Source organism: Engystomops pustulosus, chromosome 10 (assembly GCF_040894005.1).
Source record: "Engystomops pustulosus chromosome 10, aEngPut4.maternal, whole genome shotgun sequence".
In the NCBI taxonomy this organism is placed as follows: Eukaryota; Metazoa; Chordata; class Amphibia; order Anura; family Leptodactylidae; genus Engystomops; species Engystomops pustulosus.
In genome coordinates, this window is record NC_092420.1 from 32,936,557 (window position 1) to 33,070,388 (window position 133,832).

The 133,832-nt window shown below is 41.4% G+C and overlaps 1 protein-coding gene across 1 annotated transcript; it reads left to right on the forward strand.

Annotated features, from left to right (window-relative positions):
* Window positions 1-7,963: 7,963 nt before the first annotated feature.
* Window positions 7,964-76,375, forward strand: LOC140104345 (target of Myb1 membrane trafficking protein-like). Its single transcript, XM_072127867.1, has 14 exons — window positions 7,964-8,044; window positions 8,131-8,209; window positions 9,862-10,011; window positions 13,843-13,977; window positions 15,971-16,129; window positions 24,250-24,366; window positions 25,282-25,415; window positions 33,107-33,158; window positions 38,349-38,454; window positions 54,214-54,334; window positions 56,775-56,850; window positions 57,729-57,788; window positions 71,268-71,307; window positions 73,456-76,375. The coding sequence occupies exons 1-14, from the start codon at window positions 8,007-8,009 to the stop codon at window positions 73,599-73,601; spliced, it is 1,413 nt and encodes a 470-aa protein (XP_071983968.1). The 5' UTR covers window positions 7,964-8,006; the 3' UTR covers window positions 73,602-76,375.
* Window positions 76,376-133,832: the final 57,457 nt, after the last annotated feature.

A 133,832-nucleotide genomic window follows, 5' to 3' on the forward strand; every position in this document is an offset into this window, starting at 1 on the left:
CCAGTAGTATACAGCACTGCCCAGCTTGCCCTCCAGTAGTATACAGCACTGCTGTACATCACGCTGGGCGCCGCCATTGCTCTCTCCCGGGCGGCGCCTAGTATGACGTCAGCAGCGGCGCCCAGGAGAGAGCAATGGCGGCGGCACCCAGTGCGATGTACAGGAGACAGCAGACGGGCACGGAAGCCAGAAGAGGACCCGCGCGGACATCGGGGGAGCAGCGCTGCAGATCGGGGCCACCGGAGGGTGAGTATATAAGTTTATTATTTTTTAAGTATTTTTTAAGTTTTGTATTTTAACTTGTGACTCGTGTATAAGCCGAGGGGACGTTTTTCAGCGCGTTTTTTTGTGCTGAAAAACTCGGCTTATACACGAGTATATACGGTAATTAAAAACTATGATAAAAAAGCATTGCCCTTATCCACAGCGTTCCCGTGACCGTTCCCTAAATGGTTCCTTTCCACGGCTGCAATGCTTAAAATAAAAATCCGTTTGTAAACCTATGTGCAGCTCACCTCATGTGAGACCCACGACACTGAGTCCAGTGAAGCCCTGCATATTCAGTGGTTACTGCATTGCTCTGCCTCCTTGTTGCTGATTGACAACTGTTCTCACTGCTGTGTGGAACATTGAGAGAGAGCCCTGTTACATCATTGGGCACTCCATGTCATGTGACCAGGGTGATGTCATCTAAGGTCCTGTTACATATTTAACATCTACCCCATGTATGTATCTGATCACATGAAATCACAGCAGCCTCTTTGAAGGAATGTTCTTCATGAGGAGAAGGATTCTGCCTCTGGTGCTAGGATGTTTTTCTTCAGAACAGGATTGGGCGTGTTGAAATCAATAAGTGCCATCCCCCAACATCGGAGTTTGAAGTAGGATTAAGCGTCCTCCATATACATTAGATGGTTAGCAATTTGTACTGATTCAGCCAATATTAGTCTAAGGCTTTCTGCACGCAAACATTTTTTTTTTTTTTGAGTCCCCATGTATTTTTATGAGCTTAAAGAGCACCTGTCACCAGATTTTGAGCCCCCCTGATTAACAATGTCTGCTGATAAAGAATTACAAGTCCTTCCTATATCACCTAAAATTAGCTGCCAGTGGGGCACTGTACATTAATTACAACCATTTTTCTGATATGCAAGTTAGCTTTTCTGACTCATCTCTGGCAGCCTGAGAGGGGAGAAAAGTCAGAGATACCAGTTAACCACTCCCCATTATTCTGATTGACAGCTCTATATCTCTTCAAATCCCTTCTCTACCTCCTTGTACTTAGGGACCGTCTGCTAATATTCAACTACAGACATATAAACCTCTGTACAGATGGGAAATATTGTGTCAATCTTTTTACACGGTGCCTTGTGTTACATTCATGACGTAACTAGTGACATCATCGCAGGTCCTTCAGCCTTCTTACAATAGCAAACTGTACACCATGTATGTGATTACATGAAATCACGGCAGCCTCCATGGAGGATGGAGAGGAGTAGAAGTTCATGGAGGCTGCTGTGACTTCATGTGGTCAGATACATACATCGGGTACAGTTTGCTATTATTAAGAGGCTGAAGGACCTGAGATGATGTCACTCTGGTCACATGACATAAACTGTGACCAGTAAGGAGGCATAAGGCATGGGGAGGAGTAGATGGGCGGCTCAGGATAAGCAGGACAGGGCAGGACACTCCCCCCTCTAATGCCAGGAAATATAAGATAAAAGGTGATTTATGTGGATGTAAGCGCAACAATTTTTAGCTAAAAGAAGGCTGGCAGTCAGTTAATAGAGCTCTATACACTCACCGGCCACTTTATTAAGTACACCATGCTAGTAACGGGTTGGACCCGCTTTTGCCTTCAGAACTGCCTCAATTCTTCATGGCATAGATTCAACAAGGTGCTGGAAGCATTCCTCAGAGATTTTGGTCCATATTGACATGATGGCATCACACAGTTGCCGCAGATTTGTCGGCTGCACATCCATGATGGGAATCTCCCGCTCCACCACATCCCAAAGATGCTCTATTGGATTGAGATCTGGTGACTGTGGAGGCCATTTGAGTACAGTGAACTCATTGTCATGTTCAAGAAACCAGTCTGAGATGATTCCACTTTATGACATGGCGCATTATCCTGCTGAAAGTAGCCATCAGATGTTGGGTACATTGTGGTCATAAAGGGATGGACATGGTCAGCAACAATACTCAGGTAGGCTGTGGCGTTGCAACGATGCTCAATTGGTACCAAGGGGCCCAAAGAGTGCTAAGAAAATATTCCCCACACCATGACACCACCACCACCACCAGCCTGAACCGTTGATACAAGGCAGGATGGATCCATGCTTTCATGTTGTTGACGCCAATTTCTGACCCTAACATCCGAATGTCGCAGCAGAAATCGAGACTCATCAGACCAGGCAACGTTTTTCCAATCTTCTTCTGTCCAATTTCAATGAGCTTGTGCAAATTGTAGCCTCAGTTTCCTGTTCTTAGCTGAAAGGAGTGGCACCCGGTGTGGTCTTCTGCTGCTGTAGCCCATCTGCCTCAAAGTTCGACGTACTGTGCGTTCAGAGATGCTCTTCTGCCTACCTTGGTTGTAACGGGTGGCGATTTGAGTCACTGTTGCCTTTCTATCAGCTCGAACTAGTCTGCCCATTCTCCTCTGACCTCTGGCATCAACAAGGCATTTCCGCCCACAGAACTGCCGCTCACTGGATGTTTTTTCTTTTTCGGACCATTCTCTGTAAACCCCAGAGATGGTTGTGCGTGAAAATCCCAGTAGATCAGCAGTTTCTGAAATACTCAGACCAGCCCTTCTGGCACCAACAACCATGCCACGTTCAAAGGCACTCAAATCACCTTTCTTCCCCATACTGATGCTCGGTTTGAACTGCAGGAAATTGTCTTGACCATGTCTACATACCTAAATGCACTGAGTTGCCGCCATGTGATTGGCTGATTAGAAATTAAGTGTTAACAAGCAGTTGGACAGGTGTACCTAATAAAGTGGCCAGTGAGTGTAGGAACCTGTCACTGGCTGTGTATGTGCAAATGTGATGACAGGTTCCCTTTAACCACATGGCTGTTACTACAGCCCCGTAGGTGGCCTGAATCCCTGAGCCCCTAAGCTCAGAGCCGGCCATTTGCGGCTTGGGCAGTCTTTTGCATGCAGGCTGCAAATAATAGGACCACTGGGCCATTGTTTGTGGCCTATGAAATGCACTCATTCTACAGGTAGGGTAATGTGTGTGGCTAGCAAAGCTGTCCTTTTATTTTAGCGCTCAACAAATGTGCTGACCTTGTGTAGATGCCCCCCGCAGCCTATGTGGCCCAGCCAGCGACACCGCCTGCAAAGTACAATATACAAGTTATTACATGTTCCAGTCGTCTTGTGGAACTGGAAAAAAAAAGTCTTAAAATTTTTTTTTAATTTTAAATAGAAGTAAAAAAATGTTAACAATGTTTACGATGATAATTACTGGTTTTGCTATGTTATAAAAACTGTCAACTATTTAAAAAATCCATGTTTAGCCTACACAGAAAACAGCAGCAAGAAAAATGCACAATGGGGCACATTTACTTACCCGTCCGGAGGAGTTCACCTAAAGTGCATTGTCCGATGATAATTCACTAAGATCGTGCTCCCAATATCCTGCATGTGTCGCTTCCCCGATCAGGTCTGACAGAGTTCACCTTCCTCTTCCTGGTGCATATAAGTGCTTGATCTTGCGACACAATTTGAAAGTTAAATCAGCCTGAATCAGGCGGATCATCTGAAGGCACCCCCTACTTCTGTTGCATATGAAAGCCAGCGCAGCTGCGCCACAATCCGTTCGCATGTGACACAATCCCCTATTAAATACCTGTCAGAGCCGTGCAATCCCCGAAAACAGAAGTGTGTCCGCAGAACCTTGGTAAATAAGCCTGAAATGACTGAATTGCTGTTCTTTGTTGCCAAAAATGGGGTCCTTTTTTTATTAAGTGGTATAACATAAAAAACATTCGGTATCACTGTAATTGTAATAAAATTCTCAGGACATTTTCACAGCACGTTGAACATCATATAAACAAAACCTTAACCCCTTAACACCCTGCAGAGGTATAAGGAGTGTATGAAGGGGGCTCACGGGCTGAGTCCTCTTCATACAAGGGTGGGGGTTTTTGCATTTTGCAGAAAACCCCCACCGCTAATAACCGCGGTCGGTGCTTGCAGAGATCGCGGCTATTAACACTGTCATTGCCGCTGGCAAAGTCGCCGGTGGAGTCTAAAAGACGGCGGCGCCACCTTTTTTTTTTTTTTTACGATCGCCGCGCCCCCGAATGTCATCGGGGGCCGGCGATCGGTTGCCATGGTAGCCTCGGGTCTTGACATGAGGCTACATGGCTTCTGCAGATTCGTTACAATGAGCCAGTGGCTCATTGTAATGAATAACCTGTAAAAATGCCATTTATTGCAATACTGTAGTATTGCAGTATATGGTAGGAGCGTTCTGACCATCTAGGGTTAATGTACCCTAGATGGTCTAAGAAATAGTGGCGAAAAAAAGAAAACAAAAAAGTTTAAAAAATAAAAAAAAATTAATAAAATATAAAAAATTTAAATCACCCCCCCTTTCCCTAGAACTGATATAAAACATAATAAACAGTAAAAATCACAAACATATTAGGTATCGCTGCTTCCCAAAATGCCCGATCTATCAAAATATAAAAACGGTTACGGCGGCGGTGACCTCCGAGGCGGGAAATGGCGCCCAAATGTCCGAAATGCGACTTTTACACCTTTTTACATCACATAAAAAATGAAATAGAAAATGATCAAAATGTCGCAGACCTCAGAATGGTAGCAATGAAAACGTCGCCTCATTTCGCAAAAAATGACACCTCACACATCTCCGTGCGCGAAAGTATGAAAAAGTTATTAGTGTCAGAAGATTTTGAAAAATTTTTTTGAAAATGTATTAAAACACATTAAAACCTATATAAATTATGTATCACCGCGATCGCACCGAACCAAAGAATAAAGCTGAGTTGTTATTTTGAGTGCACAGTCAAAGTCGAAAAAAATGAGCCCACAAGAACGTGCGTTTTTTTTTTTTTCAATTTTTCCACATTTGGAATTTTTTTTCAGCTTCGCAGTACAGGGCATGTTAAAATAAATAACATTACGAGAAAGTAAAATATGTTACGCACAAAATAAGCCCTCACACAGGTCTGTACACGTAAAAATGAAAAAGTTATGGATTTTTGAAGTTTGAGAGCGAGAAATGAGCGGAAAAACTCTGCGTCTTTAAGGGGTTAAAATCTCTGATGAAATAATGGATGATGTATCTACCACGTGTTGCATATCGGAATAGGTGGGGCCTAGGAATATAGAGCCAAAAGTGGAATTGTGAATAAGACCCTCTTAAAGAGAATCTGTCATTGTGCAGCCGCCCACCTGAACAACTTGTATAGCTCAAAATGTGCAGATTCTCATTCTTGCACCTCGCTTTCCTTCCCCCGCAGTGAGCCCAGTAGCATTAGGTGCTTTGTATTGTAATGTATACACCGGGCTGGCAAGCAGTGCAGCAGACTCCAGGATACCACATTAGCATACATAGTAGTGACTCTTGGCAGGTCTACTCTGGGAAAAGAACATTTCTTGAAAGACAAGAAATACATCATTAGAAAGAATATTCTTTCACCTCTCCGCACATTACAATTGCATGAGACTGACAGAATTACCTGATCAGAGGGGGGTCCCCAGTGTTTATTCTGACATTTCCTATGGACAGATTATAAATATTGGGAAAACCCCATTAAACACTCATTGGAGAACATTATCCTTAAGTGACTGTTTACCATTAAATACTATTATTCTCATATCGATCCCCTTTCCATCCACACACAACACAGGGGTGGGGATCCTTTTCTGCATTTTCAGGACAGCCATGAACTCATCCCTAGTCCCTCTCTCTTGATACTAAGGACCCCTGTTCTCATAATCCAAACTTTCAGGCCTTTTGGAGCCAGGACCTGACGCAGTGTACACATTTCTTTCCCGTGACGCCAGAATTACTAGAAACCCCCTTTAAAGACCACAAGAATCCTTCTAATTGTAGGCTTTTGCTTTGATCGCATAACTTTAACATTTCCTTTATTTAGCAGTGAACATCAGCGTCTACTGCAGCCCTCTCTATGAATATTACTTGGATCCCAGACGATCCAGTTGGTGGAATGTTCCTGCAGTTCTGTGCCAGTTCTGTCTTCAGTTGTTGTTTTCAGATCAGTAGCCGCCCTTTCTGTAGCTCAGTGTAGATCTCTGGTCCAAAAATACTTGTTAAAGGGAAATGCTGAACATTTTTCCTAGCATAGGGTGTGGTATGGTTATCCATTGTATATTGAATACTTTTCACTTATTGTGTGTCAGCTAAAACCCCCCAAACCATATCAATCCGATTCCCACCAGCACATTCCTTGGATGAGTGTAAAATGCGGAACGGCATGCTGCTCATATGAGTATTAAAATATAATAAACTTTCTATGTTCTTGGTACGAAGTAATTTGGTGTTTAACCCCTTTGGGGTCCTGTTGTAGGTGTGGAGGGGTTTTCTGGGACATTAAAATAGAATAGCACTGCAGTCAGCACCGTCTCCTCTCCCCAAGAGTGTTGTGGTGCCTGTTTCTGAGTGCACCAGTCTGAATGTTTGGGAGATGGCAGGGACCACATTACAAATTGGAATGGTTTTAGAGGGACAGACTTTTATACTTAGTTCTACCCAAAACCTATGATAATGTATGAAATAAAACATTACAATGATTCAATGAAAATATGGAGGACCTAATTGTATCATTATTTAAAGGGAAGCTGTCACCAGTGGCACGGCTGGTAAACCCACAAACATACCTTATAGGGGCTATTAAGTGTTGTCCAGGCATGTCCTTATTATGCTTCAAAGCTGGATTTGCGCTCGGGGAAGAGGAGTCAAAATCTCACCCATCCTCCAGGCCGCCGTAAAAAAAACCCACCCCTCCCCTCCATCGAGCCGATAACTGCCCAGTCTACCCGTCTTCCGGCGGTGCTTGAACTTGGACAAGATTTCGAACTGGGAGCTGTGGAAAATACAACAGGGAAGGCGGCAGGGTTTTCATGATGCATCGGCCTGGAGGGTGGGTGAACGCTTGACTCCTCCACCCCCCTGACGGTACCTGCCAGCGAATATGTTTATATTTCGGCATGAAGCCAGCTTTGAAGTATAAGGACATGCCTGGACACCGCTTAATAGCCCCTACAAGGGATGTTTGTGGGTTTACTAGCCGGGTGGCTAGTGACAGGTTGCCTTTAATGATGGGGAGGGAACCTCAAAATTTTGAATGAATTCACGCGGGACGGTCAGAGAAAGTTAGAGGTCCGGGTGTGGCGCACGGACTGTACAATGCCATCGTCTGGTCTTGAGGAAGGTTTTCGCTATAAATACTCTGGAAGATGTCTGTAAGGAAGCAGGAAGTGGCTGGAACGTTTATGTATTTGATTTACTTCATATTCCTGTAAGGACTTGTATTTTTGGGGGCAAGTGGGCTATTTTCATGTTTTGAGTTTATATATTTAAACATTTTTAGACTAAGTTCACACTTGTGTGTCTGGCATCTTCCTTTATGTTCTGCCATTATTTAGAGTTGGAAAAATAGAGCACCAACCTTTTTATTTTTTTTCTTCTATATATAATAAAAGCTATTCCAATGGATTTTCATAGACGGTAACTGAAATCCCCGGTGCTGGTGTGATATGGGCCTAATCTCTCTCGCTCGCCATCTTGCCCGCTCTTTCGCTCTGTGTGTGTATGTGTATGTATATACACTCATATTTTATTTATATAATTATTATTTTTAAAATTCTTTTTAATTACAAATTTCCATTGGCTTATTGTTGTCAACATGGAAATTGTTGAAAACATGACCTTATTTTTAATCTTTCAGAAAAAGCAACAGATGGATCTCTTCGTTCTGAAGATTGGGCTCTGAACATGGAGATATGTGATATTGTCAATGAAACTGAAGAAGGGTAATGACATTTGGTTATATCTATAAACTTTAGATGGTAATAGATATCACATCTTCCTCGTAGATGACTCCATTGTTTTCTTTTAGACCAAAAGATGCGATCAGAGCCTTAAAAAAGAGGATTGTGGGCAATAAGAATTTTCAGGAGGTGATGTTAGCTTTAACGGTGAGTTTTGTCTCATAGCCTTTGTGTTAGGGATGAGTCGGGTCTGTAGCATATCTGTATGAGCCGTAACACTTCCTACAGTACATACTTTCACATGCACCCGGTACCTCCTCAGGTTTGCTCTATGATATAGTGCCGGTGTTCTGTGAGTTCTGGTTCCGTATCACAGGCCAGTGACAATATGGCCTTTGGGCAGCAGAGTCCGATTCTAGTTAATGGGGCTCAGTGGCAATGCAACCACACACAGGCTATAGAAAACTGTCCAAGTGAGCGAACAGCTGAATGTTGGGTCCCCCTCTGTGAGCAGCTGTAAGGGAACCATGAAAGCCAGAAACAGTTCAAATACCCCAGTTACCATCAAAAAGTAACATGTAAAAATAAAGGGCAAAAAAAAATAGGTCAAAATAGATATTAAGGAACTTTGAGAGACGGAAAGTAATAATAAGGAATAAAAGTAAACTGAAAAAATTGAATTAAAAAACATAACAAAAAATCTACACCACAAAATTACTCACCCCATGAGTTTCTGATGTAATGCTGGGCAACACACAGTTATCTTAAAGAGGATGTGCAAGGTTCAAAATTTGCTGAATTTAGTGTCAAGCACTATAAAAATGTCTGTTTTAGGATTGCACTATATTATAGCCAGACAAAGTAGCTAAATGTATAAAATGTGTTGTGCTGTTTAAAGGGGTCGTCGGGATTAAAGGGATGTTGTCATTTCAGCAAATTTATGTTATTGTTTGCATGATGAAAAATGATACATTTTTCCAACACCCTTATTGTATCAACTCATCACGGTTTTCAAAATCTCTGCTTGCTGTCCTTCTACAGAAAGCGTCATTGTTCATTTCCGGAGAACAGAAATCTGACCATGGTCACACAGGTGCACGGCTCGTTAGTACAACAGAGTAATCAGAGCTGTGTGATATAACGAGCCGTGCACCTGTGTGACCATGGACAGATTTCTGTTCACTTTTAGTAAACATAGAAGGTTTATATAGCAGGACAGCAAGCAGAGATCTAGAAAACCCTGAGGAATTGATGCAGAGAGTATATTGACAATTGTATAACTTTTCATATTACAAACCATAACCTTTTTTTTTGCGCAAATGGGAACACCCCTTTAAGGATTTTTTTTTTGTTCTTAAATATTGTCCCCATTGAAAATTATGAACTTAAATATAATGTATTAAGATTTGGGGGAGATTTATCATGCTGTCCTATTTATTAAGAATTGTGGAGTAATTTGCGGCAAAAAGGTCAGTGGTACAAAAACATTTAATTTGACGTTTTAATAACAATAATAATCTTTATATAGCGCCTTCAAATTTCATAGCGCTTTAGCATTTTAGTATAGAGCAACTAAGGGAGAGTGGAGAGTACAAGTGGACAGTCTTACACTACTCAGGGTTTATCATCACGCATCTGAGGAAGATCAGTGATAAATGTGGCGCAGCAGAAGACAGTCTAGTAGCACTCTGCACTGGTCTCATGTGTGACACTTTGATAAATCTACTCCATTGTGACTGGACCTGAAGATTGACAACACTGTGAGACAGAACCAGTACAATGTATAGGAAAGGTAGAGAAAGACACTAATCTTAAATGATAGGGGGTGAAATAATCCTTCTGTGTTTTCTGTCCTTTAGGTACTTGAAGCTTGTGTGAAGAACTGTGGCCACCGATTTCATGTATTGGCAGCTAACCAGGAGTTTGTTGAGGGGGTGCTTGTAAAGGTGATCCTGCCGAGAAACAACCCCCCGAGCATAGTCACTGATAAAGTTCTCAATTTAATACAGGTACGACTGACTGCACTGTAATGGTGTAATGTGACTGGACTTATAAGTGTCTCCTAGAGACCGCTGGAAATTGTATAATATTAGAAAAATGATGTGGATCTGAGAGGAAAGGCCTCACGCCGAGTCCTATTACCGATGTCACAAACTTCTTTGTTTTTACTCTTCATGTACTTTTTTTCATGTGGAGACACAGCTTGAAATATGCATAGAAAAGCTGACTGTGGGAATAGGTCATTACTTTGACTGTGGGGTCAAAAATGGTTGTAGAGATTGTAGAATTTTGGGTGGGAACTTTAGAACAATGTTTCATTTGTAATATTTAATATTAATGTTTGTGTTTGTATGTGATATATATGTATTAGATTCCCAATCTGTTGCCAGATATTTCCAGGCGATTGGAAGTGATATGCTGTTACTGACACTGTAAAGTGGAAAGCCCCTTTAAGCTGACAGTTCATCTAATAAGAATTAATCCAAGTTTAAGGCTTTTTGGCGGCTCCTGTTATTGTATTTCCAAAGATCACTATGCCCCCTGCAAGTACTACATAAATGAAAGTGCGGAAACTTGCATTGGACTTAAAGGGAACTTACCACCACGAATCTACCTATAAAGGTAGATCGGGTGGTAGGTGGATGTAAGGGATGTGAGGATAGCTCTTTTTAGAGCTAATCCTCACGTCCCCGCTAACTTTTGGTACACTTTATTCCCCTAATATGTAAATTTCGTTATGCGGCTACTGGGGCGTGGAGTAGCTGGCACGAGGCTACACAGCGCGGCTACTCCACGCCCCAGTAGCCACATTACTCCTCCTACCCTGTTGCGTGCGGCGCGCAGCTCCTCATAGCTGTGCGCCCTCGTCTGACAAGCCGTCTACTGCGCATGCGCAATAGCTTCGGCCTCGGAGCTGGGACTGCTCAGCCGTCGGCCTGCGCAGAACGCCATCATGAAGGAACGAGGGCGCGCAGCTACGAGGAGCTGCGCGCCGCACGCAACAGGGTAGGAGGACTAATGTGGCTACTGGGGCGTGGAGTAGCCGCGCTGTGTAGCCTCGTGCCGGCTACTCCACACCCCAGTAGCCGCATAACGAAATTTACATATTGGGAATAAAGTTTCCCAAAAGTTAGCGGAGACGTGAGGATTAGCTCTAAAAAGAGCTATCCTCACGTCCCTTACATCCACCTACCACCCGATCTACCTTTATAGGTAGATTCGTGGTGGTAGGTTCTCTTTAAAATAGTTTCCCTCATATCCCCATAAAATCAACTTTGCCCTCTCTCCTGGCATACGGACAAGATGAATGTGGCCTGCTCTGCTGAGTCCAACAGGTCCTGTACATGTCTCTTCTCACCATTCAGCACTTTATGTCGTGTGATCAGGCTAATTTCATCTAAGGTCCTTTACCCTGTAACATTTGCAACATCTACCTCATGTATGTATCTTATCACATGAAATCATGGACTGCTAGCTCTCCCCATGCCTTCATGGAAGCATGCTGTGAGTTCATGTGATCAGATACATACACATGGGTAAATTTAGCAAATGTTAGGGGGTAAAGGACCTGAGATTACATTATCCAGGTCACATGACATGAAGTGCTGAATGATGTAACAGAGCTCTCTATCAATGTTCCAGCAGGGCACCGTGTAAAACATTTGACACCGTATTTACTACAGAGCTGAATATGTCTGTAGTTGAATATTGGCAGACGGTCCCTAAGTACTGGTAGTAGTGAGCCCTGTCAATCAGCAATAGGGAGGCAGGGCAGTGCAGAGAACACTTCAAATGCAGGACTCCTTTATTAAAGGTGGACTACCCTCAGGCGAGTTGCATGTAAGTTTACTAATTTTTATGAAGTATTTATTTTGGGTCTGTAAATTTTGAATTTGCAGGTTAAAGGACATCTACCACCAGGATGAAGGATTGTAAACCAAGCACACTGACATACTGGTGTCTGCGTCCTCTGACACGAACTGCTCTTCTTCTAGCTTCTTATGCCCTCGTTTTTAAGAAAAAAAAAACTTTTTTTCATCACCCGTCAGTGACCATGACCATGTGCCAGGCGGCCTGGTCGCAGTCCTGTCCCGTTCCGTTTTAGTGAATGGGGCTCGGAGGCATAACTTCTGTACAATGGACGGCAGTATGCACTGTACACAGAACCCTAACTACCCCTGATTTGATAAGATCCATAAAAAAACCAAACATTTTAAAGAAAGATTTGTATTTAGCCAGTCATGAGGAGAGGTTATTAGGAGGTCGTGATCTTGGCTTATTCAGATATCGCTGACAAAGGAATTTATATTATTCTGAGCACCAAGCATGTTCTGCTTACTCTGGAATGACAAGGGGCCGGTTTAATGGTTGAAAAAGTCATGTAAATACAGATCAAATGTTGTAAAAATGTCTTATAGAACATAAATTATTAACGCCCTTTAGTATTTAACCTACAGAATATCCAGTATATAAAACTCTGCAGATATTTCACAGTTACCACATGGGGGCAGCAAAGCCGTGTAAGAAAGTTCTGTTGTTTTTTATGTTTTTTTTTAAATAAAAATAGGATGAAATAAGAGTGTTCTAAAGATTGTGTCTTGTGTAGTTAATTTCATTCATTAAATAGATCTATAGGAAAAGATAAATGGAATATGACATTTACTATGCATAGACTTAACCATGTAAAAATTCCTCAGTTCTTCACGGTGGCTAAATCTGGGGCATCTTGTTTTTTTACACCATATTCTAGTTTTCTATCAAGAATCGTACCAATGACATAGTTCATTTTGACCATACTAATGTGCAGACATTGTTAAGAATTGACTGTGCGTTCATATCTTATATTATATGGGAGTTATATTCCATGTTTGTAGCTGGAATGAGGGAGTGTCTTCATATTGACCTGCTGTGAGATCTATGCATTGTGCTCCACAGGGTCGGCTCCAGGTTTCAATAGGCCCCTGGGCGACAGAGCCTCAGTGGGCCCCTTTGCAGTGAACCCGGCACTAAAAATTCTGAAAGTAAAACTGTCTCCTGTTCCCTAAAATATTCCCTAGTTTACCATCCCAAACAGCCCTTTCATGGTTATTTTATATAAAGCCCCCCTTCCCCCCCTATGGATTTATTAGATACCGCCCTCTCATCCCCATGGATACCTTATATGCAGCCTTATGTGGGCCCCCCAGGAGCCCTGGGCCCTGGCACTTGCCCTGATATGCCTAGTGCTAGTGCCGGCCCTGGTGCTCCGCAGTCCCACTCGCTTTCCTGCTCTGTGTAAAAAGTAAAAATTTATCTGTCCTTTATTAATGACAGAATTATGTCATAATTTGTGCTCGAAACCTATCTAAAACACCTTAAACCACATTTCCTGAAAGATTTTAGACAATTTTGAAACTGGTGTACTAAAGTGGGCATGCTATTGGTAAGGAGGCATGGTCTTAGCTAAAGGGGGTGTGGCCTAAGTTCCAACAAAATAACAAAATTTCAGATTAACCTGGCCTAAGTTCCAACAAAATAACAAAATTTCAGATTAACCCCAGTTAAATACTTGACCCGAAAAACGTCGTAAAATCTGATGAAAGTCCCGCCGCGGACCCTTAGTAAATAAGCCCCAATATGTTTGTTCCAGTTCTTAAAGGGAACTTGTCACCAGCCCCCCCCCCCCCCCCCACTCACCTTGTAACCTTTACGGTGTGTGGTTTGTGGAGGGTTGCTGTTGACAGGTTCCCTTTAAAATGTAGTAGCAGGTGATTTTTCTGTGCTTGAAAAGTTCTTTACAATGTAACATAAACCTTTAGAATGTAAATGGCTACAAAAATAATGTACATGTTATCTCTTAGGCCTGGGCAGATGCCTTCCGCAGCACTCCAGATTTAACAGGGGTGGTCGCTGTTTATGAGGACCTGAGACGTAAAGGACTTGAGTTTCCAATGACGGATCTGGACACGTTGTCTCCTATTCACACACCTCAGGCTGTAAGTTGATTATTAAAGCGTACATAATTACAATTACTAATAGAAATGCGATAAAATATAATTGGTAGAAATTCACTACTGCACTAAATACTAGTTAAAAAGCTACAGGGGTTGTTATTTTAGCTGGTGATAGGTTACTATGCTATGCAGATTTTTAAAATGCCTCTGTCAGCATTTTAAATAATTTCAGTAGTTTAGAAAACTTTATTTCACATTACCTGGCTCTCTGCCAGCAGCGTGTTTTGAAGTCCCACGAGGAGGGGGAGGGGGGAAGCTGCGTAGGATAGGCTATTGGAACCTGTCATTGGCTAAAATTCACATTCCTGGTGACAGATTCACTTTAAATATACCGTATATACTCGAGTATAAGCCGACCCCTAATTTTACCACCAAAAACTGGGAAAAACTACTGACTCGAGTATAAGCCGAGGGTGGGAAATGCATTGGTCAAACCCCGCCAGTAGTATACAGCCTGCCAGCCCCCAGTAGTATACAGCCTGCCAGCCCCCAGTAGTATACAGCCTGCCAGCCCCCAGTAGTATACAGCCTGCCAGCCCCCAGTAGTATACAGCCTGCCAGCCCCCATGTGGTATACAGCATCCCCCATGTAGTATACAGCAGCCCCCATGTAGTATACAGCAAGCCCCTAGTAGTCTACAGCAGCCCCTAGTAGTATACAGCAGCCTGCCCCCACGGCCCTTAAAAAAAAATAAACTTAAAGGGGTATTCTCGTCTGGGCATTTACATTCAGTTTCACTAATCTTCCATTTATAAACATTTCTTCAATTGGATGTTATTAAAAAAAATGTTCCTGTGTGAAGATAATTTCCCATAAACATAGCCATGTTGTCCCTTAGAAACGAGATAGCTTCCTCGGTTACGACCACCTCACACTCTGGCAGCGGTGGCCAGACATGTGCTATTGAGCCCTGTCTGACCTCCTGGCTTCAGCGATCATTACCACAGGACGGTTGTCGGTCATACAGTAACTCCCGGACATTACATATACAAAAACTTTTTGTTTATTTGTACAATCCCTCCAGCAGAGGTGGCCGTATCCGAGGAAGCTATCTTGTTTCTAAGGGACAACATGGCGACATTTATGAGAAATTATCTTCACACAGGAACATTTTTTTTAATAACATCTAATTGAAGAAATGTTTATATATGGCAGATTTATCAAACTGAATGTGAATATCCAGATGAGAATACCCCTTTGTCTCCGATGTCAGTGCGTCCCGTCTTCTTTCTTCTCCGCGGCTCCTCTTCTTTCTTCCGGCATGGACGCGGTCATGTTTTCTTCTAGCATGCGCATACTATGACGCGGCCGCTGCTGACGTCATAGTATGCGCGGCCACAAAGAAAACATGGCCTCGTCCATGACAGAAGAGAGAAGAGGAGCCGCGGAGAAGAAAGAAGACGGGACGCGCTGACATCGGGGACATCGGTAAGCCGCGCCGACATCGGAGGGTGAGTATTTAAGTTTATTTTTTTAAGTGGGTAATTTTTTTTTTTTTGTAATAGACTCGTGTATAAGCCGAGGGGACGTTTTTCAGCACATTTTTTGTGCTGAAAAACTTGGCTTATACACGAGTATATACGGTAACAGTGTAAAAAATAATTTAAAATAAACTTGCCTGACCTCTCCAATACCAGTCACCCATTTGCGGACGCTGAATCCGCTATTCGACTGATGTCAGGTAAAGTTATTTTGACCTAAATGGTAGGTCACCTGCAGCAGCAGGAACTAGGCGGCCAGAACTGGATGAGAGGGGTCAGGTAAGCGATGAGTTAAATAACCCTTTAAATAACACATACATGCTAGTTCTCCTGTAGGTTGAACAACATTTGCCATGAGTTTAATGTAATAAACTGTAATCAGTGGATGTCAAAAAAAAAAAACTAAAATGTCTTTTTTTTTTCCTGCATGTATATAACATTTGACTTATTAGCTTATTGTTGTATTTTTACTATCCATTTGTTTGTCGCTCAGAGTTTTGCCAAGCCTGAGGTTTTGCCGAGACCAGATTTGCCACCTCCTGATACCCTTCAAAGAGGGGGTTCAGTTAGCCTTCCCGGACCACCCCCTTACTCAAGCCAGTCTCAGACGGGAACGTCAGGTGATGCTCCAATAATCCCTACTCCTGACCAGGTAATACAAAGTTCTAGGATGTGTAAAATGTAAAGCGCCTAATGTAGGATTGTATCCTACAATAGTTGGCAAGTACTAGCATTTTTTAAAATTTGCAATATTTACTCAATTTTACTTTGATAATTTTTGCAATATTGAATTCAGAGATGTTTTTAATTTTTTGTAATCAGGAACCCCCCGGCTCCCTCCCCCCCCCAAAAAAAATGTCCATTTATATAGCACCATATAAAGTTGGTAGCAGTGTGGTTGTCAACCTGTGTGATTTCAGATGTATATGCTTTAAACATTAAAAGAAATCTAACATCAAAATCAAGCGTGATCGAGGCACTGTGGCACTGGTAATCTTCTTATTTTATCCATGGCCTCCTTTGTTCTAAAAGCAACTTTTAAAATTATGCTAAAGAGAAACCATGGCTCTGGGGGAGTTACCAGAAACCCTGCATGCTGTAGCTTTACAGGCTTTTGCCCCCCCCCCCCCCCCCCTGCTTTATGTAATTCCACACAATGGGAAAGAGGAAGTGCTGCTTCCACATTGTAGCAACCTGTGAATCTGCAGCAAATCACATAAAAGTTGCACACCAGAAGGGAAGTGAGTTTTTTTTTCCTAAATTCTATACTAGCCAATACATTAGTAACTTTGACCTCGGAAGGCTCGATCTCTAAGTGAAGCGCATTGTTAAAAGTTGTCAAGTATTCAACAAACTTGCACCAAAAAAACCTGAAGCAGATACAATGATAAATGTCCCCCTTTCTACACCTAATCCTCAGGATGATGAGTAACTGATCACTGGGGGGTTTCTAATGTTGTACTTATTTGACTGGAATTTACTTTACATTCATGTGGAGCACTTACACCCCTTTTCTCCCAATCGGTGGTGATCCTAGCTTAAGTCTCCTAGTGATCTGCACTTGCCTTATCTATATATATGATAGCAGATAAGTGTTCATAGTGGGTAAACCCCATTGAAAAGAGCTAATTCTGACCTGGAAAATCAGTATTGTTTATTCATTATTGTACATTATCTTCCAAGCTGCAAAGATAGTTTAATATTACATATTGTAAACGAGAAGCGGTAAAAGCCATAAGGGTTGGATTACTTAAGGCCTTTTTGGTACTCAATTCACGCATTGCTCAAAATATTTTGGTCACAATGCTCCATATACAGTCTTTGATATGTGATTTATCAAAGCAAAACTACAGTACAGACCAAAAGTTTGGACACACCTTCTCATTCAAAGAGTTTTCTGTGTTTTCATGACTATATAAATTGTAAATTCACACTGAAGGCATCAAAACTATGAACTGACACATGTGGAATTATATACTTGACAAAAAAGTGTGAAACAACTGAAAATACCGTATATTCCGGCGTATAAGACGACCTGGTGTATAAGACGACCCCCCTACTTTCCTGTTAAAAATATAGAGTTTAAGATATATTTGCCGTATAAGACTACCCCTTTTCCAACAGCCAGCTCCCCCTGTATATTGCCAGCCTGTACCCCCAGTATACAGCCAGCCCCCCTGTATATTGCCAAACTGCCCCCCCCCTACTATACTGCCAGCCTGTACCCCCAGTATACAGCCAGCTATTATACAGCCTGGCGGCCCCCAATTGTGCAGAATGCCGGCCCCCCCAGTTTGCATCCTGCCGCCTCCCCCTCTATATAGCCAGCCTGCTTGGCACACTAATAATAAAACAGCTTCTCACCTTTCCCGCGATCCACCGAAGCTCCGCTGCTACACTCCGGCCGGCGGTGACAGCTCATTGAGCGCTGGCGGCTCACAGAATATGACGTCAGCCGCGTGCCGACGTCATATTCTCTGCGACGCCGGCACCCACGTAGCTGTCACCGGCGGCCGGAGCGTAGCAGCGGAGCTTCGGTGGATCGCGGAAAAGGTGAGAAGAAACATTACCGGCGTATAAGACAACCCCAGAGAAGACAGAAGATTTTTCTGTCTTCAAAAGTCGTCTTATACGCCGGTATATACGGTATGTCTTTTCTAGGTTCCTTTTGCTATGATTACTGCTTTGCACACTCTTGGCATTCTCTTGATAGGCTTCAAGAGGTAGTCACCAGAAAAGGTTTTCACATCACAGGTGCCCTGTCAGGTTTAATAAGTGGGATTTCTTGCCTTCTAAATGGGGTTGGGACCCTCAGTTGTGTTGTGGTGGATACACAACTGATAGTCCTACTTAATACACTGTTAGAATTTGTATTCTGGCTAGAAAAAGCGGCTTAGTAAAGAAAAATGAGTGGCCATCATTACTTTAAGAAATAAAGGTCAGTCAGTCTGAAAAATTGGGAAAACTTTGAAAGTGTCCCCAAGTGCAGTTGCAAAAACCATCAAGCGCTACAAAGAAACTGCCTCACATGAGGACCACCCCAAGAAAGAAAGACCAAGAGTCGCCTCTCATTACTGAGACCCCTACAGATCACGAAAACGAGGGGTCCGATGGGGTCCCGGTTACTTCAGTCAGACCCCTCGTCGCTTTGGGAGAGTAATGGAGTAGACATTCTGCTCCATACATCCTCACTGGAGCCGACGGAAATCGCCAAGCTTCGCCCTGTGGATAGAGCCTAACTTGATTAGTGAGAAAACCCCTTTAAGAGCAGCTCAGATCTCAGATTAGAGACCAGGTCAATGCCACACAGAGTTCTAGCAGCAGACACATCTCTACAACACCTGGTAAGAGGAGACTCTGTGCAGCAGCCTTCATGGTAAAATAGCTGCTAGGAAACCACTGCTAAGGACAGGCAACAAGCAGAGGAGACTTGTTTGGGCTAAAGAACTTAAGGAATGGACATTAGACCAGTGGAAATCTGTGCTTTGGTCTGGTGAGTACAAATTTGAGATCTTTGGTTCCAACCACCGTGTCTTTGTGCGATGTAGAAAAGGTGAACGAAAGGACTCTACATGCCTGGTTCCCACCATGAAGCATGGAGGAGGAGGTGTGATGGTGTGTGAGGCTTTGCTAGTGAGACTGTTGGGGATTTATTTAGAATTGAAGGTATACTGAACCAGCATGGTTACCACAGCATCTTGCAGGGGCATGCTATTCCATCCTTTTTGCGTTTAGGTGGACCTCATTTATTTTTCAAAAGGACAATGACCCCAAACACCTCCAGGCAGTTTAAGGGCTATTTGACCAAGAAGGACAGTGCTGGGGTCCTACACCAGATGACCTCGCCCCCAGAGTCACTGGACCTTAACCTAATCGAGATGGTTTGGGGTGTGCTGGACCGCAGAGTGAAGGTAAAAGGGCCAACAAGTGCTAAGCATCTCTGGGAACTCCTTCAAGACTGTTGGAAGACCATTTCAGGTGACTACCTCTTGAAGCACATCAAGAGAATGCCAAGAGTGTGCAAAGCAGTAATCAAAGCAAAAGTTGGCTACTCCGAAGACATATTTTCAGTTGTTTTACACTTTTTTTTGTCAAGTATATAATTCCATGTGTGTTCATTCATAGTTTTGATGCCTTCATTGTGAATCTACAATTTTTATAGTCTTGAAAATACATAAAACTGTTTAAATGAGAAGGTGTGGCCAAACTTTTGGTCCATACTGTATGTCCATAAGATGATCGCCCCTGGGATAGTTTGAGACTATGCTTGTATTCTCTTTCCTGTGTCATAACTTTTGAAAGGATGGGGGAAAAATGTGTTTCAATTGTTACTTATCTTATAAATGTAAGAATAAAATGACAACTGGGTGTTACCAGACAAGAGGCATGCTTCTCCCGTGTTGAGGAGATCCACGAGGTGTAGTCCCGGTAGAGTCGGCGCTTCTTCACTCACCATCACCAGCTTCTTCCGTGATGAGATAACTGTCCAGATAACTGGTAACACCCATGTCAATTTACTCTAAATTTCTCTAGTTGAAGTTACAAAGTATAAAACACAGTGCCAAGAAAAGATTTTCCTGAGTTGCATTTAGAGGAATACGATATCTTAATGACACAGACCTGTCAGGAGAGGAGACTAAACCTCCTTACAGATAAATGTACTGGTATATGCTGGGTAGACTTTTCATTGTAAAATAGGTCAGCGATCCCTTCTTGCTTCAGTGCACTTGACATTTATAGCAATTTCCTTTTACTTAGATTAGATGCAATGAGATTCTGTTATCACTTGCAACAATTAATACCATAGGGATTTATATATTGCGACAGGACACCTGTTTAAATTCCCTTACAGATGGTGAGGTCTTCTGGGTGTCTCAGTGCTGTAAAGTAATATATTGCCAAATTATGATAGTGATAGGAATGCTGCAATATTTTGTGCTTGCCAATGGTTCCAGAATATGGGATGTTAGAGATGCCAAGGTTTTTTTTTTATGGAATTTGGGTTTAGGTAAAAATTAACATAGAATTTTGATATTCTCTATCTCTGCCTATTTATGTGTATTACATTTTTATTGCATATAATGTGTATATGTGTGTGTGTGTGTATAAATATATTATATAATATATATGTGTATATAGCATTTATTTTGACCCTGTCTCCTAATCCTATCCTAATCCTAGAGCGATCAGTTTTGCAGCATAATAAGGTGTAGTTACAGACACTGCTCTGGTGATTCTGTGTGGTTTATTCACTTGGCACAGTACAGTAACCTCAAGTTACTGAGTTTCCAAGGTATTCTGATAAGTCAGGTCAGAATTTATTAACATCTTGGTAACCAGAGATATGGAGTTGGTAAGAACAACACATTTCCTATAGTGCAATATTAACATCAGGTTTTTCCTCACCATCATGTTAAAAAAAAATCAGGTAACATGGACAGAACATATTAAATAATCATTGGACTACAATAGAAAAATGCAAGTATAAGAGTAAATATTCAACATGGTTTGCATTTAACAAATAAAACTGTTAATTATGGCTGTTCCAGTCCAAAAAAAAATCACGGTCCAGCCAACTTCTTCCAATTCCATCAAGCTTTATTAAAGATATTGCATATCAATAGTAAAATTGCCCAGGCATGGGTTACGTCAACGCGTTTCGAGCGGAGACCCCGCTCTTAATCATGACAAACATAATGTTTGTCATGATTAAGAGCGGGGTCTCCGCTCGAAACGCGTTGACGTAACCCATGCCTGGGCAATTTTACTATTGATATGCAATATCTTTAATAAAGCTTGATGGAATTGGAAGAAGTTGGCTGGACCGTGATTTTTTTTGGACTGGAGTTGTCACGCCTGAGCAGCAAGGTGGTCCGTGCCATTTCCTTCCCAGACATCTGTCTGCTACCGGTGAGCTGGTATTTCAATTTTCTTAATTATGGCTGTTACATAATTTATAATTTTATAATATTTTAATTTATAAATTATTTTTATGAGGCACAAAATGTCATCTTTATAGGTAAAAATACACTATGCTACAATGCATGTTAAATGATAGAGATACTTGAATAGTTATAGGGTCTGTGTGTGTGTGTATATAATATATATATAACTCCATTTATCTATCTATTAATATTTTCATGAAGTCTATGAAATTTACCATCATCATTTAAAAGAAATCTACAATTTAAAATCCCTCATGATAAACCAGGGACACTTACTCATCGATCCAGGCACCGTGACTGTGGTAATCCTATTATATTTGTTATCCATGGCCTCCTACCTTCTAAAATCAACTTTTACAATTATGCTAATGAGCATGACAGGCTATGGGCGTGTTATCCGTGTTGTAGATGCGCAGGCTGTAACATTCCGTAGGAGCACCCAGCCGACCTGCCACCCACCCACCCGACCAGCCACCCACTGAGTGCTCACTGCTGCGGAGGAAGTGCAGAGAGCAGGGGAGAAGGTGAGGCTGAGACGTGCTGCTGCACAGTGTTACAGCTTGCGAAGCCAGAGAATGGAGGGATTCTGTAACACAGCCATAACTCTGGCTCATTAGTATCATTTTAAAAGTTGATTTTAGAAGAATGGAGCTCAAGGATAACAAATATAAGAAGATTACCTCAGTCACAGTTCTGGGATTTGTATGTGTTGCTGGTTTATTATGATGGATTCTGAAGGTAGATTTCCTTTTAACCATTTCCACATTTTGCATTTGATTATTTTCTGAGCATAGGCCAACCTCTTTATACTAATATAGACTGGCCCTCAGAGGAGGAAGTACACTACTGAGCACGTGCACCACAAATTCTGACGTTTTAATTCTTAATTCACAATACTACAAATATATGACACCCGCCGCAAGGAGAGCGGTGCAGGGCAGAGAGTGAAAAGCTCTTTATTTATTGGTGGTAACGGATTTGGTTAAGCAGTTTCATTATTGCACCTATACATATGCAAATGACTACATTTACATTTCTAGGTAGTATGTATTGCTCTTAAACTTTCCTCCGTAGTTAAAGGAAACCTACCACTTGAAGTGGCAGGTATAAGAGGGAACTACCGAGGGTGAGCTGGTGCCGGAGCTTATTTTTGTTAGTGTTTTAAACCGCAGTATCGCGGTTTAAAACACTTTTTAAACTGTATGGCCGAAGCTGCTTCGGCGCAGGGAGGTACGCGCTCGACGCACCATGCCCGCGGCTCTCATTCACTTCCTATGTAGCCGCGTGCACGGTCGCGCGCATGGCGCGCCGAGCGCGTACCTCCCTGCGCCGAAGCAGCTTCGGCCATACAGTTTAAAAAGTGTTTTAAACCGCGATACTGCGGTTTAAAACACTAACAAAAATAAGCTCCGGCACCAGCTCAGCCTGAGCTGGTGCTCGGTAGTTCCCTCTTATACCTGCCACTTCAAGTGGTAGGTTTCCTTTAACATAAGCAAATTCAGCCTACGAAGCACAGAACTTCCTTAGCAAAGATCAGTTAGGGCATTGCTAAGGAGAAACATTAAAGAAAAAATGTAAAAGAAAAAAGTTATGAATGAAATGCTTATAGTACACCTCCCTATGAAAATAATAAAGATATATTCAAATTCTGCTTTATTACGAACCTTCTATCATAGAAGATGTTAATCAGCCTCATAAACATTGATTGGGTTGTTAGTTCCAGATGACTTGTTTGTTTGATGGCTGATCACGTGTTTTATGTCGTAATTGACGCTCGTGCACGTGTTGTCCTGATGTAAACAGCGGTGTGCAGCATCAGTATGTAAAAAGTATGGGGAAAACCATGATATAGTTTGCATCAGGAAATGTAAAGGGACCTTTTGATGATCACTACTTTGTCTAAAGCGAACCTATCACCTTGAAAATCATTTTCAGCTGGTGACAGGTTCCAACAGCCTATGCTATGCTATGCTGATTTTAAAAATGTCCCTGCCATCATTCTGAATCCTTTCAATACGTTATTTCACATTACCTAGCTTTAGATTCAGCAGTGAATCGTCAGATCCAGGTGGTGGTGGGGGGGGGGGGGGGGGAGGGTCATCTGCAGCAGCCTGTGAGCCTGTGTCTTAGTCTCCTCTTCTCCACACTCATCCTGCTCCCTCCCCACTTATTTCCATGGGCATTGAGCAGGTAGGCGAGGTAAGGGGATGGTTTGGAGGAGAGGAAGAATGCATGAGGAGACTAAGACACCGCCCCCCCCATACCACCTCCCCACCACATGCTGCTGCCAGGAAGTGATGCAATGTGAAATAAAGTTTTATAAAGTACTGAAGAGATTCAGAATACCGACAATGACATTTTTTTAATCTGCATAGCGTAGGCTATTGGAACCTGTTACCAGCTAAATATGACATTCCTGGTGATCAGTTTGCTGAAGCCACAAATGATTTTCAGTATTTTTTTTTTTTTGTCTTTTTCTTTTAATATAAATACAGGCTTCATAAATGTACCTAGGGTGTCACTAGGGAAGTATACCCAACTATGCACGTAATATAAACATTTAAACCATATAAAAAAATCCGTAATCTTTTAATTTTAAAGCCAAAGATGTTGATGTATAAGTATTTCGTATTTCTAAGTCCAGCTCTCCTTTAAGCTCCGACTACACCGCCCAGGATTGTGGTGAACTACAATGCAGGCTAAACAGAACGATCTGTAGAATATGTAAAGCAAAGTGTTACCTTGGATTCTTTGCAGTTATTGCACTCGGATTCTTTCTAATTTTTACTCATTCATGTAACATTTCTTTGTATTGTTTCTGTGGCAGATAGCGAAGCTGCGCAGTGAACTGGAGGTGGTGAATGGAAATGTGAAAGTTATGTCGGAGATGTTGACTGAATTGGTGCCACAGAAGGCGTCACAGTCTGACTTGGAGTTGCTGCAGGTAGGAAGCAAGAAGGAGTCTTCTACTATAACACTGTATTCTGTATTTTATGCTGCACATATTCTCTAAGCACATTGGTGGGTTTACACTCTACAATTTTAAAGCATTGACTATCAATTTGATACAATGCAAACAATCTGTTTCATGCTTACACCCAGCACTAAACAGCAAGGCATTGGGTAAATATGCAAGCCCCTTCATGTATTGTATATCAGACATAGTATTTAAATGAAATCTACCATCAAAATCAAGCATGGATAAACCAGGCACAGACTCTCTGGAAATCTTCTTATATTTGTTATCCATGGCCTCCTTCCTTCTACTGGGGCGGTTCCCAAAGCCCCTCCATAGTGCAGCTTCACAGGTTGTTACACTGTCTCCTCTCCCCCCTCCCTCTGCCTGATGTAATCTCACTGCAGAACAGGAAGTTTCAGTATACAGTGGAAGGGGGCAAGTGCTCCCATACAGTGTAATAACCTGTGAATCTGCAGCAGGGAGGGGCTCTGGGAACCTCCCTAGTAGTCCCTCAGGCTTATTAGCATAATTGTAAAAGTTGATTTTTAGAAGGCAGGAGGCCATGGATAACAAATATATACGAAGATTACCACAGTCTTGGTGCCTGGATCTATTAGTGCCCCTGGATTTTCATGCTTGATTTTGATGGACGATTTCCTTGAATCTGTTTTGGACTGATATCTATACATCTCAGGATACTACAATCAGTCATCAGTATTAGAGACCCTGAATTAAAGTTATTGTCATAGGTCAGCAGTCACTATGAACGTCCCTTGATGTTTTGTGTCACCATGTGTCATCTTATAGTGGGCAGGATAATCTGTTTGTATACATCCCTTGTTTCTTGCTTCTTTAGTGACTACTTTCGTTGACTTGACAATTCCATGTTTTGTTTCCCAGGAATTGGACCGTACATGCCGATCCATGCAGCAGAGAGTCCTGGAGCTCATACCCCGAGTGACCCATGAACAACTCACAGAGGAGCTTCTTATAGTGAATGACAACCTGAACAATGTTTTCCTTCGCTATGAGAGGTAAATGCTGAGTGTTTGCCTTTACAACACGTTATGATAGTCCTGCAAATAGTTACCAAGTCATTAACCCATCACTGACCAGACCTGTTTTTACCTTCCCTCCCATTACAAATAACTACACATAAAAGAAAAAAGAGGACAGGCATGTTTTTGTGGGATGAGTAGAAGGTTTTCCATCCTTTTTTATTTCATTTTCTCGGAAGATAAGGGGGAACAAAACAGCAATTTCAGCATAGTTTTTATTTTGGTTAAAGCTAAATTGTATTTTCTACAATAACGTGATATTTTTTTTTCTTAATAATCATCTTTATTTATATAGCGCCATATAATTCCGTCGCGCTTTATAAATCAGAGGGGACATACACAAATATAATATTACATTACAGAGTACAAACAGTAATGTAAAACAATAGGAGTTAGGGCCCTGATCCCAAGAGCTTACAGTCTATGAAGATGAGGCGGTGACGCCAAGAGGTACAAGAGCTTGTGTAGTGGTCCAGCCATTCTTTATAAGGGAATGGATTAAAAATAATTTAATAAATAAAAATGCTACTAATGGAACCCGGCATCAGGTAGTGAGACACTAGTTTCCACTAGATGACAAAAGCAGTGGAAAAACCCATCTTCTTGTTTAACCCCTTATAGGGTAGTAGTAAACCAAGCACACTTTCTTAGCTTCTTTCTCCATAAAAGAATGTAAATTTAGCAAAAATCATCTTTTGAATATATGCAAATTAGTGCCAGACGCTCCTGTGCTCGTCACACAGGGCACCCAGCGCTCTTCTAATAATTTATTTACGCGGCCAGTTCTCTCACTGCCCTCCCTCCAAATGTTTGAGCTTTGCGTGCCCGGCACTAATTTGCATAAATTAAAAAGAGAATTTTTGCTCTTTTTGCATCGTTTTATGGATAAAGAAGATAAGCCCCTGAATCAGCATGTACACTGCTAAATGTGAGTGTGCTTGGTTTATTTCATGTTTTTCTAAATGGTAGATTTCCTTTAAGGACTAAGCCACTATCAGGATCAGGAGTTTCAGGATCAAGCTTTTTTTTTTTTTTTTTAAATTTTGTTTTAAATCTGCCCTGTAGTTATAACTTTGTAACCCTTTAACACTGGGGTCTCAAACTCATTTTACCCGGAGGCCACTGGAGGTAGAGTCTGGGTGAGGCTGGGCCACAAAAAATTTACAAAAAAACACATTTGTGGCTTTTTCTTATAAGCTCTTTTTTTACAGGTTTTATTCTGTGCTCCAAATGACACGGGGATATCAAATTTATATAGGTTTTATTAGGTTTAAATAGATTGTTAAAACCTGTGTAAGGTGTCATTTTTTGCGATACGTGCTGGCGCTTTAATTTATATCAGTTTGGGACCTATATGACTGTTTTATCATTTTTTTTAATTCAAATATTCATGGATGGAAAAATGGGGAAAAAGTGGCTAGTCAGCGATTTGGGCGCTATTTCCCGTTTCTGTGTTCACAGTCGGAAATAATCTTTTTTTGATATTTTGATAGAACAGGAATTTTGGGATGCGTCGATACTGATCATGTTTATGATTTTTATTGTTTCTTTTTATATGTGACCTAGGGAAAGGGGGTTGTTCAGCTGTATTGCAGTATATAGCAATTTTACTGCTGGTCTTTAAAGGGGTTGTCCGAGTTTAAAAAAAAAAAATATATGTGGCCGGGAGCGGGGTTACTAAAACAATAAAGATGTACTTACCTCCCGGTGCCCTCCCGTATCCAGCGCTGCTGTCGCTCCGGTCCGGGTGCCATGTAAACAAACATGGCCGCCGGAGCAGCGCTGGACTCAGCTTCCGGCCGGCCGTGGCCGGGTACGCCTATCCGTCCCTACACACAGCATTGTGTATGGGGACCGGAAGGTTGTCGCATCCGGCCGGAAGCTGAGTCCAGCGCTGCTCCGGCGGCCATGTTTGTTTACATGGCACCCGGACCGGAGCGACAGCAGCGCTGGAGACGGGAGGGCACAGGGAGGTAAGTACATCTTTATTGTTTTAGTAACCCCGCTCCCGGCCACATATATTTTTTTTTTTAAACTCGGACAACCCCTTTAATAGCCTCCCATCTGCTGGCTATTAGAGATCATTACACATGGCAAACCTACAAGTCTCAATGAGACTGTAGCCAGCCATGGCAACCGATCGGCATCTCCTATGACGTCAGGGGGTGCAGCGATCAGCCATCCAAAATGGCGGCGCCCATAAAATGGTAAGTTAGGTGCCATTAACAGGTTCACTGCTGCAGTCGGTGCCAGCACTGACAGCGGCGGTAACAGGCGGGTGTCAGCTGTATTACACAGCCGACACCTGCTGTGTATGGAAAAAGCTCAGTCTGTGAGCTCTCTCCAGACCCCCCCCCCCCCTCCCCCAAGCAGCACCAGGACTTTATAGTATGTCCTGGTGCACTAAGGGGGGGTAGGGGCCGCAAACTATGGTCCCCAGTGCCCAGAGCTTGAGACTATATAACATATCCAGGGGATTTTGAGAATGTTTTCTCATCACACATTGTAGTTCAGATTAGTTGCAAAATTAGGATCATATCTTTTGCATTTAGTACTGCAAAAAAAAAAAACTTGGTGAAAATTTTGAAAAATTCTCTATTTTCAAAGTTATAAATTCTTTGCTTTTCTGGCAGATATTCATGCCACCCAAATAAATTTGTAACTTACATTTCCCCAATGCCTGCTTTATATTGGCATGGCTTTTTATTCTCTCATTTTTCTAGAACATCTTAGAATTTTGGGAGCCACTTTTCATATTTTTAGAAGTATCGCAACCCCAGCCGTCGCATTGAGTCGGGCTCCTCCAGCGATCGCATGGGCTCTGCTTTGAAGCCCATGCTATGGCTAAGACATACATAGTCATGTACGTCTTAATGTGCAAAGGGGTTAAACCTGCATTGTAAATATATAGAGATATTGCCTCGGATTCCCTTTCTGATAAAGGTAGTTATGGGTGAAGCTTAGTGAATGTAGATGAAATATCCTTTTTCTTGTTTTTTGAAATACTTGAAGTATTGAAGCCCCAGAGAAAGTTTTGTGACAAACCTAGAAATTGCTGTATGAATTATGTTCTTCAAGCCTTGAAAGCCTCACATTTCACTGAAGGACTTTCTATCCCTTCATCCAGCCCCTCTTCTCATCTTTGCTCGGCCGGTGAACAGTCATAGCTTAGTAGATGCCTCTGCTGTGAATCTGAAGTGTATAGGGAATCCTCTTGATAACAATTGCCTTTTACAATGCCAGATTTGAAGGAGATGTGACATAAGTCACCTTCTGTTTTCCCAAGAGGGAGCATTATTGCTTGAGATATTGCTCTCTCCAGGCCAAATAGCTACTTCACCTGCCCTGAATGAAAGAACATCTACCATCTCCCAGACAGATGGGTCTAGACAGGTCAATTCTAGTTAAAGCAAATCTACCATGAAAATCAAACATGAAAAACCAGGGAACCTTACTCCAGGCACTGTGACACTGGTAATCTTATATGAGTTATCCATTGCCTCCTTCCTTCTAAAATCAAGTTTTAAAATAATACTAGTGAGCTTGATTGGCTCCTGGGGGTGTTACCAGAGCTCCTCCAAGCTGCACATTCACAGGTGTGACAGGTGTTACAGTGTGCAGGAGCATAGTGTAACACACAGTGTAACATCCTGTGAAGCTGCAGCATGGACTTCATTTTAGAAGGAAGGCGGCCATGGATAACACATATAAGAAGATTATCACAGTATCCGTGCCTTGTTTTCAGTTTAGTGACCAGATTCTATTTTTAGACTGTGACATGTGAGTGGTTTTAACTGCGAAACACTTTCACATATCTAAGTGTTATTGAGATTTGTTTCCTCGTGACACATTGTACTTAATGTTGGTTGAAAAACCCAAGTGATAAGTTTTGCGTTTCGTTCTGGAAAAAAAAAAAAAAATTTGGCAAAAATTCTGAAAATTCTTCATTTTCATAGCTTGAATTGTTCTGCTTTCCAGACAAATAGTCAGCTTGAAGGCTGATGTTTCCGGAATGCCTGCTTTACATTGGTGTTTTTTTTGTTTTTTTTTTAATGCATCCTCTCATTTTTCTAGGATGTTATTAGAATTAGAACTTTAGTTGCGATTTTTTTTCATTTTCATTAAAATCACGAAGACTCGCATTTTGAGGGACAACTAGGCTTTCAAGTCACTTTCAAAGGCATTTTTTAATGTTAATGCAAACATATGAGGGCTTATAATTTGCTGGATGAGATACACTGTATAGATACCATATATTCCGGCGTATAAGACGACTTTTGAAGACAGAAAAATCTTCACGGCGGCGGTCGGGTCCCGGTGCATGGAGAGGGCTCACGCGCTAAGCCCTCTTTATAGCCGGTAAGTCTTTGCTGCATATTGCAGCAAAGGCTTACCGGTAACACCCGCGATCGGTGCTAGCACCGATCGCGGGTGTTTTCACAGCGTGGGCTGCCGGCAAAGCTGCCGGCAGCCTCAAAAAGATAGCGGCGCATGGGCGCCGCCATCTTACCTGGGATCGCCACTCCCCGTGATGTCATCGGGGGCAGCGATCCGTCTCCATGGTAGCCTCGGGTCTTCCGAAGACCCGAGGCTATTTCGTTTTAACCCCTTCATTACAATGTGCTGATAGCACATTGTAATGAATGAGGAAAATCCCCAAATACTGCCATACTGTAGTATGGCAGTATATGGTAGGATCGATCAGACAACCTAGGGTTAAAGTACCCTAGGGAGTCTGAAAAATAGTATAAATAAAAATAACGGAAAATAGCGCCCAAAGTCGAAAATGGCACTTTTTTGCCATTTTGAAAAATATAAAAAAATCTATAAAAAGTGATCAAAAGGTCGTACAGTCCTAAAAATTATATCATTGAAAATATTATCAAATTTCGCAAAAAATGACAACACCCACAGCTCCGTACAACAAAGTATTAAAAAAGTTATTAGCGCCAGAAGTTGGCAAAATCAAAAAATAATTTTTGTACAGGAGGTTTTCATTTTTGTAAATGTATAAAAACATTATAAAACCTGTACAAATTTGGTATCCCCTTAATCGTACCGACCCAAAGAATAAAGTAGACATGTCATTTGGGGCGCTCAGTGAAAGACGTAATATCCAAGCCCACAAGAAAATGGCACAAATGCGTTTTTTCACCATTTTCATTGCATTTGGAATTTTTTTCCCGCTTCCGAGTACATGGCATGGAATATTTAATAAAATAAAAATTTAAGGTACAATATGGTAACATTTACAGTAAAATGGACAATGGTAATGTTGTTGTTGTATGCCTTATGTTTATGAGCGACAGTTTTCCTGCTATATACCTGCATGTCATAAGAATTTAAATTAAAAAAAGGACCATGTTAAATCCAAATCTGTTTTTTTTTTTTTTTTACCGGTGTTTTTTATGCGTTGGAAAAGGGGTAGTCTTATACGGCAAATATATCTTAAAGGACACCTGTCATCAGGTCTGTGTCACTTGTCCTGTCACTACTACCTGTTGGAGCAGCTCACAAGGATCCCATCCCAGCCTTTATCTAGTTATTTCATCCATTATTCATTGTAAAATCATCTATTTTTTATCATGTAAATGAGGCTGGTCACATGGTCAGAGGCAGTGATGTCACCCCTGTTACCCCTCCCGTCTCCTCCCCCTGCTCATGTCTGTGTGTAATGTATAGTAAAGCATGGCTAGTGTGTGTGCTGCATCTGCTGACATGCTGCATCCTCCTAATATACAGGTGAGAGACACAGACATCAGCTACACATGAATCTGACATGTTCTGCTGTAACATGGCTGCCTGGAGCTGCTTTATCTCTCCTAAACACACACACATGCACACACAGGCTGCAGGGGGCGCCAGCACCAGGAAGCACATCATTATACAGCCTCACATCATTATACAGGCTGTCAGTCAAGCACTGGGGGTGTGGCTGTACCTCCCACTCATGAATAAGATGGACAGCTTGAATATGCTAATGCTTCATTGGACATTTCACAGGTCATTTGCATACAGCTTTAGGACCTCATTGCTTAGGTTTACAGGCATGTAGAGGGACAATAAAGGGATAGAGGCAATGCTCTCTAATGGCAGTTTATGAAAATATATTTAGTTTAGGGGGGTTATTTTGCATGATGGGTTCTCTTTAAACTCTATATTTTAAACAGGAAAGTAGGGGGGTCGTCTTATACACCAGGTCGTTTTATACGCCGGAATATACGGTAATTAACTTTGGGGAGGGGAGGTCTATAGCTTATTCATGAGATTTTATTTATTTATTTCAAGATGGACGCAAAGAAAATCAACAAATTTTTTGGGGGAATTTTAGTATGTGTTTTGGCTGTTCACCAAAACAAAAGAATCAACAGCCATAACATAATAAAAATAAGATTTTATCTTTCTTCTCTTATTTACTACAATTATGGTGATAACTCATTTATATAGTTTTTCTTATCTTTGTTTAATTTTACTGAGAAAAAACAATATTTGAGAAAATCACAATTGTTTGAGGATCGCCAACTTTTCAGAGGAAGAACTTCTGTATTATTTTTTTTTTTGACAAGGCTGAAAAAGGGCTTAATTTATGTGAAAAAAGTTGTTCTTTTTAGTGGTATTATTTCAGGGCACAAAACTTTTTTTGATCGCTTGTGTGAGGGTATTTGCTTAAAAATTATGCATTATGGGAATTTTTTTAAGCCGTTCAGTATTGCTTTATATTTTTTGTACAGATTGTTATGGAATCGGTGATAACAAATATGTAAGGTTTTTTTTGTTTTGTTTATTTTATGCTGTATTTGATTTTTGCATATAACTGTGATGTTTTATGGACTTTTATTATACCTGACTTGTCTAAACCCATCTGCCTTCAATAACTTTTCATTCGCATCATTGGCTACATTCATAGTAAATCCATTTTGTAATAATCCTGTAAATCAGTGGTCCTCAACCTTTTTGTAACCAGGAACTGACCATTTCAATTTTTTGTTTCCTGGGACCGGGTCAAGGGCCATTCACCCCCGCTCCCCCATGATCCCTGATCATTTTTTTTACCCCCAATTACCCTAAACCTAACTACAGCCCATAATATACCCCTTTCGTGCAGCCCCCCAATGTTTTAATGCAGCCTTTATAGTGGGCCCAATCCAGTGCCCCCTATTCTGTGACCCCCTCTTTAGAGTGCCCACATTGCTGTGGTTTATATTCAGCCATAGGGGGCTACAGTAAATGGGGCATTAAAATACCCCTTTTTTCTAGCCCCCGCCTTCTCTAACCACCTATTTTCTGAGAAATATATATTTGTATATTCAGCTTTGCCCGCTCCCCCGAAGCAGCAGCAGCCTTCTCTTCTCTCTGAGGGGCTGTACTCTGGGCTGAGGTTGGCAGACGAACGTAATGACACAATCACATCTGCGGGCCCAGTGTACAGCCCCTCAAAGAGGAGAGAAGATTGCTGCTGCTTTGGTGGAACAGGGAAATGCGAGTATATTGTTTTTTTGTTTAAGTTCTCAGGCAACAGCCCAGGACTGGATGTTCCACTGACTGATTACTAATTAGGGACAATTTAAATTTTGCCATGTAAATCTAAATATATAAATCGTTTTAGTGACTGGGATTGAAAACTTATTTTACTAAACTTTTTTCATGAATTCATATTTACCTTTCAGGTTTGAGAGAATGTTTCAGACCAGTGGACAGACCAGTAGACCTGCAGAAACGGTAATTATCCTGAAGAACTAGATATAATATACTATGAAATATCAAAAATGGTGTGCAGTGATGTCACAGGTCATCACAGGAAGTCCCAAGGTAAAAATTTTAACAGGGTAAGTATTATATGGGTCTTATACTTATCCTGCTAAAGTTTAGGGTTAGTCGCCAACCCCTTTAAAATAGAGGTGCATTTACGTGGCTTCATTATACCACGCTGTGTTTGTTGACATTGTCTCTACTTCTGCCAATAACCTGTACACTATGCACTGCAATAGTCTACTTAAATGGTGTCACACCACATACAGGAGCGCCCACTGGACTCAGGGTTAAAATTAATGAAGTTATTCAATAACACTTGTGACAAACCTACATATAGATATATATGTCTAAATCTTCCCAGCTTCCACTCTCTAACACAATACATGGAGATTGGGCTGCCCTATCAAAGTGACAGCTTCACTTTAATGGTTTTCTAGTGTAGAAGAGGTCTCGTAGTTGAAGGCTTCTTTCCCATTGATTGTATGACCCTCAGTTAATGTAATCTCCATGTGATAATATGAATCAAAAGCCGTACCTATTTCTGGATACTACAAAGCTGTGAATTTCTCTTTGTTGTAACATGCATTCAGTATGGATCGTGTGAATGATTCTTCTTCTTCTCTGCAGATCTAATCACAATAGGGGCTAATAACTACTTCTTGTATGTACTTTTTATATAGGCTTCTCATTTTGCCTGAGGGTAATCGGGTCATGGCTACACGGATTGCTGTTAGGGAACGTCTTAGATTTTAATGCCATTTACCCCATGCCCAACATCTTCACGTCTTGTCTTGCTATATCTATATACATAATTTAGAGGATTTAGTAGAAATTTATGTTTAACTGTTACAATTTACTATTTTTTTTATACATTTCTTCAGCACTAGAAAAATGTCCAGCAAAAGCCATTGCAATGAGAGTTGTTTAAACCTGGATTTATGTTCCATGATATTTTAACTCCCTGCTGTCCTGTACGAGCACTTGTGCTGCTGCACTCTTCCAACGCCAAAACACAGCTTTTCATCTATATCCCTCCACGGCTATATTTGACAGGTTATCTGTGCCGGGGGTTTATATACTAAGGGTCCCGTGGCCACATTTTTGTCGGTTTTCCCGACTTTTGTCGGGGATCACGCCGGGGATTGTGTTGCACGCGATCGTTTTGTGTCACAATCGCGCCGGCTTTCACGCGACACAAATTGGGGGGCGGGCCGTCAGATGATCCCACAGATTCGGACTACGCCCGGGATTCAACATTTAAATTTGTGTCGCAAGCCAAGCACTTACATGCATCGGGAAGAAGAAGGTGAACTCGGGCGGACCTGATCGGGGATGCATCACATGCAGGAAATCGGCGCACAATCTTCATAAATCGCGGCAGAGTTCATCCTTGACGGACCGTCTGGATCGCTCAGGGACCGGGTAAGTAGGATCCCTAGCAGTAAGCACCCACGAAGTGCATCTGAAAACTTATACATAGGAAACGGATACAGATCATGCGGCACAAACTACAGACAAAACGACATTACATGGCAATGAGGGCCCTGCTCACAAGAGATTACAGTCTATGAGGAAGAAATGAGTCCCCCTTTCTCTGGCAATATAAGTGGTGACATGGAGCTGACAAAGCCGGTCCTCACTCCGTTCCTAAGCCCTTCTCCATTTGCCAGTAGGAGGGATCATCTAAACCTGCTGGCGTTGCAGTAGTTCTGTTATCCCATTTTATTAAGAATGGAGCTTAATAAAGAACAGTTTTCTTTGCCGGTCCCTGTAGGATGCTCCACTATTTGCAGAGACACTTCTCATTGCCTTGATGTGTATTGTTTTGGGTTATTGCACACTAAACCAATTACTTTCCATAGGTCAGACTAATCCTCTCCTCCTCTGTGGTTTAATATTACATGCGTAAACTCTTTCTTCATTTGCCTTGGACAATAACTGGAGGAGTGTGTAATACTGCTGGGAACATGGGGAATACATTACGGAGATTTTGTTTAGCAATCAGTTACTCGTTTTTTTGGTTATTAGCGGCTTCATGAATCTAATTTCTGTGCTTTGTCCTGTGGAAGCTGCTGCCTGTTGTGTAGATGTAGCCTGCGGTGAGCGCAGTCCATGCTCGTAATCCGACCAAAATGGAGCATTATCTCTGCTGGAAAGACTCTCTCATGACTGACCTTGCCATGTGGCTGCATTGTAAGATGGTATTTGTACACGTCCTAGTTCTCTATAGATGTTCTGCAATAACTAAAGATTCCTATTGATGTCATTCCTGGGGATAGAGAGGAGTATGTAACACCCGCATTTTTGGTGCATGGTTTATGCCATTTTGCAGTGGTTTATTCTCCCACACATACAGTATGTTTGTGTTTTTGGTGCCCCATGCTATGCTTTTATCATATTAGGCTTGTGAAGTCTGTGCTGGTTAAAGGAATTGGTCATCACATCTTCACAAATACAGCTAGTGCCAGGTTCCAATAGAGCCCTATTAACTACCTGACCCCCTTCTTTTAGCTAAAAATTGTTTCCCTTACATCCACATTAGTGATGTGTCATTCGTGAACGAGCCAGTTCGTGAGCGACAGGAGCCGGCTCCCAGGATGGCTCGCTTAACCCTGCCCCTAACTTGCTAACCACGCCCCCTTAACCCGATACAATCAAGTTAAAAGTAGAGTGGTGAGGGGTGATTGACTGGCCTGCGGCTCCCTATTTTATATATTTAATTGGGAGCCATTCAGGAGCCAGAAGAGACAGCTCTTCTTAGTGAGCGGAGCCTAATGAGCCAGCTCACTAAGAAGAGCTGTAATTCCCATCACTAATCCACATAAATCAACTTTATTTTATATTCCCTGGCATCAGAGAAGGCTTGTCTTGCTTTGCCTGTCCCTCATTTCTACTACCCCCCATGTCCCATGCCTCTTCCCAGCATGTCATGTGACCAGAAGAACATCATCACAGGTCCCTTAGCCTCCTAACATTATTAAACTGTACACCATGCATATATCTTATCACACGAAATCACAGCAGCCTCTATAGACTTCTACTCCTCCCCATTTTCCTTGGACTTCTATTCCTCCATACATGCATGCTGTGATTTCATGTGATCAGATACATACATGTGTTAGATGTTTCGGATGTAACAGGACCTTTGTTGTTGGTCACATGACTTTTAAGTGCCCAATGATGTAACAGAGCTCTCCATACGGCAGAATATCATAGCCTGTCAATCGGGCACAAGGAGGCAGGACAGCGCAAGTACATTTTAATATACATGACTCAATTAGTGTGAATGACTCACATCAGGCGAGTTGCATATAAGTTTACAAACTGATTTTTGTAACATTGCAGCCATCGAAAGGAACCATTTAGGGATAAGGGCAATGTTTTTTAAACACAGTTTTTAATGAAGCCTTTATTTTGGGTGGATTAATTTGGCTGACAGGTTTTTTTTTTTAAAAAAATGAAAGTGTATACAGTTTTACCTAAAAACTGCAGATTGAATTTTTCAGATGTGTGTACTGTAAAAGCTTTGACATTAAATTAAAATGGTCTTTCAGAAGAAAAACACATCCCATATCAATACATAGGGGCAGATTTATCAAGCTGTCTGAAAGTCAGAATATTTCTAGTTGCCCACGGCAACCAATCCCAGCTCAGCTTTCATTTCACCAGTGCTCATGAATATTTTAAAGGGGAGCTGTGATTGGTTGCCATGGGCAACTAGAAATATTCTGACTTTCAGACAGCTTGATAAATCTGCCCCATAGAGTATTTTATTGGAATATAACTCAACCATCTTTTTATAGATATGCAAATGAACCTGCAAGTGCTATTGGGGGAAGTCCTCCCAGACGTGTCTTTACCATCACCTTCCTGATGGACTTGTGGGCTGATTTAGATATTCATTACATACTCATCCAGTGCATCATTTTATGTTGGTGTAGATGAAGATGACGTGTATAGGTTTTTTATAACTGTATTTTTATAGTTATAGTTTTTCAAGTTTTTTTTGTAACATAAGACAGAGTGTCTTAAGGCAATATTGAAAAATAATCAATGACGAGATGCACAAAAAGAACTGTCTGGGGAGAAGCCCCAGATATGGGGGGGGGGGGCTCCACACATAAATCTATATTTCTAACAGACCAAAGACAAGGGAATGGTGGTGGGGATTACTTGGTTGTTTACAAAAGTTAGTTCCAGTCATTTCACACTGCATTACCAATCATTTTTACGCCTCCAGATGTAATCCCAGGGTGTCCAGATGAGATTGAACTGCTAAACTGTATTGTGTAGGAGAGTTGTCTAATGCTCAATAGTGCGGACCACATGTATTCTAGTGTAGCAATCTGTGTGAGAGGGTGGGGGGGCTGCCTGCTTCCATATAGCTGATATAAGGCATTTGGCTGTTGTCAGGAGGTGTAAGAGTAGTCTTGATGGATGGTTACCCACATTACTTGGGTGGATATTGCTAAGAGTTGATAATGCTAGTTTCTAGAGGAACTGGGTGGCCTAAAGCTGCCTCTCCACTCTCAGCCTATGGGGGTCACGGGGGCAGCGGAGCCCTTAGTAAATGAGCCCCAATATGTATTAATATGTGGACTGGACCAAAAAATGTGAGGTATATTCACCCTTGGGAACCACACCTATAGCAAGTATCCGGTGCAACTGGAAAAATTCTGTGCAGCAAAGCAGGGGTATGATGCCACCACAAGTTACCACCACCATAGCAAAGTTTTGGCTGCCCTATCCCAAATTACCTTCCATTCCATTGGTGGCAACTGTCTACCTAGAATATTTTCCCACTGTAGTCATGTAGTGGGAGTCTCCGGTAGGATTAGCCAGAATGGCATGTATGGCCTATATAAGACGCGCTGTCCACGAACCTTCTTTGCATATTGTTTCAAAGGTCGTGGGTCTAGAAACTACAGGGGTGTTATATAGGGGAAGTAGGTAGGATTAAATATGTAGATAGCAGAACTGGGAAGCGGAGGGGAGGGAGATTTATTTTTTAGATCAGGAATGTTCTGCAACTCTTGTAGTCGGCAATTCTTGTAATCGGCCATGTTGGCAAACCTGAAGAGGCCGTGTTCTTGTATATGTATAGTTTATGCTGTGAAGATGTCTGAACTAACATCTCCTTTTTTTTTTCTTAAATAGACCCCAAGCAACATAGATACCTCCCCATCTCTTATTGACCTAGGAACAGCTTCTGCCGCAGCCCAAGCACCTGTTTCCGCTCTATCGGCTCAGCTAGCCAGTATCAGTAAGTCTATTCATTGTCATATTCTTTTTTCTTTCTTTTTTTCTTTTTGCTTTAAAGAAAATAAAACACTTTAAGGGGCTTTTGAACCCAGTAGTATAAATGACCTTTACATGGGATACGTCATTAAAAGGTGATGGGTGACAATCGGGGGAGTAACTTAAGGGTGTGCAACTGCAACCGGGCCCAAGGAGCTTAGCGAACCCATAAGGTGTCACTTTCTCATATTAGAAGACTAGTACTATAAACCATACTTTATAGTCGGTGGGGGGGGGGGGGGGGGGGGGGCTGGCACAGACTTTGTACTGGGCCCCATTAGCATCAAGGTTCGCCACTGGTGACTGCTTGACTCCCGGTACCCCACTAATTAACACTATAAATGTAGCTGTAAGATCACTGCTTACTGCAGGGACATCCACTACACTTCCATCACCTGTGTTCTTCATCAACATGGGTAAATGCAGACTTTACCCAGCATGCTTGCCACTCTTCAATCATTTCTATGGGAGCTCTTAGTATGAGAAGAGCGTATAAACTAATTTTCCCCATTGAAATAAATAGACAGTGGCCCCACTGTCTACAATCAAAGTCTACAATCGGCCAAGGCTGACCCTTGTTCCTGAGATGGCTACATCAGTGTGCCCCTTTATACTGATGTCTGTTTAAAGACGACTTTAAAGGAAACCTACTAGGAGCTGCGCTGAAGATCTCTTAGTAGGAGGATCCAAAGAGTCTACTAGGGCACCTTAATAGGTAGATCCAGATTATTACATCTTAAAGGAAACCTACAATCTTGGATCACAGAATGTGACAATTGTATCTAGAATTTCTTTATGCCATCAATTCTGTTACTACAAGCAGATGATCAAGACATCCTATAGGTTAAATTCCCTGGAAAAGCAATGCTACAAAAGAACTTTACACTCAGCTGCTATATGTAGTCTTCTCACTTCTGTAATGTGTAAATTATGTCTGGAGAAATCACAGTGGGTGACCTAGATTAAGAAGATGCCTGCACAAGTGGATCTTAACTTGTTCCCAGTCCTCATCGGTTCAGTTAACAAGGAATCTATTATCTTACATAGACACATTCAGTTATTTGTTGTCTGGGATGGCATAGGGCAGTGGTGGCGAACCTATGGCATGGGTGCCATAGGTGGCACTTGGAGCCCTTTCAGTGGGCACCCAGGCCTTCACCCCAACACAGACTTTGCCAGACAGGACTCAGGGCTTCCTCCTGCGGTCCAATACCGCTCAGTACATGCCATGCTCAGTGCCATTTTAAAGCAACATCCCTTGCTGCCAGGAGAAACAAGAAAGTGTGGACAGAGAGATTATTTTTGGAGCTCCTGGTCTGGGAACCTGAATTCTTCCTTTTCAGGGGACTCTGCGAGGAAGCTACAATCCAGATTTCTCCATCATATTTCTATTATATTGGTGAACTACGGACGGCAATACGACTGAAACCTGTGATATAGCAGATGTCAATAAGTTACAGCTTAAACTGTCATGTTGGCACTTTGCAAAATATAAGTGGGTTTTGGTTGAAGTTTGGGCACTCTATCTCCAAATGGTTCACCATCACTTGCATAGGGGCTTGTGCCATCCTGTTTATCTCATTTATCTTGTTTAACTTGGGTGTCGACAATTGGGAGCGTATCAGGGAGATGGTAGCTCTGTCCTGGGGTCTTGATGCCTAATTTGGGCAGCAATGTACTCTTTCTTTCATATTTTAAATCTTGGTCTCATTGGCTGTTATCCGATATTTATAACAAGGGTTTCCTGACGGTTTGTCCCTAATAAACCCTTAGGGCTTCACATTTAGGTGTCTTATTACCCCCTTTTTCTAACGAGACAACAACATTTGTTTTTAATCTTCCATGACCCTTGTTTAGTGACTTATGGGAAGATAGAAGGCAGATCAAAACCGAGTAAAAATGTCATTAAAAGTGTAGTAAATAATGGCGTAAGAATCGGTATCATTAAGCATCTGTACAGTCTTTGGATCAATTTTATACCATCTCAAGATTCCTGTAATATACTGTCCCTGAAGAAGTGACTGCAGATGTCAGACATAAGATAGCTTGGATCTCACTCCTGTTACAGCTGCTTGTCAGCTGGAGGATATATGTGTCCCATCTGGAGCTGTGCCTGGCTGCAGTATCCTATAGAGATGTTTGGCGTAGCGCGCAGCATTAATCTAATTTGTCATCTTCATAATTTGAATGTATTTTATGAATAGATGGATATGAATGCAAATTAAATTGAAGCTTAACTCCTTCATGTCGGCCATCAGTGAATTTGGACGCTGATTATTAATGGACTCTGCAGTTAGGACATTACTGGGCCCTGCAATCAGTGCTTGGGGGCCCGCATAATCCTGCCTCTCTGGTGGGCCCCTGCACCTGTGCCAACTAAGCACTATACCACATAAAAAAACAGGCTGTGGCCACTGGATCAGGTAAGAATGTCAATGTCAGAAATCACACTGCCTCCGCTCCAAGAAAATATACCATATATATATACTCAGGTATTACCCCATTAAAAGCCAAGGCACCTAATTTTGACACAAAAAATGGGCAAACCTATTGACTCGAATATAAGCTGAGGGTGGGAAATGCATTAGTCACTTGCCCCCCAATATATAGCCAGCAGCCCACCAGTATACAGCCAGCCCCTGACCCATCGTATATAGCCAGGGCCTGCCGCTTAGTGTAATGCCAGTAGCCCTCAGCCCCCCAGTATATAGCCAGCAGCCCCTTGTATATAGCCAGTGCCTGTCCCTTGTATATAGCCATAACCCCCCTAGTTTATAGCTAGCAGCCCCCGGTATATAGCCAGTGCCTATATAGCCACTGGCTATATACCGGGGGGCTGCTAGCTATAAACTAGCCCCTCCCAAGTATATAGCCAGTGCCTGCCCCCCAGTATATAGCCGGTGCCTGCTGCCCCCCCCCAGTATATAGCCAGTACTTGCACTCCCCCCACCAGTAAATAGCCAGTGCCTGCCCCCCCCAAGTATATAGCCAGTTCCTGCCCCCCCCCCAAGTATATAGCCAGTACTTGCACTCCCCCCACCCGTATATAGCCACTGCTTTCCCCAGCCTAAAAAAAATAAAAACCTGTACTCCCCGTATGTCTTCTGTTTTTAGCCTTCTGTTTTATGTGTGGACAGGGAGTCAGATTCTCCTTTCATTCCTGTGATTGTGATTATAGAAAATTTTATCCAACATGTTCATTAGATCACGGATCTGTTGGTTAAAGGAAACCTACCACTGCTCGCATGATGAAATCATGCAAGCAGACCACCCGGTAGGCTACTTAATGCTGATGCCGGCACATAGTTTTGTTAGGCTCGGCGAACTTTAGTTTAGCTAAAAAAATTATTTTCTTACATATTTAAATGAGCCCTCCGGTGCTACCCTGCACCATCTTCGGGCTGGCGGTGGCTTCCGATGTTTAATTATTCCTCCTTCAGGTGCCGAGAGCCGTGACGTCACGAAGCTCTCGGCACCTATCGCGCATGCGCAAACACTAAGTCTCGCACAGCCGGCCGGAGATAGGTGCCAAGAGCTTGGTGACGTCACGGCTCTCGGCACCTGAAGGAGGAATAATTAAACATCGGAAGCCACCGCCAGCCCGAAGATGGCGCGGGGTAGCACCGGAGGGCTCATTTAAATATGTAAGAAAATAATTTTTTTAGCTAAACTAAAGTTCGCTGAGCCTAACAAAACTATGTGCCGGCATCAGCATTAAGTAGCCTACTGGGTGGTCTGCTCGCATGATTTCATCATGCGGGCAGTGGTAGGTTTCCTTTAAAGAAATGCTTCAGGCAGAACTGATAAAATGTGTTCTGCCCCCTACAGGGCCAGGCAGGTGGTGCATAACACCAGTATGTGTTCCCTGGATCTCTGTGTTATCAGAACACATTGGGGGTCATTTACTAAGGGCCAGATTCGCGTTTTCTCAACGTGTTACCCGAATATTTCCGATTTGCGCCGATTGTACCTGAATTGCCCCGGGTTTTTGGCGCACGCGATCGAATTGTGGCGCATCGGAGCTGGCATGCGCGCGACAGAAATCGGGGGGCGTGGCCGAACGAAAACCCAACGTATTCGGAAAAACCGCCGCATTTAAAAAAAAAATTGTGTCGCGAAAATTTCACTCACCTTCATCCTGGATAGGCCGGTGTATTTCGAGGCATTCCAGCGGACTTCAGCGCAGCAGCGCCACCTGGTGGACGGCGGAGGAACTGCTTTGATGAATCCCGGCCAGACCCGAATCCAGTGCAGAGAACGCGCCGCTGGATCGCGAACGGACCGGGTAAGTAAATCTGCCCCATTGTATCAGTTTTGCCCAAGGTTCCTTTGAAGTGTAAATCTGATAATAAGTTTACTGTCCAGCGTAGCGTCTGCAGGCAAAATTACCTTCACTAGATGGTTTTTTTGGCATATAGCAGCCATCCGGATTGTTGTCAGATCTCGGTCCATCAACTACAAAGCCTAAGTGATGGAAGCTTTCAGGGGTGTATCTATTGTTTTCTCAAGACGTTCTGCTCATTTTTTTCTTGAATATTTATACCCTGAGAACATAAAATTCATGAGACTAGCCGTCTGCCTAGCCTAAGTTTTCTCTTATCTTTCTTAATATTTAATCAAAATGTAACAAAATAGTTTTTTTAAGGCTACAACCCTTTTGCTGGATAAAAAGTAAGTTTCAGGTCAAGTAAATAACATGATGTCTACCCTAGGTTCTCCCCTCTAAATAGAGAGATACCACACTACTAAACGAAGGTTTGTGAACCCTATAGGGCTCATTTACTAAGGGCCGTGCTGCTCACTTTTGTCGGACTGTTCACCTTTTTTCGGGGATTGCACGGCTTGGACAGGTATTTAACAGGTGTCTGCTCTGGGATTTTGGCACAGCTGCGCCGGCTTCTATGCGACACAGATTGTGGGACGTGCTGTCGGATGATCCGACTGATACGGACTGAGCGCGGGATTTAACTTTCAAATTGTTGCAAGCCAAAGCACTTACATGCACCACTAAAAAGATGGTGAACTCTGTTGGAACTGAGCGGGGAAGCAAAAACATATTGGACACACAATCTTAGTAAATCGCGGCACAATGCATTATCGTCGGACAGTGCACTTTCTGTGAACTCCAGCGGCCGGGTAAGAAAATGAGCCCCAATGTTCCTATATCAATGAAATCAGTTGGCACTTTTTATCAAGAACATTTGGCTTGGATTTCTATTCTAAAAGCAGGACTCAGATTTTGACTGCCCATATAAACCAATCAAACAATTGGGGGATAATCACATGACTGTTACGGAACACCAGATTTCCGATGTGGGTATGTAAAATGATTGGTCCCATCGGGGTCAATCAGTATGTAGGGAGATTTCCCATACCATTTCTTTTACATTTCTGGAATGTGGAAATCTTCAGTTTTTATTTTTCAAAGCTCCTTATAGAAATAATTAATTTATATTCCCATAACTATCCGTAGTGCCAGCTATGTATCTGAACTCTGACAACCTGAAAGCTACATGCAGCAATGCAGCCATCAGAGGGTTGAAAAGATTCCTGGATTCTATAAACTCTAATCGAACTACAGTATACTACATTTTCCCTACAATTCCCTCACCATCCATTCGACCCTTTATTCTGATATGTATGTAGTCTTCCTGTCTTAAAATAATGGGGATGGGTATAAAGGGAAGCCCTGATAATCATTTGCAGAAAAAAAAAACAGTAAAACAGATTAATTTAACTATAAAAATATTACAATCTGGAAATTTGCATTACAATCTCCACAGCCCTTCCCAAAAATATTTACACAAAATAAAGTTATGGTAAAAATCACAGATTAGAATCTGGATTAGACCACCTGCACATCAATGTGTGCAATATTGGGCCCTAAGACAATGGAAATATTGGGGCTTATTTACTAAGGGTCCCGTGGCTGCATTTTCATCAGTTTTCGGGGATCACGCTGGGGATTGTGTCGCACATGATCATTTTGTGTCACAATCGCGCAGGCTTTTACACAACACAAATCGGGGGGGCAGGCTGTCGGACGTGCCGAATGATTCGAACTACGCGCGGAATTTAACATTTAAATTTGAGTCGCAAGTCAAGCACTTACATGCACCAGGAAGAAGGTAAACGCCGACAGACCTGATCGGAGAAGCGACACAAGCCGTAAATTGGGCGCACAATCTTAGTGAGTCATGGCAGAGTTCATCCTCGTCGGACAGTCCAGATCGGGGATCGCGCAGGGACCGGGAAAGTAAATGTGCCCCAATGGCGGTTGGCCCATGTGTCATTGGGGTCTGAGGACCACTGAAGCTGGCATGACAATAGAAAGACTTCACAGCTCATACACAGTGCCATATGTATGAACCCATTGAAGTACGTGAGAAGACAAAAACAACATTTGTGTGTATGAAGCCTTAGGCCTCTTTCAGTTGGCCATATATGACAGCCCAAACAGTATAAACTGCAACTAGCATATGGCTGCCATTGGAGAGCATCGCGGTCAGTATGGTGAGCACAGACCTGTGTCACTGTACCGTGCCATCGCCAGAAAAAAAGATAGTGATCTAATTTTTTGTCCTACTGTACATACTACCCGGCAGCATGCCCTATGGATTGGGGAGGGGTGAGGAGCGTTCACCCCTTCATCTCTCCAGCTGAACATATGTTAGGCCTGGTCTCCAGCTTGGGGTACATTCAGACAGCCATCTGTTCACCGGACTGATCCCACAAGAGCATAGGGCCGGGAGCAGGAGGAGGTGAGAGGTATAAGCGCTCCTTACCCCTCCTCCCTCCATAGGCAGACAAGTGGCCGCACCGCAAATCTGCCCAAATATAGAATATGTCCGACACCATGTGTTCACTGCACTGTGACCAGGAGCCATAGACTTCTATTGTGGGCGTGATCTGCCTACAATTGGTGTGGCCAGATCATAGGATACATTCAGACAGACAACATTGTGGCTAAGACCGCAACACTTTATACATTTATATACATATGCGACCGTCCCATAAGTTTATTATGGGAAAACATTCACCTTGTATGACAATTAATTATCATTTGTTTGGAAACTAATAACACAGATATTGGCCATGTTTGTAGACTTGATATTTCCCATAGGAAACCACAGAGGTTTCTGAGCTTGTAACAGTTTGTGAAACAGCTGATAAATTCTGTACATTTTCCACTGGGTACTGCCAGGAAAATTGGATGTGTGATTCCCTGCTTTCACTGTGCTATTCTGAGCTGATGGCATATGGGGCTGTATTTTACCTAAATAAGCACATGATTGATGCCATTGGTGCGCATAGACTTTGAAGAGCTCATTATCACGAACACTGGCAAAGTGTCATTCTCTTTATTTATTTTGTGTAAATCACAAGGGCAAGTGAATGAAGGAAACTATGTGACATAATTGAGTGGAAAAATCAGCATTTTTATCCATCGAGGGCATGTTTTTCATGCCACTCATGATACCCCTCGGCTTGTTGCAGCGATCCTCTAATTTTGGCCCACTGCTATGGCATGCCTCACATCATAATACTCCAAGAGGAGACTGGAGTGGAGAAGGTCAATACTCTTGTATCACTTTTTTTTTTTTTTTTTTTTTGAGTGTTCAGATACTAGTCTTGGTTCCTGTGCCCCCCCCCCTCCTTTGCTTTTGGATGCTTCTGCAGGTGACTTCCGCCTGCACATTCCTTAGTAGTTTCTCAGGGTCCTTAAAGGAAATCTACCTCTTATTTAGCAGTAGATTAACTCAGAGATGGGCTCAGCTGAATCATCAGCATTTGGAAGTACTACTCCAACAAAAGAGCAAAAGAAGGGACTGGTATAGGCAGATCCTGCTTCTGGACAACAAGGTTTCAGAACTCCTTTATACCGAGATCCGTCGATTTCTACAACAAATTGACTCAAGTAGCAGCAAAATCAACTTAATTACCCCCCACTTGTCCCTCCTCCCAAAGCATATTGTACTCTTATTACTTGTGTTACTTCTGTGTTCCTGTCTATGTCTGTCTGTGATTTTCCTTTTTGTACATTTACACACTGGGGCTATGTACAACACACTTTCTTCATGGATCAATAAAGCTTTATTGTATTGTAGGTCCCAGCAGTGTGATTATAACACTTATTTATTAAGAACGTTGCTCCTGTATTTTTTTTACTTTATTTTTATGTAAATTAAGAGCAAGGACTTCTTTAAAGGAAATGTACCATGAGGAATCTACTATCAAAAGTAGATCTGATGGTAGATTCCTTCTGCTTGCCTGTGCCCTAATCTGTAATTTAATAAACTTTATTTTAGTAATATGTAAATTAACTGCAGAGGCTACTGGGACGTGTACTAGCCTGGGCGGGCACTGGGAGCTAAAGCTACTCCACGCCCCAGTAGCCTCTGCAGTTAAAAAACTTTATTTTAGTAATATGTAAATTAACTGCAGAGGCTACTGGGGCGTGTACTAGCCTGGGCGGGCACTGGGAGCTAAGGCTACTCCACGCCCCAGTAGCCTCTGCAGTTAAAAAACTTTATTTTAGTAAATTAGCAAATTAGGTTCCAGGATTATTAAATTACAGATTAGGGCAGAGGCAGGAGGAATCTACTTCTGATTCCTCATGGTAGGTTTCCTTTAAGCACCCTTCTTCCCTGCCTCCCGTTGTGTGTCAGAAATATCACTGCACCACAGAGAAGATACTCACTGCTGCCATGATATTTCTTGCAGAAAGTGGGAGGAGAGAGCAGAGTGAACAGGGAGGTTGGGGAGAAGAGCTCTGTGTAGTAGCCAGAGCCTTTATAGCTCAGAGGGACTCTGGTGATGCCCCTGGAGCCCTGGTGCTTAATTTACATAAAAAATAAAGATCTTTTTATTAGTAAATTGCTGGAGTGGAGCTCCTAATCGTGTTATAATCATGCTCCTGGGAGCTACCCAGCAATGTGAAGGGTTAGTCTACCACTAAATAAGTGCATAAAGCATGGATGACATTACTTCATAATATGGTTAATGTGTAGGGATATATTCTTCATGCTAGCCGTGTGGTTGAGATTTGCATTTCCCGGATACGTCTCGGTGACTGTGAAATTCTCGTGAGACCCTTTTAATTAATATCTTTTTATTAGACTGAAGACTGAGCTGTTTACGAAAGGAATTACGATTAATTAGCTTGGAATGTTTTTGAAGTTGAAAGGAGAGAATCCTAAACAATTAGGAGAGCCCCGAGTACAAGTAACATTCTCTATGCCATTCTCTGATGCAGAAAACCCACTAATCTGTAGCCATACCAACCCACAGTGCTCAGTGGCTGTGCAGCTTTGCAGATATGACTTATTTCTAACTGCAAAGACATGTGGACTGGGCTACGACCATGTGTGGTTACCTTTATGACCATATCCTAAGGCCTCTTACACAATAGGGAGTGCAATGCATCCAACACCCATCACACTCGCAGTGTGTACTGGCCGGAACGTCTGGCCCGAACGCTGACAACCGGAAATGAACTCACAGGCTGAGTGTGATGTGATGACGAGTGTGATGTGATGACGAGTGTGATGTGATGACGAGTGTGATGTGATGACGAGTGTGATGTGATGAGAATGTATTACACTCGCTAGTGTGTAAGGGCCTTACACAAACTACACATGAAAAAAATCCACATTAAAAACTGCAATACAGAAATATGCAGATCAGCATCCGATCTGGATCGTGTGCAGTTAGCCTTAATGGAAACTTGTCACTAAATTTTTCATAAAAACAGCAAGTGGCAGGTTACCATGGAGCCCTCGTAACGAACTGACACCCTTGTTTTAGCTAAAAATAGTTTCCTTCATATCCCCATAAAATCAGAGTTTTACACTTGCCTGGTATCCAGGGATATCTAGAGTGAGTCGAGGTAGGCGAGACCTCCTCTGGCTAAATCCAGCAGCTCATTCTCATGCTTTCTTGGCATGCAGCAGTAATGTCATGTGACCATGGGGATGGCATCACAGGTCTTTTAGCCTCCTAACAGTAGAAAACTGTACCCTGTGCATATATCTGCTAATGTGCTAATATAATCTGCTAAGGAGGCTAAAGGACCTGTGATGATGTCACCCTGGTCACATGATATTACTGCTGCATGCTGCCACGCCCCCCTTGACTCGCCATAGATATCCCTGGATACCAGACAAGTTTATAACTGTGATTTTATGGGGATCTGAGGGAAACAATTTTAGCTAAAACAAGGGTGTTAGTTACTAGGGCTCTAGGAGAACCTGACACTAGCTGTATTTGTGAAAAATATTCAAATTTCATAATAGGTTCCCTTTATTAAAATACAAAAAAAAATTTGTCTATATTTAAGCAACGCGTTTGCCCAGTGTGCCCTGACCTCCCAAGGGCACCCAGCCTTGCCCATAAAGGTCTTTGTGCATATTGACTTAATTGACTTTCTTAGAACTTTTGACTACACGGGTCAAGAAAATGTTGAACATTATTACTCTGATTTACTTTTGAGTTCCTTCTAATGAATGTTTTCACTGAAAATACAAAAAATGTTTGTACTTTATAGATACACATCATAAAATAATAGCAAGCATCCCTTTGTTTGGTATGAAGTTGAATTTACAAGGTTAGAAGCTTGAAAGAAGACAGGTTACTCCCCTTGATGTGTGATTTAGTACAATTTTTTAAAATAATCTTTTCTTGAAATTCCTTCAAGAAATATTGTAGATATGAATACATGTACAGTTAATTGAGCTACTGCTCGTTAATTTACTGTTTAGTTTTCCCTGATTTAACAGTATTTCATACACTTGATCAGCTGGTACCATTAGGTAAATTCTGCCAAACTGTAATCATCCTGTTCAAAGGCCATATAAAACATTTGTGGGCTCATAAATTTCAGGATTAAAAATGCTGGAAAGGAAAACCGATAAAGGTTGTTTTTTAAGTTTAGTTTAAGACAAAGGATTTTGTCTCTTCCCTTAAAAAGATTGTCCCTGGAAAGATTGCAACGGTTCCATTGTCAATGGCTGCCATTTGGAAAACAGATTGCTTGCCAGAAGATCTCTCCTTTCACTTTAAGTAGCCTTTATTCTAAAGTGTACTGCCTTCTTTACTAATCGCCCCTTCTCTATTTGATTACACAAAGCAAGTGATAGGAATTACTTTCTAGACGTCTCCAGAAAAAGCTGATGAGTGTAATCAGACATTCACATCACCATTATCGTGTAGTCTCTGTGTCTTGGCCTGGTTTCTGTGTTCTTCGGCTTTCTGGCCGGTGACTCCTGGATCCTAAGGTCTAAGGGCATGTCAAGGGCCAGTGCGCTATCTCCGAACGTGTCCTCTGCCAATCAGAGCTTACACCTTGCTATAAAAGGCACCTTACCCCTATGGGAGGAGCCTGAGTGTTGAGGTAATTTAAGTCTCCTACAAAGATGCGCTGCCACTGATATTTCTGGATTTCTGTTTTGTGACCTTGGCTGTTCCAAGACTACATTTCTGATTCTGGTTTTGTTATGGACCTTGGCATGACCTGACTCTGAGCCGTATCTTCCTGCCCTATATTGTAGCTTGTACCTTGGATTTAGTCTGTCTGTTGCCTGCCCTGATTTATGGCTTGTATTTTTGTGTTCAAGTCAAATTTAATCACACTCATTTTAAATTGTGGGTCTCTTAGAAGGCATCCTACTTTATACACCATATAGAATAATGCCAGGCATTCCAAGAGATTCACTCAGGGGCGTAACCAGGAGATGTAGGGCCCCATAGCGGACTACTAAATGGGGACCCTCCTTCCCTGTTAAAAAGGATATACATATTTGTATACTCACACATGGGAGTTACAATCACACACAGTATATACACACCATACATATATACACACACACATACATACAGCATACACCTATCATATACCCAGATAAACAGCATATACACATCACAAATGCACACCCATATAGAGCATATACACATCACAGGTGCACACACATATAGATCATGTACACATCACTGATGCATATACACATCACAGATGCACACACATACAGTAAATGCATAGACTACCATATACAGACATACTGCATATACACATCTGATACCCCTGATCCTGGATAGAAGCTGCTACCCCTGTAGCTACGCCCCTGGATTTACTTACCAGCTCAATGCCAATGCATGTCACAAAATTTCTTGAAAATCATGTAGTGACTTATGGGTAGCTACCTGTCTGATCTTTTTACCTTGTTTCTCTTACCAGAACCTTTTAGTGGAGCCTATAAGTCTCTGTACACCATTTCATATACTGCAAATTCTAGCTTGACACTTCATGCTTGGAATTGCACAGCTCTACAGCATAGTCTAAAAAAACAAGATTGTGTGTTTTGTTATATTATATAATTGTGTGTCCTTCAGTGCAAGGCTCACTTCAGTCGCTTTCTTCTGATCATCGGCAAGTGCTATTAAACCCTCGGCTGCTTTGTGTTCTTAATGATTATTTTGCTTTCTTTGCTGTATACAATGGAGGTGATGCTGGCAGACGTCAGCCTCTTTATAATTTATATATTCCAGGTTTGTGTAATCTGCATCCTCCTCCTTTTCTTCTCCTGTCACATTGTTTTTCCTGTGCGGCTGCAGACGATGACTTGAAGCTTCATTTATCTCCGTCACTCAGCTGTCACGCTGGTTTGTGCCCGGCTCACGCTTTCTTGATGACAGCTTGTCTTCTGAGGGTTTTGCAGTGTCTTCCCACATTACTGGATCATATATAGTAGCTGCGGCATATTGATGACTTCATTCTCCAACATGATAATCATTTGGATGCTCCAGAGAGCACCGTTTTCCTTGTAGCTACTGACTCCGCTAGTGACTTTGCATTGCAGAAAACTCTACTTCTACATCCATAAAGTGATTGTCTGCTGACATGATCAAGTGTATATGGTTCCCAATAGATCATTTCTAGGTGTCGTATCATTCTGGAAATGTCAGGATAATAATGTTTTTATTGATCATTTCATCTTAACGCTTCAGTAGACTTTATTTCACTATGAAATGTAGAAAGATGTATTCTTTATTATTAGTACTATCACTATGGTCTTGGGATGTATTCATAAGGTCATATTAACAGTTTATGTAAGGCCTTGAAATCCCCTGTCCATAACCGTAGTAGATCATTGCCAAACTGATGGAAAACATTTCTCTTTGTTCTGTACATACTGTGATAATAAACCACAGACGATCTCTTTAACAGTGTGTGTCAGCCCCAATTATGCCTCCGTAAGCAGGACCTGCAGATCTTCTGTATCATTCAAGTTGTTTATTAAAACTAAACATTGAACCAATCCTATTTTTTTTCTTGTTACAAATCTACAAGTAAATATGCCAAGTGGGTGTTGCCAGTTGAGAATTTTGGCTTTGTCCAATCAGCACAATATGGGTCACATATCCTAACTGGTAATACCCACTTGGCTAAAAACTCATATAAACTTTTAGAAAACCAAAAGGCAAAATGTCAGAAGAATTGTCATGTTACTTTCCCCAACTTATACCTCACTAAAATAGCAGCAACCTCAGGTAAGGATGAAATATGATTATTAGATTTACTGCTTTTGAGAAATCTCACCCATTTGCCTTTTATCTTTTTGGTTCTATCCTTTAATGGTGTCCTATTCAAGATAAGAATCTCATCTTTCAGATAAGGCTTGTGGTTCTGGGAGCTACAGAAACAAGGATACAAACAGTTAAAGACATAGGGGCACATTTATTATACAGTGGCACTAAGTGTCTCAGCTTGTGATGCGGCCCCCGCTCCCTCCCCTGCCCCGATAAATCAATAAGTGAATAAATGAAGGCGTCATCCACACCCTTCTGCGCCAAAAAGTCAGAAGCAAAAAGAGGGGGAAGCTGCATGTTTAGAAGATATTCCATGGGGTATATGACTAGTCTCCAGCAGCTGTTATAAGGGAGCCCCTGATAGTAGCCGCAGGCCAGGGTTCCATAGAGAGGAGCAGAGGTTCTTAAAACTCTTGGTTCATATTATTGGCAGGCTACAAAACAGCAGCAAAATAGCAGACTGGAAATAATTCCTTTCTTTTTAAGGCTAGCGGGATTGTTGAGTGGCTAGCTGTGCGCCCGAGGCCTGCAGGAACACCACCGCAGACCAGTGGTCAGCTACGCTGGGAAGAATCTTTTATTGAGCCAAGTGGGTAGCACAGCAGCAATCTCTGTAGAAGCAGTACAAAGAGACAACCACTCATCTCAAGAGAGAGACTAATCTCAGGAATGATGCCAAGTCAAAAGACCCGGAGTCCTAAACCAACCCTGTATTTATAGGTTTGGTGTGTTTAGACACCATGGGTTGCCTATTAATCCTTCGCCTGTAAGCTCCCAGAAAGATACTGTTAACATAAATACAAAAAATAACACTTTTATCGGTTTCAAACTGTAACACATTACTCACATTGCTTTCAAGATTTGAACCAACGCCCTATTCAGTTCTAGTCAGTTCTCTAACATTTTGCTACGTAGTCTGATTGTTTTTACCTATCTCTGTTTCTGGTGTTTCTGCATAACATGCTGGTGTTTTTAGGTGTCAGCTGTGTTAATTTGTGGCCGGGCTCCATTTAATGTTGGTTTGGTCATTCGGTATTTTCTAGGTATTGTTGTATCTGCAGCTTATCCTCGGCTCTGTTCTGTAGGAATAGCTATACTTACTAAGTAGCTTGTATCTTTGACTGTGGTGAGAGATTCTGTGAAGTTTGTCTGTTCTCTTGTATGCACTCACCACTTTCCTGTCTGTTCCCCTTTAGTCTGTGTTTATTTTCTAGTGAGTGCCTGGTAGATCTGCTCTGGTTGTTACCTGTTATTCCTGTCCTCCCTATTTCCTTTCTTTCTGTATTCAGTCTCAGTTGTGTGTTTGTGTGCTTGCTGGGATTGCCTGTTCACCAAATTTTTACTTGCAACAATTGTTTTGTTTGGGGAGGGGGGAGGGGCAAATTTAGTACACCAGGCCCTATTATCCTTTAGTCCTTTTCTTAGCTATCTGGAAAGGTCTTCGTGTTCAGAGAGAGAGAGAGAGAGAAGTTGTTGGGTAATGACCCATTTCAGCCACTTAGTGGGAGTGTGGTGCTATGTGTCCTTACCTGGGAAAGAAGTATGCAGATTGATACGAAGTGATCCTGAGTGTGAATTAGGCTTTAAATAACTGGCTCTACCTTGAGTTGGGATCTAATGGGGTGTTCAGTCCCACTAGCGCCCTTGGGATAAGACTATCAACAATTAATTACATAAAGGCCCAACTCCAGGACATTAGAGAAGTAACTTTTTTCCCCCATGATGTAGATAGTAAAGCTGTAATGAAACAAAGCCGGTAACTGCTGCAAGGTTTTGTCCTTGTACACTCTCTTAGTACTGAAATACACACACACACACCACAAAAGCTTGCCGATTCTTTCATTGTCCATTATCTGTACCTTTTTTCTTCCCCACATCTGATCAGAAGTCAAAGGGGCCATGTCTGTTTTGTTTTAGGGAACAGAGGGTCCCCGAAGTCTGCAACGAAATAATTAATCAGCCAGTAACATTACGACTTAGAGATGGCCCAAAGCTAGAGTAGCTCCTTATCAGTTGTCTGACCTGCTGCTTTATTATATGTAGATCTCAGAATGCCGATCAATCATGAATTACATTTTTCTGGATCTAATCTTTTTGAGGGAACATATAAATCATTTTTATTTCATTTTTCTTTTGTAAGATATGACGTCTGGATCTGTGAGTGGAACGTTGAAGTCTCTGGAGCAAGAAAAGAAACCAGATGATGATTTTGATATGTTTGCACTTACTAGAGGGAGCTCTCTGGCCGAGCAGCGCAAGAGGTGAGTGTGGTTTCCTCTTACAGTCAACACTTTACTTTTATGCCATACGAGGACTGACTATATTATAAGGCTCTCCAGCCAGAACAACAAGGAAGAGACCTATTTCTATTCCAATGGAGAGCTAACAATACAGACAATTTACCTACAAAAGTGTAAAAACTGCTGTGTTTATAAATAGTTTTAGAGCCTTTATGTGTTTTTGTCCAACAAGGGGGCATGCTTTGGTATAAAGGGGGTGTAACCTCTCAGAAAAGATATGTGACATATGACACATCCTAAATACTTTATAGATGCAGGTCCCACTTCCCGGACCTACATTGAGAGTGGTTGTCTTCTGTCCCCTTTCCTGTGGCCGGGCTGAATGCGGAGGTGGCAGCAATGTTCAGCTCTTTCATAGATTGGAATAGGGAAAACCTATCCATTGAGCCCATCTGTAGGACAGGGGGCATTTTCTGAGAGTGTATGCCCCCTCCAACTTCCTAAATTATATAAAACAAGTTTCGGAGCTGTGTGTGGCCAAATGTAGTAAAACTGTGTGGCAAGGTTTAGTAAACCATGGGTTCATGTGCACGTAGCCCTAGGATTTTGGTTTTCTTTTGGCTTTTAATCAGTGTTTTTTTTTTTTTTTTCACATCTAATAGTTTAAATGTGTTTTTCATGCACGTAAAAAAAAATCCCAATGTTCTACCCTTGACTTGTAAAGCATTACAGAAAATGATGGTGCTATATTATAAAGTTTGTTATTATCTTTTCTAAATCCGTGAAAAACTCACCATACTTTCATTGTGTGAGTTTGTGATGCATTTGTAATGCATCCCCGTAGACCTGAATGGGACGTGAAGAAAAAAACCCTTCTGAATAAACTATTGATTATATAGTAATCTATACAACATAGCTTTACTGTAATTATACTTTGCATCATATTTATATATTTACCCCCATGTTCTACCACCTGGGAAATCTAAAAAAAATGTCATTATGCAGATGAGTCTGTTCTCCCATGTGGTTTATATCTTCTACACACTGCCGGATCGGTTATTATAGGAAGCCAATTAACCTAAGAATGCTGAAGGATACCAAAGTACCCCAGTGTAACTTGTTCATGTTCCTTGGAGATGTTTCTCTGGCGGAAATTGATTTCAGGACCACAGTGTTGAAAAATCTAGTTACACTTCGCTGTTTTGTCATCTGAATAACTAAACTGCCCAGTTGTGGCGAGATCCAGAATAATCTGGAGGCTGAGATCGTTGTCAGTAAGTTTTAGTATGCTGTCAATAATTGACCATCTCTCATTTGGTGACATTCGAGGACCTAGAACCATGTGAGTGGGACACAAGAATGAGTTACTGGGCCAGGTGTTATAAATCAGAGTTGTAAGAACTGAGAGAACCGCAGGACGGTCATGTGAGGAGGCTGAAGTAGACGTAAGATGACCCTCGGTATATACTGAACAAGAGTTAGTTGGGTGCATGACTGAGAGTGGCGACATCAAATTACTTTCTCCTCTGGGTGTACAGTCTATTTCTGCCTCTCGGCTGGCATGTACATATCTCCTTCAGGTCTCTGGTCTTCTTACTGACTGCGTTTATCTGCTTGCGCCTCCTGGATTAGTTATTCACTCAAACGGAAACTTTTTGCTTTTCCTTTTGGATTTCCATATTTCTATCTCATTTATGTGAAGGTGGTCCTTGACCTTTTTATCCCTACATAGTACTTTTTTGGCTCACCATGGGTTCTCCTGATTTCTGTGCCTGGTGCAAGCACCTACGAGCTTTTGTGCCTTTTTTCTTGATTAGTGGCATGATTGTGGGCATCTACTTTATCCTGGAGGCCATTGTATACAGCGGACCTTTATCTGATGAGCATTTCTTTGATCGGATTGACCTCCACCTACATAAGCCTATTTCAACTGGAGTGAATCCATCTACTCCCAGGAACTTCAGGTTACCCACTGACACAGCACATGCTATTTGGCTTGGGGCCAGTGTATAGTTCAGTAAATAAGGGAATTGGAAACTGTAATTGACCTCGGTGCTGCTGTGAGAGGCAGGAAGTTTAGTGCACAGTTTATTTTATTGTGAGTTAAATAATACTTAGTAGAACAATACCTTTGGTTTACCCCTATTTTCTAGTGGGCCTTGTACTGTAAATGCACTTGCAGAGTTGTTTTCTACTGATTTAGTATGTGCAATTTAAAGACCAAGGTTGTTCTGTATTATGTATTTGAACATGCTGTGACTTCTTTTGTTTGCCTTGGATACATACATTATGGAGTGATCTTCCCCCTTCTCCTTTTTACTCTTTGCTCCATTATTCCGGTTCACCATTTTTATTGTATTTTAAATTTCTTTTCTCTTATTGACTCTATATCTTTTGTTTTGTATCGGTTTATTTTTGTATTTTTTATACAATTTCCCCTTTTAACATCTTTTCCACCTAGTGTTAAGTATGAGGATCCTCAGGCAGCAGAAGGACTTGCAGTTGCCCTGGATACTCGGCAGCAGAACACCGGAGCGGTAAGTATTGTTTAACATGTTTTGTTCTTTCCAAAATACCCTAAAATTTAGTTTGATTATTAATGAACCATTCTTGGTTAATCATATTCCCCTAGCTACAAAAGCCCTCTAAAATACTCGATTTATTAAATGATAATACAGGCAGTCCCTGGGTTACATACATGATACGTTGAATTTGTATGTAAATCGGAACTGGTATATTTTGTAAGTTTAACTCAAGACCAAGTATTTTGTTCTCCCTATTTTCATAATTTTCGTTTGACATGGGAACAAAGATTAACACTAAAGCTTCACTACAGACACCTTTGATAACTCTTATGTTGATCATTGCAGCCTGGGGCCAATGTTTAGTAAATTAGCAGCATCCAGAGAGCTTCACTTGTCGTCAAATTAGGCCGAGAGGCCTGCTTGTAACTAGAGGTGGTCTGTAAGTTGGGTATCATTATGTCAGGGAGTGCCTTTTAAGCACATGCATGCTCGGCTGAAGAATGTTTTTTGAATCTGGAGAGAGTTGAAAACCAACATTCTTAACCCTTCTGTCCAGCTTTAGTAAACCTCCTCTCCTATAACCTGAAATGTGATTTTTTTAATTATATGATTTTGTCATGTCATGGGCTTTTGGAAGCTTCAATAACCGAAAAATAGTGCCTTGCTGATGGGTTCCCTATGCAAGCAGTATATAGTATAGTTGTTTTTTATATTTGGTATCACACCTTTTACATTCTTTTTCTTTTCTCTATCAATTGTTTTAACTTGATGGAAAAATGTCTTTTTTTTCAAAATAACTAATCTCATAATGGCTAATTTACAGTCTGAAACAATGAAATTAATATTGGAATAGTACTGAGGAATAGAAAATTCCATTTTTTTTCCACCAGATTCCAGCCACTCAAAACAACTTCATGGATGACATTGAAAAATGGCTGTCTGTCGATGGGGTAAGTAGCGGAGACCTATTTGTTGTGTTTTTTTCGGAGACTAGAGTGTTGATGATATTCTAAAGAGAAGGTTATCAATATTTAATCAGCTGATAAAGAGACTGCAGTGTGCGGCTTCTTAACCATTTACCCAGCACTTTAGTGGCTATGGTTCCATATGCTACATCTGCAGACCGTGCATTTCCCCAATGAAAAGCCTTAAAGTACCTGAATAGTAATTTGCTATTTTGTCTGTTTTAATATTGTGTAAAATTGTTTTGTCAAAAGCATTATAATAATGATTAATGTACAGGAAAGACACGTTTTATGCATCCATCCTGGGTTATTGTGGAGATCGTATGATTGATCAGGATTGTCAAAGTGTAAATTAATTATTTTCATTTCACTGCGACTGGTCAGAGTGCAGCCGCTTAATCATTTTTCAGCTTACAGGAACCTCTTACTGTCTTAAGAAACCTCTGGTTACCATAGACACCAGAGCTGCTTCCACAAGTTACACTGATATGAAGAGAGATGTTATACTGAGCTCTGCACACCGTCCTATGGTACAGGAGCAGTCCGTGACGCTCGTATCTGTGTCTCATCTGCTGGAATACTCTTTGAAATTTATGAACAATATTTTTTTTTTTTTTTTAGAGAATGTGCTTAGTGCTTTTTTTAAAAAATCTTTGGGGTGATGTATCTTTTGTTTTTTTTGTCCATGTTTGGTTTTGTTTTGGCGCAGTTGTGGTGCAAATGCTGTTTTGAACATAGGACAGTGCAAAGTCACATTGCCATAGACCAGTGATGGTGAACCTTTTAGAGACCGAGTGCCCAAACTGCAACCCAAAACCTAATTACTTATCGCAAAGTGCCAGCACGGCAATTTAACCTGAAAACTGACGGTTTAGTTTAGAATCAATAAAATGATACATTCCCAATCAGAGGCAGCTTTCCTCCCATTGGGGCACATTTACTTACCCGGCCCATTCGCGATCCAGCGGCGCGTTCTCTGCACAGGATTCGGGTCCGGCTGGGATTTAAGATGGTAGTTCCTCCGCCGTCCACCAGGTGGCGCTGCAGCGCCGAAAATAATCTTAACGCCCCGGAATGCACCATCCCATAGAAGGTGAAGGTGAGCGCTCCCTAAGCGACACATTTTCGGTTTTTAAATGCGGCGGTTTTTCCGAATACGTCGGGTTTTCGTTCGGCCACGCCCCCCCGATTTCTGTCGCGCGCATGCCGGCCCCGATGCGCCACAATCCGATCGCGTGCGCCAAAAACCCGGGGCAATTCATGTACAAGCGGCGCAAATCGGAAATATTCGGGTAACACGTCGGGAAAACGCGAATCGGGCCCTTAGTAAATGACCCCCATTGTGTTTTATTTGCATTTCAAAACTCCTATACTTGTTTCATACATTGAGGAAGAGGCAGCAGTCCTATACACACTGAAACACTACTTTTACACCATTTTACATCATATAAAAGAGTAATAAAAAGTTATCAAAAGGTCACACAGTCCTCAAAATGGTAGCAATGAAAACAACGGCTCATTAAGCAAAAAAATCACACCTCCCCAGCTCCGTGCACTAAAGTTATTAGCGTCACAAGATGGCGAAACCATTTTCTTTTTCGTACACTGTTTTAATTATTGATAAAGTTTTAAAACACAATAAAACCTACAAAACTGGTATCACTGTGAGTTTACCGAACCAAAGAATAAAGGAGACAAATGATTTGGAGCGCACAGCGAAAGTATTAAAATCTAATCCCTCAAGAGAGCGTTCCAATTTTTTTTTTTCCGCCATCTTCACCATTTTTTTTCCAGCTTCCTAGTACACGACATGGAATAATAAATAACTGAGTTACGCAAAAAATAAGCCCTCACACCGCTATATATAAATGCACATATAAATATATAATATGTATATACATACATACAAACAAACATAGAAAGACATATATTACTTGCTATTTGGTTGTCCAAGGTGGCGGCCGTGCTGGCGGGCAAAAGTTCAGGTGTCTGGTGTTCCAGAGGGGGGGGGGGGGGGGTTAGGGGTCGGTTCGGTAGATGGGCAGAGGGCGGTTGGCCAGAGTTAGGGCTGGGGGGGGAATGCAGCATCTGGAGATCTGGGCAGTGGGTTTATGAGGCATGAGTTCCAGGGGAGGGGGTGATGGGGGGGTGCAGTGACCGGAGTTGGGGTGGGGGTAGCGATAGCGGCCGGAGTTCGGGCGGGCGAATTGCAGTAGTGGGCGGAGTCCAGGGGGGTCTAGCGGGCGGAGTCTGGGCGGAGGGGCCGTTTGGTAGTGTTCGGAGTCGGTTGCGGTAGCGGGCGAGGTTTGGGCCGTGGTGGGGTTTGTGGTAGCGGGCATGGTGGTTCGCAATAGTGGGTTTGCGATAACGGGCTGGGGTCCGGGCGGAGGGAGGGCTTATGTTTGCAGGCGCAGTTTGTGCTGGTAGTTTCAGGCGGCTTGCGGGCGGAGTTTTAGGGGAGGGGCGGGAACGGGCAGGAAATCGGCCCTCCTGCTGGTATATTATGCCCTGAATAAAAAAAATAAACTTACCTCAGACTCCGCGTCCCTCGGCTTCTTCTGTTCTGCACACAGAGTAAGGTGCCCAGTGCTGGCAGCGTAATGACATCATTACGCTGCCAGCACTGGGACTCTTACCGTCCTGTGCGCTGTAGTGATCAGACAGAGCAGGCAGTGTCAGCGCCCTGCTCTGTCATGGCTTTTAGCAGTATCGGAGCGCGGCTCCGATACTGCTTAAAGCTGAGTTAAATTCAAAGGACCCGCGTGCCAGCAGTGAGGGCTCTGCGTGCCCTCTCTGGCACGCGTGCCTTAGGTTCGCCTTCACTGCCATAGACCCTACTTGCACCAAGTTTTCACAATAGGTCTGAATTCATGAATTCCAACTTTCCATCTAGGTGCTGTTTCCACCCTACTCTATGTGCTGCAACTTTTGATATTCACATAAAGAGTCACAAACTACTATCGCAAACAAACCCCATAGTGGTAGCCCCATGGGGTACTTTCTAGAATTCCCAAAATCTTGCTCTTTTATCTATTAAAAAAAAATATTTCCTCCAAAGTCATGTCCAATTGTGCAGAGAAGGGTCGTATTTGGCCAGAGTCTGAATGGGGAGTGTCACATTCAGACGCACCTGTCTTCAGTTTTGTATTACCTAGGAACATGCTTTTATGTTTCTATTACATATTAAAGGGGTTTTCCCACAAACAAAAGTTAGGCCCTATCCACAGAACTTGCTGATCAGTGGGGGTCTCAGTGATGAGACGCCCACAGATCCTGAAAATGAGGGGCCCGATGGGGGCCCACTTACCTCCGTCGGACCCCTCGACGCTCTGTCAATGACTAATGGAGCAGACGAACGCGCATGACCATTCTGCTCCACTAATCTCTATGGTGCTGACAGAGATCGCCGTTCAAATCGCAGCGTTCAAGTCGCATCAGGCTTGAGGTTCTGCGATTTGTACAACTGGATATACAGATAGTTACAGAAATAGATGGGAAGTGGATCTTTTATCTATAAGTTGCCTTTCCAGCTATAGCTTTAACTTCCTGTATCTCTGGTTCTGTAGCACACAGAGCTGCAAGACTGATGCAAACTCTAAGGTGACCCGAAAGCTGAGTTATAGCTGGAATACAACTGAAGATAGGGGTGGCTGAAATGACACAACCCCCTTCTGCCTTTAAAACTGACTACTAGATAGGACAGTTCATACACTACCTGAGGGTACTAGTAGTTTATTGGGGTAAATTATGGTGACAAGTTCCATTTAAAGACAAAGAGTTTTAGTATCAAAAAGGTTTTATTGTTTGAAAAAACATAGGAAAATACATGGCAATAGGTCAAGGTGCAGGGTGTACCCCACGCAGGGGGATTAGTAATGAAAACAGATATGATAATTAGCCAGCTTCTGTATCATTCAAAACAACAAAAAAAGGCAAAGAGTTTTAGAAGACAACACACTAATAGTAAATAACTATTTTATGGCCCCCTCTTGGGAGTGCTTCAACCCTTCAGTGGCCTGTTATGCTGGGGTTGACTCACAGTAAATCAAATGTATCCTACTTCTCTTGGTGGATGGTAAAAGAAAGTGTCTATATGCAATAGAATTGTAGTTGAATCTCTATATTTAAGTGGAAGGCATCTTAACTATCAACTGCTCGAGAAAGGAGGCAGGACCTTTGTAATGTTATAGGTGTTGGAGTGTGGATGGGGCTCTTAGTGTACTGCATCTGTGGTCAGGTTGGTGAAAGACACCTGGAACACCAAGTTCCTGGTTAAGATGGCTCCCATTTGGATATGGTAATGTAACTCACTTCTGCACAACCCCTTCAAACAGAAAAGACTGCACGGCCCCCTCCACCCAGAAGCCAATAGGACACTAGACAACACAGGAAGTCCTGAGTCCTGCTGCCTGGGGGTCACTTGACCCGCAGTTCCTGGCAGTGATGGCAAACTTTAATGAGGTAAGTTTAATGTGAGTGATTCCTCCTAAAGTTTGTTATAAGTGGCCCTTTAATATAAATATTTTCTGCAAATAATGAGCCTTACCCAGGCTTGATAAAACTGCAAGAAATTGAGCGGTGGAAACAATGGTAGGCAAAGAGTGAGAACTCCAGAGAACTTAAATCCTATTCTCATGTCATATTTTCCATTTCACTTCATAGTTGAAAACTGTATTATTCCTTTTATTTTGTCACACACTTGAAGTCTTAGATTTCCATGAAGAAAAGCCATTTATTGTGCCTTGGATTAGAGTTTTTCTTATTCTGGAAGAACAATGGCTCCAGCCAGGGATAACTAATTTGCAGAATTTAAATCACACGTCATGGAGATTATGTTCTTCAATATCATGGTTCAGTGGACCCGTGCTCACCGCTTGAATTGGAGCTGTTATTGTGTGTCCCGGTCTAGAACATGACGGTAGTCATCTGAGTGCTGTGATTAACTACACAACGATGCATATTGCTTAATGCCGTGTACAAGTATTTTATTATTGTGAAATGTCATTGAGTTGCGCTATTCTCTCAATTGTTAGAGATTCTTCCATCCTGGGTAGGTGGCACAGTGGCAATGATTACATATGCACTGGGGTGGTCTTGCAGATGCTATACTTGACTTCTCTTCAGCAGTCATATTGAGTCGAATGGAGCTGTCACATGTAAGGTTGTGGGAAAAAATGCACCCTCTTTCTAAGGTTTTTTGAATCAACACATAATACATCTAAAATGAAATAAATCACCTCTCCATAGAGTAGGTCATTAACATGTGATCCGGGGGTCTGATCGCCCAGAACCTCAATTTATTCTATGATTACAACTGTGTCTGTGGAGCGCAATGCGATGGATAAAGTGGAAAGCAGATCATGTCTGACCTCATGTCTGACCTAATTATTTTAAGGATAGAGAACAGCCTCTACACTGACTTGGGTTGGCGGCAATGCAATAACTACAGAGGAAACATCTCTAACAATTTCCAGATATAGAGAAATTGCCCCATGAACAGTCGGTTTTGATGAATGGTGGAACTTTCAATATCGGGCTTTATTCTGGGAACAGCTCACTAAGTATTTCATATCCTAATACTGCACAGTCTAGCAGTGCTAGATAACATAAAGACTTGGGTTCTGTACCTGTAATACTTTTTCATGTGTTTCAGTATCCTACCTTAAAGAACATCTATCACCAGGATAGTATTGTAAACCAAGCACTCTGAAATATGGTGTGTGCCCCTTCTGGCAGGAGTTGCTCTTCTTTTAGCTTCTAATGCCCTGCTTTCTACAAAAAATTATTTTAAAATTATGCAAATGAGTCTAAGGGACTCCAGGCTCCACAGGTATTAATGGAACTTGGAGCCCCTCGGACTAATTTGCATAAATAAAGTATTTTTTTTCTTAAAAACAAGGTCATACGAAGTGTAAAGAAGGGCGGATGTCGGTGTGCTTGGCTTACAATTCTCAATCCTGGTGGTATATTTCCTTTAATCTAGTTTTTCTTATCACTCTATTAGTTGTAAGATAAATGCAGACATTCCTTCCCCTCTGATCTGTCAGTAGAAGAGCTTCACTACAATGCACCCACATAATGGATATTTCCTGCCGATTTGCTTTACTTCAGATGTCAAGCAAAGTGTTTGGAGATTTGATGATTTGGACAGCCACAAAACCCGGGTACCTGTCATTGGGGTGAACTTATCTTTAGTCTAGTCTGGAAATTTACACCTTTTTTGGGAAGGTGGGGTTGAGCTTGTTTGATTTATCTTAAAGGATGATACAGCTTGCATATGAGTCCGTTGGTTTAATTAGTAGATTATAATACAAGCGTTTTGGGTGGTAGCCAGAGGCCCAAGCCTTCTAGGGGGGCCCATGGCCACCTAAACTCCCACCAAATTTCATACTGAGAAGGACCTTCACCCATGAAATCTTTTGTACATGTGTTCCTGCTGTCAATATACATGTACACAAGAGCCATTTCAGGACCTTTGAAGGTCCTCCAAAGGTCCTGAAACTCCAGATTGAAAGCAGCAGAAGGGACATCCTCCATTCCCCAAGCAGCTGATTTTAGTATCAGATGTAGCTAGTGATTCCAGCTTAGTATGGTCTATATTATTCATACAGCCCAGGGCTCATGGCAGTCTTAATGTGCGCCTGGTTGGTTTTGCGCAACTTTTTTTTAAAAAGTTACATAAAAGTCGCAAATTCCTAAGCTACCCATTGTAATCTTTTTCTAATGCCAGAAGAAGAGTGAAGTGGAGATTTTTCTTTTTGCCACTTTGGTGCAAAAAATTGCAAATTTGCATCTGGATACTAAGATCTAAATTTTGCTTACCTGAAAATTTCTTTTCCTCGAAGTCCAAAGGCAGCACTGATGGGTAAGAGTCTGGAGTCCTAATTATGACAGAAGAACACAATAACAATGTTAATTAACAATAAATCAATTAACCGACTGCCCTATAAGTATCCTAGGAGTCAAGGAAGAGGCGTGTTTTATGCAGCAAAAAAATTATTTTATTGGGAGGGAATATAATAGTGCTGCCTTTGGACTTCGAGGAAAAGAAATTTTCAGGTAAGCAAAATTTAGATCTTCCTCTCGTCCTACAGGCAGCACTGATGGGATTTAGGTAGCAAATCAAAGGGGGGGACAAATTTTCGAAGCCACTGTAGATAGCACCGATACGCCAAAGGCTGAGCCAGCTGAGGAGACATCCAGCCTGTAATGTTTAGCAAAAGTATTAGAAGAAGTCCAAGAAGCTGCTTGACAGATCTGATCTATAGAGAGCATTGCATACTCTGCCCAGGAAGTAGCAGTAGACCTTGTAGAATGAGCCCTAATCTGTAAAGGTGAAGGTTGTCCCAAGGCTCTGTAAGCCATAGAAATACTCTGCTTTATCCATCGAGAGAGAGAGGCTGCAGAGGCCTTCATCCCTTTTCTTGGACCTTGAAATTGGAGAAACAGAGATTCAGATTTTCTAAAAGATTTTGTCTTCTCTAGATAAGTCAAGACGGATCTTCTAACATCCAGAAGATGCAGAACTTGCTGATGAGCATTAGCAGGAGTTGGACACAAAGCTGGGAGATAATATTCCTGATTTAAATTAGAAACTGAGGCCACTTTAGGAATAAACGATGGAACGGTTCTTAGTATGATGCAGTCTGGTCTTATCTGTAAGTATGGCTCTTTGCAGGATAAGGCTTGCAGCTCTGAAATTCTTCTAGCAGTGGAAACGGCAACTAAAAAGAAGGTCTTCCACGATAAACATTTGAGAGAAGCATCCTGTATAGGCTCAAAGGGAGGTTCTGTGAGATGATGTAGGACCAAGGCAAGATCCCACTGTGGACATGGTGGCCTAATAGGAGGTTTGATGTTCCTTAAAGCCTTGAAGAATCTCCGTACTAAATGATTAGATGAGAATCTATTGTTATTTAAAGCATTGATTGCAGCAAACTGAAGCTTCAAGGTAGCAGGTTTTAAACCTTTATCAAGGCCATCCTGTAGAAAAGTAAGAATATCTGAGACTGAAGGTTCAGATACAGAATTATCTGAACACCAGGATGTGAAGACTTTCCAAACTCTACCATAGGACTTAATGGTCGCTGGTCTTCTAGCTGACAACAATGTCTTTATAACTCTGGATGAAAGACCTAGACCTGTTAGGGTCTTCTTCTCAATCTCCAGGCCGTAAGCTGTAGCTTCTGTGGTGATGGATGGAAAAACCCCATCTGTTCCAAGAGATGTGGAACTGCAGGAAGTTTCCAATATTCGCCCTTGGACAACCTCATTACAAGAGGAAACCATACTCTGCGTGGCCAAAATGGTAGGATCAGAATTGCATTCGGTTTCTCTTCTTTGATTTTGTAAAGTATCCTCTGAATGAGCGGTATCGGAGGAAATATGTAAATGAACAGGTTGGTCCAGGGAAGAGACAGGGCATCCACTGCATAGGGTTGGTCTGACCTGTAAAGATAGCAAAACATTGGCAACTTCGAGTTCTGTTTGGTGGCCATCATGTCCATTTGTGGACAACCGAACCGACTGACAATCTGTTGGAAGATAACACTGTTCAGGGACCATTCCCCTGGTCTTAGTTGAGAGCGGCTTAAAATGTCTGCCTGAGTGTTCAGAGACCCTCAAATGTGGACTGCTGACAGACTCTGAAGGTTTTCCTCGGCCCAGGAGATAATCTTTTGACACAGTTTGATGAGGGGTGTGCTCCTGGTACCCCCTTGCTTGTTTATGTAATAAACACATGACAGATTGTCGGTCTGTACCTTCACATGTTGTTTTTTCAGCTGGGTGTGAAAGAATTTCAGGGCTAAATAAATGGCTTTCAATTCTCTTTGATTTGAGGACAGAATCCTGTCTGTGTAATTCCATTTGTCCTGAACCCAGAGATTGCCGAGGTGGGCCCCCCAACCTGAGGATGAGGCATCGGTTGTCAGGATCTGGGGTTGAACAAAACGTAAAGATCTGCCGGACGCCAAATTCTTCCTCAACCACCAACCGAGGCCGACTCTGGTCTGAGGAGTTAGTACAATCGGTTTGTCGAATCCTGCTGGAGATTTGTTCCAAACAGCCAGAATGTTGAGTTGTAGCTGTCTGAAATGTGCCTTTGCCCAAGGAACTGCTTCTATTATTGAAGTCATCAGACCCAGGACCCTCATGGCTGTTCTGACCGTTGTGCATCTTGTCTTGATAAGGTAGTGCACGGACTGCTTGATTTTCAAGATTCTCTCCTGAGGAAGATGAATAGTCATACTGCACGAGTCGAGAATAAACCCCAGGAACTGAATTCTGGTTGTTGGAATAAGAAGGGATTTTTCCCAATTGAGTAGGAAACCCAGTTGTTGTAGAAGATCGATTGTCATCTGAAGATGAAGTTTCAAGAGAGATTGATTCTCTGCTATGATCAGCCAGTCGTCCAAATAGGGCACGATCTGTATCCCCTGAAGTCTCAGTGCAGCCGCCAGAACTATGGTGGTCTTGGTGAAGACGCGAGGGGCGGATGTAATGCCGAATGGCAGACAGGTGAACTGGTAGTGAAGAGTTCTTGAATTGGTCACAATTGCTATTCTCAGATATTTTCTGTGACCTCTCCTGATGGGAATGTGGAGATAAGCATCGGCCAGGTCTATTTTGGCCATGTAGTTGCTTTGCTGTAGAATGGCGGTGGCTGATTTTATGGAGTCCATCTTGAATGCAATTTTGGTCAAGAATCTGTTTAGATAGCGGAGGTCTATAATTAATCTCCACCTGTTGTTTAGCTTTGGTACAGCAAATATGGCGGAGTACACTCCTTTTCCTCTTTCTGACAAAGGGACTTCTTCTAGAGCTCTTTTTTGGATAAATTCGTGCAACAAGGGAAGGATCTGAGATTTCTCGATTTTTGTACTCAAAAATCTTTCTGGCGGAATCTTGTCGAATTCCAAAGCGTATCCGTTTTTTACTGTGGACAGTACCCAAGCATCGGATGTGATGTCTGTCCATAAGTGAGTGAAGTCTGCCACCCTTGCACCTACTGGAGACAGACCTGGCATGGCGTCAGAAGTCAGGCTTCTCGTTTTTTTTACTGTGGAAGACAGTTCTGTCTTTAGACTTCTGAACTCCTCTACGTCGGTTACGAAATGCACGAAAAGGTCTTTCCGGTCTTGCTTTTCTAGGTGGAAAGCTCGGTTTTTTGGAGGTACTGGCTACTTGTGGAAAAGAGTTCCCCTTATCTTCACTAAGATTCTTCAACACCTCCTTCAGGTCTTTCCCAAACAAGGAAGATGGGTGGAAGGGAAGTGAACAGAAGTGATGTTTGGAGGCTACATCCCCTGTCCAGGGCTTTATCCACAGGGCACGACGTGCAGAGTTAGCCCTTAGAATGTTCTTAGATGTAAGTTTTAAAGAGTCAAGAGAAAAATCACACAGAAAATCGCCTGCAAGTTTAACAGAAGACAAATTCTCATAAATTTCTTCTCTAGGGACTCCATCCAAAATGTCCCGACCAATCTGGCTTAGCCATAATCTTAAGGCTCGTGCAACAGGCACAGTAGCAAGAGATGCCTTAGCCATGGCTGCTGAGAGCTGATAGCTTCTGCGGAGCATAGCGGTCTTTAAGTAAAGAAGATTCATCTGCAGGAAAAATAGATTTTTTAGATAGTTTAGCCACTGGGATATCAATCTTGGGAGGCAATTCCCATTCTTCAGATTCTTTAGGGTCGATTTTGTATACTGCTCGAAAACGAGACCCCAAATCAAATCTTTTTTCAGGCTTAGACCAACCCTGTTCAAAGAGGACTTTAAGATCAGGATGACTAGGCAATACTTTGGCTTTTTTTCTGGGAAAATAAAAAAGTGCATCTTGGTTAACAGAGTCATTATGACTCTCATCTGTCTCCATTACACTTTTAACCGCCTTGATCAATTTAGAGGTTTTATCTTTGTGAAACAGAAAAAAATCCTCAGATACATCTGGCCCAGAACCTTCCGATTCAGGGCTATCCCCAGAAATTATCTGGGCTTCTGAGCAGCTACTAGAAGGCAAAGATATAGAAGATGATTGCCTATTATGTTTTCTACGTTTATGATGTCTTTTAGACTTCTTTTTCTTTGAACTCATCTCATCAAATACAGCAGACATTTTTTCCTTCATCCACTGAAAAAATACATCTCCTCCTGAAGTCTGAGCAGGAGCTGCACAAGGGGCACAAACATCATCAGGGCAATCATCCGGTATAGGCTGCTGACAGCTAATACAGTCTCTATGATGAGACTTTCTCTTCCTTTTACCAAGGCTGGACATCTTAAGCTCAGACTGACTCTGCTGCCTGGCAGGTGCAGAGAGCATACCTGAACAGTACAGCCTTAAAACATTCCTCAACAGGAAATGCAATGCACCTGGTCAGAGGCGACACCCGGGCTAACAACCAAATCCTTCTAACATAAGAAAAGGATGCAGGGGACGCGCTGAGCCCTAAGGTTAGCAAGAGCTTTGTTCACAACAATATAGAAACCACCTTACGGTACATTGTAGATGGTGGCTTCAGGAAGGGGGAGATGCGGCAAAACAGCAGCTATACCCCAAAGTATTGAGTGCAACACAAATCTGACCTCCACTTCTCTGCTTATTCAAAAGCCGTACCTGAGAATACAGCGGTTCCCGCTTCCAATGGGAGACGCGGTAGGAGGGGAGTTTATCCAGAAACTCCGAAAATACTGGACTTCCGCCACCACGGGGGGAAGGACAGCCTCAGAATGTAGTTTCACCAAGATTGCCACTGGTAAGACATTTGCTTCTACCCTGCTGGACGTGCACCACAGCCCAGGCCTCAGGGGAGCAAGAGGATACTGGCAGTAAACCTAATTAGGACAGAAGAAAAAAACACGCCTCTTCCTTGACTCCTAGGATACTTATAGGGCAGTCGGTTAATTGATTTATTGTTAATTAACATTGTTATTGTGTTCTTCTGTCATAATTAGGACTCCAGACTCTTACCCATCAGTGCTGCCTGTAGGACGAGAGGAAGGATAAATTTTGCTGGGTGGGCAAATACACAATACACCCCAAAAAGTAATCAATATTAGAGAAAAAAAGCTAAATGACCCCCATAGAGGAGTGGATTATCAACCCGTTTGGATACAAAAAATGTATTTATTTTAGTGTCAAATATGAGTCCAGCTATCCAACAGCTAAAGCTTGGCCAAAACTGGGTCATGTAACAAGACAATGATATCAAACACAGTAGCAAGTCTGCAACAGAATGGGGCTGATGTATAATTCCTTTCACACTAGTGTTTTGGCGTGCAAGGTATGAAAAAGTCTATTTTCCCGGTGCATGCCCAAGAATTTGTGAATCTATGGCCCTTTAGTCCCACCATAACCAGCGCAAATTATATTTGAAATCTACACCACGCCGGACCAGGTCATCTAATTTTAATATCCTCTAAGGGCCAAATGTATTATTATTATCTGTACTGGGGTCTGCACTATTATTATTTATAACTGTACTGCTGCAGTTATTATTTCTAGGGGGGGGGGGGTTATTTTGTGCTGTACTGTGGTTGTTGTTGCATCTTGGCTGTTGGTTACTCATGTGGCCCCTTTAAAGTTGAGCAGTTTGGCTCTTGGACCAATAAATGTTGGTTACTCCTGGCCTAAATCCTTAGATCAGGAATAGAATGCACATTTAAAGGATATTTTGTAATTATAATTTATTATATGTTTATGGAGTCCAAGTCGGTCTATTTTATCACAACTTTGACTCACCATAATTGCCCCTTAGGCTACATTCACACACATGTATGGGGGACGTATATACGGCCGATATACGTCCCCCATACACTTCTATGGGCTCACGGCCCTGTACGGGAGCGGTACGGTGCCGCTTTAATAGAAGCGGATGTCTTGGTGGATTATTACAGACTCAATGGGGCACATTTACTTACCCGGTCCGGAGGAGTTCACGAAAGTGGATTGTCCGACAACAATGACCTGTGCCGTGATTCAATAAGATCGTGCACCTGATTTCCCGATCAGAGAGTTCACCATCTTCCTCCCGGTGTATGTAAGTGCTTGGCTTGCGACACAATTTTTAAGTTAAATCCCGCGGCTTGTCCGAATCTGTTGGATCGTCCAACGGCACGGCCCCCGATTTGTGTAGCATGAAAGCCAGCACAATTGTGCTAATCGCCTGCGAAATACCTGTCCCAGCGGCACAATCCCTAAAACCGTCGAAAACCAGACGGATATGTGATCCGCGGACCCTTAGCAAATAAGCCCCAATGTGTTAATACAGCAAACTGTTTATAACCTGCCATTGATAAAGGTTTGTACTGAAGGCTCCAAACCCTCCAGTGTCAGATCTGTTCTGGCCGTGGGAAAGACAATTTATACTTTTAATAGGAGTCCTTGCGATGGCTCTTGAAATGTCATTTGGCGCCTGCCGTCTTCTATACGGTCTCTAATATTTCTTCTATCTTCCCACACAGGGCGATGAGATAGAGGGTGAGGATGGAGTTACAAGTGAAGGTAAGTACCCAGTGTCTTATATCCTGTTATTAATAGCCATTTTCGATCAGAGTTGCAGCTAAAACTTCAGTTCAGTATTGAGGAAGGAGAGCGCACACATTTTGTCATTTAAACAAAAGATTTGATATTTTTAATACTGTCGTAGTTGTGTCGATTATAGTGAAACCAGCCCAGGTTTCATGAATAGCCTGGTAATGTTCTGTTTCCATATAGTATTTGGCCCTCCTTTTTACATATACACCATAACTGCATTCTTAGGGGTGGCATCTGTTACCTCTTCTTTGGGCAAATCTAGGAAAGGCTGGGCCCCACAGCAAGCCAGCCCCAGAATCATTTGGGTACCTGCATACATTGCTGATTAACGGCCAACATCAATCGAAGTGTGTCATATATTGCTGCTCATTACGGTACAGAAATAAACCTTTACAATGCAAAGGTTCAGCTCCGCTCCCCTGCAAAAGCAAAATCACAGCATAAAACACAATAGAAACCTGCCAATTTTGTATCCCAAATGAATTGATGCATATGCAAGTCTGCCCCTTTTTAATATTTTTGTATAAACAGTGCATCCTAATTTACATTAACACCATGATCCCACTCCCCCTCCTTTGACAACCATGGTTTATATATATCTAACACAAGGCCCGAGGGCCAAATCTGGCCCACGGCCTAGTGTCATCTGGCCCGGCTTTTGTTTCCCTTCCCCTATGTTGCACTCGTAGAGAGCACAGCTTAGGTGCAGGGCAACTACAATACTTATCTTTCCTCACAACCTAGAAGCAGCAGCTGTCCTCTTCTTTGCTCCAGTGTGGGACCGCTTGTACGTGCCAACTCTGAAGCCAACACACGTTATGTAATTACATCATCAGCGGGCGCACCTTGGAAAAAGAACTGAACAGCTGCTGCTTCTGGGGAGCGAGGAAAGGTAAGTAAATGTTAGTTTGAGCAACAATGGTAGATGGAGCACTGGGAGCAAGCACAGTGGCTAATGGGGGCATTGAGGGAGAACTGTGTCTATGGAGGGCACTTTGAGCACAGTGGCTACTGGGGGCATTGAGGAAGCAATGGGGGTCACTGGGGGAAAACTGTTGCTAGTGCAAATAAAATGTGGCTACTGATGGAGCACTGTGGCTACTGGGGCACTAGGAGCACTGTGGCTCCTGGGGGCATGGGGGAACCCTGTGGCTACTGGGGGGGGGGGCACTGTGACTGCTTGGGGGACACTGTGGCTGCTGGTGGGACATAGTGGGGGCACTGACTACTGGGTGTGCCCTGTGGCTGTTCCTGTGGGGACACTCTGAATAATTGTAGCTGTGGGGTACATACAAGCCATGCCGGTGTCAGCATTTTGGTTGTCCTCACAGAGATGATTATCACTGTATGAATGTACCTACTAAGCAGCTCAAGTAGATACATTTATACAGTAATAAAGTGACAGTCAGCCCCCTTTGAGGCAACCACAAGACTGATGTGCCCCCCCCCCCCCTCGTGAAAATGAGTTTGACACTCCTGATATAAACAGTGATTACCCTCTAACTCCTATAATAAATTTGCGTACATACAGTCACCTCTCTGTAAAATTAAAAACGTGTACCCGACTTGTCGTCTTCCTGCCAGCTTCCGCCTGGCTCTTACTGTGGATGCAGCCTGCCCAGTGATATAAATCCACTGCCTGTGTCACATAGAGAAGCAGTCCTGTGCAGAGATTCTGTTATTACCAGTACACCTCTTTTAAAGATGCAGATACTATAGATTCAGGTACATACCTGCTGTACAAACATACAGTACACATACTGTTCACTTATTCCCCTACTGTACAGTGCATACACAGTACATACAACATACATATGTACAGACGGGGCCCACATTTATAGATCATACAATATACAGACTTCAGAATTTCTATTAAACATTTCCATGTTATCCAAGACTGCAATGGAAAGAGGCTGCATCACAGCTTCAGTTGGAGGCACAGAGTATGGAAAACCATACTTACCCACCCACCTTCCTCACACATAATAAATTATACATGGGGCAGCGCAGCTTGGGCCCCCTTGCACTGTGGACCCCACAGTTACCGTCATTGGCTTCTATGGCAGTAGTTCCACAACTGAATCCAGATGTAAATGGATCTTGTTCTTTCCACAGAATTTGATAAATTCCTAGAGGAGCGGGCAAAGGCAGCAGACCGGATTCCAACGCTGCCTTCACCTCCAGCTGAAGCCCCTGGAGGAGCCTCCAGCACAGGAAAGGCTAAGAAGGAGAAAGATGAAGACGCTCTCTTTGCCTTGTGAATCCATTATCTATCAGTCTGGGGGTTGAGGACATCTGTATAAATGTAACAGACTGATCTAGAGGGGATTTGTCCAGTGGAAGGACTCTTCTAAGATGATGGAAAATGTTTCCTGTGGTACTAGGATCTTCTGGAATATGGATGCCAGGAGCGACACCAGACTACACTGTTGTTTTACTTTGTTGATTTGAAATCTCTTGCAATGATGGCTAATAATGGCCACATCCTGATACTTCCTAATGCTGTAGGCCTTGTTGGTTGGACCTCTGCTTACTTCCTGCGTACCATGTCTGGATAACCATCTGAAGCGGTTGTTTAGCACTACAAACCTGAAGTTGTCTACATGTCCCTCCTACATTCTCATTAACCACGTGGAAAGTGCACTACAAGAAACAGCTAAGCATAATCATGAAGTAACCTTCTATGATAGTTACATCATCTCCACCACCTTACCTAACACCTTAAGTGCCTTCTTCATCTTGCTTTGTCTTCACTAAAAGAGGTGGTCCACTTGCTGAGAGGTTCTGCAGATTAGAAGCAGTGTGTGGTTTGTTCTAGCACTAAATGTTTAGGTACATATATATATGCTGCTTTATAGATATATTAAGCTTTCTGCTGGGATAAACTTCATGGTCAATGTTTCCTCAGAGAAGCCTCGACTGAGAACCTGGTAAATGAGTACTATGGAGGCCCTCACTGCTGCTCCCTCCTACTAAAGAAATCAATGGCCTTATTGCCTAAAATAGTGAGAATTGCTGCTTTTTACTGAATTTTTCTTCCTCAGGTATAGTGAAAAATACATCACAATGGCTACCAGAAGCATCTAATCAAACTTAAGACAGTACAATAATTATAGTGAAAAGATTCCAAGATTCCACCTTTTTGAGAAGATCAGATTTCCTTACAATATCCACCGTATTGTATGCGTAACGGAAGAGCGCCCCCCCCTTACAAGGCTACTTTAGATCCATTTTCTAACACCATTTTCATAGTCATCTGGTATGAGATGAATCCCTGTCGTCTTGTGGGATTGGTATGCCGTGGTATGAATATTTTTTGGTCATAACAGATAATTATGCGGATTGTGTGTATAACCACTTGGTTGACCCTTCTGAATCATAACATCTTTTAGTCTTTGTATCATAACTCAGTTAAGAATAGGGGGTGTGAATACAGCCTTAGGCCAGCTGCACACAAACTTACTCAACCTGTGGAAAAGGACTCATTTTCTGTTTAGATATCAGGGATCAAGCACTGTGAACTGGATGGGAGTCCTTGCATCATACTGAAATATGTTCAGGCTAAACTGTAGCACCAGCATTGTAACAGTTGTCACAGTGTCGGCACTGCTGTTGGGCCTGTTACTGTATGATGAAAGGATTCCCGTCTGGTGCACTGTGTTTGATCCGTTGGATCTGACAACATATTATTATTTTCCATTCACTGATTATGTTCGGTGGCAGCTGACCTTAAAGGGAACCTATCATCAACTTTTGAGCTATTGACACTATTGACAGGTTCTCATAGCAATGTATAAACTAATGCCCACCCTCTCATTTGACCGAAAAAAAATACTTCTTACTATAAGCATTAAATCAGCTTTTAATCGTACCTGGCAGCTTGCAGGAATGAGGGGTCAAAAGGGGCTGCTCTTTTTACTCAGAGTCAAACCACCGCTCCCGTCCTGGCTCGTCGCTTCTCCTCTGACGTCCTCCAGGTCTCCTGCAGAATTCTCACACAAACTTTCAGCATTTGTCATGCGATGCAAACCCACTCCACCGCTCACTGCACAGGACAAATCCCGAAAGTTATGCACATGGGCACATAGGAGACCTGGATGACTTTGGAGGAGTGGAGGGGTAGCTAGGAGGCAAGCTGCCAGGTAAGATTGAAAAGTGATTTAAAGGGCACCAGGGTGAAAGACTATGCAAATGAGCCTGAGGGACTCCAGACTCCATTGGTGTTAATGTAGCCTGGAGCCCCTCATGTTCATTTGCATACAGTCTTTCATCCTGGTGGTAGATGTCCTTTAATGCTTATAGAAAGAACTGATTTTTGTAGGTAAAAATGGGAGAGTGTTAGTCTATACAGTACTATGGGGATGAATAGTTTAAATGGCTCAAAAGGTGAAGACAGGTTCCCTTTAAATGAACATGAGCTATATATTCAAGTTTCTCCTGATAGAGCCATGGAAACCACAAATTACTGTTTCTTTAAAAACAACTAAACAATTGTGCGTATTAAAATGTTTTCTTGTAAAATTAAAAAAAATATATAAAACTACCATAATGTAAAATTATAAAAAATTTGTCAATCGTAATTTTTGCTCTCGTAATACTAATTAAGCAAAACCCTTTTTATATGAGCAGCCCTTTGAGGCCAGCATTTATCTTCTTGTATGTCAGCGACTTATTATTTGCATAGATGATTATATGTTTTTTTAGCCATTAGGAACTAATAATATATACCTGCTGGAAAAAGGATGAACCGTAACTATTGCAATGCTGTCTGTAATGTGATATGTTTGCCTGGGGTCTAAATAATGCATCTCCTATAGTATGTTAATTTCTTGTTTCTTGGTATAATTGACTTTCTGCTTTTCCTAGTGTTTTCTAAAACTCAATGCTGTTTTAAAATATTCATCCAAATACTAGAAAGACTGATGCATCACCCTGGTTTTTCTACCATTTTTAGAAATCTTGAAATTTCTTGCAAGTTTCATTGGTTAAAAATGTAAGAGTATTGAAATAAATGAATAAATACCATTGCACAATTTTCATTTATTTGTGTCCACTGTTGGTCCAGGTACAATGCATTGCATGTCTTACCCCTAGATCAGTGATAATGAACCTTTTAGCGGCCGAGTGCCAAACCCCTTATTTATCACCAACCAAAAATTAAAGCAGTAATTTATTGCTCCCTGTTCTTCAAAAACTTTCAATCATATTGGCCTCATGAGGACAGCAACACAGTAGAAAGGTGGAATCGTGGGGCCAGCAGGAGGTCCTCCAAATATAAACCGGTCCTGTCTTCTAATTCTCCCTCTTCCTACAGTCCCAAGTAGTGAAGTATCACTATAAAATATGACTGAAAGCAGCATCTTTTAAGTTGCTTGGAACTGCAGGAAGATTCTTTGAGTCCAGTCTGGTGTGCTGGGGCGATGGCCCGGGTGCCCACAGAAAGGGCTCTGAGTGCCGCCTCTGGCACCCGTGCCATAGGTTCGCCACCACTGCCATAGATCATGATTGAACTGATTTGATGTGACAGCTGCTTATAAAACCCTTGTTCTTAGTATGAGATGAATATTGTTATAGTATTGTAGGACTGTATATTTCATGAGGTTAAGGGACTTATGTTTTAGTGGGAACCCAGCAAGTAATGCCACCCGATTATCATTATTATTTATAGAGAACCATTATTTCCATTCTGCTGTACAGTCAGTAAGAGCTTCACATACATTACATTAAGACATGAACAATTGCAACTACAAATACAGAACTACAGATAAGGAGACAAGTGGGAGGAGGACCCTGACCATGAGGGATCACAATCTATATGGGAGGGAAGATGGAGACTCGAGGTGGGGGAGCTGAGCAGTGCAGTTATTGTGTGTTGTAGGTGATCCTGAGGTGGGTTTTCAGGTTATGGTTTGGAAGATGGGGGACGGTCTAACACATTTTAGTAGAGAGTTCTAGAGTATGGGAGAGGCACAGGAGAAGTCCTGGATATGGTTGTGAGAAGAGTGGATGGAAATAGAGTGAAGCTGAAGGTCCTGGAAGCTAAAATTGATTTATATTCCTAGCTTCTAGCATTGGGGAGCTGTTTTCATCGATCTCTGCTTCCTATCCCCTCCAATGTTATCTAACCAGAATCCTTCGGCAGCTCTTTCACAGAGTAGAGAGGATGTGCTGTTCTGTGAGATTTAACACAGGAGGGCACGAAGTCCAGCTACAATCCTGGAATATAAATGCATATTTCTCGTTCCTGCTGCTACTAATAATAATACATAAAAAGTTATGGTTACACAGCTTTCTGGGTACAAATCCCAACATAGTCTACAACATTGTATAGTCACAACTTACACTCATCTGGTCATTTACATGTTTAGCTGAAAAAAAAAAGATTAACTATTGTTGCCAAAAAAAAAGCATTGAAAGCAATTACAAATGACTGCTATAGTCCTGTACTATACATGGCTTCTCTTTTGCTAACCTATAGAAAAAAATGGAGCAGCATTCAATTCAGACATCCATGGTAAATAGGCCCCTGAATCTCACGAGCAGGGAGCCAAGTCCTCCTCCTGGACTGTTGTTGAAACATATGGTATGTTGTCATTTTGGCACAGCCCCTGTAACATTTTTATCTTTACTATTCTACATTGTGTTAGCTAGATTCATATGATATCATTTCATATTAGGAAGGCAAGAAAAGGGTAATGATGTGGCAACAGAAAATAAGAATTTAGAATTTTTTTAAAAATAATTTGCACTAAGAGGGGGCTTTGTATGCTATTTTATTATTTTCAGGTCTCCTAATGGTGCCATTGTGAAGTTGCCTAGAAAATCTAATTTTATTGCACATTTAAGCTTGGAGAATGCACAAGTTATTCAAGTCTATGGTGTTGCTCCATAGGAAAAAAATATACCTTATATACTCGAGTATAAGCCTAGTTTTTCAGCACAAAAAATGTGCTGAAAACCCCAAACTCGGCTTATACTCGAGTCAAAAAAATAAATATATCTAAACTCACCTTTCCGGCGACCCCTGTATATCTTCGGTGCAATCTGTCCGGCAGCGGCGGCAGGCTATATGCACTGGGGCAGGGTCTGGCAGGCTATATACACTGGGGCAGGGTCTGGCAGGCTATATACACTGGGGCAGGGTCTGGCAGGCTATATACACTGGGGCAGGGTCTGGCAGGCTATATACACTGGGGCAGGGTCTGGCTGGCTATATACACTGGGGCAGGGTCTGGCTGGCTATATACACTGGGGAGGCTGTGACCAGTGCATTTCCCACCCTCGGCTTATACTCGAGTCAATAGGTTTTCCCAGTATTTTGTGGTAAAATTAGGGGCCTCGGCTTATACTCGGGTCGGCTTATACTCGAGTATATACGGTATAAACAGGAGTCCAAAAACCATAAAGGGCTGCCTGCGGCTTTAAAAGAAGGAATGAAGTTGAAGTTTATGGACGTGGTGAAAAGTATGTGTTAAACGAAGACTATCACCACAGCAGTGTAGCTGCTGAATACAGATCCCAACTCGTATACATTTTCTTTTAATAACTATGATAATTAGGCAGAAGTGCATTATCCCTGATGTCCCGCAGTAGCACTTCTTCCTCGCCCACTGACTCTTCCAATGCTTCCCCCTTTTATATCATCGGTGCCATTGCTGTGTTCTGTCTGCTTTTGCACAAACATAATGGTGCATTACAGAGAAGTAGGCAGGGCACAGTGAGATCACTGTTATTGTATTAAATGTTCGTTATGAATCAATACCATTTGTATTGTCTTTTTTAGATCTGGTTTCAGCTGAAGTATAATTACAATAAGAATTAAAGACCTCTCCATTCTTTGTAAGTTGCCAGCTGTCACATCGCATTGCAAGACGCCATGTAAACGCGGCGTGTGACCGCACTCTTAAGCATTGTACATCGCCCAACCCTTACACTGGCTGGGAGCAATAGGAGCATTTTTGGCTATTTATACAGTTCTTAATATTTATGCTTTTGATAACCATAGAAACTAGTATAATATTATACTAGCAATTTATTAAGGTTTTTTTTTTTTTTTGTGGCAGTTTGACCCTGAAAATATCTGTAATTTACTTAAACACAAACTGTGTCTGTTCCCAGCAGATTCAGGGGAAAAACAAATTAAAACTGACAGATTTTTTCCATAAATGAAAGTGATTCATCTTTTTCCAGCAAAGGTTTGTAAACTAAACAGAAATGGAAACACACAATAACTCCTGGACTCTGTGCCAGTGATATAAAGGTGATGGCAGAGAAGGATCTGAGCGATGAGCTGGTTTCCGCTTTATGATAATTAAGGACTATAAATTTTTAAAAGCTAATCTAAGCAAAACAAGAGCAAAAGGAAGAGTTATCCATCGCTATATACAATACAGAGCAACATAAATTATGCAGATTAGATTATATGAATTACTGTAATTCCCACTGTGAGGATGTTGAAAGTGTAGAATAGTTTTAATTTTGTATGATAAAAAGTTGGACATTTGAATCTTGCACCCCCCCCCCCCCCCCCGCTCCAGACTTTGAGGTCGGCAGGACCTACAGGTTTTCCAATAGAAGAAACAAGGCCAAGCTGACCATATAGAAAGACCTGTCAATAATAAATAACTACTGTAATGCCTCTTTATCATACACTGGTATGACTCTTGTTGTGTCGGTAGATTGAATTTCTTATGCTAAATCCAATCTGACATTTCTACTGGACAAACCATACAATGCACTATAAACAATTATTGGAAATCCAATAATAAAAGGTCATCAGGTATAAATATGTACACTATTAAGATGCCCACAACGTATTATATGTGGATTTGCCACACAGAATTTCCAAGCCATAAATGTCCAACATTATACTTTAGCCATGTAAAGGTTAAACTCCCGACCCTCTATAGCAGTAGAATATGCATAAAAAGCATCAGGAACTTTAAAATTTGGGGGGTAAATTCGGCATTCATTTAGTTGTATGTGTAGTTAGCCATAGCTTTTGAAGAAAAAAAAAAAACTACAGCTGCAGAAATGCCTCACTATTGTCAGGATCCACTGTACCACCACGAGCGATGACGTAAGCCGACACCTGGGAGCGGAGTCTAAGTGGTACCTGGTTTTCACCAGAGCCCACCGCGCGGGGACCACGCTAGATTGCGGACAGGTGCTTGATACTGCCGCAGCTGAGCAGGTGGACAAAGGGGTCTACTGGTGCCTCTGTGACCTGGGACATGGGTCGCAGAAGCACCCGTGACAACTGCTAACTGTCAATGTGGAAGGTGTATAAAAAGTAGAAACCGTTTATATACTTTGCAGCACTCCAAGCATTTTTGTGACAAAAGTGCACCTGTTACCAGGAATTACATTTTTAGCTGGTGTCAGGTTCCATTAGCTTGTGCTACGGTGATTTTTAAAAATGCCTTTGTCAGCATTCTGAATCGTTTTATGATTTTATATAAGTTTAATTCACATCACTTGAATTCCTACCAACTGCGTGTGATGATTCCTGGGGGAAGGGGATACAGCTGCACCCTATGTGTTCCTGTGTCAGTCGGCTCTCCTTCACACTCATGTAGCTCCCTCACCCTCCCCACTTCCTTTCATTTACATTGAGCAGACAGGGGAGGGAGGAGGATGGTGTGGAGGAGAGAAAGAATGCATGAGAAGACACAGGCAAACAAAGGCTGTAGCTGTTCCTCCCCTGGGACTCGCCACATGGTGCTGGCAGGGAGCCAGGTAAAGGGAATTAAATGCACCGTATATAGTTGAGTATAAGTCGACCCGAGTATAAGCCGAGGCCCCTTATTTAAACACAAAAAATGGTAAAATCTATTGACTCAAGTATAAGCTGAGGGTGGGAATTGCATTGGTCACATGCCGCCCAGCATATAGCCAGCAGCCCCCTGTTTTCCCTTGAATATAGCCAGCAGCCCCCTGTCCCCTCCTATAGAGCCAGCTAGTGCCCCCTAGTATATAGCCAGTGCCTGTCCCACAGTATATAGCTATACCTGATCCACAGTATATAGCCAGTGACTGCCCCTCAGCATATAGCTAGTGCCTGTCTCCTAGTATATAACCATTGCCTGCCCCCCCCATATATAGCCAGTGCCTTCCCCCCACCCTGTATATAGCCAGCAGCCCACTGCTCAGACTAAAAAAAACCCTCTGTACTCACCTTTCTCACTCCCCCTGCATGTCCTCTTCTGTCTTCAGCTCCGGCTCCATCTTCACCTACCCGCGCGGTTCCGTCGCACACACCATGACGCCAACCACATCATAGTGTGTGCCGATGACAGCGCACAAATTATGATGTCGGCAAGCGGCTGATGTCATGGTGTGTGCGATGAGACCGCGCAGGGAGCCGAAGACCCGGAGCTGAAGACAGAAGAGGACCTGGGGGGGCGTCAGAAAGGTGAGTACAGAGGGTTTTTTCATTGACTCGAGTATAAGCCAATTTAGGGTTTTTCAGCACATTTTTTCTGCTGAAAAACTGCTTATACTTACGGTACTATATATGGTGTATAAGGTACTGAAAAGATCAAAAATGCTGACAAACTCATTTATAAAATTTATATAGCATAGGCTATTGGAGCCTGACACCAGCTAAAAATGACATTCTTGACAGGAGACAGGTTCGCTTTAAGGAGCTTTATTCACCCAGTGTCCACTGCAATGTTTCGGCTCACAAGGAGATGAGCCTTTCTCAAGCACAAAAACAAGTGTACAATGCAAAATAAATATTGGGGAAATGACCACATCAAGTGGGTGTGCATGGGATATGACATCAAAAAGTTGGTTTTACAAAGATCACATGATTTTACAGAGATCATGTGATTCACAAAAATTACACAGTGATTCGAATACAAGTTTTTCTTTTTAATTGGCACTAGATGAATGTCCAGAGTTATGCTGATCATCAGATTGACAGTTGTAGATTTTTCCCAATAATCCTCCATGTCTCTCTTCCATTTTCAGTTTTGTTCGGCCTGTCCACTTGTTCAGCCTGAAACTTTGACAGGGCATCAGAAAGACTTGTTTTAAATTGATGAAGGTCTTGCAGGTTTATAGCATAGATTAAACTTAAATTACAACAGAGGGTGACATCATCCTGGTATCCATTGCATATACACACGTTTTAGCAGTGGTACATAAGTTTTTGAGCTGTTCTTTCCTTTTTATGAGTAGCAGTCATGTTTTATTTCCCTTCTAGAGATCATCCTAATGGATAATTATCTCTTGTTCAGGGACCAATTTTCTGTCCAACAACAAGGGTCCACGATGGACATCTTTGTATGCCACCATTTTGATGTTTTTTTGAGATGGTGACGTTACATTGATGATGTCTTCACTATCTGGGAGGGTACAGAGACCCAACTGAGGGACATTTTCACATTTTTATGAAATAATATAGAGCCCACTTTGAAATTCACGTTGCGAGTTGCGATTCTTGGATGTTTGAGTCATACTTGAGATGGCAGATGTTTTTGTGAAAGAGACTGATAGGAATAATCTCCTTGTGTGTGACAGTTCCCATCCTTGAAGGATGGTTTAATCTTTACCATAATAACAGTTGCTTTGGGTAAAACAGATTGTGAATGAGCGATGTAATGTGAGATTTAGACTTGATACGAGGGGGGAGAAAATTAAAAAAAGTGGGTACCCCTCTTACATTATACATAAACCTAGAGAACAAGGTGAAACTGTATCCAGAGAGAAAACCCTCGCCAAGGTAATATAGTGATGCATATTCTATTTATTTCCATGTGTAATAAGAACAGTAACCTTAAAGGAAACCTACCACATGAAATAGTAGGTGTAAGGTGCAAATACCGAGCACCAGCTCAGGGTGAGCTGGTGCCGGAGCTTATTTTCGTTACTGTCCTAAACCACTACATCGCGGTTTAAACACTTTTTAATCTTTTTAGCTGAAGCTGCTTCGGCGCACCAAGCGCACGACCGTGCGCGTGTCTACACAGGAAGTGCCGGAGAGCTGGTGATGTCATGAAACATAAAACAACTTACCTGGAGCCTAAGACACATAAGGCAAAATTAAGGATGTGGGATATAATGATATATCGGTGTGGGGTGTGTTTATGTTCATTTATGTTAATTTGTAGGTGTGGCTTGTCTTTGTTGTTTTAGGGTTTGGCTTAGGATGTGATAATCGGTTGGGTGGAGGTGGTGATATTTAGTGTTTAATCATTTTGGTGTATGTTATTGTTATTTCTATGTGCTTGTGCTATGTGTGAATGGGGATGGACCAGCAGATGAGTTATTGCAAATATTTTGTATATATTGTCTATTATGTTTGGTTTATGTTATGTATTGTCATGTTTTATACTATATATTTTAATGAAAGATCTACAGTAATACAGCACTAGGGGCACGCAGTGTCCATCACCCAAGAGCCTGCATGATCCTAGAGCCTGCAGATGGCAGTAGCCAATGGAGGTGGCTGACAAATATCTACTTTATGTGATAAAATTTATATTTTAGCAAGAAACCTGAAGATGAAATGCAAAAACCATTATACCAGGTGTAAGATCCAGCTGTATAGATGGAAACATGGATAAGAAATAACTGCAAACTTTATTATTCCCAGTCGCACATATAGCCAGAAATACATTAGGAATGAAGATAGATGTATTGTCATGACAGCTGCAGTATAATTGGCATTGGCTCTCCCATCTTGGCGAGTTGCTGAAGACAGATTATAAATTGGAGAGATATTGTCACTATGCGTACTACTGCAGTCTACGATATAGATCTCTGTGGAGCCGTGGAGGTGCATTCACGCCTGTCAGTCCTCGCCGTTCTATGTGTATTTGTTTCTTTTCAGTATATTCTACCATACTTTACATCTGCAAAGTTAACCATTGAGATGATGAATCTCTTAACCCTTGGTCTGCAAATATCTAATAAACGGGTTATAAGAAAGTCTCAGGATCCTGCAACAAAGCTGCTCAACCCTGGGCTTGTACAACGGTTTGATGAACAGAAAGTGAAGGTGGTGACCTCGGGGAATATTAATGAACCCAATGTAATTTGCTCTTTTAATGTCCTACAGTGTAAATATAATGCACCCAGAACACATTTCTATAGTTGGTTACAGTCCAGCACTGACCGTCCAATTCCCATTTCCAGTTATGCGTTGGGTTCTTGGGTCCCAGAGATCACAGGGCTTGGTGTTAGCCACATGCACCCACCTGATCTCTGACAAGGTTTCAAGCACTTTGTTGAAAGTGGTAGATGCAGCCACTGGTAAACAGCCGATTTCTCTGCCGGTACCTAGGGGCGTAACTTGAAGGGGTGCAGAGGGTGCCGGACCCAGGAGGCTTAGTGGCCCATAAGGTGTCACTTTCCCATATGAGAAGACCAGTACTTTAAAACATCCATTATAGTCGGGGACATGGCACAGACTTTGCACTGGGGCCCTGCAGATTCAAGTTACGCCACTGCCGGTACCCTTTCTTTTTGGGGGTACGCCTCTCTGGTCTGTTGCCTGATGAAACTAATCAGATGTTTCCCTACTTTTGCTGTAAGGTTTTATATTTTGCGTAACAAATTGTACTTCCTAGTGAGTGTATTTTATATTCCATGCCTTGTACTGGAAAGTGGGAAAAAAATTCCAAAGGCAGTGAAACTGACAAACAAAGAGCATTTTCTTTGGGCTTAGTTTTTACGGCTTTCACTGTACGTTACAAATAATGTCTCTACTTTATTCTTTGGGTTGGTAAGACCATGCTAATACCAAATTGATAGGTTTTATTAGGTCTTAGTAGATTTTTTTTAAAACGAAAATCTTTTGTATGAAAGAAAATTTCTTAGTTTCGCCTTATTCTGATACCAATAACTTTTTCATACTTTAATGCACGCATGTTTGTAAGGTGTCATTTTTTTGAGTTGCCATTTTTCATTTCTATCATTTTTGGGACTGTGCAATCTTTTTATTCAAATTTTTAGGTTGTGAAATGCCAAAAATGTGGCTACCTGGACACTATTTAATGGATCATTGCCAAGCGCCCTGGGACTATATTGCAGTATATTGTAAAATGATTGGATCTGTAAAAATCCTGATATGACAGCGACTAACAGAATGCAGCTAACAACCACTGTGTATGTACAAATACCCACCTCCGCTCCTCTTGAAGATAATCCTGTCTACTGCTACTCTTGACATGTCTGGATCACCTATAAAGGAACTTCTAATTTGCAACAAGATGTCTGGCGCTCTGGGCTGCTAATTATGCACACCCTCGCCACCTCCTGCTCATATGCTGGGAGAGAGAGGTGATGTCATGAGGGGGGAGTGAATTCACCGGAGCATCGGAGAGGGAGGTGCAGGGACATGCACAATTAGCAGCCCGGAGCTCCGGATATTTTGTCCCTGCGCACGGTGCTGCTAATTATAAGCTTCTTTTCTAGATGATCCTAGAATGTCAATACTAGCGGAGGACAATTTTTGTGTTTATTTTTGGACAAGTATTCTTGCCAGGACTTTGTGGCTGCGGCTACCTTCCCTTCCTTAATCAGATCCCAAGAACCTTGACAAAGTCCTATTGGAAGGGGAAGGGGACAGAGGAAACAAGTTGTCCTTGCAGGTCTGATAAACTCGCTCCATTCACTTGCAAACCTTACTAACCGGATGGACATGCAGAGTTCAGTTCAGGGGAACAAGAGCTCAACAGGGGATAGTTTAAGTTTAAACAGAAAGTCAACCATTACATGGCATTGTCTGATCTCAACATGCAAATGTACTGGACAACTCCTTTAAATAGGGATAGGACACTGAATCCTACAAAATCACAATGCTGAAAATGAAACCAAAAAATTGGGGAACCTTCTAAATGGCTCACTGTTTGGAAAAGGCTCTTGAGATGTAAGAAAATATCATATACTGTATATCACACCTTACAAACCCAAAACTATACCTAAATAAACTATACCTAAATAAGGCACTCTAATTTTCAATTAACTTCAAGGTAAACATTGTTATTCAATGAGAGATCACCTACACAGATTATACTGATTATACAAAATTCAATTGCAGATCAAATTGAAACATCACTGGAGGGTCCAGGGCCTAGATGTGAGCAAAGATTAGAGACATACAAATAGCATCCTGCATCTACATTATGGGCAATAAGCTCTGTAATAAAGCGCATATATAGAGTGCTCTACCCATGGAAAAGTCCTGGATGCATAGGTCATAAAAGAGAGAGATGCATCAAAACCGTGTGATTAAAACACATGTATAAATATTATTGAAATAGTTGACAATGTAAATATATACAAAAATATACAAATCTAAATGTAGATCACAAATGACAAACACGGAGCACACTGGAATATGTTCATAAAGCAGCATAAGATGTTACGTCCTATTGAGACTACAAGGAGTTTTTCTGGACTAAAATATAGATGATATTTCCTTAGGATAAGTGATTAATATTTGATCAGTGGAGGTCTGATAAGACTTTGTTCATGACGCAGAACAGAACTGTATATTGTTAAGCAGCCGTGGTTGGAATTACAGCTGAGCCCCATCCACCTCAATGGGACTGAGCTGCAAACACTATAGCACCACTACTGTTACTTCAAATAGCTTTTTAGGATTCCTTGTGGTGGAGCAATCATTTATCCTAGGGATGTGTCATCAGTATCGTCCCCCCCCCCCAAAAAAAAAAAAAACTTTACTGGCCAAGTCATCCTCAAATTTTGCAATTAGTTTTAGGCTTTCTAAAAGCCATGTATATTATCTCCGTTTACCAAAACCATTTCTGCCCATTTGTTACAATGTTCGGGGCACGTTGTAATAAATGGTCGGTAAAATCCCCATATACTGACATACTGTAGTATGACAGTATAGGGAAGGATCAAGCAGACAACCTAGTAAAAGTGAACTGATAAAAAAACCCCTAAATATGTAAATTTTTACCTCCTTTCCTTAAAACTGATAGAAAACTGTAAAAATCATAAACATGTTAGGTATCGCCGCGTCCCAAAATGTCCAATTTATCAAAATATAACAACAGTTATTCCCGACCGTAATGGAAAATGGTGTCCAAAGTTGAAGCCGCAAAATTTTTTTATAAAAAGTGATGAAAAGGTTGTACAGTCCTCAGAATGGGAGCATTGAAATCATCATCTCATCTTGCAAAAAATGACACCACACACAGCTCCGTACACTGAAGTATGAAAAAGTTCATACAGCCAGAATATGACACAATTTTTTTGTAGAGGAGGTTTTAATTTGTGTAAATGTATGAAAACATTATAAGATTTAGTAACCACGTGATTGTACCAACCCAAAGAATAAAAATTACATGTTATTTGGGGTGCACAGCGAAAGCCATAAAAACCAAGCCCATGAGAAAATCGCACAAATTAGTGTTTTCACCAATTTCCCTGCATTAAGAAAACTAAAAAAGTTATAGGGGCTTATTTACTAAGGTCCAGTGGCCGCATTTCCGTCGGGTTTCCCGATTTTTCTGGGATCGCGGTGGGGATTGTGTCGCACGCAATTGTTTTGTGTCACAATTGCGCCGGCTTTCACGAGACACAAATCGGGGGGCGGGCTGTCAGACGTCGCGCAGGATTTAACAATTCAATTTGTGTCGCAAGCCATGCACCGGGAGGAAGAAGGTGAACTCCGGTGGACCTAATCGGGGAAGCGACACATGCAAGATATCAGGCGCCCAATCTTCATGAATCGCGGCAGATGGGCATTCCGGTGGACAATGCACCTTGGGGACCGCGCAGGGATTGGGTAAGTAAATGTGCCCCATTGAGTTTTGAAGGTGGGGATTGAAAAATGAAAATGCAAACACAGAGAAGGGCCTGGTCACTATGAGGTTAAGGCTGATATATTGCCTCTCTATTTTTTTATTCCTTTTAGTGTTTGGTGTCTGGGGTTTCATTTTATGTGGGACGAGCTGATAATTTAATTGATACCATTTTGAGAACTGTATGAGCTTTTGATCACCTAAAGGAAATCTACCATTTGTTTTTATGCATTATGAACCAAACATACCTTGAGAATGCTGTAGCGACACTGAAACATATCTTGTTTAATCTCTGCACTGAGTGGTTTTGCTGAAAAAACTATTCTAAAATTATGGTAATGAGGCTCTGTTGCTCCTGCCTCTCTTCTTACCCTAATAATGCACTGCAGGCAAGAGACTGAGAAAATTTGGTGACACACTTAAATTCATTTTACTGTGATAAGACTTATCATAGTATCATAGTATATAAGGCTGGAAAAAGACGCAAGTCCATCAAGTCCAACCTTCATGACTCCTTTGGAGTTTTTGGTGACATACTCAGAGATAAACTGCTTTTATTGTTTCTTATCACAAAATTATAGTATTTACCTACAGATGTCGCTGCATATGTCACTGAATGGGAACACATATCATACACTATGGTGCAGATTTTTAAGAATGTTCCAATGGCGTGCCAATGGCAACCAATCACAGCTCAGCTTTTATTTTAACAGTGCTCATGGATATTTTAAAGGGGAGCTGCCATGGGCAACTAAGAACATTCTTACTTTTAGACAGCTTGATAAATGTGCCCCTATGTCTATACTTAGTCCATCCTATTAATATTTGGTTTACAGAGCCGGGACCTTCCACTGATTTATTCCTACCTGTAGTGGTTGTCAATACAGAAAGCATATCCTTAGGAAACGTCTTTGTATCACATACAGTCCAGCAACCACATTGATTAGCTGCTGTGGCTGCCTCATCTGTACAGTGTACTGAGCTGAAAGCACTATGTACACTATGTAGACTATGCGATGTAACATAGCAATGTAGTCACATTACTGGGAAGGTAGGTAGTAGTAACCCAGCAAGGAAACAAATCTGCTTCCTTCTGTGTAGAGATTTGGCAGCTGCATCAGTTTTTTGGTAGAGTTGATAAAGTCTTTTTTTGTATAAAAACTAAGCATCTAAGTGTGATTTTTTTTTCTTTTACTTTTCAGTGCAGTTTTTGTTACACTATAGATTTAGGAAACCTTATGCCAAAAAAATATTAAAAATCAAAACGTAATTCCCTTGGCGCTGATGTACAAACCTGTAATAATTTGTGCCAAAAATGTCTTGTCTACATTTATCAAGGATTTAAAACTGTCTTATCCCCTTAACGACCAGGCCCTTTTTTGTTTTTCTCATTTCCATTTTTCACACCCCACCTTCAAAAATCTATAACTTTTTTTATTTTTACATGTAAAGAGCTCTGTGCAGCTCGTAAATTGCACTTCATAGTGATGGTATTTAACCCCTTCCTGACATTTGACGTAATAGTACTGCATGGCGGGAGGTGCGTTCTTGCATTTTGCAGTACTATTACACGAGAAGCTGCGGGTGTTGGCTGTATATTATAGCCAACACCCGCCTCTAACACCCACGTTCGGAGATTCCTCTGATCGCGGGTGTTAACCCCTTGCGGCGTGTAAAGAGCATTTCACGGGAATCGGACTCCCTCGGTGCTGCTCCGATCGCAGCCCTGGGGTCTGCCAGTGCCCCGGGGCTACATAATCCTCTTCTGGAGCTGTAACACACTGAGTATGCGCAGCAGAGGATCAGTGGATCGCTTGTTCAAGCCAAAATGTAAAAGTAAAGAAAAAAGTTTAAAAAACTTAATAAAAACACTTTTTAATAAAAAGAATTAAATAAAGTAAAAGTCCCTTAAACACAAACATCCCCTATGCACATCTAATAAAGTAAAAAAAAACTGAAAATCATTATTGGACCAGCTATGTGAACACCGTAAAAACAAAACCCAAATAACTCTCCAAAAATGTAAATTTTTAATCCATTCACAAAAATGTTCTAAAACGGATCAAAAAAAGTTATGTGCGTCAAAATGGTACCACTGAAAAGGACAACTCAACACGCACAAAAATAAGCCCTAAAACAGCTCTGGCAACCAAAAAATATTAAAGTTATATCTCCAAAAAGATGGCGATGCAAAAACAAATGAGATTTTCTTTATATACGGTGTACAAAAAAGGAAACCAAAATTGACAATTTTCTTTTCCTCTATACATTCAAGGGTTAATGAAATCTCATCAAAAAGCTAAGGACCCACTAAAATGAAGTATTTGTAAAGTGCATCTCATGTCACAAAAAATAAGCCCTTATATGTCCAAATTGCAAAAAAAATTAAAATTGTATAGCCAATAAAAAGTGACAATGCATAATCTGCTCTGAATGGCGCAACTTCCCTTCGATGCCCTGGCGTGTGCCCATACAGCAGGTGACGACCACATATGGGGGATTGTTATACGCGGGAGGGATTGGGTCTCAAACTTTGTGGAGCGTTTTGGTATTTTATCCACTGAGAACTTGTACATATTTTGAAAAACACATTCATTTAGCCAAAAAAATTTTTATTTCATTTTGAAACCATGCATAGTAAATATAGCTGTTTTTCTATCAGTACCGTATAACTGTATTCTATCATTACTACTTGGTTGATTGATTTAGTAAATTAAAATAAATTATAATAAAATATATATATATAAACATAAATATGTTTTGTGATATAAAATAATTGTCTTATAGAGCACAATGGAGTGGTAATATAACAGAGAATCACAGCAGATAGTGATATTTAAACTACAGAAGCCTCACTGGTACAAACATTTGGATTAGCTACTGACATCTTCCAGGATCCAACTGAAACCGTACCAGATACATTAAATGGGTAGCCCCATTTAATTGAATTCACCTGCCATGTACATTAATTTCTTCAATTGCATATTATAAAAAATGTATCTGTGTGACGATAATTTCGCATAAATGTAGCCATATTGTCCCTTAGAAACAAGATTGTAGTCCATGAACACGACCACTTCTGCTGGAGGGATTCCACAAAGAAAGTAATAGTCTATGCATGTCCTGCAGAGTGCTGTGGTGATCGTATCCAAGGCCAGCTATTTCATTTTTAAGGAACAGCAGGACTACATTTATAGGAAATCAACATTTCACAGTCAAAATTTATTTTTAATAACAAGCAACTGAAAAAAGATTCATTAAATGAAATGTCATTCCCCATAGTCCATGCTTCATATTTTTATGATTGATATTGTGGCAAGGCAGATTCAACCTTCAATGTAAAGGTTTAGTGGCACGTCTTACATATTGACATTTAGAGATGGAATCTATTAGATAAATTAGGTTAATTTATTGGCACGTATGGTAATGTTTGAGATTAAATTGTTACCCTTGTTACATTGGACCTAAATGTTATGGTATTATTATTCACAGCACAGGCATATTATATTCATAGCTGCCTTTTTTCCTGTGATGATTATACTGTACGTGTTTGTATTACTTTGTGTTGTTATGTTGTTTAGGAATGCTGGTGATTAGTGTATATTTTAAGGCAGGAGCTCTTTTATATACACACCGGAGATCAAAATTAAATAACAACACACAATATAGACCGAAGTGAATATAACCCAACTTGAGTAAAATGGCAGTATTTTAAGCTTATTTCAGAAATTGGTTATATTCTAAAGCACAGAATAAAAATGTGTTGTAAAAGAACATAGATCAAAATTAAAGAACATTTTCAGATACCTGCAAAATATTTGTGACAAACCCTATTTAACTGGCAGCCTAACTTTCCAGTTTTCACTGACTTTGCAAAAAGTGTGTGCCAATCCCAATGACAGCTGGTTGTACAGATAAAGGCAAAAGGGGTGACCTATCAGCCATGGCAAGAGAAGTTAGTCCGTGATTTCTAGAATATTGGGGCACATTAACTAAGGGTCCACTGATAGTGATTCAGTCGGGTTTTCCTGAATATTTCCGTTTTGCGACATTTTGGCCCTGTTTTTGCCGAACGCAATCGGATTGAGGCCCATTGGCACCGGTTTGCATGCGACAGAATCAGGGGGCATGGGTGTGGGACAACCCAATGGATTCGGAAAAAACGTGAAATTAAAAAAATGAAATGTGTCGCAAGATCACACACACATGCACCAGGAAGAAGAAGGTGAACTCCGGCGGACCTAGACGCAGAAGTGACACCTGTAGGAAATTGGACACACGACCTTAGTGAATCGCGCCGGACCCGAATCCTCGTCAGACAATGCACTGCGTGATTGTGACAGGACCGGGTAAGTAAATGTGCCCCATTGCGTCTTTACAACATCACACATTCATTCAAGTTTGTCGGTTGCCCTCGAAAGACAATTGCAGGATGATGCATCTCCATAGGTAATTGTTTCAACACTGCAGCTGGAATTTCTCGGTAGCTCAGCACTGAACAGGGTAAGAAGGTTCTATGTCGTCATGCAGTGTCTCAATGTTTAGGAGCATTCGGACTGAAAGCCCACTCTGCAGTGACCAAACCTCTCATTAGCAGAGAATCAAAAGGCTAAACTCGCCTCTGCTGAGGGGCATGTTTTGTGGACAGATTTTAGTGATGGAAGCAAGTGGCGCATATGACACTTTCTGGTGGTGACACAAAATTCTGCACATAAAGGGGTTTTCCGTTGCACAAGCGGACCGAGTGCCACATTTATCATCCAGAGTCTGGCAGAATTGTGTTGCACGCCCTATGTTAAAGGTGCACCAAAAAAAGTTGGAGCAGTGCAGAGGGCGCCAGATTCATAGAGAACATGAGGCGCATTTTATGAATCTGGTGCACACTGCACACTCTAAAGCAGGGGTCAGGACCTATTTTGGCTGAGACACATATTTTAAAATGTTATTCCGTAAGAGCCGTCCCATATGCACATGCCCCCCTGTAGATAGGTAGTACCAGTGTCACGGGTGCCCCTGCGATCTACGTGTCGGATCGCAGGCATACCCGTGCCCCTCTCCATGGCGGCGCCCCTTTCGGAGCTCACTCAACTCACCACTTTCCGGTTCCCATCCTGGCTGACCAGTGTGCGGGCGCCTGCACTCGCAGATTTAAAGGGACAGCCCGCAGCTGAGTGGCGCTGCCCACTTCCCGGGTTCCAATAAAGACCAGCGGCTCCCAGCTTTCCCTGCCGAATCTTAGTGCTTCATTCATCAGGAAGCTTTCCACAGTGTTTCCTTCCCAGGTATTGACCGAACGTTATGACCCCGGACCTGTTCCTGAGTCTGCTCCTTCGCTGCCAGCACTGGTCTCTTGCTCCATCCCCGACCTCGCATCATTGCCGCCTGCCTTGACTGTCTGCCTGTTCCTGACCATGAGACTGCCTAGTGATCCTGTACCTCGACCTTGCCTGTGCCTGTGGAATGACCTGATGGTACCACGCTGCAGCAAGACCATCCTGCTTTGGGGCGGGCTCTGGTGAAGTCCAGGTGCCACTTAGATTCCGGTCCCAGGTGTCTGCTTAAATCATTAGCACATGTCCCCCAGTAGATAGGTAGCCCCAACACATACTCCCAGTAGATAGATAGCCCCAGCACATACTCCCAGTAGATAGGTAGCCACAGGACATGCACCCCAGTAGATAAGTAGTCACAGCAAAAAAAATAAAGAATATTCACTCACCAGCAATCCCTGCAGTCAGCTCCTCATTGCTCCCATGCTCTTCTCTTTGACTCAGGCTTAGACAATGACGGCGATGGCGCCTGAGTTGTACAAAGGACGTAGGCAGCGGTAACATCACTGCCTGTGTCCAGAGATCATTCTAAGAGACACACAGCATCCATCACTATTTATTAAAGTTCTGTCTGAGTGCCAGATGCAGCCAACAAAAGAGCCACATCTGTCTCCCGAGCCATAGGTTCCCTACCCCTGGTCTAAAGGTAAACTGCACATAGTGCAGTTTGCACTAGTTTTGATAAATGTGAGCCATTATGTTTGTCGACATCCTCAGAAAAGACTGAACCCAAAGTGTGTAAAGAAGTCAGTAAAAGATGGTGGAGGAAGTGAATGCAAGTTTATATCAGAACATTGCATGAACAACATTGCAAGGAACATGTGGTTCCTTCCTTGCATTCTTCACTTAATCAAACAGTAATTTTCATGCAGGACAATGTCCCCTATCACACAGCAAAACGGGTAAAGAAGTTCCTTGAAACTGAAAACATTGAAACGATGAAAATGCCACAGCCCAGAGTCCTGATCTTAACCTAATAGAAAACTTCTGGAAAATGCTTGGTGACAAAGTTATGACCACAAAACCCACAACAGTCAAAGAACTGTGGAAGAGACTGGAAGAAGAGTGGTCCAAAATTGCATCAAAGCAGTGTGGGAGAAAAGGCCTTTACTCTTTCTATTAATTGGTCTGTTGTAACCTTCAGAAAATGTCATATAATCTTTCTCTGTGCTACAGTCATTGCTGTTCTCTAATTATGATCATCATATATTTTTTGCATAATAAAGATTTATGTTGATACACTTTGGTCATTTTCTAAAACACTGCTCTAGCGGTGTGGTGTACCCTTTCCAAATATCAGATGCTGATCAATGGAGATTACATTATTTCTATATATACCAGTGTAATATATACATATACATATAAATATACATATATATATATATATATATATATATATATATATATATATAGAGAGAGAGAGAGAGAGAGAGAGAGAGAACGACAGCACACTAAAAATATGTAGGCAAAACATTACATTTCTTTTCACCTCTAGCAGTACCCCTCCCTCACCTTCCACTCGACACTCTGCACAGTGCACTTCTGGAAGTGCGCAGGCCTTTGCTTTGAATGTTTTCAGCACATCTGCTGCCACAGGACATCACTAATATCTCACATTGTTCTGGTGGGATTTTGGTCTTCCAGTCTTTTCCACAGTTCTGTGACTGTTGTGGGTTTCTTGGACATACCTTTGTCACCAGGGTTTTTTCCGAGATTTTCTATTGGGTGGCCATTTCATTGTTTCAATGTTTTCTGTTTCAAGGAACTGCTTTACCTGTTCTGCTGTGTTCTGCTGTGTGACGGGCGCATTGTCCTGTATAATAATGGCGGGCTTATTGAGGAATAATTCAAGGAAAGAACTACGTGTTGAGGAAGGTTCTGATACACACTTTCATTCACTCTGCCATGAGGTCCAACTCCTTCTGCAGAAGACTAAACCATGACACTTCCCTCACCACCTTTCACTGACTTCTACACACACTTTGGGTTCAGTCTTTCTTGCTGACAAACATAATGTTTCCCATCAGGCGCAAATAAAATAAACTTTGTTTCATCAATAAAATGAACTGTGGATCACTTCTCCTCTGTCCACACAACATGCAGCTCAGCAAAGGTGAGTCTGAACGATTAGATCACTGCAGGGCAGGCTTTCAGTCTTAGATGTTGAGACACTGTATGACAAAACAGATCCTTACTGGCGAGCAATACCAGCTGCAGTGTTGAAACAATTACTCATTCTCCACATTATTCTTCCCTTTCTTGCATCTGTCTTATAAGAGTGACCAGCCTTCTTGGGGAACTGGAATGAGTTTGTGATGTTATACAGATGCAACAATCTAGAAAGACTTGGAAGATCTAACTTCTCTTGCTAAGGCTGATAGGGTCACCCCTTTGGCATTCATCTGGACGACCTGCAGCTGGAGGGTTTCTGTCACTTTAGTCAAAGACAATGCAAACTGGAAAGTTAGGCAGCCAGATAAATAGGTTCTTCCAATATCTTGCAGGTATCTGAAAGTGTTCTCTAATTTTGATCCGTGTTCTTTTACAATTCTCTCATTTACATTTTTATTTTGTGCTTTAGAATGTATACAATTTATGAAATAAGCTCTTTTACCCGTGTTAGGATACATTCACATAAGACTACACAACAACCTTAACATTTAGGAAATTGTATGTTGTTTTCTAATTTTGATCTCAAGTTTATATTGGTTCGCCCACCTTCTATCTATGAGATGACTCTGTGTATTCTGTCCAAATCTGCACAGCATAGCCAACAAGTGAGCTATAGACATAAAGCTGTGTCTACCTAATGTTCCAGTGTGAAAAATAATATTTCTGGATTCTTTGAAAGGATAACAAAAGAAAAGCAACACATATGAATTAAACAAACCCATTTGATAACAGAATGTAACCGCTTAATAGAATTAATTGTATAATATATGCATTGCTTACATTCTTTAATGTCATATCTATATAAGTACATTCATGTAGTGTATAGTCACCAATTCTTACACTGAGTCTTCTCAGTCTTATGATGTCTTCTTATCTGTCACACTGTTTCTCGCTTTCTTATTTATGTTTCATCAGTCTCTCATTTTTTTCCACTTTCTTTCTCACATCTCAATTTCTGTTTATTCCTCACTCTCTTTCACAGAATTCACTTTAAAAATGCATGAAGCTGTAGTGCTGTATTAATTTCCCCAGAGGAAGACCTCTCTCTCGCCCGTGCCATTTGCTGCATTCTGCATACGTCTTTTTCTCTGCATATTGTAATTGCAGCTACTGTGTCTGCGGTGCCTCTGCGGTATCAGACGAAGCATATGGCCATCCCCTCATCTCACACATTGGATGTGTTCACATATGTTTTAGCAGGGTCAGAAAGGGGCTGTAAGATGTGATAGAGTAATATGTGTCAAACTGTATTATTTCATTTCAAGTTCTATATAACATGAAAATAATTTTCCATTGGGAAACAGAGGAATATACATCTTGTATCGATGTTACTACCACTGTTATTGATTTCTAAGCATTTCTTACCTGCACAAATTATATACTGTACATACTATAAATGGGAACTAGGGGACATAATGATAGAGGAACCACTCACTAAATGATTTGAATGGACCTCACCAAATCTCTCCTGCCTCCTACATAACAGGATGTATGAACTCACAGGCCTAAATATATCCATGCAGTATCTATCTTGGCTCATGTCTGTCAGAATGTCCCTCATCCCCCTTCCTGTGGAAGAGTAGAGGATGACGTCAGCTGAAGGGAGGGGGGATGAGGTACATGCTGGTAGACATGAGGTTCAGAGAAACACTGCCTCTCATGAACAACACAGTCCATTGGACTCCTTTTGGCAGGGTGCCAGGTAGGCTTACAAAGTTCATTTTCTGGAGATGGGAACTATGCATTTTTGTAGCTCAAAACAGTATGGGCAACAGTAAGTATAGGTCTATGGGAACCTGTCATTAGATTTATGAGGGAAAACCTGGTGACAGGTTCCTTTTAAGGTGGTGGGTTGCACCCAATTGAACACAGTTAATTTTATAGGCCTTCCTTAAATCCAGTTTAATAAACCAATGTGACCCAGCAATCTGATTTAGGAGATCAGGGATGTGGGGTAAAGGGTATTGATTCATAATGGTGATTTTATTAAGCTCCCTATAATCTATGCAAGGATGTAACCCCCCATCCTTCTTTCCCACAAAAAAGAAACATGCAACAAGATGGTGTAATGTGTTCTTTTTCTTATCCTTCATGAACTGAGAGGATAAATACTCTAACCTTGGGGAATTTTACTCCTGAAACTAAATCAATGGCTCATTCAAAATCTGACCAATGTGAGGGTAGGACAAAATATGAAAATCGGAATAATTATTAATCACCCAGACAGCAAGCTCAATGGGCAAACAGTGTGCAGAACACTATGAACCCATTTAATCAATTCACCTGTTGCATTATGGGCTTAAGTGAACAGCAATATAGTAATTTACAGACAGATCTTATATTATGAACAAAGGATGTCTCTAAACGTGAAGTTTAGGACCACCGTCATAGTAACTTCAGGAGTTTGGAAGTAGTGGAAGCAGCATTCACCCCAGTTATCGGGATTAGGTTGGGGAAATGATGCAATATTACCGCCGAGGCCAAAACAAAATTCCAATGAACAAAACTGGAAGCATCCCCTGAATCAACATAAAAAAACCTGTAACATCAATCTACAAGATGATTCAGGAAATATCTGTGCAACCAAGTGACCTCTCTGATTGTCACTTAGGCCTTGGCCTTTTTCCAGTGATTGTCCCATGGGACAGGCTCTTATGAGATGACCAAATTTGCTTCAATAGAAGTACAGAGCATGGTCATGAGATACCACTAGTGCTTTATTAGAGGGAGAAGGAGAAACCGAGGAGCATGAGCAAGAGAAGAGGAAATACGCTCACGCTCACATTCCCTGAGTCACCTGTCCAACCTGTCCGCCAAAGATATTGGAACATCCAGTGTTTTAGGATAGGGATGACCAAATATAACATCATTCAAAGTGTCAGACACCAATCCCATTCAGAACTGCAAGCAGTCATTCCAACCAGAGCAACACACAAATTCCAGTGACTGGTCCCAGAAGCTGATTGGTTCGGAAAGCTGTCATTCTAACAGACAGCTGCAAAATACCTACAGCTTGGGCTCATTCACATGGCCTATATGGGGGCAGTGATCTGGTCGCAGCCAGATGAAAGCCCCCATAGAACTCTATGGCTCCCAGTCACAGTGCGGTGAGTCGTGTTGGTCAATCGTCTTCCTATAGAGGGAGGAGGAATGAATGAACCCCTCCACCCTCCTCCTCTGTCTGAATCAGCCGTTAGAGAGGCAGCAAGATTCAATCACTGATAACCATAAACCTGGGAGAGGTACTCTGACTGCAGAAGTTATGAAACCCCCATTTTATTTAACCCCTGAAGGATGCAGGCTTTTTTCATAAATTTTTCGCTCCCAGCTTCAAAAATCTGTCTTTTTAATGTTTCCATGTACAGAGCTGTATGAGGGCTTATTTTTGCGTACTAAATTTCACTTTGTGGAGATGATATTTATTATTCCAGCCTTGTACTGGAACCATTTGTTTGTGGCTTCGGGTTTTATGATTTTCACAGTGTGCTTTAATACATATTGGGGCAGATTTACTTACCCGGTCCATTGGCGATCCAGCGGTGCGTTCTCTGTGGTGGATTTAGATCCGGCCGGGATTCACTAAGGCAGTTCCTCTGATGTCCACCAGGTGTCGCTACTGTGCTGAAGAGCATCGGAACGCCCTGGAGTTCACCGAGCCATCCTGCATGAAGGTAAAAACACTTTTTTAAAAAAAATGCTGAGTTTTTTCCGAATACGTCGTTTTTTTTACGGCCACACCCCCCGATTTCCGTCGCGTGCATGCCGGTGCCGATGCACCGCAATCCGATCGCGTGCGCCGAAATCCCGGGGCAATACAGGGAAAATCGGTGCAAAACGGAAAAATTTGCGTAACCCGCCGGTAAAACGCGATTCAGGCCCTTAGTAAATGACCCCCAATGTGTTTTAATACATTTAGAAAATTAAAACCTTGTTAAAAATTTGTTTCGCCATCTTCTGACGCTAATAACTTTTTCATACTTTCGTGTACTGAGCTGTGTAAGGTGTCAATTTTTGCCAGATGAGCTGATATTTTCATTGCTGCCATTTTAAGAACTATACGATTTTTTGATCACTTTTTAAAAAAAATGTAACTAAAATGTTGCAAATTAGCGAAAAAGTGTGTTTTGGAAATTTGGGCGTTATAGACATTTTGGGATGCGATAATACCGCACTTGTTTATTATTTAAATTGTTTATTCATTGTCAGAATCACAGCAAAGTCATAGCAGAGTATCACAGAATCTCCCAAGAAGCCAGAAAGACTAAGTTAATAGCAGGCTCCTGCATATTAGACATGCAAAGTATATATGGAGTGATCATAACTACCCCAGAACCTGATTGAAAAAGCCCTCCAACCCTCCTGTAGGACTGTGCGCACACACGTTCCCTGCTGAGAGAGGTTGCCCATCTGTCAATCAATCAAACTTCTGTAGAACAGAACAGTAGTGTGGTGCTCAGCCAAGAGACGGATCTGCATATCTTTGCTCCAGCAAAATTGCACAATTGGATCTAGGGGGGCAAGTGTAAAAGTTTCTTTATGTGTTTTTGTACTTTTATAGATATAAATATCAATTGAGTACACAATGCATCTGTGATGTTATTGGTCAAGAAGGTGTTGGTGCTCACAGTGTAGATTGTGATGTACTGTTGTAGAGCTCAGCCCTGGAGCTATTTACTTACAAGTCTCTGGAAACCTGGTCCAGTATCTGTAATGAACTTGGTCAGCAGAATCGGTGCATATGTGCAGGCTGGCTTCTACAGTTGCATCTGTGTTGAGGAAATCCTGATTGTGGACATAAATGAAGGGAAATATCAAAATTATGAGTAAAAGTAGGCACTCCTTGAAATTCCTATACTGGACCATAAACAAGGCCAAGATGCTTATACCAGCATACACCCTAACCAACTCTATCAAAAAATCCAGTGGAGGGATTCTACCCACACCCATTGCGGAAGAGCATAAGGTCATGTATAAATGAGGTCACATCTAGAAACCTCCATCTTGCTGCACATATGCGGAATAATTCATGTTTTGACCACATGCTTCCCCCCAATAACTCCATCTAGGTCGGTGCGGTTACTGTATGAAAGGCAAACAAATGGCACCCCAGCAAATCACATATGACTACTACTGCATGTTGTATGTGTGAGGGATATTTTGAGGGAAATATGAAAGTAAGACCAACTACCTAGGATCCCTACATTGCAAGATATCATCATATAAAGATTGAGGTTTAAAGATGTTGGAAAACACTTGGTCGTAAAAGGACATTAACATACACTAAGCCTTCCTCATGTCATCACAGTTAGGGGGTAGGGTGGATTTTGGAATACTTCTTAGGTGAAAGTGTCACCATCCCTAGTAGATAAATTGATCACTTATTTCTGCTTCCCCAGTCACCAGACTTATAACTTATAATGTTACATAAATGTATTATTTTCTCATTTATCCCTTTTATTTTCTTAAACTGTTTCATTTTTGTATGATAACCTCTTTTTTGTAAGAACTGTCATTTTTTCAAATTTCAATCTAATTAGAACCTTCTTGTGTTCTAATGTTTCTAACTCAGAAGAGACATTACCTAAATTGATTGCTCAATCTTATAGTTTATTTGGGTATTGTCTAATTCAAGGTGTCCCATCAGCCTTATATGATGATTGGTGGAAGCTGGAACCACTTTTTGGAGGACACAGAGCTGTCAGAGAACTGTCATCCTGATACACCACTTTCCTGGGCTGGTTATTTGGTGTATTTTCAGTACACAGATCAATGATGGTAGGAATTTGTATGGAATATGGACCATAACCGTATGTGATATTTTTGCAATCTGCAAAATCGCTAAAATACATTTCGAAGCACTGCTTCCTCTTAAGTTGCCATTCAAATTAACCCACCCAAAATAAATACTTAAAGGGGTACTCCGGGAATATGAACGTCTGACACAAAAACCCATGATGATATAAATAAATGAATACAACAAAACTCAATGTCATTAGTAACAAAATGGAGTTTAAATAATTTGATTTTATGATTTACAAAATTTATAACCTCTCTAAAGTAGGTGGAGTTATCACTAAGATGGCCGCCACTGGAAACTACAAGTTCCATGATCCTTTAGTTCTCAGTAACTCCTCCTCCCTCTTATGCTCTGCTAACAGTGATGATGTAACAGGTTTTCTTGCTTTGTTACCATAGTAATGATGTGTAACTGCCATCACCACAACACTGACCATACTGGATGCACTGCAACCAACCGACAACAGCCAAACGTAGTGGTGATCACATGACCTGTGATCAGGCAGGTGCAGGACATGTGATGTGGACATGTGACCAGCGGCCATCTTCTGTCCTGCAACGGACCGCATGGACGAAATTAACGGACTGTTTAAAGGGCCAGTAGCATTTTAATTCTCCATCACAGTGTATGTGCAAAGCATTTACTGCTAAGGGGAGCAAAATTTTTAATAACAACTAATTACACATTAGCTTATATTTTGAGTGCCCATTTCTATATGAATTATGCTGATTCCTGGAATACCCCTTTAATTAAAACCTATGATATTACTGCTACCCCCATGATGCCGGTATGGATCTAGTACTTAGGGACTGTCTGGAAATATTTAATTTCAGACATATACGGCTCTGTTTACTTTGTCCTGCAAGGGGAAGGAAATGCTTAACAGAGCCTTGTGAGGTTGAAGAGAATTTCTGAGGGAGGCGTGAGGAGTAAGTGAAGTAGAAAGTGAAGAAATGAACCCTCCTCCTCTCCCTCCCTCACATGTCAGAGGACATCAATAAAAGTCTTTTTTAGAAGAATGGTGGCTCTAGTCCCATGGGTAGAGTCATCAGTGAAACAGGTATAAAGACATCTAAAAGGTACAGTGTGTGGTTTGTGGGGTGGGTTGCTGGTGACAGCTTCTCTTTAAGAAGTCCCCCCCTGTGATGGCCATCTATTTAAATGTTTCACCTGTGTTTATTAAATCTTATAAAAACTGTTTCTATGTGCCAAAACCCATAATGGATTTCCAGAATAATAGATGTACATTTAAAATATAATAAAAAATGATATCTAAATTAACATAAAATATGATATATGGCAGTGATGGCTAACCTATGGCACTGGTGCCAGAGGTGGCACTCAGAGCCCTTTCTGTGGGCACCCAGGCCATCACCAGAGATGACTCCAGGTATCTTCCTGCAGTCCCAGACAGCCCAGGACTTGCTGTGCACAGAGGTATGTTAAAGTGACAGCTCTACCTGGGACTATTTTCTGCTTTATTGGTGTCCTCAGGGGCTGGTATCAATGAAAACTGTGACAGAGAAGGAAGTATAAATCACAAATTACATTTCTGTGTTGGCACTTTGCGATAAATAAGCGGGTCTTTGTTGTAGTTTGGGCACTCAGCCTCTAAAAGGTTCGCCATCACTGATATATGGTCTTATTTGTGCAATAGCAAGATACTGTATAGTGCTAATGGGTCTAACTATACAATGAAACATTTTGTAGACCTTTTAATGAGCGAGTTCATGAAAAATGCAATGATATGTAATAACAAATAACATTTAGTTTTCCCATTTATGCAGTAACAACATATAGTGCTAACAAGGGTCTAACTGTATAATGTGATATTTTATAGGCCTATTCATGCACAAATTTATATGTAAATAAGCATTAAAGCATATAAATAAATGCAACAGGATTTCAGAAGTAATCGTCCTATTTGTATACACATGATATATACACTCACCGGCCACTTTATTAGGTACACCTGTCCAACTGCTCGTTAACACTTAATTTCTAATCAGCCAATCACATGGCGGCAACTCAGTGCATTTAGGCATGTAGACATGGTCAAGACAATCTCCTGCAGTTCAAACCGAGCATCAGTATGGGGAAGAAAGGTGATTTGAGTGCCTTTGAACGTGGCATGGTTGTTGGTGCCAGAAGGGCTGGTCTGAGTATTTCAGAAACTGCTGATCTACTGGGATTTTCACGCACAACCATCTCTAGGGTTTACAGAGAATGGTCCGAAAAAGCAAAAACATCTAGTGAGCGGCAGTTCTGTGGGCGGAAATGCATTGTTGATGCCAGAGGCCAGAGGAGAATGGGCAGGCAGACTGGTTCGAGCTGATGGAAAGGCAACAGTGACTCAAATCGCCACCCGTTACAACCAAGGTAGGCAGAAGAGCATTTCTGAATGCAGAGTACGTCGAACTTTGAGGCAGATGGGCTACAGCAGCAGAAGACCACACCAGGTGCCACTCCTTTCAGCTAAGAACAGGAAACTGGGGCTACAATTTGCACAAGCTCATCAAAATTGGACAGTAGAAGATTGGAAAAATGTTGCCTGGTCTGATGAGTCTCGATTTCTGCTGCGACATTCGGATGGTATGGTCAGAATTTGGCGTCAACAACATGAAAGCATGGATCCATCATGCCTTGTATCAACGATTCAGGCTGGTGGTGGTGGTGTCATGGTGTGGGGAATATTTTCTTGGCACTCTTTGGGCCCCTTGGTACCAATTGAGCATCGTTGCAACGCCACAGCCTACCTGAGTATTGTTGCTGATCATGTCCATCCCTTTATGACCACAATGTACCCAACATCTGATGGCTACTTTCAGCAGGATAATGCGCCATGTCATAAAGCTGGAATCATCTCAGACTGGTTTCTTGAACATGACAATGAGGTCACTGTACTCAAATGGCCTCCACAGTCACCAGATCTCAATCCAATAGAGCATCTTTGGGATGTGGTGGAACGGGAGATTCGCATCATGGATGTGCAGCCGACAAATCTGCGGCAACTGTGTGATGCCATCATGTCAATATGGACCAAAATCTCTGAGGAATGCTTCCAGCACCTTGTTGAATCTATGCAACGAAGAATTGAGGCAGTTCTGAAGGCAAAAGGGGGTCCAACCCGTTACTAGCATGGTGTACCTAATAAAGTGGCCGGTGAGTGTATATATCATAATATGTATATCATGATGGTAGGAATTTTGGCTATACAATTTAAACTTAATATATAAAAAACTGAATACAAAAATAGATGAATATAGTTTAGATAGATAAACCACATTGAAATATCAATTTGAAGATATTATATTGAAACTTGAAGCGGATCTATTTGGAAATTTTACTTTGTTAAGAATAATGGTTTAACTCAATTATGCCTAAAAATAAAAAAAATCGGAATACTAATGTTTATATTATATTTATATGAAAGGATTATTTTTTACAGCTATAATAATAAAAATGATAATAGGAATAATATATAATAATAATAATTATAATAATGACAATAATAACAATGGCCCATTATCAAAAATGGGTACATTAAAGGGAACCTGTCATCAGGAACTGGACTAATAAACTAGTATGTTGGCTAGCAGCATTAAACCTTACAGATCATGTTTCTTTCATAGCCCAGCAGGGTTCCAGCACCCAGAAAATCAACTTTGAAGTGACATGTAAATTGGTAGTATAAAGTCAAGGAGACAGAGATTTGAACACTGAAGTCAAGCTTTTCCTAACTCTGAAGACCTCCATCCCGTGACTTATGTCATGCACCAGACTTCAGGAGATCTGGTTAGCAATGTCTCTGGTGCAGAACCATCAATTACAATGGAGGGGGCATTCTGAGACAGCGAAAGTTTTAATTCATACAACAAATTTACACTCACCTCACAAGTTGATTTTCTGGATGATGCTTAACAACATACTTCTAGTGGTTTATTAAGTATATTTCTGCTGACAGGTTCCTTTTAAGTTTGACTATGCGTACTATAGTTTGAATTAATAGATACGTGATGATAAGAAATGGCAAAAATGAGCACCAAAAAGGTAACAATAAGAGAATTGGGTGGAATGGCCTTGTAAGTGCTGGTAACGGCCTGACATTACCATGACAACCACATGCCAGTCTGCCATGAAATAAAACCCTATTTCTATGTAATCTTTTGGGTGCTAGAGATTCAAGATTCGATGATTTTTCCTGATTCAGCTCAGGACATTTTTGGTTATGAAATCACCTGATCTAAGAAGAATTTATTTCACAATATTTTCCATTTGAAATTCACACCCAATATCAGTAAGCAAAAAGCTGAATACCTTGATTTATTAGTAGAAATAGTGTCCAATAAACTCACATTCGAGAAGTTCACAGCTACGAATGGTTTGCTTCCTATGGACAGCTGTCATAAGGACAATCTATAATCTGTCTATAAGGACAATTCATACTTATAAGTAGTAACTGTACAAATACAAACACCTTTGAGAAAGAAGCTTAAGAATTATCCAACCGAGACATTTTCTGAAACAACATTACATTCACCTCCGACTAAGAGCTTGGATTGATAGTCCACATTACCTCTAATGTGATCTGAAAAAGTTAGCAATACACACACACAGAAACAACCAATACTAAATTGTTTATACCATTTAACACACAATTAAAAAATAAATCATGAGAACTTTCTAATAATGCCTTCCGGACTCAGCATATTTTGGCCTCAAGGACAGAGCGACATTTTTGATAATTGCCCTGTGTCACTATAAGTGGTTATAGGTTTGGAACACTTTAACATATCCAGGGGATTTTGAGATTGTTTTTTCTTATGAAGACTTTGTACTTTAAATTAGTTAAAACATTTGGATGGTATCTTTTGTGTTTAGTTATGAAAAAAAATTAGATTTGGCAAAAATTTTGAAAGATTCTCAATTTTCTCAATTCTCAAAGTTCTAGATTCTCTACTTTTAAAGCAGATACTAACTACAGTTGGGAGTCTGTTCCTTCTGAATTGGATATACTGGTTTGGTATTAGCATACTTTCCAGAATTCCCTAGTGAAGCATATATGGTTTTTAGTCTCCACACATCTATAAGGCGGCCTTAATTGGCAAACTCTCTTCTGACCCTAGACAATAGCCTCTCACTCAACCAAACCAGCTCCCTACGCTGTACTGAGGAGACCCAACCAGGTCGAAACAGTGCTGTCTACAGTTGAGAGTCTGTTCCTTCTGTACTGGTTTGGCTTAATCCCACATCATGTTATTAGACTTCTTGTAGGTCATACTTGTTGTTAAAGGGCTGCCTTTAAAGTTAGCAAGGGGCATTGTTTACCATTTAACACCATGAAAAACCTATTTGCATACTTCCTTTAAAGCAGATAGTCATAGAACCCAAATTAATTCATAACTTCCATTTTCCAAACATTTTTCCCATTTTTTTTTTATTTGCCTAAACCTATATTTAGAGGGAACTGCTCAATTTTCAATTGACTGTGAGAGGCCTAAATAATAGCAAGACTCGTAAATTACCTCATCATCGAAACTACAACCCTCCAGATATGAAATAATAGTTTTAAGAAGTTTCTTAACCCTTTAGGGCAGTGATGGTGAACCTTTTAGAGGCCGAGTACCCAAACTGCAACCCAAAACCCCCATATTTATCGCGAGGTGCCAACCAAAAAAGCAGTAACTTATTGCTCCCTGTTCAACAACTTTCAATCATATTGGCTTCCTGAGGGCAGCAACACAGTAGAAAGATGGAAAATTGTCATCATTTTAGCTTTCCAGTTTCCCTCTGTTCACAGAGAATCGTGGGGCCAGCAGGAGATCCTCCATAAATAATTCGACCCTGTCTAATTCTCCCTCTTCCTACAGTCCCAAGTAGGGAAGTCAGTATCAAAATATGACTGAAAGCAACATCTTTTAAGTTGCTTGGAACTGCAGGAAGATTCTTTGAGTCTTGTCTGTTGTGCTGGGGTGATCTGGGTGCCCACAAAAAGGGCTTTGAGTGCCGCCTCTGGCACCCGTGCCATAGGTTCGCCACCACTGCTTTAGGGGTTTATAGGGGTTAAAACAAAATGGAGGTGCAGTCTGTAATATTTTTGGACAATACATTCATTTTGGGATGAAAATTAAATATTCGCAATGGATTAAATGACAAAAGCCTGCACAAAGTTTGATACCCAATTTCTCCCGAATGTACGGATACCCCATATGTGGTGGTGAACTGCTGTATGAGCACACGACTGTGTATAGATTGGAAAGAGCTACATCCAGAGCTGATTTGCATTGTCAAATTGTACAGGCTATGACTCTTTTTTTCTAATGTGGACATATTTGGGCTAATTTTTTTTGCCACGTAAGATGGACTTTTCTGCTACATAATTTTGGGGCATCTATAGCTAATTGATGAGTTTTTATTAACTCTTTGTTGGTGGAAGAAATGAAAATCATCAATTTCTGGTAAAATGTCTTTGCTTTTTTTCTTTGGCCGTTCACCATACCATAAAAATAATGGGGCAGATTTACTTACCCGGTCCATTCGCGATCCAGCGGCGCGTTCTGTGCGGTGGATTCTGGTCCGGCCGGGATTCACTAAGGTAGTTCCTCCGCCATCCACCAGGTGCTGCGCTGAAAAGCATCGGAACACGCTGGAATTCATCGAGCTGGGCTGAGTGAAGGTAAGTGCAAGCTCCGCGACAGATTATTTTTTTAAATGTGGCGGTTTTTCTGAATTCGTCGGGTTTTCGTTCGGCCACACCCCCCCGATTTCCGTCACGTGCATGCCAGCTCCGATGCGCCACAATTCGATCGCGTGCGCCAAAATCCCGGGGCAATTCAGGGAAAATCGGCGCATATCGGAAATATTCGGGTAACAAGTCGGGAGAACGCGAATCGGGCCCTTAGTAAATGACCCCCAATATGTTAGTGTCAAGGAAATATTAATCTTGGATGTGTAAGATTTGATTAAATATAGGGCAATTACTAACTTTGTTAAACTATATGACAATTGGCATCTATTGAAGCGTCCAGGCGTTGTGATCACCTTTTTGTTATTAAAGAATTTACTTTAATTTTGGTCCCTGTATGCTTTGTGAACTCATAGCCTTGTAAAGTGTGGTTAGCTGTGTGACTGATAGAGTGCTGAGTGTGCATGTCTAGTGGTGTGACAAGGTTTCTGCTTGAGAAGCAAGAGTGATGTAGAGTGGGATACTTATTGGTCCCAGTATAAATGCAATAAGTGGTGGCAGCGGGACTGGTGCTAGAGCTGTATGAGGTGTGATTTATGCTCAATTTGTGTCCTGAGTGAAAGGTGAGCGCAAGTTTGAGTAGGCTAAATTAACCCGCACAGTTGCACCCCAAGTCACGTGACAAGGCATCGATGTCCTTGTCGTGACAGTTAGTTTTTTTCTATGGGTCACCATGATTATGAAAATACTTAATTTATATGGATTTTTGAGTTTTTTCCCCAATTTTACTAAATAAAAACTAATTTTGAATCTGGTTATTTTTTGCGAGAAGAGTTGTCTTTTTTAGTGATCTTATTTTGGAGCATGTAGCATTCTAGCATCTAGCATTTCTAAAGGTTCTGATTCTGTTTTATTATACCGACTGTGACTGGCGCAATGATATAAAATGTTATATATAAAATGTTTTTTTTTTGTGTATTTCTGTTTTTCATTCTTTATCAAGTGTTTGAATGGTAATGTGTAATTTTAGGGGCTTATATTTTATATATTTATTTCTTAATTAATTTTAATGTTTTTTTTACTTTATTCAAACTTGGACTTGAGGCAGCTTGTGTATTGTAGAGCAGTGTAAACTGTGTGGCATACAGATGCATGCACAGACAGTTTACAGGGGTCTGACTGATGCAGGCATTGGGCAGCCCCAGGGCATTTGGCAGACCTCGGAGCTGCCCTGAAGAGGATCGGATCCCACAGTAAGCAGCACGGGTTGGATTGAATCCCTAGGTTAACACTATGACACCGCATATATCACAGCTGACACCGCACAATAATACCCGCAATTGGAGCTGTCTCCAATTGTGGGTGTTATAGTGTGGTGTCAGCTGCGATATACAGCTAACACCAGCTGCTTCTGCTACCCGCTCCGTTCATGAGCTAGTGCCATAAGCTGGACATATTGAATGGATTTTTTAGGTGTGTAACATTTTATGTTGCAGGTCTACATCATTCCTCAGAAAAACTCATTTCATCACCACCACATTCAACTATTACAATTTTAAGATAAAAGAACTCCTCACCTGTAATACTAAGGGGTCATTTATATAATCAAATTCTCCTGTCCTAAGCAATATGTTGAAAGACGAGTTAAATGTTAAAGCATTGAGTGGAAGAACACATGCAGAATATTAAAAATGATGTGGAAAAACATACTGGGGCAGATTTATCAAGTGTCTGAAAGTCAGAATATTTTCAATTGCCCATGGCAACCAATCACAGCTCCCCTTTAAAATATTCATGAGCACTATTGAAATGAAAACTGAGCTGTGATTGGTTGCCATGGGCAACTGGAAATATTCTGACTTTCAGACTGCTTGATAAATCTGCCCCACTATGTCCAAACAGCCAAACATAGCAAAAAAAACCCACCCCCTACAGCCAGAGCCCTCCATAGATAGTACACAACCAGAGCCCTCCGCAGATAGTATGTACAGCCAGAGCCCTCTGTAGATATTATACACCCAGACACCCCCAGAAGATAGTATATACAATCAGACACTGAAGTAGAATATATAGCCAGACCAACCCCCATAGATATTATAATACCAGACACTCCCACAGATAGTATTTTACAGCCAGTACCCCTTATAGATAGTATATAGAGCCAGACCCCCTAGACAGTATATACCTCATGTTTTCCCCCATAGATAGTATATGCAACCAAAACCCCCCATAGATAATATTACAGCTGTACCCCCCACCATTGATAGAATATATTGCCAGACCAACCCTCCATCAATAAGCCAAGATACCCCCACATAGATAGAGCCTCAGTGTTTAGTGATGATATAACAGTAACATCCAGATGTTTTCTGAGGTATTCAGAGACATACTGGGGCACATTTACCTGGAGTTCACCGGAAGTGCATTGTCCGACGATAATGCAGTGTGCCGCGATTCGTTAAGATTGTGAACCCGATATCCTGCATGTGGCGCTTCCCCGCTCAGGGGAAGTAATGACTTACTATACCTCACGAATCCACCCATGTATTATTTTATTTTTAAGGTTTTAATTTTTACATTTTTTAAATATACATTTATACATTTTATATTTTATTTGTGTTATATAGCAAATGACCGTAACTCCCTTTGTCATTTTAGTGTTACGTTTGTTAAAATAATTTAATGATAATTATGTGTAAATAAATTGTCCTATTTGTCCCAGACATTATAAAAGTTATTTGATTCATATTTGTAATTGATTACACTCACACACATTTATTTGCTCAATATAAAGAAAACTGGCTGCAAGGGGTTAAATCTCACACTCTGATCTGGGACTCCAAGGTGATATTAATGAAAGTGTAACTGTAAATTTATTTGACAAAAAATAGTTTTAGCAGCTGGAGAGTCTTTGACAACAATTTCAACAATACCTGTTTTTTGATTCTGGCTTTTTTCTATCCTGAGATATAAGGCTAATAGATATATGAGGCTATCTGTAATATGCTCTCAGTTTTTCCTGAAGTGAGCGGGACTTCCTGGTTGTGACATCAGCTGTGGTGAGTGAGGGCATTCACATGAACGTGCACAAACCCAGCCAATCAGGACACAGAATCAGTGTTACTGCTTGTATAGATATCTAGTGCATCACAGTATGAAATGGTCATTCAGTAATCTAGAACACCACAAAGAAAAAGATATATTAAAACATGTCCACCTACACTAGAAGACCACCTTCCTGAGAGGACCTAAAAGACAGGTTTTTTAAATTCACTGATTACTTTATTTTTTACCATTATACTCTATGGAAGCTGCCTCTGATCAGGAGACCAGCACTTTGCTGTGCAAAGAGATCTGCCCAAAGAGGTTACACTGTATATACACTGTGCTATGTGTGAAAGATCTGATGTCGCTCATTAGAACTGATTGGGAGCCTGAGCTCTTGCTTTATTTGTACATTCACATTTTCATCCATATACATTTCTACTATATTCAAACACAAACAGATCTGCTACATACTATTCCTGGTATGTAATTGGATGACCTGAAGTGTGTGATCAGTTACATCCCGAGGACTCAAGGTCCTAGAGTTTTTTTTACATGCTTCCAGGACTAATATTTTCCAGCACCCAGCAGCTACTGATCATGAGCGTGCACATCTGCTAGTAACTCCTTCCAACAACACTCACCCACCTTCCTCTTCTCTCCACCATCTAGCTACGGATTCCCATGGCCACCAACCAAACAAAGACAGCCAGAGGGACAAGGTAACTGGTAGCTGCTAGCCTGCTAGCTGGCAAATGGCTATAATTGCAGTTACTATCGTCAGATAAACTTAGACAGTCAGGTCATTCAGAATCTAAGCTATTTATTAATGAATGTGCACAGCAGGTTTTTGAAGATGTAGCCTATTTTAACTGAAATGAAGGTCACATTTTTCAGGGGCAGTTAGCAATAGGGACTTTTGCCTTCCCCTGGGTAACAGTAATCAGATACAGTATACACATAGGTGCATACAAAAGTAAAGGCGGACAGTAATACACGGATAACAAGAAAAAGTTTTCTTGGAGACAGCTCAACCCTGTAAAATCCTGAAAAGCTCCTTGTGGTGATCAACTGTTAACCTGTGTGCACTTTCAGTGAAAGATGCAGCTGGAAAACGTGTTGGGCATGTAACCATATGAAAAATTATCCCAGCAATTCTTAAAAATCTATTTTATTTATAAAGGTTCCAATAAAAGTATAAATACATGTTCATATCCTTGGAGCTTACGCGTTTCAGGCGGTATGTTGCCTTATTGTTAGCATGAATTACAAATAGTGCACATAACATTAAAAAGCCGATGAACCAATTGGTATTCACATGTGTTAATATGTGATCACTTTTCACTATTATAGGTGGTTCCCTACTTAAGAACATCCGACTTACAGATGACCCCTAGTTACAAACTGCCATCTGGATGTTGGTAATGCACTGTACTTTAGTCCCAGGCTACAATGATTAGCTGTAAAAGTTATCATATGTGTCTGCAATTAAGTTGAATTGTTAATCCTGGTTCTTATAACAACCCAAAAGTTTAAAATTCCAATTGTTACAGAGACCAAAAAAATGTTGGCTGGGGCTACAATTATACAATATGCAGTTCTGACTTACATACAAATTCAACTTAAGAACAAACCTACAGAACCTATCTTGTATGTAACCTGCGGACTGCCTGTGCAGTAAATTACCAATATCCAAAGAGCCGTTTGTAACTAGGGGCCATCTATAAGTTGGGGACCACCTGTATATATACACAGAAACTGTATACACTGTAGAAAGGCATTTTATAAAGTTCTAATGCAAGTATACAGTGATTCGGCAACTATATACACTATAGGAATACTGTTTTAATTTCTAAAGTGAATAGCTTTGGAAGCGCTGACTGTAAACTTGTATCAGAAATGTTTAAAATGCCTTTAAAGCTTGAAGAGTTATGTACATAATGTGAATATCTTGACATACATGTTTCGTGCAGCAGCCACTCAAGTGGGTTCAGATGCTGCCTCTACTGACAGTTTCATAGGTCTTACTGAACATCTGAAAAGACAGCACACTTACATTCTTGAGTCACTACTGCTCAAAGCAGTGTATGGAAAGATATTCACCCTATATACATCTACTGCATATGCGTAATCTGAGTGCTCTATAAAAAAACCTAATCTAACCCAGGCACTACCTGTACTGTGAATTACAACCTTTGTTAACCAACGTCACAAGATTTTAACATCGGACAGAAAGGCAGGCAGGCAGTATCAAAGTTGAGTATGTTAAACAGATACATAGAGACACACAAAGGCATACACCTATTGAGCCCTGGTAGTATAGTTGTCCAAACACTATTACATAGGCTCAAGGATATGTGAAGGTCCTTTCATGGCTCCTATACACATTTTTTGCTGGGTTATGTATGCAGAAATTCAGGATTCGCAAGGCACAGTATAGTACGTCCATCGATATATACTATATACCATATATTTATATATAACGGTCATAAAGTCATGACAATATTACCATATACCAGAATAAATACCTTCCCTAAATATTTTCTTTACTTCTCCTGCAGAAATATGAGCTACGCTTGTTTCTCATATAAATTTCTAGGAAAATTCTTTACAGAAAAAAGAAATAGCGATTAGTATTCCTCAATTCATTAATACATATATATATATAATATATTTTAAAACCATGACATAAGTAAAATTAATTGCACAAGGGGAGAAGTATCACAGGCTGACAGATTTATTCACACCTACAGTATATTCATTCGCAAACGCTGTCAGGGGTGCACAGCTGAATCAGTCAGTTCTAAGTTGCCCACAAACAATTTTCTTTTACAGAACTGTGACTCACTGATCTTGTATTATGCTCGTCAAATATTTTTCATTGATCCGATCCTATCAGAGAAAAATGCTGCATGCACCCATTGAAACTCACTCATCCTAGTGTAGACAGGCACACATTTAAAGGAAGTAGCTAAAAGTTGTGAAAACCAGATGTGAAAATCTGATACAACTAGGACCAGGGTTGGTTTTAGACACTGTGGGACCATGGGCAAAATTGGACATAGGGATCCCTAATACTGAAAGACTGTATTCCCAGTCTGAAGCTCCTGGACGAAGCGTATTTGAAACCATGAGCATTGGCTGCTAGCAGAAGATCACACCCGCACAATTCAGATGTCAGGGTGAGTAACGTCACGCCAAAATGTGGAGATTTCAGTGCACATCGGCCATATGGAAATGGAGGAAGCATGACTGCATTGTTGAGCTCCCCACCTCCTTTGCTTTATGTTTTTTTTTTATAACAGAGAAGGAATAAATGTGGATTTTTACAAAAAGGCTTTAACCTTTAGCCAAAAAGAAGGAATTAGAGACAATTAAAGAGCAGAATAAGGTATCACTGGTGTTTGTGGGGAACAAATTCGGTAACAAGTTTCCTTTATACGTTTACATTTTTTAACATTGAGGTCCTATGTGAACTGGATGCCACTGTATCCATCAGAGGTTACAATAACTCATGTACAAGCAAGGTTTCATGACATGAAATAAGTCTCATGCCTATAAATATGCATTAGTCTTTTTCCTTCAATTGAGTAATGGGCCCTTTGATCATTAATTAAATGGTGACATGAAACGGTAATAGAAGCCGTGTGCCAGTGCTCACTGACTCCTGGGCCTCTGCTGGTCTTGGATTGTATGAACACATATGAGGGAGTATGAGGGCCGAGTCTCTATGTGAAGAAGGTGATGGACGTGACCGCCATCGAGGAAGAGATTCATAATAATAATAATAATAATTCTTTATTTTTATAGCGCACACAGATTGTGCAGAATGTGCACCTGAAGCAATGTTACAGTAGATGTATATAGGGTGAATATCTTTCCATACACTGCTTAGAGCAGTAGTGACTCAAGAATGTAAGTGTGCTGTCTTTTCAGATGTTCAGTAAGACCTATGAAACTGTCTGTAGAGGAAGCATCTGATCCCACTTGAGTGGCTGCTGCCCGAAAAACTGTATGTCAAGATATTCATATTATGTACATCTTGACTCTTCAAGCTTTAAAGGCATTTTAAGAAGTTCTGATACAAGTTTACAGCGCTTCCAAAGCTATTCACTTTAGAAATGAAAACAGTATTCTTAGAACTTTATAAAATGTCTTTCTACAGTGTATACAGTTTATGTGTATATATACAGGTGGTCCCCAACTTACAGACGACCCCTAGTTATAAACGGCTCTCTGGATGTTGGTAATTTACTGCACAGGCAGTCCCCAGGTTACATACAAGATAGGTTCTGTAGGTTTATTCATAAGTTGAATTTGTATATAAGTTGGAACTGTATACTTTATAATTGTAGTTCCTGACAAAATCTTTCTGGCCTGTCTGGGTTGTCATAAGAACCAGGATTAACAATAAAGCTTAATTACAGACACCTGTGATAACTGTTATAGCTTTTTATTGTAGCTTAGGTTTAAGTACAGTAAATTACCAACATCCAGAGGTCCATTTGTAACTAGGGGTCGTCTGTAAGTCTTAAGGTGTTCTTAAGTCGGGGGGCGCTATAATGATCAGCTGTAAGAGTTATCAAAGGTGTCTGCAATTAAGATTTATTGTTAATCCTGTTTTTTATAACAACCCAAAAGTTATAAATGTAAGATCACTTGATTTTTTTTTTTTTTAGAAATAATGTAATCTTCATTGATCCACACTTGATGGCTTTTTGTAACAGGTACACCAAACCACTAGAACAGTGCTTTACATAATTACCAAAGTATATCAACAAAAACTTTATGCATAAAACTGTTATGATCTTAGTTAGAGAAAACCAATGACTGTAGAAAAGACAAATATTGTAACTAAATTGCTCTCATTTTTCTTTGTGACAGGGGGCATTGTCCTGCATGAAAACTGCTGATTGATTCAGTGATGAATGCAAGGAAGAAGTCATGTGCAGTTGAAGAAGGTTCTGCTTCTTGCATGCACTCTGTCATGTAGTTGTATCAGAGTTCCAACTCCTGCTGCAGAAAATGTTACCCAAACCATTACACTTCCTCCACCACCTCTAACTGACTACTTCACACACTGTGGAGTCAGTCCTTCCCCAGTTTGTCAACAAGCAAATGTTGCCCATTAGACTCAAATAAATGTAACTTCCTTTTATCATTAATATGAGCTGTGGACCACTTCTCCTCTGTCCACACAACATGCACCTCAGCAAAGATGAGTCTTGTCTTTTGATTATTTCAGTGGGCTTTCAGTACAAATGCTCAACCTACTGCTGGAGGGTTTAACTCACCACACACAATGAAAACTGGAAAGTTAGGCTGCCTGTTGAATAGGGTTTGTCAGATAATTAATGAGATTAGCACCAGGTGTCAGATATATATATTTACTTGTATATATATATATATATATAGAGTATTACACCTAAACACACCATACAGATTTTCAGATTCCATTATAGTACCTGTTGCACCGTTACATAGGACCTCCCTGTTTACTACAATGGAGGTGTCTAAAGTACCCTACTACTTCATATAGCTGCATGCATCTTTCTCATCCCTTACGACTGCTGCAGATGTTACAGCAGAAAGAAACACAGGAGATCAGGAGGAGAGCAGTATCGGCAGCATCACTCACTGGTAGCTAGGAAGTGCGTGGGAATGTGTGAGTTTGAGTTAGAAGTAGTGCTGTTCTCTTTCAGGTGTAATAAACTGTTTCAGTATGGCAGAAGCAGTATCAGGGCGCCATCTGGAACCTTGGGGCCCAGGGCAATTGCCCAGTTTTCTCCCTCCTAATACTGGCCCTTTATAGGACTACAAAAACGGATGGTCATCGGACTGAAATCAGACCAAACTCAAACAAAACTGCCACTAAGCAGTTAAAAGAAGCAAATTATTTTTTCTCTCTAACTAGCAAAAAATACAGCAATAACAGCTATGTGCTGCACAACTTCTAACTACTCTATTTCAAAATGCAAGTATAAACCCATAATGCCTCAAAAAGTGCTTTACTTTCCTGACCATTGTTCCATATAAGGGCTCTTTAACATTGGCATTGATGTTCAGCTTCAGTTTCGCATCCATTGCATTTTGTCTCCAATGTGTCGCCGTTTTTCTTCCGTTCTGTCTCCGTGATGCATCCGTTTAGTCTCTATATCTGCAAAAAACACTGAAGGTGTAACATTGCTTTGAAAATATCACACCTGGTTTTTCAGCCTCATCAGTGAAAGAAAACGGATGTTTCATCAGTTGTTTTTGCAGACCCATAGACTTCTATTGCCTTCCGTGATTTGAAAAAAATAGTTATTTCCACGAACAACGGATCAGGAAAAATACAAGCCAATGTGAAAAATCAATGGCTTTGTGAGGCATCCGTGGAAATCACTGAACCACGAACGTGTAAAACAACGCCAATGTGGAAGAGCCCTAAACATGTTAGTAATCAGCTGACAAATGACACCATGCTCGGCTGATAACACTACTCTGTATAAATAGGTAATAATGCGCTGTCAACAAATGTAAATGTTTACAAAAAAATAAATGCATCATTCATCCCTGTGTAATATGATGAGTGCCGCATATCAATAGCGCTAACAAGTGCTGATGGACCTTCTTATATCATTCATCGATGCTAGCTCCCTGCAGTAAATCTTCTTGGCTGCAATATGCTTCTCAGCTAAACAGGAGTTAAAAGACACCCACATTAAGACTGGTAATGTGACAAATCCCATACCTCACCGACACTTCATCCGCCTTCTCAATGATAATCTGTCTCCTATGATATCGCTGTGTGCTTGACATTTTATCCCCCAGAAATCTAGAGGTAGCAGTGAGCAGCATACTGATGTGCCGTGAAGGTCATCGGGTCACTTCATGACAAGAGTAGAGCGGAGCCGCTTATTAGAATAGCAGCTGCCGCCCTCCTCTGTAGAAGGATACACTCAGGTCTGTATTTGTTTTTCAAGTGTTTTGTTCAGTTTACAGACAATAGTCCAGCTACAAACATGCACAAAAGCATAGCTATACACAGAGATAAAGTACAATAAAATGGCCACAGTAAAGAATTTACAGGACCCAAAAAATTAGGGCAAGAGTCAACAACAACAAAGATTAATACAAATTAGGAATAAATGTTTTAACTCCTTATCTCCCCAACAGTTTTCTACTTTAATCAGTTTTTTAATAGCACAATTTTGGGTTTTGCGTGTCCTACAGGTAATAATAATAAGATTTAAAATAAGAGATCCTTAAATAATGTAGTAAGAATAACAGATAAACAAACAAGAACATTTCCATTAACTTAACAGACACTTTACATTTATTGTAGCCTAGCATCAGTTCTTATCTTGGTCAGCTCTTTAGAAAGTAGAAGAAATGATAATAGATAATCAGTGAGATATATTGGGGCTTATTTACTAAGGTTCGCGCTGCTCACTTTTGTCGGACCGTGCACTGTGTTTGAGATTTGCACAGCTTTGACAGGTATTTAACAGGTGTCTGCACTGTGATGCCACATCGGGAGCCGGCCGTCGGACGATCCGATTGATTTGGACTGAGCGCAGGGTTCATCTTTCAAATTGTGTCGCAAGACAATGCACTTACATGCACCAGGAAGAAGAAGGTGAACTCTGGCGGACCTGAGCAGGGAAGCGACACATGCAGGATATCGGGCGCACGATCTTAGTGAACTTCGCGGACCGGGTAAGTAAATGTGCCCCATAGAGTGACATGCTGTAGATATACACTTAGTCATACGGTTTTCCACATGGCAAAAGAATATAAGCCTTTAGGCCACATGACCAAGGATTATTCTAATGTCTCTATTGCCTGAGGTGAGCCATAGAACAGTGCCCCCTCCACCCCATATAGAAGGTTATTCTTTTTTTGTAATTGGGTTCTCCATGCAGTGCCTCACACTTATGCTGAAATCGGCTGTGAAGACACACTATTTTAGGTGTCAGGTCCTGCTTAAAAGAAGGTGACTGCGCCCCTTATGCTGCCCCCTTCTTGCTGCAGGTGGTGCTGCCTGAGACATTAGGCTCAACTTGCCTCATGGATGTGCTCCGCAGCTCATGACCGTGTGCATTTTCCGCCGTATGAAGTGACTGCCTGGTTCACAAAGATGGGCATGAATAGGCTCTACAATTGCTTATGTAGTGCAGGTAGCCAATATACACTGTGTCTCATTCACCACACTGTGAACTTGCCTAATAGAAGGAAATGGGGCGCAGTTTGTGCAGCTAGCTCAATTCCAAATGCAAATATAATAATCAAAATACTGTGGCCCACATATATTAAAAGTAGTACAAACTGCACTACGTGCAGTTTGCCTGTGTAGTGTGCAGAGGGCGCCAGATTAATGAATTGTGTTGCACGTTCTTCATGAAACTGGTGCCCGTCTAACATAAGGTGTGCAACACAATACTGCCAGACACTGCATGGTAAATGTGGCGCACGGTTCGACTGTGCATTGGAACGCCCCTTTCAGTGCAGAATTTTGTGTAACGTGGGCTGTAGTGAAGTCGTGACACAAATGTGTCGGGGACACTTCATAAATACATGTGCAAGCACTTTGCACTGAAAAGGATGTGCAAAGTCTGACAGTTACTGGTGCAGGGGCTTTAATAAATGCAAGCCTGCTTTTTGATAACTGCACTGTTACAATATAAAAACAACAAGCTGAAGGAGGAGAAGATCCTAACAGGTTACAAAGACGGGGACAAAACAGGAAAGTACAAAAAATATGTCAGGAATGACGCATTATTTCTAATTACCCATACACTGACCCTCATAAGCTCTGCATTACAGCATTGATTGCATAAGCCGCTATTGCAGAAACTTAATCAGTTACTTTATTACCAAAACATCATGTTAACCTTAAAATGATGGAAATATAAAAAAAATAGATAATAAATGAACAGTACTCAGGTCTGAGGACTCTTCAACCTCTAAAAGAAGACTTTCAAAAAAAGTGCAGGAGCATCAAAGAGTTGAGAAAAGCTTCTACAATAAGCGACAGTGAAAGATTAAAAGACATCTAAAGTCAGAATACTACAGAGAAGACATGAGATTAAAGATATACAAATATAAAGCGATCATTGCGGCAGCTGCAGAGCAAAGTGGGTTTTTAGCAGAGATACAGCTCCCTGTGAAGTGGAAGATATCCAAGGAGAATGCAAGAGAAGAAAGTTCTCTATGATCCGAAAGACAGCATCACGGTGTACTGGAGAATAGTTCTGTCACCAGTGTATAGTAAAAGTTCTGAAGTATAAACAGATGATATTTTAGTATTCAGCATCATTCCGCTGCAGAGGAGACTGCAATCTATAGAAGCCACGACTAAATGACAGCAATGGCCTCAGATGTACTGAATATACTGACTCCAGACATGACCTATGGGTTGTTGAATCAGATCCACCTGCTCGAGGGTTTATTATCACAGACGGATGAGTTTTTTCATTGTACATAACAAGGACCTGCAACATTCAACAGAATCATCCGGACGGAGATATCGACTATTTATTCTATATGGATGGCATAGGTCAACAAAATGTCATCTGTCAGAAACATATCGGCCCTCACACAGCAAGAGAGACAATCATGTGTTTACAGCCAAGGAGGGGTGACATGTGACACACAGAATATAATTCCAATCACAGCTTTATATACTACTAGCTTTCGATCCCGGTGTTGCCTGGGATAGGAAATAACTGCTCTTAGCTATAACAAAATACAATGGGTTATCAAAAAATATTTTCCATGTATTTCTGTCTTTCTATGACTGTCTCTCTCTCTGATTTTCTCTGTGTCTCTCTGTCTCTGACTGACTGTGTCCAACTGTCTGCCTTTCTTTGTCTCTGACTGTCTCTGGCTGTCCGTCTCTGTCTCTGACTTTCTCTGTCTCTGACCATCTCTTTTAATGACTGTTTCTGACAGTCTGTCTCTGACCTTCTCTGTCTTTGACTATCTCTTTGAGCAACTGTCTCTGGCAGTCTTTTTCAGTGTCTGTCTCTGGCAGACATTTTCAGTGACTGCGTCTCTAACCATCTCTTTCAGTGACCTTCTCTGGCTCTGACCATCTCTTTCGGTACACACACACACACACACAAAACCACACACACACATATACACACACAAAACCACACACACATACACTCAGCTTTATATATCAGATGAATGTTTAAGTGAACCAAGGATATGAACAGGTTTCAATTAATAGCTGGTTTGCTCTTAAGAGTGACACAATCTTTGCATACAAAGCCACATGGGTCTCTTCAGGATTATTTTATCATATTTTTGTTGACTGTATAAACATAAGCTGGCTAACATGTAGTTCACCTTTAAGATCTTATCTTAGTGCTATGGTCAGAATATGACTACAGGTCTTCATAGCTATGGATGCTTCTTATGTTTAATGACAACATACTTTTCTAGTGACATTCATAAACTAAGCTCCTGAATCTTCAGAACTGGCTCCTGGAGAATCATTTTTTAACACAGTTCTTAAAGCGTTTGGTCACTTATACCAAACTTTAACATGGTAAGTATAAGACCTATATTGTACTTACCCTGTTTAAATTTACTATTTAACCAGTTAAGGACCAGGCCCTTTTTTGTTTTTTCATTTCCATTTTTCACTCCCCACCTTCAACTTTTTTATTTTTACACATAGAGCTCTGTGACAGCTTGTTTTCTGTGTAACAAATTGCACTTCATAGTGATGGTATTTAATATTCCATGCCGTGTACTGGGAAGCGGGGAAAAAAAATCCCACATGCAGTGAAAAGGGTGAAAAAACGCATTTGCGCCATTTTCTTGTGGCCTTAGATTTCACGGCTTTCACTGTGCGTCCCAAATGACATGTCTATTTTATTCTTTGGGTCGGTGCGATCAGGCGGATAACAAATTTGTATTGGTTTTATAATGTTTTCATACATTTACAAAAATTAAAACCTCCTGTACAAAATTTTTTTTTTTTAATTTTGCCATCTTCTGACGCTAAGTCTGATATAATTTTTAAGACTGTACGACCTTTTGATCACTTTTTAGTTATTTTTCAAAATGGCAAAAAAAGTGCCATTTTTTCTTTGGGTGCTATTTTCCGTTACGGGGTTAAATGCAGTGAAAAAAACGTTGTTATATTTTGATAGATTGGGCATTTTTGGATGTGTTGATACCTAATGTGTTTATGATTTTACTGTTTATTTATATTTATATCAGTTCTAGTGAAAGGGGGTGATTTGAAATTTTAGGTATTTTATTAATATTTTTTTAAACTTTTTTTAATTTTTCTTTTTACCACCATATATACTCAAGTATAAGCTGAATTTTTCAGCACAATTTTTGTGATGAAAATTCCCCACCAAGCTTATACTCGAGTATATAAAAAAAATAAACTCAGTACTTCATCTTTATGTTAGCAGCAGATCAAGATTGAGTTGTAAACAAGAAAAACACTATAGTGCTCTTGTTTTATGAACCTTATTGATGTCACATCCTTAAACCCTTAAAGAGTTCAAAAGGGTCAGATAGCAAGTGCTTTTAAAAGCCCAGCAGACTATGGAAGATCTTGTACGTTTTAGGTAGATAAAAGTGTAATCAGAATGATCGTGTCACGGGTGGTCCCGGGGTGGCTCACCCGTGCCCTTCTGACCTTTCCTTCTCATCACCTGCGCTACTTACATGTTCTGTCTTCCTCGGCTGTGTGCACGCGTTCCCGACTTCTAGGACGTGCCGGCTTCAAAGGACTTAAAGGGCCAGCGCACCGCTAATTGGCGCTGGCCATTTTCAGGAATTCTACTTAAGCCTGCCTCTTCCTGCAAACCCTGCCAGATCTTTGTGCCTACACCTTAGAGAAAGCTCCCCTGCGATATTCCTGCATTCCTGTGTGTTCCTGCTCCTGAGTTCCCGCGCTCCTGACTTCCTGTGATCCCATGTTCCTCCATTCCAGTGTTCCCGTGTTCCTGTGTCCCTGTGCTCCTGTGTTCCTGCATTCCTGTGTTTCTGTGTTTCGTGTTCCTGTGTTCCCGTTCTGAACGGTCTGGATCTCCCATTGCTGACCTTGGATTGGACTTGACCTTGCATCTCTGCCACTTGGCCTGACCCTGTGTCTGAACCTAACCACAAGACTCCTACTAAGGAACCTCAACCTCGGCTGCCATTGCGAGCTAGTTGCACCCGTGGAATGACCTGGCGGTACCCTGCTGCAGCAAGACCATCCCGCTTTGCGGAGGGCTCTGGTGAAGACCAGGGGCCACTTAGATTGTGGTCCTGGGTGTCGGCTAGTACCACCTCCCGCAGTGGTCCAGAGGATCCACTGATCCAGAATCCTGACAGTAAGATCCAGCCATGGATCCTGCCGAGGTCCCACTTCCCAGTCGGCCTGATCTTGCCACCATCGTGGTCCAGCAATCCCGGCAGATAGCTGCACAACACGAACAGCTGGGACAAGTCACCGCCATGCTGCAACAGCTGCTGGCCACCCAGCATCAGCAACAGGTTCCTGAGACTGCTCTCGCGACTTCTGCCACCCCGGCTTGTCTTCCTACTACTGAGCCCAGTGCTCCCTGCACATAGAACTCATGTCGTCTCAATTTGTGGATCTTCTGCCGGGTATGTCCCCTCCTTCGGGCCGTGTCTACCCACTCTCAGTGCCACAAACTGCAGCAATGTCGAATTACATCAAAGAGAATCTGCAGAGGGGGTTCATACGTTCATAAGTCCTCTTCTCAGGCTGGTACAGGCTTTTTCTTTGTAAGCAAAAAGGATGGGTCACTCCATCCATGCATTGACTACCGCGGTCTTGACAAGGTCACAAATTGGATCTTCGAGGGGCCTAAACCCTGGTATCTGCCAGGAAAATGAGTGGAAGACGTCTTTTAATACCCCGTGATGGACATTTCGAGAACTTGGTGATGCCATTTGGGCTCTGTAATGCACCGGCCGTCTTCCAGGAATTCGTCAATGACATCTTTAGAGACTTGCTTTATGTCTGTGTTATGGTCTATCTGTACGATATTCTGGTATTCTCTCTGGACCTTGAGTCCCACCAAGTCCACGTAGGGCAACTCCTCAGTCGTTTAAGGGCCAGTGCGGTGCTCACACAGAAGGGTCCCAAAGGCCGAACCCTCACCTGTGCACTTTTCTCTAAGACTTTCTCCTCCGCAGAGAGGAATTATACCATAGGAGATCGAGAACTGTTGGCGATTAAACTCGCCTTAGAAGAGTGGCATTACCTCCTGAAAAGAGCTCGTTTTCTAGTCTGCATTTACACGGACCACAAGAATCTACTCTATCTCCAGACTGCTCAGCGACTTAATCCATGTCAGGCCCGCTGGTCACTCTTTTTCTCCCGATTCAATTTCCTCATTCATTTCCGTCCAGCTGAGAAAAACACCAAGGCTGACACCCTCTCTCATGCCTCGGATGTCATTGGGGAAGAACCGGCTCCTTTGCATGTCATCCCTCCTGATCGAATGGTTCTGACAGCACCTGTGGATCTTCGACAACTACCTGAAAAGACCTACATAAAACCTGCTCTACGGAGAAAGATTCTGGGGGTCATTTACTAAGGGCCCGATTCATGTTTTCCCGACGTGTTACCCGAATATTTCCGATTTGCGCCGATTTCCCCTGAATTGCCCCGGGATTTTGGCGCACGCAATCGGATTGTGGCGCATCGGCGCTGGCATGCACGCGACGGAAATCGGGGGGCATGGCTGAACAAAAACCCGACGGATTCGGAAAAACCGCTGCATTTAAAAAAAAATCTGTCGCAGAGCTTGCACTTACCTTCACTCAGCCCGGCTCGGTGAACACTTAGATTTCGGTCCCGGGTGTCGGCTAGTACCACCTCCCACGGTGGTTCAGAGGATCCACTGATCCTGACAGGTTAAAAATAGAGAAATTGAGTATCCAATGTTATTCCCCATCACATAGGTAAGGTGTGATCTTATCCTACACATCTCCTAATGTATATGGTTATTTTTCAATATTCTTTAGTCTTTTGATGATTTTTTTAATGACTTCTATTTGATATGTAGAGATTTTGTGAGTTTACCAACAACTGCAGTGCTGGAAATGGTCTTTTGTACACATAACAGTATGTAATAGTGTGGAATACAGATTCTGATAATGTTCTGCTTTCAAACCCACGCATTCAGTGTCCCTTCAGCTCTCACTGCAGACATTGTAATTTACTGAGCGAGCTATCCCTGCCAGCCATCCGAATCCATGGATAAAACTACACTGCTTTATTACAGGTTATCAAAGAAAATGGAAATCAAAGTCATCCTGATGGCTGATACTGAGTACAATTTCTAACTATATTTATCCATCGTAATATTCATTCAGTGGAATTTATGAAAACTGGTATTTTCTATGTCAGTATCAGAAGCGCTGGTATAAGCTGCACTAAATTTGTTAAGAGGCATGTTTCATATTTCTTAACAAATTGAACACAATTTACAACAGTCCATGTACCAGAACTGGAAGATTTCAAGAATAAATCAAAGTAAATAGGCAATAAAATGTTAACCACAGAATTGTATTACATTTTGTGACTTTTTACATGATTTTTTAGATTTTGCTGTGTATGTGCCAAATGTTGCATCTTAAAGCATATCTAAATTATTAAGAAACTTTACATACATCAATGGTGTATTGTGTGTATATAATGAATTACTGCAAGTACAAATTCATTTTGCAAGTACAAAATACAAAAACAACAGAGATCAGGAGACAAGTGGAAGGAGGGCTCACAATCTGTATGGGAAGACACGAGGTGAGCGAGCAGAGCAGTGCAGTTATTGGGGCAGATTTACTTACCCGGTCCTTTTGCGATCCCGCGGTGCATTGTCCGACAAGGATTCGGGTCCAGCGCGCTTCACTAAGCCTGTGTGCCCGGGTTCCTGCATCCGTCACTTCTGCGCCGAGGTCCACCGGAGTTCACCTGCTTCTTCCCGGTGCTTGTAAGTGCGTGTCTTGTGACACAATTCCTTTTTTAAATTTTGCGGTTTGTCCCCCGATTTCTGTGGCATGCAAGCCGGCGCTTATGCGCCACAATCCGATCGCATGCGCCCAAAAACCCGGGGCAATTCATTGCAAAACGCAAATAATCGCGAAACCTGACGAAAGTGCGACGTTCCGACCCTTAGTAAATGTGCCCCAATGTGTATTGTAGGCAATCCCGAACAGGTAGGTTTTTAGGTTTCGTTTGAAAGTCTGACACATTTTGGTAGAGAGTTCCAGAGTATGGTGGATGCTCAGCAGAACGGTTTTGAGAAGAGCGGGTGGTAATAGAATGGAGCAGAAGATCCTGTGAGGAATGGAGATTACATGTAGGAGGGTATTGGCTGATTAGTTCATAGATCTGTGGAGGGGACGGCTTTGTAAGTCATGTATAGCATTTTAAAATGAATTTGTTGTACAATGGTGACTATTGGAGAGACTTGCTCTGGTTCTATGTAATGCACAGTATGTAAAGGACACCATCATAGTATGAAAACAGCAGCTTTAAATCTCCACTCTCTCCTGGCACTCGAGGAACAATTGGAAACTGTAGAGTCTATTATGCATTGCCTCTAAAACGTAGTGGGAATTAATGTGATAATGCATCAGATTTATTGTACACATAACAAAGCTTTGGGACAAATTTTAGGTGTGACCTGTCCCCAAAAACCTGTCCTAAATGCACTGCATTAATCAATGTTTAGCACAATGGGGAAAAGTGTGTGAACGTATAAATAATCCATGGAGTAAGTTTGATCATTTGTCACTTTTTAACCTAAAAAAAATTACAATCATGATAAGGGGAAAGTTGACTGTCTTTGTATTCTAGGACTTTAAAAATCAAGAAAATGCCTCATTATTACAAATGCTGAAATCTTGGAAAAGTTTTTATTTATCGTTCTCTAAATGCCATTTAATAAAAATGGCGATTTTCCCTTAGTTTATTTCTAACATTGCCATTGTTGAGTCAGGCTTTTAGGACTTTCATATGGGGTGGTGAGCTTCAACAGCTCCAACAACATAAATCTAACGGGGGAAAAAAAATGCCTGATATTTTTTTATATACCGTATAGACTGGACAAAAAATGTGCTGAAAAACCATAACTTGGCTCATACTCGAGTCTATGAAAAAAACCTCTACTTACCTTTCCGACGACCCCCCTCCCCCGTGCAGGTCCTGTTCCGTATTCTGAAGCTCCGCCTCCATTTTTGGGTCCCTGTGCGCTGTGTTGCACACCATGACGCCAGGCGCATGCCGACATAATAGTGTGCGCCATGACGTTATGGTGTATGCGACGGCAGATTGTGAGGACCCCATGCCAGAGCTTAGAAGACAGAAGAGGACCGGCGGCGGAAAGGAGAGCACAGAGTTTTTTGGGTTTTTTTATAGGCTGGGCATACTCAGGGAAGGGGTCTGCTGGCTATATACTAGGGGGCTGGCTATAAACTAGGTGGCAGGGGCTAACTGTATACTAGGAGGCTGCTGGCTATATACTGGGGGCATGGGCTGGCTGGCTGGCAATATACTGGGGGGCATGGGCTGGCCGGCTATATACAGGGGGTCGTGGGGCAGTGGCTGGCTATGTACTGGGGGGGGCAGGGGCTGGCTATATACTGTGGGGCATGGACTGACCTTGGCTCATACTCAAGTCAATAGGCTTTCCCAGTTTTTTGTGTTAACATTAGGTAGCTCGGCTTATACTCGGGTCTGCTTGTACTTTAGCTCCTAATATGCGGTATGTTGCTGATTGGCTACGGTGTATGCCAAATGTTGCTAACATTGCCTTGGAGGCTCACTTCTATCCTTGGTTTTCTCTCACCTTGCCCCATATGCATGATCCTGAACTATCTGACTTAATTAGGACTATGCCTACATGGACTACTGTTAAGCTTTGGAGAAATGTCCATTGTCTTTGTGGTTTGGATGGCCAGACGCCCCTATTTCAATCTTTCTTAAGGAATCCAAAATTTGTAGAAGGGCGTCCTCCTAGATTGTTTTCTAATCTATCAGCGCAAGGCTGTACTTTACTTTTAGACTTTGTAACAAAAACCTATGCAGTGGAGGAGAAATATTTCCAATTTATACAGACTTGGTTCAGATGAAACAGTCTCCAGCCTCCTTTTATTTCTAAAGAGAACTAGAGGGTTAGCTACATCCATTAGCTCCTTCTATAGACTGCTCCGGCCATCTATATCAAGGGAGACAATTACAACAGGTCTTCCTAGGTAGACTGGTGCCCTGCCTGACCTAGGGGTGACGGACATATTGTAGGTGACTTTGAGGTTACAGAAATCTATCTCAGCTAGTAGCTATCATTACACGGCTTTCATGATTTACCACATGGCATGTATCAGACCTAATGTACAGAACAAGATGTATATCAATTATACTTACTCTTGTATTAACCCCTCAAGGGCCATGCCTCTTTAGGGCTTTTGGACCAAGCCCAAATTTTTAAACCTGCCCCGTGTCACTATAAGTAGTTATAATCTTTAGATGCTTCAACATATCCATGTAATTTTAAGTTTGTTTTCTTTTGCGTTTAATTATGAAAAAAAATGTAAATTTGGCAAAAATTATCCCATTATAGAAACTACATCCTTCAGTGTTTGAGAAACCTGTTAACCCTTAAGGTGTTTGACAGAGGTTAAAACAAAATGAAGGTGGAATTTACAATTTGTAATTTTTCGGGACAATATATTAATTTTAACCCAAAAATTAAAAATGGATTACATGACGTAAGGCTCAAGAAAGTTTATTACCCAATTTCCCCCGAGTATGCTGCACACGACAGGGCATAGAATAGAAGGAGCACCATTCAGAGAGGATTTGCATTGTTATATTTTACAAGCTATAAAATGCTAATATTTTTTGTGATGTGGAAATATGGGGGCACATTTTTTTCAGCATGAGAGCCACTTTTCAGGCAGATTTTATTAACTCTTTCTTGGTGGGGATAAGAAAATCATTAATTCTGCTTTAAGGTTTTTAGATTTTCTTGTTACCATAAATATAATATGCTATCTTTATTCTATGGGTCACCACGATTATGACAATACAACATTTATATATCTTTTTTTATGGTTATCATAGTACACTCACTGGCCACTTTATTAGGTACACCTGTCCAACTGCTCGTTAACACTTAATTTCTAATCAACCAATCACATGGCGGCAACTCAAGTGCATTTAGGCATGTAGACATGGTCAAGATAATCTCCTGCAGTTCAAACCGAGCATCAGTATGGGGAAGAAAGGTGATTTGAGTGCCTTTAAAACGTGGCATGGTTGTTGGTGCCAGAAGGGCTGGTCTGAGTATTTTAGAAACTGCTGATCTACTGGGATTTTCACGCACAACCATCTCTAGGGTTTACAGAGAATGGTCCGAAAAAGAAAAAACATCCAATGAGCGGCAGTTCTGTGGGCAGAAATGCCAGAGGTCAGAGGAGAATGGGCAGACTTGTTCGAGCTGATAGAAAGGCAACAGTGACTCAAATCGCCACCCGTTACAACCAAGGTAGGCAGAAGAGCATCTCTGCACGCACAGTACGTCGAACTTTGAGGCAGATTGGCTACAGCAGCAGAAGACCACACCGGGTGCCACTCCTTTCAGCTAAGAACAGGAAACTGAGGCTACAATTTGCACAAGCTCATCGAAATTGGACAGTAGAAGATTGGAAAACGTTGCCTGGTCTGATGAGTCTCGATTTCTGCTGCGACATTTGGATGGTAGGGTCAAAATTTGGCGTCAACAACATGAAAGCATGGATCCATCCTGCCTTGGAGGTGGTGGTGGTGTCATGGTGTGGGGAATATTTTCTTGGCACTCTTTAGGCCCCTTGGTACCAATTGAGCATCGTTGCAACGCCACAGCCTACCTGAGTATTGTTGCTGACCATGTCCATCCCTTTATGACCACAATGTATCCAACATCTGATGGCTACTTTAAGCAGGATAATGCGCCATGTCATAAAGCTGGAATCATCTCAGACTGGTTTCTTGAACATGACAATGAGTTCACTGTACTCAAATGGCTTTCACAGTCACCAGGTCTCAATTCAATAGAGCATCTTTGGGATGTGGTGGAACGGGAGATTCGCATCATGGATGTGCAGCCGACAAATCTGCGGCAACTGTTTGATGCCATCACGTCAATATGGACCAAAATCTCTGAGGAATGCTTCCAGCACCTTGTTGAATATATGCCATGAAGAATTGAGGCAGTTCTGAACGTAAAACGGGGTCCAACCCGTTACTAGCATGGTGTACCTAATAAAGTGGCCGGTGAGTGTATATAAGTCTGGAAAAAGACGCATGTCCATCAAGTCCAACCTTTAAGAATTAAATAAATGTTTAATCCCAATAACCCGTGATATTTTTTCTCTCCAGAAAGGCATCCAGGCCTCCAGAGTCCGCCATAACAACCTCCTGTGGCAGAGAGTTCCATAGTCTCACTGCTCGTACAGTAAAGAACCTTTGTCTATGGCTATGGTAGAATCGCCTCTCCTGTAGGCGTAGAGGATGCCCCCTTGTCCTGGTCACAGGCCTAGGTATAAAAAGATCTTTGGAGAGATCCTTGTACTGTCCGTTCAGGTATTTGTACATTGTAATGAGGTCTCCCCTCAGTTGTCTTTTTTCTAAACTGAATAATCCCAAATCTTGTAATCTGTCGTTGTATTCTAATCCCCCCCATTCCCCTAATAATCCTGGTTGCTCTCCTCTGCACCCATTCCAGCTCTACTATATCCTTTTTATACACTGGTGCCCAAAACTCTACACAATATTCCATGTGTGGTCTGACCAGGGATTTGTTTTAGAGAATATAGAACTAATTTATTGAGAAATTCATTGTTTTTTGTATCGCCTTGTTCTAAAAGGGCATAACATTTTTATTTTATTGTATACAGGACTGTTTCACAGCTTGGTTATTGCGGAACAAGCTGTACTTTTTATTTTATTGTGTTGGGGTAAATGTTACATTTTGATCACTTTTTATCCTTTTTATGATGATGGATATGCTACGCCAGGCTACAACTAAGAACGGATTGTTTGAAATATGTCAGTCTGTTTATGTTGCCATTATGTTTAAATTTTTTGTGTCTAAAATAAAGCAATGTTTTAACCTACGCTTTACAATTTATGCTTGGATGCTTTTTCCTATTGAAATTGTTGGCTCGGATTCATTCCGTACAGCGGCACAACTAGTAATGTGGTGGTGATTTGAGCTTGTTTTCCAACTTCACTATATTTAGATGCAAAAGAGTGGCAATTAACTGCACTTTTGTCCTAGGTGAAGGAAAGCCTAGCGCCGAGCTACAGCTCTTGTTAGGAGACATGAGAAATGATTGCGGCGTCTCTCTGTTTTTCTCTGTTATCATTGCACTATGATGAAAAGAATGTATAGACATTGTAAGAAAAATAAGATGTCATCCTACTAATAGTTCCGTTCTTGTAAATACACGGGTTGTCATATTGTTGTGTTGGGTCTGATGTTGTGCTTGTTTTATAAGTGATGTAAGAATAATTATGGTGGCTGCAGAATGTGAGAGGAGAATAGAATTGGTCGGCTGCCAGGTGATGAGGCCGGCTCTTTGCTCTTCCGGATGATTTATCTGGCCCTCCCCATTGCCTTAAATGTTACAAGGTTCCATGTACATGTAATTATCATACATCATAAGTTCCAATTAGTCACAGGCTATTACACAGAGAAGCGGCTCACTTCCACAGATACCGTCAGCTCCTGATCTATGTGTCCTTCTCATTATCGGTTTGTGTACTGCGCTGCTCCCAGTCTACTTTATCTTGTCATCATGTTGCCTCCAAAGATCCTTGCTTGGTTTCTCTAATATCTGCCCTTGTTTATGTTACGTTCCCACCTTAGGTCTGCTGTGCGAGAGCAATCACATTAAACCTCTGAAATACGCCTCATTTATCACTGTAGTGGGCTATCTACAGCGCAGCTCTGCAATTACAGCCATCCTACACTTTCTAATTGATGTATGTGACATAAAAATATATAAATACACAATTAGACAGATTTATAAAACGGCAATTTAAATGGAATCCGTGCAGAATTGGTTTCTATGGGCAGAACTGTATTTTTTGGAAAGATATGTATTTATCAGTAACTTGCCATTGCTTCATGAATAGAATAATAGCTGGTATATATACATATTTTATTTATACTAGCCATGTGTTTATAAAGATTTATTCAAATTCATATATTACAATAGGAACACTGCTTACAAATTTATGTAATTTATTTATATTGGTTATGGTTCACATCGAAATAAAGAAACAACAATCTCTTAAATATTTCATTTGTCATAGATCATTTCTGTAGGGTATAAAGATGGAAAAGTAAGCGCACATATATTATTTCAGACATTTACATACAGATTCACTTGGAGCCCGCAAGTTGAATTTAGCCAAATTTAGCCTCAGTAATTCAGACATTTAGGAGGAGATTTGTCACTACCTTTCTTCGTTGTTGTGCACATTTTTGCTACTTTTCCACATTTGCACCACAACTCAGGGTGCATGGGTTTTCAATGGATTCATTGCATTTATCTTACAAATGCCACTGTTTAGACTAAAGTTAGAGGTTCACCAGCGTTCGCATAAAAAAAAGAAAAAAAATCATTAAAAAAAAGTTAAAGTTAATTTTATGTAGCAATGTGAAAAGGCAGTCAAAAACATTAACATAAACATTAATAGTTGGGCAAATTTGGAGAAACGGCAAAACTGCTTCATGCAATTTTTTATTTCTTTTGGCAAAGGCTATTTTTTTTAAAAGACATTTTTTTAATCCCCTTACCGACGCGTGAGCTGCGGGTGATTGATAGGGGGCTCACGGGCTGAAACCTCTGCATAGCCGGTAAAGGTTTGCTATATATTGCAGCAAACACTTACCAGAAACATCGGCGATCGGTGCTAGCACCGATTGCGGGTGTCTACATGTGTTGCTATAACAGCCTTAGGTCACACAAAAACTGAGGCTGTCTTGTTTCACACCATACTGAAGTATGGCAGTATGTGGTAGGATTGATGAGACAACCTAGGGTTAAAGTGTGGTTAATAGTAAAAACAATAAAAGATAAAAGAGTCTAAGCTGAGTCATGTTGGGAGACTGGAGGGGACCCTCAACTGTGTCTTCTCATCCTTCTCTTGCTCCCCTACATTTCATGTATGTAAAAATAGTGGCAAAAACAAATGCAATATACTCAATGCCATTTTAGAGGGTTTTTTTAAAAAAAAAACCAATAGGTACATTTTTTTTCTTCCCCAGACAGAAAGCTTGTTGGAATTAAAACAGAATAAATTTGGAGACACCTGTGATAACTGTTACAGCTGTTTATTGTAGCGTAAGGCTAATGTACAGTAAATTACCAAAATCCAGAGCCCCGTTTGTAACTAGGAGTCGTCTGTAAGTCGGGTGTTCTTAAGTAAGGGACCGCCTGTATTTGACAGTGTTATTTTCTATTTTGGACAGAACATGCCTGCGGTAAATGAAAAACTTCATAATGGATCAGTGCTCACGGCCTTTATATTAATGGACTGTGTCACCAATCTTTAAAATGTAGAGCATGTCCTAGCTAGATCTGTTTTTCATGGCTCGCTCATAGACTATAGTTCATGGTCTTTGAAAAAACGTTATTTTATTTTT

Coding starts and splice junctions, on each gene's coding strand:
- LOC140104345 (XM_072127867.1), top strand. CDS start 8,007: ATGGAGATATGTGATATTGTCAATGAAACTGAAGAAGG. Junction 33,159..38,348: donor CCAGTAGACCTGCAGAAACG/GTAATTATCCTG, acceptor TTTCTTAAATAG/ACCCCAAGCAACATAGATAC. Junction 56,851..57,728: donor GGCAGCAGAACACCGGAGCG/GTAAGTATTGTT, acceptor TTTTTCCACCAG/ATTCCAGCCACTCAAAACAA.